The sequence below is a fragment of the Pseudorca crassidens genome, chromosome 17 (assembly GCF_039906515.1).
Source record: "Pseudorca crassidens isolate mPseCra1 chromosome 17, mPseCra1.hap1, whole genome shotgun sequence".
In the NCBI taxonomy this organism is placed as follows: domain Eukaryota; kingdom Metazoa; phylum Chordata; class Mammalia; order Artiodactyla; family Delphinidae; genus Pseudorca; species Pseudorca crassidens.
The window spans coordinates 50,796,810-50,938,552 of record NC_090312.1 but is presented as its reverse complement, the minus strand read 5'-3'; positions in this window follow the sequence as shown (position 1 = coordinate 50,938,552).

Genomic DNA, 141,743 nt, shown 5'->3' with positions numbered 1-141,743 from the left:
GCAGCTTAATTTCCTCAGCACTCGCACACGTTCACGAACACCGTTGTGGCACGTCCCGCATGGCGTCGAAGTCTGACGCATTGCCCTAGTCTGAGCTGAACTCAGAGTAACCCTCGGCTTCGCATTCCATCCAGGAGCTCCTGCCTGAAGTCACCGTGCCTCCCAGAGATAGTGGGCGTGCGTTCTAACTGCCATTTAAGACAGTCATGCTCTTCCTGTGACACTGCAGGCTTTTGGATAGCCACAGGCCCAGAGGAGCAGCTGCGGCGTTCCTTGGTTGAGGCAGTTCGCTTGATGCAGAACACCCTACTTCGAGAAGTTGATTCAGGGGAGGAAACACAGGGTAACCTGTGTCTCTTTAGACTTGGTAGAAACCACACGGGTGTTTGCTGCATGTGCCCATGGAAACGGGGGCCTGCTGGAACTAGCCTTGCTTTCCCATTTTGAAGGCTGCATTCATGCTGCCTTGAAGCTACCTGACATTCCCTGCTCTTGACAGGCCTGTCAACCCTGTAAGAATGCTTCGCTGAAAAGTATGAGTCTGTTCTGTCTGAGCCAGATGCTTCCGTGGCCGCGGTTGTGGTCTGCCTGACAAGCTCTAGAGCTAAAGGGAATCTCAACGTGAAAACTTGCCTCCAGGTTAGGTCACTAGTAGCCGTGCAGAAAGGGAGGCAGGCAGCTGTTTCCATCAGTTCTTAGTCGCTTACATGCTTTATGTGAAAGGAAATACACTTTTGAGGACTTGTAGGCCTCTCGGGTACGCATCACTTTCCTCCAAGTTCACTGAGTACCTCCACACCCCCGTGGGCCTGCTGAGCCACTTCGAGACCCGTTGGTTGATCCCTCGGAGGCCCTCTGTGCATGCCGCGTGATGGGCAACACCCTGTACATTCCTTGAGGAGAGGTACATTTCCACAGTCTTCGAACAGCCTCAGGACAACATTTCTGGAGAGTCCGACTTTGTCATGGCCCTTGTGTGAGCTTCCGTGAGAAAAGAGTGTGCTTTGAGTACTTCGAGGACCTCCTACCCGAAGTCACTCTGCCTGAGGAGAAAGTCAGCATCTCACCATGCGGTGTCGCTAACGGCACACCCAGCCTGAACAGATGCCTGGAAGTAAGGCCCTGATTTGCCGTGCACAAGCGGAGGCGTGCAGCAGTTTCCATGAGGCGGTGGCCTCTGCTCTGGGTAACTTCCACGGCAGCACAGTTTTCTGGACACCTAGGAGGCTAGCGTGGGCACCCTGCTCCCGGCAGGAACACTGAGTACCCCCAGGCCCACCTGGGTCTGCTAAGCAACATCCAGGCCCGTAGCCCTTTAGAGCCCCTCTGTGTATGCCGAGAGTAGGGAAACGCACTGCACTCTCTTTGGGAGCAGCTTAATTTCCTCAGCACTCGCACACGTTCACGAACACCGTTGTGGCACGTCCCTCATGGCGTCGAAGTCTGACGCATTGCCCTAGTCTGAGCTGAACTCAGAGTAACCCTCGGCTTCGCATTCCATCCAGGAGCTCCTGCCTGAAGTCACCGTGCCTCCCAGAGATAGTGGGCGTGCGTTCTAACTGCCATTTAAGACAGTCATGCTCTTCCTGTGACACTGCAGGCTTTTGGATAGCCACAGGCCCAGAGGAGCAGCTGCGGCGTTCCTTGGTTGAGGCAGTTCGCTTGATGCAGAACACCCTACTTCGAGAAGTTGATTCAGGGGAGGAAACACAGGGTAACCTGTGTCTCTTTAGACTTGGTAGAAACCACACGGGTGTTTGCTGCATGTGCCCATGGAAACGGGTTCCTGCTGGAACTAGCCTTGCTGTCCCATTTTGAAGGCTGCATTCATGCTGCCTTGAAGCTACCTGACATTCCCTGCTCTTGACAGGCCTGTCAACCCTGTAAGAATGCTTTGCGGAAAAGTATGCATCCGTTCTGTCTGAACCAGGTGCTTCCGTGGCCGCGGTTGTGGTCCGCCTGACAAGCTCTAGCGCTATAGGGAATCTCAACGTGAAAACTTGCCTCCAGGTTAGGTCCCTAGTAGCCGTGCAGAAAGGGAAGCGGGCAGCTGTTTCCATGAGTTCTTAGTCGCTTATATGCTTGATGTGAAAGGAAGTACACTTTTGAGGACTCTTAGGCCTCTCCGGTATGCATCACTTTCGCTCCAAGTTCACTGACTACCTCCACACCCCCGTGGGCCGGCTGAGCCACTTCGAGACCCGTTGCTTGATCCCTCGGAGGCCCTCTGTGCCTGCCGATTGATGGCAACACCCTGTATGTTCCTTGAGGAGAGCTACATTTCCGGAGTCCTCGAACAGCCTCAGGACAACATTTCTGGCGAGTCCGACTTTGTCATGGCCCTTGTGTGAGCTTCCGTGAGAAAAGAGTGTGCTTTGAGTACTTCGAGGACCTCGTACCCGAAGTCACTCTGCCTGAGGAGAAAGTCAGCATCTCACCATGCGGTGTCGCTAACGGCACACCCAGCCTGAACAGATGCCTGGAAGTAAGGCCCTGACCTGCCGTGCAGAAGCGGAGGCGTGCAGCAGTTTCCATGAGGCGGTGGCCTCTGCTCTGGGTAACTTCCACGGCAGCACAGTTTTCTGGACACCTAGGAGGCTAGCGTGGGCACCCTGCTCCCGGCAGGAACACTGAGTACCCCCAGGCCCACCTGGGTCTGCTAAGCAATATCCAGGCCCGTAGCCCTTTAGAGCCCCTCTGTGTATGCCGAGAGTAGGGAAACGCACTGCACTCTCTTTGGGAGCAGCTTAATTTCCTCAGCACTCGCACACGTTTACGAACACCGTTGTGGCACGTCCCGCATGGCGTCGAAGTCTGACGCATTGCCCTAGTCTGACCTGAAATCAGAGTAACCCTCGGCTTCGCATTCCATCAAGAGCTCCTGCCTGAAGTCACCGTGCCTCCCAGAGATAGTGGGCGTGCGTTCTAACTGCCATTTAAGACAGTCCTGCTCTTCCTGTGACACTGCAGGCTTTTGGATAGCCACAGGCCCAGAGGAGCAGCTGCGGCGTTCCTTGGTTGAGGCAGTTCGCTTGATGCAGAACACCCTACTTCGAGAAGTTGATTCAGGGGAGGAAACACAGGGTAACCTGTGTCTCTTTAGACTTGTTAGAAACCACAGGAGTGTATCCTGAGTGTGCCCATGGAAACGGGTTCCTGCTGGAACTAGCCTTGCTGTCCCATTTTGAAGGCTGCATTCATGCTGCCTTGAAGCTACCTGACATTCCCTGCTCTTGACAGGCCTGTCAACCCTGTAAGAATGCTTTGCGGAAAAGTATGCATCCGTTCTGTCTGAACCAGGTGCTTCCGTGGCCGCGGTTGTGGTCCGCCTGACAAGCTCTAGCGCTATAGGGAATCTCAACGTGAAAACTTGCCTCCAGGTTAGGTCCCTAGTAGCCGTGCAGAAAGGGAAGCGGGCAGCTGTTTCCATGAGTTCTTAGTCGCTTATATGCTTGATGTGAAAGGAAGTACACTTTTGAGGACTTGTAGGCCTCTCCGGTATGCATCACTTTCGCTCCAAGTTCACTGACTACCTCCACACCCCCGTGGGCCGGCTGAGCCACTTCGAGACCCGTTGCTTGATCCCTCGGAGGCCCTCTGTGCCTGCCGATTGATGGCAACACCCTGTATGTTCCTTGAGGAGAGCTACATTTCCGGAGTCCTCGAACAGCCTCAGGACAACATTTATGGCGAGTCCGACTTTGTCATGGTCCTTGTGTGAGCTTCCGTGAGAAAAGAGTGTGCTTTGAGTACTTCGAGGACCTCCTACCCGAAGTCACTCTGCCTGAGGAGAAAGTCAGCATCTCACCATGCGGTGTCGCTAACGGCACACCCAGCCTGAACAGATGCCTGGAAGTAAGGCCCTGACCTGCCGTGCAGAAGCGGAGGCGTGCAGCAGTTTCCATGAGGCGGTGGCCTCTGCTCTGGGTAACTTCCACGGCAGCACAGTTTTCTGGACACCTAGGAGGCTAGCGTGGGCACCCTGCTCCCGGCAGGAACACTGAGTACCCCCAGGCCCACCTGGGTCTGCTAAGCAACATCCAGGCCCGTAGCCCTTTAGAGCCCCTCTGTGTATGCCGAGAGTAGGGAAACGCACTGCACTCTCTTTGGGAGCAGCTTAATTTCCTCAGCACTCGCACACGTTCACGAACACCGTTGTGGCACGTCCCGCATGGCGTCGAAGTCTGACGCATTGCCCTAGTCTGAGCTGAACTCAGAGTAACCCTCGGCTTCGCATTCCATCTAGGAGCTCCTGCCTGAAGTCACCGTGCCTCCCAGAGATAGTGGGCGTGCGTTCTAACTGCCATTTAAGACAGTCCTGCTCTTCCTGTGACACTGCAGGCTTTTGGATAGCCACAGGCCCAGAGGAGCAGCTGCGGCGTTCCTTGGTTGAGGCAGTTCGCTTGATGCAGAACACCCTACTTCGAGAAGTTGATTCAGGGGAGGAAACACAGGGTAACCTGTGTCTCTTTAGACTTGGTAGAAACCACACGGGTGTTTGCTGCATGTGCCCATGGAAACGGGGGCCTGCTGGAACTAGCCTTGCTTTCCCATTTTGAAGGCTGCATTCATGCTGCCTTGAAGCTACCTGACATTCCCTGCTCTTGACAGGCCTGTCAACCCTGTAAGAATGCTTCGCTGAAAAGTATGAGTCTGTTCTGTCTGAGCCAGATGCTTCCGTGGCCGCGGTTGTGGTCTGCCTGACAAGCTCTAGAGCTAAAGGGAATCTCAACGTGAAAACTTGCCTTCAGGTTAGGTCACTAGTAGCCGTGCAGAAAGGGAGGCAGGCAGCTGTTTCCATCAGTTCTTAGTCGCTTACATGCTTTATGTGAAAGGAAATACACTTTTGAGGACTTGTAGGCCTCTCGGGTACGCATCACTTTCCTCCAAGTTCACTGAGTACCTCCACACCGCCGTGGGCCTGCTGAGCCACTTCGAGACCCGTTGGTTGATCCCTCGGAGGCCCTCTGTGCATGCCGCGTGATGGGCAACACCCTGTACGTTCCTTGAGGAGAGGTACATTTCCACAGTCTTCGAACAGCCTCAGGACAACATTTCTGGAGAGTCCGACTTTGTCATGGCCCTTGTGTGAGCTTCCGTGAGAAAAGAGTGTTCTTTGAGTACTTCGAGGACCTCCTACCCGAAGTCACTCTGCCTGAGGAGAAAGTCAGCATCTCACCATGCGGTGTCGCTAACGGCACACCCAGCCTGAACAGATGCCTGGAAGTAAGGCCCTGACCTGCCGTGCAGAAGCGGAGGCGTGCAGCAGTTTCCATGAGGCGGTGGCCTCTGCTCTGGGTAACTTCCACGGCAGCACAGTTTTCTGGACACCTAGGAGGCTAGCGTGGGCACCCTGCCCGGCAGGAACACTGAGTACCCCCAGGCCCACCTGGGTCTGCTAAGCAACATCCAGGCCCGTAGCCCTTTAGAGCCCCTCTGTGTATGCCGAGAGTAGGGAAACGCACTGCACTCTCTTTGGGAGCAGCTTAATTTCCTCAGCACTCGCACACGTTCACGAACACCGTTGTGGCACGTCCCTCATGGCGTCGAAGTCTGACGCATTGCCCTAGTCTGAGCTGAACTCAGAGTAACCCTCGGCTTCGCATTCCATCCAGGAGCTCCTGCCTGAAGTCACCGTGCCTCCCAGAGATAGTGGGCGTGCGTTCTAACTGCCATTTAAGACAGTCATGCTCTTCCTGTGACACTGCAGGCTTTTGGATAGCCACAGGCCCAGAGGAGCAGCTGCGGCGTTCCTTGGTTGAGGCAGTTCGCTTGATGCAGAACACCCTACTTCGAGAAGTTGATTCAGGGGAGGAAACACAGGGTAACCTGTGTCTCTTTAGACTTGTTAGAAACCACAGGAGTGTATGCTGAGTGTGCCCATGGAAACGGGTTCCTGCTGGAACTAGCCTTGCTGTCCCATTTTGAAGGCTGCATTCATGCTGCCTTGAAGCTACCTGACATTCCCTGCTCTTGACAGGCCTGTCAACCCTGTAAGAATGCTTTGCGGAAAAGTATGCGTCCGTTCTGTCTGAACCAGGTGCTTCCGTGGCCGCGGTTGTGGTCCGCCTGACAAGCTCTAGCGCTATAGGGAATCTCAACGTGAAAACTTGCCTCCAGGTTAGGTCCCTAGTAGCCGTGCAGAAAGGGAAGCGGGCAGCTGTTTCCATGAGTTCTTAGTCGCTTATATGCTTGAAGTGAAAGGAAGTACACTTTTGAGGACTTGTAGGCCTCTCCGGTATGCATCACTTTCGCTCCAAGTTCACTGACTACCTCCACACCCCCGTGGGCCGGCTGAGCCACTTCGAGACCCGTTGCTTGATCCCTCGGAGGCCCTCTGTGCCTGCCGATTGATGGCAACACCCTGTATGTTCCTTGAGGAGAGCTACATTTCCGGAGTCCTCGAACAGCCTCAGGACAACATTTATGGCGAGTCCGACTTTGTCATGGTCCTTGTGTGAGCTTCCGTGAGAAAAGAGTGTGCTTTGAGTACTTCGAGGACCTCGTACCCGAAGTCACTCTGCCTGAGGAGAAAGTCAGCATCTCACCATGCGGTGTCGCTAACGGCACACCCAGCCTGAACAGATGCCTGGAAGTAAGGCCCTGACCTGCCGTGCAGAAGCGGAGGCGTGCAGCAGTTTCCATGAGGCGGTGGCCTCTGCTCTGGGTAACTTCCACGGCAGCACAGTTTTCTGGACACCTAGGAGGTTAGCGTGGGCACCCTGCTCCCGGCAGGAACACTGAGTACCCCCAGGCCCACCTGGGTCTGCTAAGCAACATCCAGGCCCGTAGCCCTTTAGAGCCCCTCTGTGTATGCCGAGAGTAGGGAAACGCACTGCACTCTCTTTGGGAGCAGCTTAATTTCCTCAGCACTCGCACACGTTCACGAACACCGTTGTGGCACGTCCCGCATGGCGTCGAAGTCTGACGCATTGCCCTAGTCTGAGCTGAACTCAGAGTAACCCTCGGCTTCGCATTCCATCTAGGAGCTCCTGCCTGAAGTCACCGTGCCTCCCAGAGATAGTGGGCGTGCGTTCTAACTGCCATTTAAGACAGTCATGCTCTTCCTGTGACACTGCAGGCTTTTGGATAGCCACAGGCCCAGAGGAGCAGCTGCGGCGTTCCTTGGTTGAGGCAGTTCGCTTGATGCAGAACACCCTACTTCGAGAAGTTGATTCAGGGGAGGAAACACAGGGTAACCTGTGTCTCTTTAGACTTGGTAGAAACCACACGGGTGTTTGCTGCATGTGCCCATGGAAATGGGGGCCTGTTGGAACTAGCCTTGCTTTCCCATTTTGAAGGCTGCATTCATGCTGCCTTGAAGCTACCTGACATTCCCTGCTCTTGACAGGCCTGTCAACCCTGTAAGAATGCTTCGCTGAATAGTATGAGTCTGTTCTGTCTGAGCCAGATGCTTCCGTGGCCGCGGTTGTGGTCTGCCTGACAAGCTCTAGAGCTAAAGGGAATCTCAACGTGAAAACTTGCCTCCAGGTTAGGTCACTAGTAGCCGTGCAGAAAGGGAGGCAGGCAGCTGTTTCCATCAGTTCTTAGTCGCTTACATGCTTTATGTGAAAGGAAATACACTTTTGAGGACTTGTAGGCCTCTCGGGTACGCATCACTTTCCTCCAAGTTCACTGAGTACCTCCACACCCCCGTGGGCCTGCTGAGCCACTTCGAGACCCGTTGGTTGATCCCTCGGAGGCCCTCTGTGCATGCCGCGTGATGGGCAACACCCTGTACATTCCTTGAGGAGAGGTACATTTCCACAGTCTTCGAACAGCCTCAGGACAACATTTCTGGAGAGTCCGACTTTGTCATGGCCCTTGTGTGAGCTTCCGTGAGAAAAGAGTGTGCTTTGAGTACTTCGAGGACCTCCTACCCGAAGTCACTCTGCCTGAGGAGAAAGTCAGCATCTCACCATGCGGTGTCGCTAACGGCACACCCAGCCTGAACAGATGCCTGGAAGTAAGGCCCTGATTTGCCGTGCACAAGCGGAGGCGTGCAGCAGTTTCCATGAGGCGGTGGCCTCTGCTCTGGGTAACTTCCACGGCAGCACAGTTTTCTGGACACCTAGGAGGCTAGCGTGGGCACCCTGCTCCCGGCAGGAACACTGAGTACCCCCAGGCCCACCTGGGTCTGCTAAGCAACATCCAGGCCCGTAGCCCTTTAGAGCCCCTCTGTGTATGCCGAGAGTAGGGAAACGCACTGCACTCTCTTTGGGAGCAGCTTAATTTCCTCAGCACTCGCACACGTTCACGAACACCGTTGTGGCACGTCCCGCATGGCGTCGAAGTCTGACGCATTGCCCTAGTCTGAGCTGAACTCAGAGTAACCCTCGGCTTCGCATTCCATCCAGGAGCTCCTGCCTGAAGTCACCGTGCCTCCCAGAGATAGTGGGCGTGCGTTCTAACTGCCATTTAAGACAGTCATGCTCTTCCTGTGACACTGCAGGCTTTTGGATAGCCACAGGCCCAGAGGAGCAGCTGCGGCGTTCCTTGGTTGAGGCAGTTCGCTTGATGCAGAACACCCTACTTCGAGAAGTTGATTCAGGGGAGGAAACACAGGGTAACCTGTGTCTCTTTAGACTTGGTAGAAACCACAGGAGTGTATGCTGAGTGTGCCCATGGAAACGGGTTCCTGCTGGAACTAGCCTTGCTGTCCCATTTTGAAGGCTGCATTCATGCTGCCTTGAAGCTACCTGACATTCCCTGCTCTTGACAGGCCTGTCAACCCTGTAAGAATGCTTTGCGGAAAAGTATGCATCCGTTCTGTCTGAACCAGGTGCTTCCGTGGCCGCGGTTGTGGTCCGCCTGACAAGCTCTAGCGCTATAGGGAATCTCAACGTGAAAACTTGCCTCCAGGTTAGGTCCCTAGTAGCCGTGCAGAAAGGGAAGCGGGCAGCTGTTTCCATGAGTTCTTAGTCGCTTATATGCTTGATGTGAAAGGAAGTACACTTTTGAGGACTCTTAGGCCTCTCGGGTATGCATCACTTTCGCTCCAAGTTCACTGACTACCTCCACACCCCCGTGGGCCGGCTGAGCCACTTCGAGACCCGTTGCTTGATCCCTCGGAGGCCCTCTGTGCCTGCCGATTGATGGCAACACCCTGTATGTTCCTTGAGGAGAGCTACATTTCCGGAGTCCTCGAACAGCCTCAGGACAACATTTATGGCGAGTCCGACTTTGTCATGGTCCTTGTGTGAGCTTCCGTGAGAAAAGAGTGTGCTTTGAGTACTTCGAGGACCTCCTACCCGAAGTCACTCTGCCTGAGGAGAAAGTCAGCATCTCACCATGCGGTGTCGCTAACGGCACACCCAGCCTGAACAGATGCCTGGAAGTAAGGCCCTGACCTGCCGTGCAGAAGCGGAGGCGTGCAGCAGTTTCCATGAGGCGGTGGCCTCTGCTCTGGGTAACTTCCACGGCAGCACAGTTTTCTGGACACCTAGGAGGCTAGCGTGGGCACCCTGCTCCCGGCAGGAACACTGAGTACCCCCAGGCCCACCTGGGTCTGCTAAGCAACATCCAGGCCCGTAGCCCTTTAGAGCCCCTCTGTGTATGCCGAGAGTAGGGAAACGCACTGCACTCTCTTTGGGAGCAGCTTAATTTCCTCAGCACTCGCACACGTTCACGAACACCGTTGTGGCACGTCCCGCATGGCGTCGAAGTCTGACGCATTGCCCTAGTCTGAGCTGAACTCAGAGTAACCCTCGGCTTCGCATTCCATCTAGGAGCTCCTGCCTGAAGTCACCGTGCCTCCCAGAGATAGTGGGCGTGCGTTCTAACTGCCATTTAAGACAGTCATGCTCTTCCTGTGACACTGCAGGCTTTTGGATAGCCACAGGCCCAGAGGAGCAGCTGCGGCGTTCCTTGGTTGAGGCAGTTCGCTTGATGCAGAACACCCTACTTCGAGAAGTTGATTCAGGGGAGGAAACACAGGGTAACCTGTGTCTCTTTAGACTTGGTAGAAACCACACGGGTGTTTGCTGCATGTGTCCATGGAAACGGGGGCCTGCTGGAACTAGCCTTGCTGTCCCATTTTGAAGGCTGCATTCATGCTGCCTTGAAGCTACCTGACATTCCCTGCTCTTGACAGGCCTGTCAACCCTGTAAGAATGCTTCGCTGAAAAGTATGCGTCCGTTCTGTCTGAACCAGGTGCTTCCGTGGCCGCGGTTGTGGTCCGCCTGACAAGCTCTAGCGCTATAGGGAATCTCAACGTGAAAACTTGCCTCCAGGTTAGGTCACTAGTAGCCGTGCAGAAAGGGAAGCGGGCAGCTGTTTCCATCAGTTCTTAGTCGCTTATATGCTTGATGTGAAAGGAAGTACACTTTTGAGGACTTGTAGGCCTCTCCGGTATGCATCACTTTCGCTCCAAGTTCACTGACTACCTCCACATCCCCGTGGGCCGGCTGAGCCACTTCGAGACCCGTTGCTTGATCCCTCGGAGGCCCTCTGTGCCTGCCGATTGATGGCAACACCCTGTATGTTCCTTGAGGAGAGCTACATTTCCGGAGTCCTCGAACAGCCTCAGGACAACATTTATGGCGAGTCCGACTTTGTCATGGTCCTTGTGTGAGCTTCCGTGAGAAAAGAGTGTGCTTTGAGTACTTCGAGGACCTCGTACCCGAAGTCACTCTGCCTGAGGAGAAAGTCAGCATCTCACCATGCGGTGTCGCTAACGGTACACCCAGCCTGAACAGATGCCTGGAAGTAAGGCCCTGACCTGCCGTGCAGAAGCGGAGGCGTGCAGCAGTTTCCATGAGGCGGTGGCCTCTGCTCTGGGTAACTTCCACGGCAGCACAGTTTTCTGGACACCTAGGAGGCTAGCGTGGGCACCCTGCTCCCGGCAGGAACACTGAGTACCCCCAGGCCCACCTGGGTCTGCTAAGCAACATCCAGGCCCGTAGCCCTTTAGAGCCCCTCTGTGTATGCCGAGCGTAGGGAAACGCACTGCACTCTCTTTGGGAGCAGCTTAATTTCCTCAGCACTCGCACACGTTCACGAACACCGTTGTGGCACGTCCCTCATGGCGTCGAAGTCTGACGCATTGCCCTAGTCTGAGCTGAACTCAGAGTAACCCTCGGCTTCGCATTCCATCCAGGAGCTCCTGCCTGAAGTCACCGTGCCTCCCAGAGATAGTGGGCGTGCGTTCTAACTGCCATTTAAGACAGTCCTGCTCTTCCTGTGACACTGCAGGCTTTTGGATAGCCACAGGCCCAGAGGAGCAGCTGCGGCGTTCCTTGGTTGAGGCAGTTCGCTTGATGCAGAACACCCTACTTCGAGAAGTTGATTCAGGGGAGGAAACACAGGGTAACCTGTGTCTCTTTAGACTTGGTAGAAACCACACGGGTGTTTGCTGCATGTGCCCATGGAAACGGGGGCCTGCTGGAACTAGCCTTGCTTTCCCATTTTGAAGGCTGCATTCATGCTGCCTTGAAGCTACCTGACATTCCCTGCTCTTGACAGGCCTGTCAACCCTGTAAGAATGCTTCGCTGAAAAGTATGAGTCTGTTCTGTCTGAGCCAGATGCTTCCGTGGCCGCGGTTGTGGTCTGCCTGACAAGCTCTAGAGCTAAAGGGAATCTCAACGTGAAAACTTGCCTCCAGGTTAGGTCACTAGTAGCCGTGCAGAAAGGGAGGCAGGCAGCTGTTTCCATCAGTTCTTAGTCGCTTACATGCTTTATGTGAAAGGAAATACACTTTTGAGGACTTGTAGGCCTCTCGGGTACGCATCACTTTCCTCCAAGTTCACTGAGTACCTCCACACCCCCGTGGGCCTGCTGAGCCACTTCGAGACCCGTTGGTTGATCCCTCGGAGGCCCTCTGTGCATGCCGCGTGATGGGCAACACCCTGTACGTTCCTTGAGGAGAGGTACATTTCCACAGTCTTCGAACAGCCTCAGGACAACATTTCTGGAGAGTCCGACTTTGTCATGGCCCTTGTGTGAGCTTCCGTGAGAAAACAGTGTGCTTTGAGTACTTCGAGGACCTCCTACCCGAAGTCACTCTGCCTGAGGAGAAAGTCAGCATCTCACCATGCGGTGTCGCTAACGGCACACCCAGCCTGAACAGATGCCTGGAAGTAAGGCCCTGACCTGCCGTGCAGAAGCGGAGGCGTGCAGCAGTTTCCATGAGGCGGTGGCCTCTGCTCTGGGTAACTTCCACGGCAGCACAGTTTTCTGGACACCTAGGAGGCTAGCGTGGGCACCCTGCCCGGCAGGAACACTGAGTACCCCCAGGCCCACCTGGGTCTGCTAAGCAACATCCAGGCCCGTAGCCCTTTAGAGCCCCTCTGTGTATGCCGAGAGTAGGGAAACGCACTGCACTCTCTTTGGGAGCAGCTTAATTTCCTCAGCACTCGCACACGTTCACGAACACCGTTGTGGCACGTCCCTCATGGCGTCGAAGTCTGACGCATTGCCCTAGTCTGACCTGAACTCAGAGTAACCCTCGGCTTCGCATTCCATCCAGGAGCTCCTGCCTGAAGTCACCGTGCCTCCCAGAGATAGTGGGCGTGCGTTCTAACTGCCATTTAAGACAGTCATGCTCTTCCTGTGACACTGCAGGCTTTTGGATAGCCACAGGCCCAGAGGAGCAGCTGCGGCGTTCCTTGGTTGAGGCAGTTCGCTTGATGCAGAACACCCTACTTCGAGAAGTTGATTCAGGGGAGGAAACACAGGGTAACCTGTGTCTCTTTAGACTTGTTAGAAACCACAGGAGTGTATGCTGAGTGTGCCCATGGAAACGGGTTCCTGCTGGAACTAGCCTTGCTGTCCCATTTTGAAGGCTGCATTCATGCTGCCTTGAAGCTACCTGACATTCCCTGCTCTTGACAGGCCTGTCAACCCTGTAAGAATGCTTTGCGGAAAAGTATGCGTCCGTTCTGTCTGAACCAGGTGCTTCCGTGGCCGCGGTTGTGGTCCGCCTGACAAGCTCTAGCGCTATAGGGAATCTCAACGTGAAAACTTGCCTCCAGGTTAGGTCCCTAGTAGCCGTGCAGAAAGGGAAGCGGGCAGCTGTTTCCATGAGTTCTTAGTCGCTTATATGCTTGAAGTGAAAGGAAGTACACTTTTGAGGACTTGTAGGCCTCTCCGGTATGCATCACTTTCGCTCCAAGTTCACTGACTACCTCCACACCCCCGTGGGCCGGCTGAGCCACTTCGAGACCCGTTGCTTGATCCCTCGGAGGCCCTCTGTGCCTGCCGATTGATGGCAACACCCTGTATGTTCCTTGAGGAGAGCTACATTTCCGGAGTCCTCGAACAGCCTCAGGACAACATTTATGGCGAGTCCGACTTTGTCATGGTCCTTGTGTGAGCTTCCGTGAGAAAAGAGTGTGCTTTGAGTACTTCGAGGACCTCGTACCCGAAGTCACTCTGCCTGAGGAGAAAGTCAGCATCTCACCATGCGGTGTCGCTAACGGCACACCCAGCCTGAACAGATGCCTGGAAGTAAGGCCCTGACCTGCCGTGCAGAAGCGGAGGCGTGCAGCAGTTTCCATGAGGCGGTGGCCTCTGCTCTGGGTAACTTCCACGGCAGCACAGTTTTCTGGACACCTAGGAGGCTAGCGTGGGCACCCTGCTCCCAGCAGGAACACTGAGTACCCCCAGGCCCACCTGGGTCTGCTAAGCAACATCCAGGCCCGTAGCCCTTTAGAGCCCCTCTGTGTATGCCGAGAGTAGGGAAACGCACTGCACTCTCTTTGGGAGCAGCTTAATTTCCTCAGCACTCGCACACGTTCACGAACACCGTTGTGGCACGTCCCGCATGGCGTCGAAGTCTGACGCATTGCCCTAGTCTGAGCTGAACTCAGAGTAACCCTCGGCTTCGCATTCCATCTAGGAGCTCCTGCCTGAAGTCACTGTGCCTCCCAGAGATAGTGGGCGTGCGTTCTAACTGCCATTTAAGACAGTCATGCTCTTCCTGTGACACTGCAGGCTTTTGGATAGCCACAGGCCCAGAGGAGCAGCTGCGGCGTTCCTTGGTTGAGGCAGTTCGCTTGATGCAGAACACCCTACTTCGAGAAGTTGATTCAGGGGAGGAAACACAGGGTAACCTGTGTCTCTTTAGACTTGGTAGAAACCACACGGGTGTTTGCTGCATGTGCCCATGGAAATGGGGGCCTGTTGGAACTAGCCTTGCTTTCCCATTTTGAAGGCTGCATTCATGCTGCCTTGAAGCTACCTGACATTCCCTGCTCTTGACAGGCCTGTCAACCCTGTAAGAATGCTTCGCTGAATAGTATGAGTCTGTTCTGTCTGAGCCAGATGCTTCCGTGGCCGCGGTTGTGGTCTGCCTGACAAGCTCTAGAGCTAAAGGGAATCTCAACGTGAAAACTTGCCTCCAGGTTAGGTCACTAGTAGCCGTGCAGAAAGGGAGGCAGGCAGCTGTTTCCATCAGTTCTTAGTCGCTTACATGCTTTATGTGAAAGGAAATACACTTTTGAGGACTTGTAGGCCTCTCGGGTACGCATCACTTTCCTCCAAGTTCACTGAGTACCTCCACACCCCCGTGGGCCTGCTGAGCCACTTCGAGACCCGTTGGTTGATCCCTCGGAGGCCCTCTGTGCATGCCGCGTGATGGGCAACACCCTGTACATTCCTTGAGGAGAGGTACATTTCCACAGTCTTCGAACAGCCTCAGGACAACATTTCTGGAGAGTCCGACATTGTCATGGCCCTTGTGTGAGCTTCCGTGAGAAAAGAGTGTGCTTTGAGTACTTCGAGGACCTCCTACCCGAAGTCACTCTGCCTGAGGAGAAAGTCAGCATCTCACCATGCGGTGTCGCTAACGGCACACCCAGCCTGAACAGATGCCTGGAAGTAAGGCCCTGATTTGCCGTGCACAAGCGGAGGCGTGCAGCAGTTTCCATGAGGCGGTGGCCTCTGCTCTGGGTAACTTCCACGGCAGCACAGTTTTCTGGACACCTAGGAGGCTAGCGTGGGCACCCTGCTCCCGGCAGGAACACTGAGTACCCCCAGGCCCACCTGGGTCTGCTAAGCAACATCCAGGCCCGTAGCCCTTTAGAGCCCCTCTGTGTATGCCGAGAGTAGGGAAACGCACTGCACTCTCTTTGGGAGCAGCTTAATTTCCTCAGCACTCGCACACGTTCACGAACACCGTTGTGGCACGTCCCGCATGGCGTCGAAGTCTGACGCATTGCCCTAGTCTGAGCTGAACTCAGAGTAACCCTCGGCTTCGCATTCCATCCAGGAGCTCCTGCCTGAAGTCACCGTGCCTCCCAGAGATAGTGGGCGTGCGTTCTAACTGCCATTTAAGACAGTCATGCTCTTCCTGTGACACTGCAGGCTTTTGGATAGCCACAGGCCCAGAGGAGCAGCTGCGGCGTTCCTTGGTTGAGGCAGTTCGCTTGATGCAGAACACCCTACTTCGAGAAGTTGATTCAGGGGAGGAAACACAGGGTAACCTGTGTCTCTTTAGACTTGGTAGAAACCACACGGGTGTTTGCTGCATGTGCCCATGGAAACGGGGGCCTGCTGGAACTAGCCTTGCTTTCCCATTTTGAAGGCTGCATTCATGCTGCCTTGAAGCTACCTGACATTCCCTGCTCTTGACAGGCCTGTCAACCCTGTAAGAATGCTTCGCTGAAAAGTATGAGTCTGTTCTGTCTGAGCCAGATGCTTCCGTGGCCGCGGTTGTGGTCTGCCTGACAAGCTCTAGAGCTAAAGGGAATCTCAACGTGAAAACTTGCCTCCAGGTTAGGTCACTAGTAGCCGTGCAGAAAGGGAGGCAGGCAGCTGTTTCCATCAGTTCTTAGTCGCTTACATGCTTTATGTGAAAGGAAATACACTTTTGAGGACTTGTAGGCCTCTCGGGTACGCATCACTTTCCTCCAAGTTCACTGAGTACCTCCACACCCCCGTGGGCCTGCTGAGCCACTTCGAGACCCGTTGGTTGATCCCTCGGAGGCCCTCTGTGCATGCCGCGTGATGGGCAACACCCTGTACATTCCTTGAGGAGAGGTACATTTCCACAGTCTTCGAACAGCCTCAGGACAACATTTCTGGAGAGTCCGACTTTGTCATGGCCCTTGTGTGAGCTTCCGTGAGAAAAGAGTGTGCTTTGAGTACTTCGAGGACCTCCTACCCGAAGTCACTCTGCCTGAGGAGAAAGTCAGCATCTCACCATGCGGTGTCGCTAACGGCACACCCAGCCTGAACAGATGCCTGGAAGTAAGGCCCTGATTTGCCGTGCACAAGCGGAGGCGTGCAGCAGTTTCCATGAGGCGGTGGCCTCTGCTCTGGGTAACTTCCACGGCAGCACAGTTTTCTGGACACCTAGGAGGCTAGCGTGGACACCCTGCTCCCGGCAGGAACACTGAGTACCCCCAGGCCCACCTGGGTCTGCTAAGCAACATCCAGGCCCGTAGCCCTTTAGAGCCCCTCTGTGTATGCCGAGAGTAGGGAAACGCACTGCACTCTCTTTGGGAGCAGCTTAATTTCCTCAGCACTCGCACACGTTCACGAACACCGTTGTGGCACGTCCCTCATGGCGTCGAAGTCTGACGCATTGCCCTAGTCTGACCTGAACTCAGAGTAACCCTCGGCTTCGCATTCCATCCAGGAGCTCCTGCCTGAAGTCACCGTGCCTCCCAGAGATAGTGGGCGTGCGTTCTAACTGCCATTTAAGACAGTCCTGCTCTTCCTGTGACACTGCAGGCTTTTGGATAGCCACAGGCCCAGAGGAGCAGCTGCGGCGTTCCTTGGTTGAGGCAGTTCGCTTGATGCAGAACACCCTACTTCGAGAAGTTGATTCAGGGGAGGAAACACAGGGTAACCTGTGTCTCTTTAGACTTGTTAGAAACCACAGGAGTGTATCCTGAGTGTGCCCATGGAAACGGGTTCCTGCTGGAACTAGCCTTGCTGTCCCATTTTGAAGGCTGCATTCATGCTGCCTTGAAGCTACCTGACATTCCCTGCTCTTGACAGGCCTGTCAACCCTGTAAGAATGCTTTGCGGAAAAGTATGCATCCGTTCTGTCTGAACCAGGTGCTTCCGTGGCCGCGGTTGTGGTCCGCCTGACAAGCTCTAGCGCTATAGGGAATCTCAACGTGAAAACTTGCCTCCAGGTTAGGTCCCTAGTAGCCGTGCAGAAAGGGAAGCGGGCAGCTGTTTCCATGAGTTCTTAGTCGCTTATATGCTTGATGTGAAAGGAAGTACACTTTTGAGGACTTGTAGGCCTCTCCGGTATGCATCACTTTCGCTCCAAGTTCACTGACTACCTCCACACCCCCGTGGGCCGGCTGAGCCACTTCGAGACCCGTTGCTTGATCCCTCGGAGGCCCTCTGTGCCTGCCGATTGATGGCAACACCCTGTATGTTCCTTGAGGAGAGCTACATTTCCGGAGTCCTCGAACAGCCTCAGGACAACATTTATGGCGAGTCCGACTTTGTCATGGTCCTTGTGTGAGCTTCCGTGAGAAAAGAGTGTGCTTTGAGTACTTCGAGGACCTCCTACCCGAAGTCACTCTGCCTGAGGAGAAAGTCAGCATCTCACCATGCGGTGTCGCTAACGGCACACCCAGCCTGAACAGATGCCTGGAAGTAAGGCCCTGACCTGCCGTGCAGAAGCGGAGGCGTGCAGCAGTTTCCATGAGGCGGTGGCCTCTGCTCTGGGTAACTTCCACGGCAGCACAGTTTTCTGGACACCTAGGAGGCTAGCGTGGGCACCCTGCTCCCGGCAGGAACACTGAGTACCCCCAGGCCCACCTGGGTCTGCTAAGCAACATCCAGGCCCGTAGCCCTTTAGAGCCCCTCTGTGTATGCCGAGAGTAGGGAAACGCACTGCACTCTCTTTGGGAGCAGCTTAATTTCCTCAGCACTCGCACACGTTCACGAACACCGTTGTGGCACGTCCCGCATGGCGTCGAAGTCTGACGCATTGCCCTAGTCTGAGCTGAACTCAGAGTAACCCTCGGCTTCGCATTCCATCTAGGAGCTCCTGCCTGAAGTCACCGTGCCTCCCAGAGATAGTGGGCGTGCGTTCTAACTGCCATTTAAGACAGTCCTGCTCTTCCTGTGACACTGCAGGCTTTTGGATAGCCACAGGCCCAGAGGAGCAGCTGCGGCGTTCCTTGGTTGAGGCAGTTCGCTTGATGCAGAACACCCTACTTCGAGAAGTTGATTCAGGGGAGGAAACACAGGGTAACCTGTGTCTCTTTAGACTTGGTAGAAACCACACGGGTGTTTGCTGCATGTGCCCATGGAAACGGGGGCCTGCTGGAACTAGCCTTGCTTTCCCATTTTGAAGGCTGCATTCATGCTGCCTTGAAGCTACCTGACATTCCCTGCTCTTGACAGGCCTGTCAACCCTGTAAGAATGCTTCGCTGAAAAGTATGAGTCTGTTCTGTCTGAGCCAGATGCTTCCGTGGCCGCGGTTGTGGTCTGCCTGACAAGCTCTAGAGCTAAAGGGAATCTCAACGTGAAAACTTGCCTCCAGGTTAGGTCACTAGTAGCCGTGCAGAAAGGGAGGCAGGCAGCTGTTTCCATCAGTTCTTAGTCGCTTACATGCTTTATGTGAAAGGAAATACACTTTTGAGGACTTGTAGGCCTCTCGGGTACGCATCACTTTCCTCCAAGTTCACTGAGTACCTCCACACCCCCGTGGGCCTGCTGAGCCACTTCGAGACCCGTTGGTTGATCCCTCGGAGGCCCTCTGTGCATGCCGCGTGATGGGCAACACCCTGTACGTTCCTTGAGGAGAGGTACATTTCCACAGTCTTCGAACAGCCTCAGGACAACATTTCTGGCGAGTCCGACTTTGTCATGGCCCTTGTGTGAGCTTCCGTGAGAAAAGAGTGTTCTTTGAGTACTTCGAGGACCTCCTACCCGAAGTCACTCTGCCTGAGGAGAAAGTCAGCATCTCACCATGCGGTGTCGCTAACGGCACACCCAGCCTGAACAGATGCCTGGAAGTAAGGCCCTGACCTGCCGTGCAGAAGCGGAGGCGTGCAGCAGTTTCCATGAGGCGGTGGCCTCTGCTCTGGGTAACTTCCACGGCAGCACAGTTTTCTGGACACCTAGGAGGCTAGCGTGGGCACCCTGCCCGGCAGGAACACTGAGTACCCCCAGGCCCACCTGGGTCTGCTAAGCAACATCCAGGCCCGTAGCCCTTTAGAGCCCCTCTGTGTATGCCGAGAGTAGGGAAACGCACTGCACTCTCTTTGGGAGCAGCTTAATTTCCTCAGCACTCGCACACGTTCACGAACACCGTTGTGGCACGTCCCTCATGGCGTCGAAGTCTGACGCATTGCCCTAGTCTGAGCTGAACTCAGAGTAACCCTCGGCTTCGCATTCCATCCAGGAGCTCCTGCCTGAAGTCACCGTGCCTCCCAGAGATAGTGGGCGTGCGTTCTAACTGCCATTTAAGACAGTCATGCTCTTCCTGTGACACTGCAGGCTTTTGGATAGCCACAGGCCCAGAGGAGCAGCTGCGGCGTTCCTTGGTTGAGGCAGTTCGCTTGATGCAGAACACCCTACTTCGAGAAGTTGATTCAGGGGAGGAAACACAGGGTAACCTGTGTCTCTTTAGACTTGTTAGAAACCACAGGAGTGTATGCTGAGTGTGCCCATGGAAACGGGTTCCTGCTGGAACTAGCCTTGCTGTCCCATTTTGAAGGCTGCATTCATGCTGCCTTGAAGCTACCTGACATTCCCTGCTCTTGACAGGCCTGTCAACCCTGTAAGAATGCTTTGCGGAAAAGTATGCGTCCGTTCTGTCTGAACCAGGTGCTTCCGTGGCCGCGGTTGTGGTCCGCCTGACAAGCTCTAGCGCTATAGGGAATCTCAACGTGAAAACTTGCCTCCAGGTTAGGTCCCTAGTAGCCGTGCAGAAAGGGAAGCGGGCAGCTGTTTCCATGAGTTCTTAGTCGCTTATATGCTTGAAGTGAAAGGAAGTACACTTTTGAGGACTTGTAGGCCTCTCCGGTATGCATCACTTTCGCTCCAAGTTCACTGACTACCTCCACACCCCCGTGGGCCGGCTGAGCCACTTCGAGACCCGTTGCTTGATCCCTCGGAGGCCCTCTGTGCCTGCCGATTGATGGCAACACCCTGTATGTTCCTTGAGGAGAGCTACATTTCCGGAGTCCTCGAACAGCCTCAGGACAACATTTATGGCGAGTCCGACTTTGTCATGGTCCTTGTGTGAGCTTCCGTGAGAAAAGAGTGTGCTTTGAGTACTTCGAGGACCTCGTACCCGAAGTCACTCTGCCTGAGGAGAAAGTCAGCATCTCACCATGCGGTGTCGCTAACGGCACACCCAGCCTGAACAGATGCCTGGAAGTAAGGCCCTGACCTGCCGTGCAGAAGCGGAGGCGTGCAGCAGTTTCCATGAGGCGGTGGCCTCTGCTCTGGGTAACTTCCACGGCAGCACAGTTTTCTGGACACCTAGGAGGTTAGCGTGGGCACCCTGCTCCCGGCAGGAACACTGAGTACCCCCAGGCCCACCTGGGTCTGCTAAGCAACATCCAGGCCCGTAGCCCTTTAGAGCCCCTCTGTGTATGCCGAGAGTAGGGAAACGCACTGCACTCTCTTTGGGAGCAGCTTAATTTCCTCAGCACTCGCACACGTTCACGAACACCGTTGTGGCACGTCCCGCATGGCGTCGAAGTCTGACGCATTGCCCTAGTCTGAGCTGAACTCAGAGTAACCCTCGGCTTCGCATTCCATCTAGGAGCTCCTGCCTGAAGTCACCGTGCCTCCCAGAGATAGTGGGCGTGCGTTCTAACTGCCATTTAAGACAGTCATGCTCTTCCTGTGACACTGCAGGCTTTTGGATAGCCACAGGCCCAGAGGAGCAGCTGCGGCGTTCCTTGGTTGAGGCAGTTCGCTTGATGCAGAACACCCTACTTCGAGAAGTTGATTCAGGGGAGGAAACACAGGGTAACCTGTGTCTCTTTAGACTTGGTAGAAACCACACGGGTGTTTGCTGCATGTGCCCATGGAAATGGGGGCCTGTTGGAACTAGCCTTGCTTTCCCATTTTGAAGGCTGCATTCATGCTGCCTTGAAGCTACCTGACATTCCCTGCTCTTGACAGGCCTGTCAACCCTGTAAGAATGCTTCGCTGAATAGTATGAGTCTGTTCTGTCTGAGCCAGATGCTTCCGTGGCCGCGGTTGTGGTCTGCCTGACAAGCTCTAGAGCTAAAGGGAATCTCAACGTGAAAACTTGCCTCCAGGTTAGGTCACTAGTAGCCGTGCAGAAAGGGAGGCAGGCAGCTGTTTCCATCAGTTCTTAGTCGCTTACATGCTTTATGTGAAAGGAAATACACTTTTGAGGACTTGTAGGCCTCTCGGGTACGCATCACTTTCCTCCAAGTTCACTGAGTACCTCCACACCCCCGTGGGCCTGCTGAGCCACTTCGAGACCCGTTGGTTGATCCCTCGGAGGCCCTCTGTGCATGCCGCGTGATGGGCAACACCCTGTACATTCCTTGAGGAGAGGTACATTTCCACAGTCTTCGAACAGCCTCAGGACAACATTTCTGGAGAGTCCGACTTTGTCATGGCCCTTGTGTGAGCTTCCGTGAGAAAAGAGTGTGCTTTGAGTACTTCGAGGACCTCCTACCCGAAGTCACTCTGCCTGAGGAGAAAGTCAGCATCTCACCATGCGGTGTCGCTAACGGCACACCCAGCCTGAACAGATGCCTGGAAGTAAGGCCCTGACCTGCCGTGCAGAAGCGGAGGCGTGCAGCAGTTTCCATGAGGCGGTGGCCTCTGCTCTGGGTAACTTCCACGGCAGCACAGTTTTCTGGACACCTAGGAGGCTAGCGTGGGCACCCTGCTCCCGGCAGGAACACTGAGTACCCCCAGGCCCACCTGGGTCTGCTAAGCAACATCCAGGCCCGTAGCCCTTTAGAGCCCCTCTGTGTATGCCGAGAGTAGGGAAACGCACTGCACTCTCTTTGGGAGCAGCTTAATTTCCTCAGCACTCGCACACATTCACGAACACCGTTGTGGCACGTCCCGCATGGCGTCGAAGTCTGACGCATTGCCCTAGTCTGAGCTGAACTCAGAGTAACCCTCGGCTTCGCATTCCATCTAGGAGCTCCTGCCTGAAGTCACCGTGCCTCCCAGAGATAGTGGGCGTGCGTTCTAACTGCCATTTAAGACAGTCCTGCTCTTCCTGTGACACTGCAGGCTTTTGGATAGCCACAGGCCCAGAGGAGCAGCTGCGGCGTTCCTTGGTTGAGGCAGTTCGCTTGATGCAGAACACCCTACTTCGAGAAGTTGATTCAGGGGAGGAAACACAGGGTAACCTGTGTCTCTTTAGACTTGGTAGAAACCACACGGGTGTTTGCTGCATGTGCCCATGGAAACGGGTTCCTGCTGGAACTACCCTTGCTTTCCCATTTTGAAGGCTGCATTCATGCTGCCTTGAAGCTACCTGACATTCCCTGCTCTTGACAGGCCTGTCAACCCTGTAAGAATACTTCACTGAAAAGTATGAGTCTGTTCTGTCTGAGCCAGATGCTTCCGTGGCCGCGGTTGTGGTCTGCCTGACAAGCTCTAGAGCTAAAGGGAATCTCAACGTGAAAACTTGCCTCCAGGTTAGGTCACTAGTAGCCGTGCAGAAAGGGAGGCAGGCAGCTGTTTCCATCAGTTCTTAGTCGCTTACATGCTTTATGTGAAAGGAAATACACTTTTGAGGATTTGTAGGCCTCTCGGGTACGCATCACTTTCCTCCAAGTTCACTGAGTACCTCCACACCCCCGTGGGCCTGCTGAGCCACTTCGAGACCCGTTGGTTGATCCCTCGGAGGCCCTCTGTGCATGCCGCGTGATGGGCAACACCCTGTACGTTCCTTGAGGAGAGGTACATTTCCACAGTCTTCGAACAGCCTCAGGACAACATTTCTGGAGAGTCCGACTTTGTCATGGCCCTTGTGTGAGCTTCCGTGAGAAAACAGTGTGCTTTGAGTACTTCGAGGACCTCCTACCCGAAGTCACTCTGCCTGAGGAGAAAGTCAGCATCTCACCATGCGGTGTCGCTAACGGCACACCCAGCCTGAACAGATGCCTGGAAGTAAGGCCCTGATTTGCCGTGCACAAGCGGAGGCGTGCAGCAGTTTCCATGAGGCGGTGGCCTCTGCTCTGGGTAACTTCCACGGCAGCACAGTTTTCTGGACACCTAGGAGGCTAGCGTGGGCACCCTGCTCCCGGCAGGAACACTGAGTACCCCCAGGCCCACCTGGGTCTGCTAAGCAACATCCAGGCCCGTAGCCCTTTAGAGCCCCTCTGTGTATGCCGAGAGTAGGGAAACGCACTGCACTCTCTTTGGGAGCAGCTTAATTTCCTCAGCACTCGCACACGTTCACGAACACCGTTGTGGCACGTCCCTCATGGCGTCGAAGTCTGACGCATTGCCCTAGTCTGACCTGAACTCAGAGTAACCCTCGGCTTCGCATTCCATCCAGGAGCTCCTGCCTGAAGTCACCGTGCCTCCCAGAGATAGTGGGCGTGCGTTCTAACTGCCATTTAAGACAGTCATGCTCTTCCTGTGACACTGCAGGCTTTTGGATAGCCACAGGCCCAGAGGAGCAGCTGCGGCGTTCCTTGGTTGAGGCAGTTCGCTTGATGCAGAACACCCTACTTCGAGAAGTTGATTCAGGGGAGGAAACACAGGGTAACCTGTGTCTCTTTAGACTTGTTAGAAACCACAGGAGTGTATGCTGAGTGTGCCCATGGAAACGGGTTCCTGCTGGAACTAGCCTTGCTGTCCCATTTTGAAGGCTGCATTCATGCTGCCTTGAAGCTACCTGACATTCCCTGCTCTTGACAGGCCTGTCAACCCTGTAAGAATGCTTTGCGGAAAAGTATGCGTCCGTTCTGTCTGAACCAGGTGCTTCCGTGGCCGCGGTTGTGGTCCGCCTGACAAGCTCTAGCGCTATAGGGAATCTCAACGTGAAAACTTGCCTCCAGGTTAGGTCCCTAGTAGCCGTGCAGAAAGGGAAGCGGGCAGCTGTTTCCATGAGTTCTTAGTCGCTTATATGCTTGATGTGAAAGGAAGTACACTTTTGAGGACTTGTAGGCCTCTCCGGTATGCATCACTTTCGCTCCAAGTTCACTGACTACCTCCACATCCCCGTGGGCCGGCTGAGCCACTTCGAGACCCGTTGCTTGATCCCTCGGAGGCCCTCTGTGCCTGCCGATTGATGGCAACACCCTGTATGTTCCTTGAGGAGAGCTACATTTCCGGAGTCCTCGAACAGCCTCAGGACAACATTTATGGCGAGTCCGACTTGGTCATGGTCCTTGTGTGAGCTTCCGTGAGAAAACAGTGTGCTTTGAGTACTTCGAGGACCTCCTACCCGAAGTCACTCTGCCTGAGGAGAAAGTCAGCATCTCACCATGCGGTGTCGCTAACGGCACACCCAGCCTGAACAGATGCCTGGAAGTAAGGCCCTGACCTGCCGTGCAGAAGCGGAGGCGTGCAGCAGTTTCCATGAGGCGGTGGCCTCTGCTCTGGGTAACTTCCACGGCAGCACAGTTTTCTGGACACCTAGGAGGCTAGCGTGGGCACCCTGCTCCCGGCAGGAACACTGAGTACCCCCAGGCCCACCTGGGTCTGCTAAGCAACATCCAGGCCCGTAGCCCTTTAGAGCCCCTCTGTGTATGCCGAGAGTAGGGAAACGCACTGCACTCTCTTTGGGAGCAGCTTAATTTCCTCAGCACTCGCACACGTTCACGAACACCGTTGTGGCACGTCCCGCATGGCGTCGAAGTCTGACGCATTGCCCTAGTCTGAGCTGAACTCAGAGTAACCCTCGGCTTCGCATTCCATCTAGGAGCTCCTGCCTGAAGTCACCGTGCCTCCCAGAGATAGTGGGCGTGCGTTCTAACTGCCATTTAAGACAGTCCTGCTCTTCCTGTGACACTGCAGGGTTTTGGATAGCCACAGGCCCAGAGGAGCAGCTGCGGCGTTCCTTGGTTGAGGCAGTTCGCTTGATGCAGAACACCCTACTTCGAGAAGTTGATTCAGGGGAGGAAACACAGGGTAACCTGTGTCTCTTTAGACTTGGTAGAAACCACACGGGTGTTTGCTGCATGTGCCCATGGAAACGGGGGCCTGCTGGAACTAGCCTTGCTTTCCCATTTTGAAGGCTGCATTCATGCTGCCTTGAAGCTACCTGACATTCCCTGCTCTTGACAGGCCTGTCAACCCTGTAAGAATGCTTCGCTGAAAAGTATGAGTCTGTTCTGTCTGAGCCAGATGCTTCCGTGGCCGCGGTTGTGGTCTGCCTGACAAGCTCTAGAGCTAAAGGGAATCTCAACGTGAAAACTTGCCTTCAGGTTAGGTCACTAGTAGCCGTGCAGAAAGGGAGGCAGGCAGCTGTTTCCATCAGTTCTTAGTCGCTTACATGCTTTATGTGAAAGGAAATACACTTTTGAGGACTTGTAGGCCTCTCGGGTACGCATCACTTTCCTCCAAGTTCACTGAGTACCTCCACACCGCCGTGGGCCTGCTGAGCCACTTCGAGACCCGTTGGTTGATCCCTCGGAGGCCCTCTGTGCCTGCCGATTGATGGGCAACACCCTGTACATTCCTTGAGGAGAGGTACATTTCCACAGTCTTCGAACAGCCTCAGGACAACATTTCTGGAGAGTCCGACTTTGTCATGGCCCTTGTGTGAGCTTCCGTGAGAAAAGAGTGTGCTTTGAGTACTTCGAGGACCTCCTACCCGAAGTCACTCTGCCTGAGGAGAAAGTCAGCATCTCACCATGCGGTGTCGCTAACGGCACACCCAGCCTGAACAGATGCCTGGAAGTAAGGCCCTGACCTGCCGTGCAGAAGCAGAGGCGTGCAGCAGTTTCCATGAGGCGGTGGCCTCTGCTCTGGGTAACTTCCACGGCAGCACAGTTTTCTGGACACCTAGGAGGCTAGCGTGGGCACCCTGCTCCCGGCAGGAACACTGAGTACCCCCAGGCCCACCTGGGTCTGCTAAGCAACATCCAGGCCCGTAGCCCTTTAGAGCCCCTCTGTGTATGCCGAGAGTAGGGAAACGCACTGCACTCTCTTTGGGAGCAGCTTAATTTCCTCAGCACTCGCACACGTTCACGAACACCGTTGTGGCACGTCCCTCATGGCGTCGAAGTCTGACGCATTGCCCTAGTCTGACCTGAACTCAGAGTAACCCTCGGCTTCGCATTCCATCCAGGAGCTCCTGCCTGAAGTCACCGTGCCTCCCAGAGATAGTGGGCGTGCGTTCTAACTGCCATTTAAGACAGTCATGCTCTTCCTGTGACACTGCAGGCTTTTGGATAGCCACAGGCCCAGAGGAGCAGCTGCGGCGTTCCTTGGTTGAGGCAGTTCGCTTGATGCAGAACACCCTACTTCGAGAAGTTGATTCAGGGGAGGAAACACAGGGTAACCTGTGTCTCTTTAGACTTGTTAGAAACCACAGGAGTGTATGCTGAGTGTGCCCATGGAAACGGGTTCCTGCTGGAACTAGCCTTGCTGTCCCATTTTGAAGGCTGCATTCATGCTGCCTTGAAGCTACCTGACATTCCCTGCTCTTGACAGGCCTGTCAACCCTGTAAGAATGCTTTGCGGAAAAGTATGCGTCCGTTCTGTCTGAACCAGGTGCTTCCGTGGCCGCGGTTGTGGTCCGCCTGACAAGCTCTAGCGCTATAGGGAATCTCAACGTGAAAACTTGCCTTCAGGTTAGGTCCCTAGTAGCCGTGCAGAAAGGGAAGCGGGCAGCTGTTTCCATGAGTTCTTAGTCGCTTATATGCTTGATGTGAAAGGAAGTACACTTTTGAGGACTTGTAGGCCTCTCCGGTATGCATCACTTTCGCTCCAAGTTCACTGACTACTTCCACACCCCCGTGGGCCGGCTGAGCCACTTCGAGACCCGTTGCTTGATCCCTCGGAGGCCCTCTGTGCCTGCCGATTGATGGCAACACCCTGTATGTTCCTTGAGGAGAGCTACATTTCCGGAGTCCTCGAACAGCCTCAGGACAACATTTATGGCGAGTCCGACTTTGTCATGGTCCTTGTGTGAGCTTCCGTGAGAAAAGAGTGTGCTTTGAGTACTTCGAGGACCTCCTACCCGAAGTCACTCTGCCTGAGGAGAAAGTCAGCATCTCACCATGCGGTGTCGCTAACGGCACACCCAGCCTGAACAGATGCCTGGAAGTAAGGCCCTGACCTGCCGTGCAGAAGCGGAGGCGTGCAGCAGTTTCCATGAGGCGGTGGCCTCTGCTCTGGGTAACTTCCACGGCAGCACAGTTTTCTGGACACCTAGGAGGCTAGCGTGGGCACCCTGCTCCCGGCAGGAACACTGAGTACCCCCAGGCCCACCTGGGTCTGCTAAGCAACATCCAGGCCCGTAGCCCTTTAGAGCCCCTCTGTGTATGCCGAGAGTAGGGAAACGCACTGCACTCTCTTTGGGAGCAGCTTAATTTCCTCAGCACTGGCACACGTTCACGAACACCGATGTGGCACGTCCCGCATGGCGTCGAAGTCTGACGCATTGCCCTAGTCTGAGCTGAACTCAGAGTAACCCTCGGCTTCGCATTCCATCTAGGAGCTCCTGCCTGAAGTCACCGTGCCTCCCAGAGATAGTGGGCGTGCGTTCTAACTGCCATTTAAGACAGTCCTGCTCTTCCTGTGACACTGCAGGCTTTTGGATAGCCACAGGCCCAGAGGAGCAGCTGCGGCGTTCCTTGGTTGAGGCAGTTCGCTTGATGCAGAACACCCTACTTCGAGAAGTTGATTCAGGGGAGGAAACACAGGGTAACCTGTGTCTCTTTAGACTTGGTAGAAACCACACGGGTGTTTGCTGCATGTGCCCATGGAAACGGGGGCCTGCTGGAACTAGCCTTGCTTTCCCATTTTGAAGGCTGCATTCATGCTGCCTTGAAGCTACCTGACATTCCCTGCTCTTGACAGGCCTGTCAACCCTGTAAGAATGCTTCGCTGAAAAGTATGAGTCTGTTCTGTCTGAGCCAGATGCTTCCGTGGCCGCGGTTGTGGTCTGCCTGACAAGCTCTAGAGCTAAAGGGAATCTCAACGTGAAAACTTGCCTCCAGGTTAGGTCACTAGTAGCCGTGCAGAAAGGGAGGCAGGCAGCTGTTTCCATCAGTTCTTAGTCGCTTACATGCTTTATGTGAAAGGAAATACACTTTTGAGGACTTGTAGGCCTCTCGGGTACGCATCACTTTCCTCCAAGTTCACTGAGTACCTCCACACCCCCGTGGGCCTGCTGAGCCACTTCGAGACCCGTTGGTTGATCCCTCAGAGGCCCTCTGTGCATGCCGCGTGATGGGCAACACCCTGTACGTTCCTTGAGGAGAGGTACATTTCCACAGTCTTCGAACAGCCTCAGGACAACATTTCTGGAGAGTCCGACTTTGTCATGGCCCTTGTGTGAGCTTCCGTGAGAAAAGAGTGTGCTTTGAGTACTTCGAGGACCTCCTACCCGAAGTCACTCTGCCTGAGGAGAAAGTCAGCATCTCACCATGCGTTGTCGCTAACGGCACACCCAGCCTGAACAGATGCCTGGAAGTAAGGCCCTGATTTGCCGTGCACAAGCGGAGGCGTGCAGCAGTTTCCATGAGGCGGTGGCCTCTGCTCTGGGTAACTTCCACGGCAGCACAGTTTTCTGGACACCTAGGAGGCTAGCGTGGGCACCCTGCTCCCGGCAGGAACACTGAGTACCCCCAGGCCCACCTGGGTCTGCTAAGCAACATCCAGGCCCGTAGCCCTTTAGAGCCCCTCTGTGTATGCCGAGAGTAGGGAAACGCACTGCACTCTCTTTGGGAGCAGCTTAATTTCCTCAGCACTCGCACACGTTCACGAACACCGTTGTGGCACGTCCCTCATGGCGTCGAAGTCTGACGCATTGCCCTAGTCTGAGCTGAACTCAGAGTAACCCTCGGCTTCGCATTCCATCCAGGAGCTCCTGCCTGAAGTCACCGTGCCTCCCAGAGATAGTGGGCGTGCGTTCTAACTGCCATTTAAGACAGTCATGCTCTTCCTGTGACACTGCAGGCTTTTGGATAGCCACAGGCCCAGAGGAGCAGCTGCGGCGTTCCTTGGTTGAGGCAGTTCGCTTGATGCAGAACACCCTACTTCGAGAAGTTGATTCAGGGGAGGAAACACAGGGTAACCTGTGTCTCTTTAGACTTGTTAGAAACCACAGGAGTGTATGCTGAGTGTGCCCATGGAAACGGGTTCCTGCTGGAACTAGCCTTGCTGTCCCATTTTGAAGGCTGCATTCATGCTGCCTTGAAGCTACCTGACATTCCCTGCTCTTGACAGGCCTGTCAACCCTGTAAGAATGCTTTGCGGAAAAGTATGCGTCCGTTCTGTCTGAACCAGGTGCTTCCGTGGCCGCGGTTGTGGTCCGCCTGACAAGCTCTAGCGCTATAGGGAATCTCAACGTGAAAACTTGCCTCCAGGTTAGGTCCCTAGTAGCCGTGCAGAAAGGGAAGCGGGCAGCTGTTTCCATGAGTTCTTAGTCGCTTATATGCTTGATGTGAAAGGAAGTACACTTTTGAGGACTTGTAGGCCTCTCCGGTATGCATCACTTTCGCTCCAAGTTCACTGACTACCTCCACACCCCCGTGGGCCGGCTGAGCCACTTCGAGACCCGTTGCTTGATCCCTCGGAGGCCCTCTGTGCCTGCCGATTGATGGCAACACCCTGTATGTTCCTTGAGGAGAGCTACATTTCCGGAGTCCTCGAACAGCCTCAGGACAACATTTATGGCGAGTCCGACTTTGTCATGGTCCTTGTGTGAGCTTCCGTGAGAAAAGAGTGTGCTTTGAGTACTTCGAGGACCTCGTACCCGAAGTCACTCTGCCTGAGGAGAAAGTCAGCATCTCACCATGCGGTGTCGCTAACGGCACACCCAGCCTGAACAGATGCCTGGAAGTAAGGCCCTGACCTGCCGTGCAGAAGCGGAGGCGTGCAGCAGTTTCCATGAGGCGGTGGCCTCTGCTCTGGGTAACTTCCACGGCAGCACAGTTTTCTGGACACCTAGGAGGCTAGCGTGGGCACCCTGCTCCCGGCAGGAACACTGAGTACCCCCAGGCCCACCTGGGTCTGCTAAGCAACATCCAGGCCCGTAGCCCTTTAGAGCCCCTCTGTGTATGCCGAGAGTAGGGAAACGCACTGCACTCTCTTTGGGAGCAGCTTAATTTCCTCAGCACTCGCACACGTTCACGAACACCGTTGTGGCACGTCCCGCATGGCGTCGAAGTCTGACGCATTGCCCTAGTCTGAGCTGAACTCAGAGTAACCCTCGGCTTCGCATTCCATCTAGGAGCTCCTGCCTGAAGTCACCGTGCCTCCCAGAGATAGTGGGCGTGCGTTCTAACTGCCATTTAAGACAGTCATGCTCTTCCTGTGACACTGCAGGCTTTTGGATAGCCACAGGCCCAGAGGAGCAGCTGCGGCGTTCCTTGGTTGAGGCAGTTCGCTTGATGCAGAACACCCTACTTCGAGAAGTTGATTCAGGGGAGGAAACACAGGGTAACCTGTGTCTCTTTAGACTTGGTAGAAACCACACGGGTGTTTGCTGCATGTGCCCATGGAAATGGGGTCCTGCTGGAACTAGCCTTGCTTTCCCATTTTGAAGGCTGCATTCATGCTGCCTTGAAGCTACCTGACATTCCCTGCTCTTGACAGGCCTGTCAACCCTGTAAGAATGCTTCGCTGAAAAGTATGAGTCTGTTCTGTCTGAGCCAGATGCTTCCGTGGCCGCGGTTGTGGTCTGCCTGACAAGCTCTAGAGCTAAAGGGAATCTCAACGTGAAAACTTGCCTCCAGGTTAGGTCACTAGTAGCCGTGCAGAAAGGGAGGCAGGCAGCTGTTTCCATCAGTTCTTAGTCGCTTACATGCTTTATGTGAAAGGAAATACACTTTTGAGGACTTGTAGGCCTCTCGGGTACGCATCACTTTCCTCCAAGTTCACTGAGTACCTCCACACCCCCGTGGGCCTGCTGAGCCACTTCGAGACCCGTTGGTTGATCCCTCGGAGGCCCTCTGTGCATGCCGCGTGATGGGCAACACCCTGTACATTCCTTGAGGAGAGGTACATTTCCACAGTCTTCGAACAGCCTCAGGACAACATTTCTGGAGAGTCCGACTTTGTCATGGCCCTTGTGTGAGCTTCCGTGAGAAAAGAGTGTGCTTTGAGTACTTCGAGGACCTCCTACCCGAAGTCACTCTGCCTGAGGAGAAAGTCAGCATCTCACCATGCGGTGTCGCTAACGGCACACCCAGCCTGAACAGATGCCTGGAAGTAAGGCCCTGATTTGCCGTGCACAAGCGGAGGCGTGCAGCAGTTTCCATGAGGCGGTGGCCTCTGCTCTGGGTAACTTCCACGGCAGCACAGTTTTCTGGACACCTAGGAGGCTAGCGTGGGCACCCTGCTCCCGGCAGGAACACTGAGTACCCCCAGGCCCACCTGGGTCTGCTAAGCAACATCCAGGCCCGTAGCCCTTTAGAGCCCCTCTGTGTATGCCGAGAGTAGGGAAACGCACTGCACTCTCTTTGGGAGCAGCTTAATTTCCTCAGCACTCGCACACGTTCACGAACACCGTTGTGGCACGTCCCTCATGGCGTCGAAGTCTGACGCATTGCCCTAGTCTGAGCTGAACTCAGAGTAACCCTCGGCTTCGCATTCCATCCAGGAGCTCCTGCCTGAAGTCACCGTGCCTCCCAGAGATAGTGGGCGTGCGTTCTAACTGCCATTTAAGACAGTCATGCTCTTCCTGTGACACTGCAGGCTTTTGGATAGCCACAGGCCCAGAGGAGCAGCTGCGGCGTTCCTTGGTTGAGGCAGTTCGCTTGATGCAGAACACCCTACTTCGAGAAGTTGATTCAGGGGAGGAAACACAGGGTAACCTGTGTCTCTTTAGACTTGTTAGAAACCACAGGAGTGTATGCTGAGTGTGCCCATGGAAACGGGTTCCTGCTGGAACTAGCCTTGCTGTCCCATTTTGAAGGCTGCATTCATGCTGCCTTGAAGCTACCTGACATTCCCTGCTCTTGACAGGCCTGTCAACCCTGTAAGAATGCTTTGCGGAAAAGTATGCGTCCGTTCTGTCTGAACCAGGTGCTTCCGTGGCCGCGGTTGTGGTCCGCCTGACAAGCTCTAGCGCTATAGGGAATCTCAACGTGAAAACTTGCCTCCAGGTTAGGTCCCTAGTAGCCGTGCAGAAAGGGAAGCGGGCAGCTGTTTCCATGAGTTCTTAGTCGCTTATATGCTTGATGTGAAAGGAAGTACACTTTTGAGGACTTGTAGGCCTCTCCGGTATGCATCACTTTCGCTCCAAGTTCACTGACTACCTCCACACCCCCGTGGGCCGGCTGAGCCACTTCGAGACCCGTTGCTTGATCCCTCGGAGGCCCTCTGTGCCTGCCGATTGATGGCAACACCCTGTATGTTCCTTGAGGAGAGCTACATTTCCGGAGTCCTCGAACAGCCTCAGGACAACATTTATGGCGAGTCCGACTTTGTCATGGTCCTTGTGTGAGCTTCCGTGAGAAAAGAGTGTGCTTTGAGTACTTCGAGGACCTCGTACCCGAAGTCACTCTGCCTGAGGAGAAAGTCAGCATCTCACCATGCGGTGTCGCTAACGGCACACCCAGCCTGAACAGATGCCTGGAAGTAAGGCCCTGACCTGCCGTGCAGAAGCGGAGGCGTGCAGCAGTTTCCATGAGGCGGTGGCCTCTGCTCTGGGTAACTTCCACGGCAGCACAGTTTTCTGGACACCTAGGAGGCTAGCGTGGGCACCCTGCTCCCGGCAGGAACACTGAGTACCCCCAGGCCCACCTGGGTCTGCTAAGCAACATCCAGGCCCGTAGCCCTTTAGAGCCCCTCTGTGTATGCCGAGAGTAGGGAAACGCACTGCACTCTCTTTGGGAGCAGCTTAATTTCCTCAGCACTCGCACACGTTCACGAACACCGTTGTGGCACGTCCCGCATGGCGTCGAAGTCTGACGCATTGCCCTAGTCTGAGCTGAACTCAGAGTAACCCTCGGCTTCGCATTCCATCTAGGAGCTCCTGCCTGAAGTCACCGTGCCTCCCAGAGATAGTGGGCGTGCGTTCTAACTGCCATTTAAGACAGTCATGCTCTTCCTGTGACACTGCAGGCTTTTGGATAGCCACAGGCCCAGAGGAGCAGCTGCGGCGTTCCTTGGTTGAGGCAGTTCGCTTGATGCAGAACACCCTACTTCGAGAAGTTGATTCAGGGGAGGAAACACAGGGTAACCTGTGTCTCTTTAGACTTGGTAGAAACCACACGGGTGTTTGCTGCATGTGCCCATGGAAATGGGGTCCTGCTGGAACTAGCCTTGCTTTCCCATTTTGAAGGCTGCATTCATGCTGCCTTGAAGCTACCTGACATTCCCTGCTCTTGACAGGCCTGTCAACCCTGTAAGAATGCTTCGCTGAAAAGTATGAGTCTGTTCTGTCTGAGCCAGATGCTTCCGTGGCCGCGGTTGTGGTCTGCCTGACAAGCTCTAGAGCTAAAGGGAATCTCAACGTGAAAACTTGCCTCCAGGTTAGGTCACTAGTAGCCGTGCAGAAAGGGAGGCAGGCAGCTGTTTCCATCAGTTCTTAGTCGCTTACATGCTTTATGTGAAAGGAAATACACTTTTGAGGACTTGTAGGCCTCTCGGGTACGCATCACTTTCCTCCAAGTTCACTGAGTACCTCCACACCCCCGTGGGCCTGCTGAGCCACTTCGAGACCCGTTGGTTGATCCCTCGGAGGCCCTCTGTGCATGCCGCGTGATGGGCAACACCCTGTACGTTCCTTGAGGAGAGGTACATTTCCACAGTCTTCGAACAGCCTCAGGACAACATTTCTGGAGAGTCCGACTTTGTCATGGCCCTTGTGTGAGCTTCCGTGAGAAAAGAGTGTGCTTTGAGTACTTCGAGGACCTCCTACCCGAAGTCACTCTGCCTGAGGAGAAAGTCAGCATCTCACCATGCGGTGTCGCTAACGGCACACCCAGCCTGAACAGATGCCTGGAAGTAAGGCCCTGATTTGCCGTGCACAAGCGGAGGCGTGCAGCAGTTTCCATGAGGCGGTGGCCTCTGCTCTGGGTAACTTCCACGGCAGCACAGTTTTCTGGACACCTAGGAGGCTAGCGTGGGCACCCTGCTCCCGGCAGGAACACTGAGTACCCCCAGGCCCACCTGGGTCTGCTAAGCAACATCCAGGCCCGTAGCCCTTTAGAGCCCCTCTGTGTATGCCGAGAGTAGGGAAACGCACTGCACTCTCTTTGGGAGCAGCTTAATTTCCTCAGCACTCGCACACGTTCACGAACACCGTTGTGGCACGTCCCTCATGGCATCGAAGTCTGACGCATTGCCCTAGTCTGACCTGAACTCAGAGTAACCCTCGGCTTCGCATTCCATCCAGGAGCTCCTGCCTGAAGTCACCATGCCTCCCAGAGATAGTGGGCGTGCGTTCTAACTGCCATTTAAGACAGTCCTGCTCTTCCTGTGACACTGCAGGCTTTTGGATAGCCACAGGCCCAGAGGAGCAGCTGCGGCGTTCCTTGGTTGAGGCAGTTCGCTTGATGCAGAACACCCTACTTCGAGAAGTTGATTCAGGGGAGGAAACACAGGGTAACCTGTGTCTCTTTAGACTTGGTAGAAACCACACGGGTGTTTGCTGCATGTGCCCATGGAAACGGGTTCCTGCTGGAACTAGCCTTGCTGTCCCATTTTGAAGGCTGCATTCATGCTGCCTTGAAGCTACCTGACATTCCCTGCTCTTGACAGGCCTGTCAACCCTGTAAGAATGCTTTGCGGAAAAGTATGCATCCGTTCTGTCTGAACCAGGTGCTTCCGTGGCCGCGGTTGTGGTCCGCCTGACAAGCTCTAGCGCTATAGGGAATCTCAACGTGAAAACTTGCCTCCAGGTTAGGTCCCTAGTAGCCGTGCAGAAAGGGAAGCGGGCAGCTGTTTCCATGAGTTCTTAGTCGCTTATATGTTTGATGTGAAAGGAAGTACACTTTTGAGGACTCTTAGGCCTCTCGGGTATGCATCACTTTCGCTCCAAGTTCACTGACTACCTCCACACCCCCGTGGGCCGGCTGAGCCACTTCGAGACCCGTTGCTTGATCCCTCGGAGGCCCTCTGTGCCTGCCGATTGATGGCAACACCCTGTATGTTCCTTGAGGAGAGCTACATTTCCGGAGTCCTCGAACAGCCTCAGGAAAACATTTATGGCGAGTCCGACTTTGTCATGGTCCTTGTGTGAGCTTCCGTGAGAAAAGAGTGTGCTTTGAGTACTTCGAGGACCTCGTACCCGAAGTCACTCTGCCTGAGGAGAAAGTCAGCATCTCACCATGCGGTGTCGCTAACGGCACACCCAGCCTGAACAGATGCCTGGAAGTAAGGCCCTGACCTGCCGTGCAGAAGCGGAGGCGTGCAGCAGTTTCCATGAGGCGGTGGCCTCTGCTCTGGGTAACTTCCACGGCAGCACAGTTTTCTGGACACCTAGGAGGCTAGCGTGGGCACCCTGCTCCCGGCAGGAACACTGAGTACCCCCAGGCCCACCTGGGTCTGCTAAGCAACATCCAGGCCCGTAGCCCTTTAGAGCCCCTCTGTGTATGCCGAGAGTAGGGAAACGCACTGCACTCTCTTTGGGAGCAGCTTAATTTCCTCAGCACTCGCACACGTTCACGAACACCGTTGTGGCACGTCCCGCATGGCGTCGAAGTCTGACGCATTGCCCTAGTCTGAGCTGAACTCAGAGTAACCCTCGGCTTCGCATTCCATCTAGGAGCTCCTGCCTGAAGTCACCGTGCCTCCCAGAGATAGTGGGCGTGCGTTCTAACTGCCATTTAAGACAGTCCTGCTCTTCCTGTGACACTGCAGGCTTTTGGATAGCCACAGGCCCAGAGGAGCAGCTGCGGCGTTCCTTGGTTGAGGCAGTTCGCTTGATGCAGAACACCCTACTTCGAGAAGTTGATTCAGGGGAGGAAACACAGGGTAACCTGTGTCTCTTTAGACTTGGTAGAAACCACACGGGTGTTTGCTGCATGTGTCCATGGAAACGGGGGCCTGCTGGAACTAGCCTTGCTGTCCCATTTTGAAGGCTGCATTCATGCTGCCTTGAAGCTACCTGACATTCCCTGCTCTTGACAGGCCTGTCAACCCTGTAAGAATGCTTCGCTGAAAAGTATGAGTCTGTTCTGTCTGAGCCAGATGCTTCCGTGGCCGCGGTTGTGGTCTGCCTGACAAGCTCTAGAGCTAAAGGGAATCTCAACGTGAAAACTTGCCTCCAGGTTAGGTCACTAGTAGCCGTGCAGAAAGGGAGGCAGGCAGCTGTTTCCATCAGTTCTTAGTCGCTTACATGCTTTATGTGAAAGGAAATACACTTTTGAGGACTTGTAGGCCTCTCGGGTACGCATCACTTTCCTCCAAGTTCACTGAGTACCTCCACACCCCCGTGGGCCTGCTGAGCCACTTCGAGACCCGTTGGTTGATCCCTCGGAGGCCCTCTGTGCATGCCGCGTGATGGGCAACACCCTGTACGTTCCTTGATGAGAGGTACATTTCCACAGTCTTCGAACAGCCTCAGGACAACATTTCTGGAGAGTCCGACTTTGTCATGGCCCTTGTGTGAGCTTCCGTGAGAAAACAGTGTGCTTTGAGTACTTCGAGGACCTCCTACCCGAAGTCACTCTGCCTGAGGAGAAAGTCAGCATCTCACCATGCGGTGTCGCTAACGGCACACCCAGCCTGAACAGATGCCTGGAAGTAAGGCCCTGATTTGCCGTGCACAAGCGGAGGCGTGCAGCAGTTTCCATGAGGCGGTGGCCTCTGCTCTGGGTAACTTCCACGGCAGCACAGTTTTCTGGACACCTAGGAGGCTAGCGTGGGCACCCTGCTCCCGGCAGGAACACTGAGTACCCCCAGGCCCACCTGGGTCTGCTAAGCAACATCCAGGCCCGTAGCCCTTTAGAGCCCCTCTGTGTATGCCGAGAGTAGGGAAACGCACTGCACTCTCTTTGGGAGCAGCTTAATTTCCTCAGCACTCGCACACGTTCACGAACACCGTTGTGGCACGTCCCTCATGGCGTCGAAGTCTGACGCATTGCCCTAGTCTGAGCTGAACTCAGAGTAACCCTCGGCTTCGCATTCCATCCAGGAGCTCCTGCCTGAAGTCACCGTGCCTCCCAGAGATAGTGGGCGTGCGTTCTAACTGCCATTTAAGACAGTCATGCTCTTCCTGTGACACTGCAGGCTTTTGGATAGCCACAGGCCCAGAGGAGCAGCTGCGGCGTTCCTTGGTTGAGGCAGTTCGCTTGATGCAGAACACCCTACTTCGAGAAGTTGATTCAGGGGAGGAAACACAGGGTAACCTGTGTCTCTTTAGACTTGTTAGAAACCACAGGAGTGTATGCTGAGTGTGCCCATGGAAACGGGTTCCTGCTGGAACTAGCTTTGCTGTCCCATTTTGAAGGCTGCATTCATGCTGCCTTGAAGCTACCTGACATTCCCTGCTCTTGACAGGCCTGTCAACCCTGTAAGAATGCTTTGCGGAAAAGTATGCGTCCGTTCTGTCTGAACCAGGTGCTTCCGTGGCCGCGGTTGTGGTCCGCCTGACAAGCTCTAGCGCTATAGGGAATCTCAACGTGAAAACTTGCCTCCAGGTTAGGTCGCTAGTAGCCGTGCAGAAAGGGAAGCGGGCAGCTGTTTCCATGAGTTCTTAGTCGCTTATATGCTTGATGTGAAAGGAAGTACACTTTTGAGGACTTGTAGGCCTCTCCGGTATGCATCACTTTCGCTCCAAGTTCACTGACTACCTCCACACCCCCGTGGGCCGGCTGAGCCACTTCGAGACCCGTTGCTTGATCCCTCGGAGGCCCTCTGTGCCTGCCGATTGATGGCAACACCCTGTATGTTCCTTGAGGAGAGCTACATTTCCGGAGTCCTCGAACAGCCTCAGGACAACATTTCTGGCGAGTCCGACTTTGTCATGGTCCTTGTGTGAGCTTCCGTGAGAAAAGAGTGTGCTTTGAGTACTTCGAGGACCTCGTACCCGAAGTCACTCTGCCTGAGGAGAAAGTCAGCATCTCACCATGCGGTGTCGCTAACGGCACACCCAGCCTGAACAGATGCCTGGAAGTAAGGCCCTGACCTGCCGTGCAGAAGCGGAGGCGTGCAGCAGTTTCCATGAGGCGGTGGCCTCTGCTCTGGGTAACTTCCACGGCAGCACAGTTTTCTGGACACCTAGGAGGCTAGCGTGGGCACCCTGCTCCCGGCAGGAACACTGAGTACCCCCAGGCCCACCTGGGTCTGCTAAGCAACATCCAGGCCCGTAGCCCTTTAGAGCCCCTCTGTGTATGCCGAGAGTAGGGAAACGCACTGCACTCTCTTTGGGAGCAGCTTAATTTCCTCAGCACTCGCACACGTTCACGAACACCGTTGTGGCACGTCCCGCATGCCGTCGAAGTCTGACGCATTGCCCTAGTCTGAGCTGAACTCAGAGTAACCCTCGGCTTCGCATTCCATCTAGGAGCTCCTGCCTGAAGTCACCGTGCCTCCCAGAGATAGTGGGCGTGCGTTCTAACTGCCATTTAAGACAGTCCTGCTCTTCCTGTGACACTGCAGGCTTTTGGATAGCCACAGGCCCAGAGGAGCAGCTGCGGCGTTCCTTGGTTGAGGCAGTTCGCTTGATGCAGAACACCCTACTTCGAGAAGTTGATTCAGGGGAGGAAACACAGGGTAACCTGTGTCTCTTTAGACTTGGTAGAAACCACACAGATGTTTGCTGCATGTGCCCATGGAAACGGGTTCCTGCTGGAACTAGCCTTGCTTTCCCATTTTGAAGGCTGCATTCATGCTGCCTTGAAGCTACCTGACATTCCCTGCTCTTGACAGGCCTGTCAACCCTGTAAGAATGCTTCGCTGAAAAGTATGAGTCTGTTCTGTCTGAGCCAGATGCTTCCGTGGCCGCGGTTGTGGTCTGCCTGACAAGCTCTAGAGCTAAAGGGAATCTCAACGTGAAAACTTGCCTCCAGGTTAGGTGACTAGTAGCCGTGCAGAAAGGGAGGCAGGCAGCTGTTTCCATCAGTTCTTAGTCGCTTACAATCTTTATGTGAAAGGAAATACACTTTTGAGGACTTGTAGGCCTCTCGGGTACGCATCACTTTCCTCCAAGTTCACTGAGTACCTCCACACCCCCGTGGGCCTGCTGAGCCACTTCGAGACCCGTTGGTTGATCCCTCGGAGGCCCTCTGTGCATGCCGCGTGATGGGCAACACCCTGTACGTTCCTTGAGGAGAGGTACATTTCCACAGTCTTCGAACAGCCTCAGGACAACATTTCTGGAGAGTCCGACTTTGTCATGGCCCTTGTGTGAGCTTCCGTGAGAAAAGAGTGTGCTTTGAGTACTTCGAGGACCTCCTACCCGAAGTCACTCTGCCTGAGGAGAAAGTCAGCATCTCACCATGCGTTGTCGCTAACGGCACACCCAGCCTGAACAGATGCCTGGAAGTAAGGCCCTGACCTGCCGTGCAGAAGCGGAGGCGTGCAGCAGTTTCCATGAGGCGGTGGCCTCTGCTCTGGGTAACTTCCACGGCAGCACAGTTTTCTGGACACCTAGGAGGCTAGCGTGGGCACCCTGCTCCCGGCAGGAACACTGAGTACCCCCAGGCCCACCTGGGTCTGCTAAGCAACATCCAGGCCCGTAGCCCTTTAGAGCCCCTCTGTGTATGCCGAGAGTAGGGAAACGCACTGCACTCTCTTTGGGAGCAGCTTAATTTCCTCAGCACTCGCACACGTTCACGAACACCGTTGTGGCACGTCCCGCATGGCGTCGAAGTCTGACGCATTGCCCTAGTCTGAGCTGAACTCAGAGTAACCCTCGGCTTCGCATTCCATCTAGGAGCTCCTGCCTGAAGTCACCGTGCCTCCCAGAGATAGTGGGCGTGCGTTCTAACTGCCATTTAAGACAGTCCTGCTCTTCCTGTGACACTGCAGGCTTTTGGATAGCCACAGGCCCAGAGGAGCAGCTGCGGCGTTCCTTGGTTGAGGCAGTTCACTTGATGCAGAACACCCTACTTCGAGAAGTTGATTCAGGGGAGGAAACACAGGGTAACCTGTGTCTCTTTAGACTTGGTAGAAACCACACGGGTGTTTGCTGCATGTGCCCATGGAAACGGGGACCTGCTGGAACTAGCCTTGCTGTCCCATTTTGAAGGCTGTATTCATGCTGCCTTGAAGCTACCTGACATTCCCTGCTCTTGACAGGCCTGTCAACCCTGTAAGAATGCTTCGCTGAAAAGTATGAGTCTGTTCTGTCTGAGCCAGATGCTTCCGTGGCCGCGGTTGTGGTCTGCCTGACAAGCTCTAGAGCTAAAGGGAATCTCAACGTGAAAACTTGCCTCCAGGTTAGGTCACTAGTAGCCGTGCAGAAAGGGAGGCAGGCAGCTGTTTCCATCAGTTCTTAGTCGCTTACATGCTTTATGTGAAAGGAAATACACTTTTGAGGACTTGTAGGCCTCTCGGGTACGCATCACTTTCCTCCAAGTTCACTGAGTACCTCCACACCCCCGTGGGCCTGCTGAGCCACTTCGAGACCCGTTGGTTGATCCCTCGGAGGCCCTCTGTGCATGCCGCGTGATGGGCAACACCCTGTACGTTCCTTGAGGAGAGGTACATTTCCACAGTCTTCGAACAGCCTCAGGACAACATTTCTGGAGAGTCCGACTTTGTCATGGCCCTTGTGTGAGCTTCCGTGAGAAAAGAGTGTGCTTTGAGTACTTCGAGGACCTCCTACCCGAAGTCACTCTGCCTGAGGAGAAAGTCAGCATCTCACCATGCGTTGTCGCTAACGGCACACCCAGCCTGAACAGATGCCTGGAAGTAAGGCCCTGATTTGCCGTGCACAAGCGGAGGCGTGCAGCAGTTTCCATGAGGCGGTGGCCTCTGCTCTGGGTAACTTCCACGGCAGCACAGTTTTCTGGACACCTAGGAGGCTAGCGTGGGCACCCTGCTCCCGGCAGGAACACTGAGTACCCCCAGGCCCACCTGGGTCTGCTAAGCAACATCCAGGCCCGTAGCCCTTTAGAGCCCCTCTGTGTATGCCGAGCGTAGGGAAACGCACTGCACTCTCTTTGGGAGCAGCTTAATTTCCTCAGCACTCGCACACGTTTACGAACACCGTTGTGGCACGTCCCTCATGGCGTCGAAGTCTGACGCATTGCCCTAGTCTGAGCTGAACTCAGAGTAACCCTCGGCTTCGCATTCCATCCAGGAGCTCCTGCCTGAAGTCACCGTGCCTCCCAGAGATAGTGGGCGTGCGTTCTAACTGCCATTTAAGACAGTCATGCTCTTCCTGTGACACTGCAGGCTTTTGGATAGCCACAGGCCCAGAGGAGCAGCTGCGGCGTTCCTTGGTTGAGGCAGTTCGCTTGATGCAGAACACCCTACTTCGAGAAGTTGATTCAGGGGAGGAAACACAGGGTAACCTGTGTCTCTTTAGACTTGTTAGAAACCACAGGAGTGTATGCTGAGTGTGCCCATGGAAACGGGTTCCTGCTGGAACTAGCCTTGCTGTCCCATTTTGAAGGCTGCATTCATGCTGCCTTGAAGCTACCTGACATTCCCTGCTCTTGACAGGCCTGTCAACCCTGTAAGAATGCTTTGCGGAAAAGTATGCGTCCGTTCTGTCTGAACCAGGTGCTTCCGTGGCCGCGGTTGTGGTCCGCCTGACAAGCTCTAGCGCTATAGGGAATCTCAACGTGAAAACTTGCCTCCAGTTTAGGTCCCTAGTAGCCGTGCAGAAAGGGAAGCGGGCAGCTGTTTCCATGAGTTCTTAGTCGCTTATATGCTTGATGTGAAAGGAAGTACACTTTTGAGGACTTGTAGGCCTCTCCGGTATGCATCACTTTCGCTCCAAGTTCACTGACTACCTCCACACCCCCGTGGGCCGGCTGAGCCACTTCGAGACCCGTTGCTTGATCCCTCGGAGGCCCTCTGTGCCTGCCGATTGATGGCAACACCCTGTATGTTCCTTGAGGAGAGCTACATTTCCGGAGTCCTCGAACAGCCTCAGGACAACATTTATGGCGAGTCCGACTTTGTCATGGTCCTTGTGTGAGCTTCCGTGAGAAAAGAGTGTGCTTTGAGTACTTCGAGGACCTCGTACCCGAAGTCACTCTGCCTGAGGAGAAAGTCAGCATCTCACCATGCGGTGTCGCTAACGGCACACCCAGCCTGAACAGATGCCTGGAAGTAAGGCCCTGACCTGCCGTGCAGAAGCGGAGGCGTGCAGCAGTTTCCATGAGGCGGTGGCCTCTGCTCTGGGTAACTTCCACGGCAGCACAGTTTTCTGGACACCTAGGAGGCTAGCGTGGGCACCCTGCTCCCGGCAGGAACACTGAGTACCCCCAGGCCCACCTGGGTCTGCTAAGCAACATCCAGGCCCGTAGCCCTTTAGAGCCCCTCTGTGTATGCCGAGAGTAGGGAAACGCACTGCACTCTCTTTGGGAGCAGCTTAATTTCCTCAGCACTCGCACACGTTCACGAACACCGTTGTGGCACGTCCCGCATGGCGTCGAAGTCTGACACATTGCCCTAGTCTGAGCTGAACTCAGAGTAACCCTCGGCTTCGCATTCCATCTAGGAGCTCCTGCCTGAAGTCACCGTGCCTCCCAGAGATAGTGGGCGTGCGTTCTAACTGCCATTTAAGACAGTCATGCTCTTCCTGTGACACTGCAGGCTTTTGGATAGCCACAGGCCCAGAGGAGCAGCTGCGGCGTTCCTTGGTTGAGGCAGTTCGCTTGATGCAGAACACCCTACTTCGAGAAGTTGATTCAGGGGAGGAAACACAGGGTAACCTGTGTCTCTTTAGACTTGGTAGAAACCACACGGGTGTTTGCTGCATGTGCCCATGGAAACGGGTTCCTGCTGGAACTAGCCTTGCTGTCCCATTTTGAAGGCTGCATTCATGCTGCCTTGAAGCTACCTGACATTCCCTGCTCTTGACAGGCCTGTCAACCCTGTAAGAATGCTTCGCTGAAAAGTATGAGTCTGTTCTGTCTGAGCCAGATGCTTCCGTGGCCGCGGTTGTGGTCTGCCTGACAAGCTCTAGAGCTAAAGGGAATCTCAACGTGAAAACTTGCCTCCAGGTTAGGTCCCTAGTAGCCGTGCAGAAAGGGAAGCGGGCAGCTGTTTCCATGAGTTCTTAGTCGCGTATATGCTTGATGTGAAAGGAAGTACACTTTTGAGGACTTGTAGGCCTCTCCGGTATGCATCACTTTCGCTCCAAGTTCACTGACTACCTCCACACCCCCGTGGGCCGGCTGAGCCACTTCGAGACCCGTTGCTTGATCCCTCGGAGGCCCTCTGTGCCTGCCGATTGATGGCAACACCCTGTATGTTCCTTGAGGAGAGCTACATTTCCGGAGTCCTCGAACAGCCTCAGGACAACATTTCTGGCGAGTCCGACTTTGTCATGGTCCTTGTGTGAGCTTCCGTGAGAAAAGAGTGTGCTTTGAGTACTTCGAGGACCTCCTACCCGAAGTCACTCTGCCTGAGGAGAAAGTCAGCATCTCACCATGCGGTGTCGCTAACGGCACACCCAGCCTGAACAGATGCCTGGAAGTAAGGCCCTGACCTGCCGTGCAGAAGCGGAGGCGTGCAGCAGTTTCCATGAGGCGGTGGCCTCTGCTCTGGGTAACTTCCACGGCAGCACAGTTTTCTGGACACCTAGGAGGCTAGCGTGGGCACCCTGCTCCCGGCAGGAACACTGAGTACCCCCAGGCCCACCTGGGTCTGCTAAGCAACATCCAGGCCCGTAGCCCTTTAGAGCCCCTCTGTGTATGCCGAGAGTAGGGAAACGCACTGCACTCTCTTTGGGAGCAGCTTAATTTCCTCAGCACTCGCACACGTTCACGAACACCGTTGTGGCACGTCCCGCATGCCGTCGAAGTCTGACGCATTGCCCTAGTCTGAGCTGAACTCAGAGTAACCCTCGGCTTCGCATTCCATCTAGGAGCTCCTGCCTGAAGTCACCGTGCCTCCCAGAGATAGTGGGCGTGCGTTCTAACTGCCATTTAAGACAGTCCTGCTCTTCCTGTGACACTGCAGGCTTTTGGATAGCCACAGGCCCAGAGGAGCAGCTGCGGCGTTCCTTGGTTGAGGCAGTTCGCTTGATGCAGAACACCCTACTTCGAGAAGTTGATTCAGGGGAGGAAACACAGGGTAACCTGTGTCTCTTTAGACTTGGTAGAAACCACACGGGTGTTTGCTGCATGTGCCCATGGAAACGGGGGCCTGCTGGAACTACCCTTGCTTTCCCATTTTGAAGGCTGCATTCATGCTGCCTTGAAGCTACCTGACATTCCCTGCTCTTGACAGGCCTGTCAACCCTGTAAGAATGCTTCGCTGAAAAGTATGAGTCTGTTCTGTCTGAGCCAGATGCTTCCGTGGCCGCGGTTGTGGTCTGCCTGACAAGCTCTAGAGCTAAAGGGAATCTCAACGTGAAAACTTGCCTCCAGGTTAGGTCACTAGTAGCCGTGCAGAAAGGGAGGCAGGCAGCTGTTTCCATCAGTTCTTAGTCGCTTACATGCTTTATGTGAAAGGAAATACACTTTTGAGGACTTGTAGGCCTCTCGGGTACGCATCACTTTCCTCCAAGTTCACTGAGTACCTCCACACCCCCGTGGGCCTGCTGAGCCACTTCGAGACCCGTTGGTTGATCCCTCGGAGGCCCTCTGTGCATGCCGCGTGATGGGCAACACCCTGTACGTTCCTTGAGGAGAGGTACATTTCCACAGTCTTCGAACAGCCTCAGGACAACATTTCTGGAGAGTCCGACTTTGTCATGGCCCTTGTGTGAGCTTCCGTGAGAAAAGAGTGTGCTTTGAGTACTTCGAGGACCTCCTACCCGAAGTCACTCTGCCTGAGGAGAAAGTCAGCATCTCACCATGCGTTGTCGCTAACGGCACACCCAGCCTGAACAGATGCCTGGAAGTAAGGCCCTGATTTGCCGTGCACAAGCGGAGGCGTGCAGCAGTTTCCATGAGGCGGTGGCCTCTGCTCTGGGTAACTTCCACGGCAGCACAGTTTTCTGGACACCTAGGAGGCTAGCGTGGGCACCCTGCTCCCGGCAGGAACACTGAGTACCCCCAGGCCCACCTGGGTCTGCTAAGCAACATCCAGGCCCGTAGCCCTTTAGAGCCCCTCTGTGTATGCCGAGCGTAGGGAAACGCACTGCACTCTCTTTGGGAGCAGCTTAATTTCCTCAGCACTCGCACACGTTTACGAACACCGTTGTGGCACGTCCCTCATGGCGTCGAAGTCTGACGCATTGCCCTAGTCTGAGCTGAACTCAGAGTAACCCTCGGCTTCGCATTCCATCCAGGAGCTCCTGCCTGAAGTCACCGTGCCTCCCAGAGATAGTGGGCGTGCGTTCTAACTGCCATTTAAGACAGTCATGCTCTTCCTGTGACACTGCAGGCTTTTGGATAGCCACAGGCCCAGAGGAGCAGCTGCGGCGTTCCTTGGTTGAGGCAGTTCGCTTGATGCAGAACACCCTACTTCGAGAAGTTGATTCAGGGGAGGAAACACAGGGTAACCTGTGTCTCTTTAGACTTGTTAGAAACCACAGGAGTGTATGCTGAGTGTGCCCATGGAAACGGGTTCCTGCTGGAACTAGCCTTGCTGTCCCATTTTGAAGGCTGCATTCATGCTGCCTTGAAGCTACCTGACATTCCCTGCTCTTGACAGGCCTGTCAACCCTGTAAGAATGCTTTGCGGAAAAGTATGCGTCCGTTCTGTCTGAACCAGGTGCTTCCGTGGCCGCGGTTGTGGTCCGCCTGACAAGCTCTAGCGCTATAGGGAATCTCAACGTGAAAACTTGCCTCCAGTTTAGGTCCCTAGTAGCCGTGCAGAAAGGGAAGCGGGCAGCTGTTTCCATGAGTTCTTAGTCGCTTATATGCTTGATGTGAAAGGAAGTACACTTTTGAGGACTTGTAGGCCTCTCCGGTATGCATCACTTTCGCTCCAAGTTCACTGACTACCTCCACACCCCCGTGGGCCGGCTGAGCCACTTCGAGACCCGTTGCTTGATCCCTCGGAGGCCCTCTGTGCCTGCCGATTGATGGCAACACCCTGTATGTTCCTTGAGGAGAGCTACATTTCCGGAGTCCTCGAACAGCCTCAGGACAACATTTATGGCGAGTCCGACTTTGTCATGGTCCTTGTGTGAGCTTCCGTGAGAAAAGAGTGTGCTTTGAGTACTTCGAGGACCTCGTACCCGAAGTCACTCTGCCTGAGGAGAAAGTCAGCATCTCACCATGCGGTGTCGCTAACGGCACACCCAGCCTGAACAGATGCCTGGAAGTAAGGCCCTGACCTGCCGTGCAGAAGCGGAGGCGTGCAGCAGTTTCCATGAGGCGGTGGCCTCTGCTCTGGGTAACTTCCACGGCAGCACAGTTTTCTGGACACCTAGGAGGCTAGCGTGGGCACCCTGCTCCCGGCAGGAACACTGAGTACCCCCAGGCCCACCTGGGTCTGCTAAGCAACATCCAGGCCCGTAGCCCTTTAGAGCCCCTCTGTGTATGCCGAGAGTAGGGAAACGCACTGCACTCTCTTTGGGAGCAGCTTAATTTCCTCAGCACTCGCACACGTTCACGAACACCGTTGTGGCACGTCCCGCATGGCGTCGAAGTCTGACACATTGCCCTAGTCTGAGCTGAACTCAGAGTAACCCTCGGCTTCGCATTCCATCTAGGAGCTCCTGCCTGAAGTCACCGTGCCTCCCAGAGATAGTGGGCGTGCGTTCTAACTGCCATTTAAGACAGTCATGCTCTTCCTGTGACACTGCAGGCTTTTGGATAGCCACAGGCCCAGAGGAGCAGCTGCGGCGTTCCTTGGTTGAGGCAGTTCGCTTGATGCAGAACACCCTACTTCGAGAAGTTGATTCAGGGGAGGAAACACAGGGTAACCTGTGTCTCTTTAGACTTGGTAGAAACCACACGGGTGTTTGCTGCGTGTGCCCATGGAAACGGGTTCCTGCTGGAACTAGCCTTGCTGTCCCATTTTGAAGGCTGCATTCATGCTGCCTTGAAGCTACCTGACATTCCCTGCTCTTGACAGGCCTGTCAACCCTGTAAGAATGCTTCGCTGAAAAGTATGAGTCTGTTCTGTCTGAGCCAGATGCTTCCGTGGCCGCGGTTGTGGTCTGCCTGACAAGCTCTAGAGCTAAAGGGAATCTCAACGTGAAAACTTGCCTCCAGGTTAGGTCCCTAGTAGCCGTGCAGAAAGGGAAGCGGGCAGCTGTTTCCATGAGTTCTTAGTCGCGTATATGCTTGATGTGAAAGGAAGTACACTTTTGAGGACTTGTAGGCCTCTCCGGTATGCATCACTTTCGCTCCAAGTTCACTGACTACCTCCACACCCCCGTGGGCCGGCTGAGCCACTTCGAGACCCGTTGCTTGATCCCTCGGAGGCCCTCTGTGCCTGCCGATTGATGGCAACACCCTGTATGTTCCTTGAGGAGAGCTACATTTCCGGAGTCCTCGAACAGCCTCAGGACAACATTTCTGGCGAGTCCGACTTTGTCATGGTCCTTGTGTGAGCTTCCGTGAGAAAAGAGTGTGCTTTGAGTACTTCGAGGACCTCCTACCCGAAGTCACTCTGCCTGAGGAGAAAGTCAGCATCTCACCATGCGGTGTCGCTAACGGCACACCCAGCCTGAACAGATGCCTGGAAGTAAGGCCCTGACCTGCCGTGCAGAAGCGGAGGCGTGCAGCAGTTTCCATGAGGCGGTGGCCTCTGCTCTGGGTAACTTCCACGGCAGCACAGTTTTCTGGACACCTAGGAGGCTAGCGTGGGCACCCTGCTCCCGGCAGGAACACTGAGTACCCCCAGGCCCACCTGGGTCTGCTAAGCAACATCCAGGCCCGTAGCCCTTTAGAGCCCCTCTGTGTATGCCGAGAGTAGGGAAACGCACTGCACTCTCTTTGGGAGCAGCTTAATTTCCTCAGCACTCGCACACGTTCACGAACACCGTTGTGGCACGTCCCGCATGCCGTCGAAGTCTGACGCATTGCCCTAGTCTGAGCTGAACTCAGAGTAACCCTCGGCTTCGCATTCCATCTAGGAGCTCCTGCCTGAAGTCACCGTGCCTCCCAGAGATAGTGGGCGTGCGTTCTAACTGCCATTTAAGACAGTCCTGCTCTTCCTGTGACACTGCAGGCTTTTGGATAGCCACAGGCCCAGAGGAGCAGCTGCGGCGTTCCTTGGTTGAGGCAGTTCGCTTGATGCAGAACACCCTACTTCGAGAAGTTGATTCAGGGGAGGAAACACAGGGTAACCTGTGTCTCTTTAGACTTGGTAGAAACCACACGGGTGTTTGCTGCATGTGCCCATGGAAACGGGGGCCTGCTGGAACTACCCTTGCTTTCCCATTTTGAAGGCTGCATTCATGCTGCCTTGAAGCTACCTGACATTCCCTGCTCTTGACAGGCCTGTCAACCCTGTAAGAATGCTTCACTGAAAAGTATGAGTCTGTTCTGTCTGAGCCAGATGCTTCCGTGGCCGCGGTTGTGGTCTGCCTGACAAGCTCTAGAGCTAAAGGGAATCTCAACGTGAAAACTTGCCTCCAGGTTAGGTCACTAGTAGCCGTGCAGAAAGGGAGGCAGGCAGCTGTTTCCATCAGTTCTTAGTCGCTTACATGCTTTATGTGAAAGGAAATACACTTTTGAGGACTTGTAGGCCTCTCGGGTACGCATCACTTTCCTCCAAGTTCACTGAGTACCTCCACACCCCCGTGGGCCTGCTGAGCCACTTCGAGACCCGTTGGTTGATCCCTCGGAGGCCCTCTGTGCATGCCGCGTGATGGGCAACACCCTGTACGTTCCTTGAGGAGAGGTACATTTCCACAGTCTTCGAACAGCCTCAGGACAACATTTCTGGAGAGTCCGACTTTGTCATGGCCCTTGTGTGAGCTTCCGTGAGAAAAGAGTGTGCTTTGAGTACTTCGAGGACCTCCTACCCGAAGTCACTCTGCCTGAGGAGAAAGTCAGCATCTCACCATGCGGTGTCGCTAACGGCACACCCAGCCTGAACAGATGCCTGGAAGTAAGGCCCTGATTTGCCGTGCACAAGCGGAGGCGTGCAGCAGTTTCCATGAGGCGGTGGCCTCTGCTCTGGGTAACTTCCACGGCAGCACAGTTTTCTGGACACCTAGGAGGCTAGCGTGGGCACCCTGCTCCCGGCAGGAACACTGAGTACCCTCAGGCCCACCTGGGTCTGCTAAGCAACATCCAGGCCCGTAGCCCTTTACAGCCCCTCTGTGTATGCCGAGCGTAGGGAAACGCACTGCACTCTCTTTGGGAGCAGCTTAATTTCCTCAGCACTCGCACACGTTCACGAACACCGTTGTGGCACGTCCCGCATGGCGTCGAAGTCTGACGCATTGCCCTAGTCTGAGCTGAACTCAGAGTAACCCTCGGCTTCGCATTCCATCCAGGAGCTCCTGCCTGAAGTCACCGTGCCTCCCAGAGATAGTGGGCGTGCGTTCTAACTGCCATTTAAGACAGTCCTGCTCTTCCTGTGACACTGCAGGCTTTTGGATAGCCACAGGCCCAGAGGAGCAGCTGCGGCGTTCCTTGGTTGAGGCAGTTCACTTGATGCAGAACACCCTACTTCGAGAAGTTGATTCAGGGGAGGAAACACAGGGTAACCTGTGTCTCTTTAGACTTGGTAGAAACCACACGGGTGTTTGCTGCATGTGCCCATGGAAACGGGGACCTGCTGGAACTAGCCTTGCTGTCCCATTTTGAAGGCTGCATTCATGCTGCCTTGAAGCTACCTGACATTCCCTGCTCTTGACAGGCCTGTCAACCCTGTAAGAATGCTTCGCTGAAAAGTATGAGTCTGTTCTGTCTGAGCCAGATGCTTCCGTGGCCGCGGTTGTGGTCTGCTTGACAAGCTCTAGAGCTAAAGGGAATCTCAACGTGAAAACTTGCCTCCAGGTTAGGTCACTAGTAGCCGTGCAGAAAGGGAGGCAGGCAGCTGTTTCCATCAGTTCTTAGTCGCTTACATGCTTTATGTGAAAGGAAATACACTTTTGAGGACTTGTAGGCCTCTCGGGTACGCATCACTTTCCTCCAAGTTCACTGAGTACCTCCACACCCCCGTGGGCCTGCTGAGCCACTTCGAGACCCGTTGGTTGATCCCTCGGAGGCCCTCTGTGCATGCCGCGTGATGGGCAACACCCTGTACGTTCCTTGAGGAGAGGTACATTTCCACAGTCTTCGAACAGCCTCAGGACAACATTTCTGGAGAGTCCGACTTTGTCATGGCCCTTGTGTGAGCTTCCGTGAGAAAAGAGTGTGCTTTGAGTACTTCGAGGACCTCCTACCCGAAGTCACTCTGCCTGAGGAGAAAGTCAGCATCTCACCATGCGGTGTCGCTAACGGCACACCCAGCCTGAACAGATGCCTGGAAGTAAGGCCCTGATTTGCCGTGCACAAGCGGAGGCGTGCAGCAGTTTCCATGAGGCGGTGGCCTCTGCTCTGGGTAACTTCCACGGCAGCACAGTTTTCTGGACACCTAGGAGGCTAGCGTGGGCACCCTGCTCCCGGCAGGAACACTGAGTACCCCCAGGCCCACCTGGGTCTGCTAAGCAACATCCAGGCCCGTAGCCCTTTAGAGCCCCTCTGTGTATGCCGAGAGTAGGGAAACGCACTGCACTCTCTTTGGGAGCAGCTTAATTTCCTCAGCACTCGCACACGTTCACGAACACCGTTGTGGCACGTCCCTCATGGCGTCGAAGTCTGACGCATTGCCCTAGTCTGAGCTGAACTCAGAGTAACCCTCGGCTTCGCATTCCATCTAGGAGCTCCTGCCTGAAGTCACCGTGCCTCCCAGAGATAGTGGGCGTGCGTTCTAACTGCCATTTAAGACAGTCATGCTCTTCCTGTGACACTGCAGGCTTTTGGATAGCCACAGGCCCAGAGGAGCAGCTGCGGCGTTCCTTGGTTGAGGCAGTTCGCTTGATGCAGAACACCCTACTTCGAGAAGTTGATTCAGGGGAGGAAACACAGGGTAACCTGTGTCTCTTTAGACTTGTTAGAAACCACAGGAGTGTATGCTGAGTGTGCCCATGGAAACGGGTTCCTGCTGGAACTAGCCTTGCTGTCCCATTTTGAAGGCTGCATTCATGCTGCCTTGAAGCTACCTGACATTCCCTGCTCTTGACAGGCCTGTCAACCCTGTAAGAATGCTTCGCGGAAAAGTATGCGTCCGTTCTGTCTGAACCAGGTGCTTCCGTGGCCGCGGTTGTGGTCTGCCTGACAAGCTCTAGCGCTATAGGGAATCTCAACGTGAAAACTTGCCTCCAGGTTAGGTCCCTAGTAGCCGTGCAGAAAGGGAAGCGGGCAGCTGTTTCCATGAGTTCTTAGTCGCTTATATGCTTGATGTGAAAGGAAGTACACTTTTGAGGACTTGTAGGCCTCTCCGGTATGCATCACTTTCGCTCCAAGTTCACTGACTACCTCCACATCCCCGTGGGCCTGCTGAGCCACTTCGAGACCCGTTGCTTGATCCCTCGGAGGCCCTCTGTGCCTGCCGATTGATGGCAACACCCTGTATGTTCCTTGAGGAGAGCTACATTTCCGGAGTCCTCGAACAGCCTCAGGACAACATTTATGGCGAGTCCGACTTTGTCATGGTCCTTGTGTGAGCTTCCGTGAGAAAAGAGTGTGCTTTGAGTACTTCGAGGACCTCGTACCCGAAGTCACTCTGCCTGAGGAGAAAGTCAGCATCTCACCATGCGGTGTCGCTAACGGCACACCCAGCCTGAACAGATGCCTGGAAGTAAGGCCCTGACCTGCCGTGCAGAAGCGGAGGCGTGCAGCAGTTTCCATGAGGCGGTGGCCTCTGCTCTGGGTAACTTCCACGGCAGCACAGTTTTCTGGACACCTAGGAGGCTAGCGTGGGCACCCTGCTCCCGGCAGGAACACTGAGTACCCCCAGGCCCACCTGGGTCTGCTAAGCAACATCCAGGCCCGTAGCCCTTTAGAGCCCCTCTGTGTATGCCGAGAGTAGGGAAACGCACTGCACTCTCTTTGGGAGCAGCTTAATTTCCTCAGCACTCGCACACGTTCACGAACACCGTTGTGGCACGTCCCGCATGCCGTCGAAGTCTGACGCATTGCCCTAGTCTGAGCTGAACTCAGAGTAACCCTCGGCTTCGCATTCCATCTAGGAGCTCCTGCCTGAAGTCACCGTGCCTCCCAGAGATAGTGGGCGTGCGTTCTAACTGCCATTTAAGACAGTCCTGCTCTTCCTGTGACACTGCAGGCTTTTGGATAGCCACAGGCCCAGAGGAGCAGCTGCGGCGTTCCTTGGTTGAGGCAGTTCGCTTGATGCAGAACACCCTACTTCGAGAAGTTGATTCAGGGGAGGAAACACAGGGTAACCTGTGTCTCTTTAGACTTGGTAGAAACCACACGGGTGTTTGCTGCATGTGCCCATGGAAACGGGGGCCTGCTGGAACTACCCTTGCTTTCCCATTTTGAAGGCTGCATTCATGCTGCCTTGAAGCTACCTGACATTCCCTGCTCTTGACAGGCCTGTCAACCCTGTAAGAATGCTTCGCTGAAAAGTATGAGTCTGTTCTGTCTGAGCCAGATGCTTCCGTGGCCGCGGTTGTGGTCTGCCTGACAAGCTCTAGAGCTAAAGGGAATCTCAACGTGAAAACTTGCCTCCAGGTTAGGTCACTAGTAGCCGTGCAGAAAGGGAGGCAGGCAGCTGTTTCCATCAGTTCTTAGTCGCTTACATGCTTTATGTGAAAGGAAATACACTTTTGAGGACTTGTAGGCCTCTCGGGTACGCATCACTTTCCTCCAAGTTCACTGAGTACCTCCACACCCCCGTGGGCCTGCTGAGCCACTTCGAGACCCGTTGGTTGATCCCTCGGAGGCCCTCTGTGCATGCCGCGTGATGGGCAACACCCTGTACGTTCCTTGAGGAGAGGTACATTTCCACAGTCTTCGAACAGCCTCAGGACAACATTTCTGGAGAGTCCGACTTTGTCATGGCCCTTGTGTGAGCTTCCGTGAGAAAAGAGTGTGCTTTGAGTACTTCGAGGACCTCCTACCCGAAGTCACTCTGCCTGAGGAGAAAGTCAGCATCTCACCATGCGTTGTCGCTAACGGCACACCCAGCCTGAACAGATGCCTGGAAGTAAGGCCCTGATTTGCCGTGCACAAGCGGAGGCGTGCAGCAGTTTCCATGAGGCGGTGGCCTCTGCTCTGGGTAACTTCCACGGCAGCACAGTTTTCTGGACACCTAGGAGGCTAGCGTGGGCACCCTGCTCCCGGCAGGAACACTGAGTACCCCCAGGCCCACCTGGGTCTGCTAAGCAACATCCAGGCCCGTAGCCCTTTAGAGCCCCTCTGTGTATGCCGAGCGTAGGGAAACGCACTGCACTCTCTTTGGGAGCAGCTTAATTTCCTCAGCACTCGCACACGTTTACGAACACCGTTGTGGCACGTCCCTCATGGCGTCGAAGTCTGACGCATTGCCCTAGTCTGAGCTGAACTCAGAGTAACCCTCGGCTTCGCATTCCATCCAGGAGCTCCTGCCTGAAGTCACCGTGCCTCCCAGAGATAGTGGGCGTGCGTTCTAACTGCCATTTAAGACAGTCATGCTCTTCCTGTGACACTGCAGGCTTTTGGATAGCCACAGGCCCAGAGGAGCAGCTGCGGCGTTCCTTGGTTGAGGCAGTTCGCTTGATGCAGAACACCCTACTTCGAGAAGTTGATTCAGGGGAGGAAACACAGGGTAACCTGTGTCTCTTTAGACTTGTTAGAAACCACAGGAGTGTATGCTGAGTGTGCCCATGGAAACGGGTTCCTGCTGGAACTAGCCTTGCTGTCCCATTTTGAAGGCTGCATTCATGCTGCCTTGAAGCTACCTGACATTCCCTGCTCTTGACAGGCCTGTCAACCCTGTAAGAATGCTTTGCGGAAAAGTATGCGTCCGTTCTGTCTGAACCAGGTGCTTCCGTGGCCGCGGTTGTGGTCCGCCTGACAAGCTCTAGCGCTATAGGGAATCTCAACGTGAAAACTTGCCTCCAGTTTAGGTCCCTAGTAGCCGTGCAGAAAGGGAAGCGGGCAGCTGTTTCCATGAGTTCTTAGTCGCTTATATGCTTGATGTGAAAGGAAGTACACTTTTGAGGACTTGTAGGCCTCTCCGGTATGCATCACTTTCGCTCCAAGTTCACTGACTACCTCCACACCCCCGTGGGCCGGCTGAGCCACTTCGAGACCCGTTGCTTGATCCCTCGGAGGCCCTCTGTGCCTGCCGATTGATGGCAACACCCTGTATGTTCCTTGAGGAGAGCTACATTTCCGGAGTCCTCGAACAGCCTCAGGACAACATTTATGGCGAGTCCGACTTTGTCATGGTCCTTGTGTGAGCTTCCGTGAGAAAAGAGTGTGCTTTGAGTACTTCGAGGACCTCGTACCCGAAGTCACTCTGCCTGAGGAGAAAGTCAGCATCTCACCATGCGGTGTCGCTAACGGCACACCCAGCCTGAACAGATGCCTGGAAGTAAGGCCCTGACCTGCCGTGCAGAAGCGGAGGCGTGCAGCAGTTTCCATGAGGCGGTGGCCTCTGCTCTGGGTAACTTCCACGGCAGCACAGTTTTCTGGACACCTAGGAGGCTAGCGTGGGCACCCTGCTCCCGGCAGGAACACTGAGTACCCCCAGGCCCACCTGGGTCTGCTAAGCAACATCCAGGCCCGTAGCCCTTTAGAGCCCCTCTGTGTATGCCGAGAGTAGGGAAACGCACTGCACTCTCTTTGGGAGCAGCTTAATTTCCTCAGCACTCGCACACGTTCACGAACACCGTTGTGGCACGTCCCGCATGGCGTCGAAGTCTGACACATTGCCCTAGTCTGAGCTGAACTCAGAGTAACCCTCGGCTTCGCATTCCATCTAGGAGCTCCTGCCTGAAGTCACCGTGCCTCCCAGAGATAGTGGGCGTGCGTTCTAACTGCCATTTAAGACAGTCATGCTCTTCCTGTGACACTGCAGGCTTTTGGATAGCCACAGGCCCAGAGGAGCAGCTGCGGCGTTCCTTGGTTGAGGCAGTTCGCTTGATGCAGAACACCCTACTTCGAGAAGTTGATTCAGGGGAGGAAACACAGGGTAACCTGTGTCTCTTTAGACTTGGTAGAAACCACACGGGTGTTTGCTGCGTGTGCCCATGGAAACGGGTTCCTGCTGGAACTAGCCTTGCTGTCCCATTTTGAAGGCTGCATTCATGCTGCCTTGAAGCTACCTGACATTCCCTGCTCTTGACAGGCCTGTCAACCCTGTAAGAATGCTTCGCTGAAAAGTATGAGTCTGTTCTGTCTGAGCCAGATGCTTCCGTGGCCGCGGTTGTGGTCTGCCTGACAAGCTCTAGAGCTAAAGGGAATCTCAACGTGAAAACTTGCCTCCAGGTTAGGTCCCTAGTAGCCGTGCAGAAAGGGAAGCGGGCAGCTGTTTCCATGAGTTCTTAGTCGCGTATATGCTTGATGTGAAAGGAAGTACACTTTTGAGGACTTGTAGGCCTCTCCGGTATGCATCACTTTCGCTCCAAGTTCACTGACTACCTCCACACCCCCGTGGGCCGGCTGAGCCACTTCGAGACCCGTTGCTTGATCCCTCGGAGGCCCTCTGTGCCTGCCGATTGATGGCAACACCCTGTATGTTCCTTGAGGAGAGCTACATTTCCGGAGTCCTCGAACAGCCTCAGGACAACATTTCTGGCGAGTCCGACTTTGTCATGGTCCTTGTGTGAGCTTCCGTGAGAAAAGAGTGTGCTTTGAGTACTTCGAGGACCTCCTACCCGAAGTCACTCTGCCTGAGGAGAAAGTCAGCATCTCACCATGCGGTGTCGCTAACGGCACACCCAGCCTGAACAGATGCCTGGAAGTAAGGCCCTGACCTGCCGTGCAGAAGCGGAGGCGTGCAGCAGTTTCCATGAGGCGGTGGCCTCTGCTCTGGGTAACTTCCACGGCAGCACAGTTTTCTGGACACCTAGGAGGCTAGCGTGGGCACCCTGCTCCCGGCAGGAACACTGAGTACCCCCAGGCCCACCTGGGTCTGCTAAGCAACATCCAGGCCCGTAGCCCTTTAGAGCCCCTCTGTGTATGCCGAGAGTAGGGAAACGCACTGCACTCTCTTTGGGAGCAGCTTAATTTCCTCAGCACTCGCACACGTTCACGAACACCGTTGTGGCACGTCCCGCATGCCGTCGAAGTCTGACGCATTGCCCTAGTCTGAGCTGAACTCAGAGTAACCCTCGGCTTCGCATTCCATCTAGGAGCTCCTGCCTGAAGTCACCGTGCCTCCCAGAGATAGTGGGCGTGCGTTCTAACTGCCATTTAAGACAGTCCTGCTCTTCCTGTGACACTGCAGGCTTTTGGATAGCCACAGGCCCAGAGGAGCAGCTGCGGCGTTCCTTGGTTGAGGCAGTTCGCTTGATGCAGAACACCCTACTTCGAGAAGTTGATTCAGGGGAGGAAACACAGGGTAACCTGTGTCTCTTTAGACTTGGTAGAAACCACACGGGTGTTTGCTGCATGTGCCCATGGAAACGGGGGCCTGCTGGAACTACCCTTGCTTTCCCATTTTGAAGGCTGCATTCATGCTGCCTTGAAGCTACCTGACATTCCCTGCTCTTGACAGGCCTGTCAACCCTGTAAGAATGCTTCACTGAAAAGTATGAGTCTGTTCTGTCTGAGCCAGATGCTTCCGTGGCCGCGGTTGTGGTCTGCCTGACAAGCTCTAGAGCTAAAGGGAATCTCAACGTGAAAACTTGCCTCCAGGTTAGGTCACTAGTAGCCGTGCAGAAAGGGAGGCAGGCAGCTGTTTCCATCAGTTCTTAGTCGCTTACATGCTTTATGTGAAAGGAAATACACTTTTGAGGACTTGTAGGCCTCTCGGGTACGCATCACTTTCCTCCAAGTTCACTGAGTACCTCCACACCCCCGTGGGCCTGCTGAGCCACTTCGAGACCCGTTGGTTGATCCCTCGGAGGCCCTCTGTGCATGCCGCGTGATGGGCAACACCCTGTACGTTCCTTGAGGAGAGGTACATTTCCACAGTCTTCGAACAGCCTCAGGACAACATTTCTGGAGAGTCCGACTTTGTCATGGCCCTTGTGTGAACTTCCGTGAGAAAAGAGTGTGCTTTGAGTACTTCGAGGACCTCCTACCCGAAGTCACTCTGCCTGAGGAGAAAGTCAGCATCTCACCATGCGGTGTCGCTAACGGCACACCCAGCCTGAACAGATGCCTGGAAGTAAGGCCCTGATTTGCCGTGCACAAGCGGAGGCGTGCAGCAGTTTCCATGAGGCGGTGGCCTCTGCTCTGGGTAACTTCCACGGCAGCACAGTTTTCTGGACACCTAGGAGGCTAGCGTGGGCACCCTGCTCCCGGCAGGAACACTGAGTACCCTCAGGCCCACCTGGGTCTGCTAAGCAACATCCAGGCCCGTAGCCCTTTACAGCCCCTCTGTGTATGCCGAGCGTAGGGAAACGCACTGCACTCTCTTTGGGAGCAGCTTAATTTCCTCAGCACTCGCACACGTTCACGAACACCGTTGTGGCACGTCCCGCATGGCGTCGAAGTCTGACGCATTGCCCTAGTCTGAGCTGAACTCAGAGTAACCCTCGGCTTCGCATTCCATCCAGGAGCTCCTGCCTGAAGTCACCGTGCCTCCCAGAGATAGTGGGCGTGCGTTCTAACTGCCATTTAAGACAGTCCTGCTCTTCCTGTGACACTGCAGGCTTTTGGATAGCCACAGGCCCAGAGGAGCAGCTGCGGCGTTCCTTGGTTGAGGCAGTTCACTTGATGCAGAACACCCTACTTCGAGAAGTTGATTCAGGGGAGGAAACACAGGGTAACCTGTGTCTCTTTAGACTTGGTAGAAACCACACGGGTGTTTGCTGCATGTGCCCATGGAAACGGGGACCTGCTGGAACTAGCCTTGCTGTCCCATTTTGAAGGCTGCATTCATGCTGCCTTGAAGCTACCTGACATTCCCTGCTCTTGACAGGCCTGTCAACCCTGTAAGAATGCTTCGCTGAAAAGTATGAGTCTGTTCTGTCTGAGCCAGATGCTTCCGTGGCCGCGGTTGTGGTCTGCTTGACAAGCTCTAGAGCTAAAGGGAATCTCAACGTGAAAACTTGCCTCCAGGTTAGGTCACTAGTAGCCGTGCAGAAAGGGAGGCAGGCAGCTGTTTCCATCAGTTCTTAGTCGCTTACATGCTTTATGTGAAAGGAAATACACTTTTGAGGACTTGTAGGCCTCTCGGGTACGCATCACTTTCCTCCAAGTTCACTGAGTACCTCCACACCCCCGTGGGCCTGCTGAGCCACTTCGAGACCCGTTGGTTGATCCCTCGGAGGCCCTCTGTGCATGCCGCGTGATGGGCAACACCCTGTACGTTCCTTGAGGAGAGGTACATTTCCACAGTCTTCGAACAGCCTCAGGACAACATTTCTGGAGAGTCCGACTTTGTCATGGCCCTTGTGTGAGCTTCCGTGAGAAAAGAGTGTGCTTTGAGTACTTCGAGGACCTCCTACCCGAAGTCACTCTGCCTGAGGAGAAAGTCAGCATCTCACCATGCGGTGTCGCTAACGGCACACCCAGCCTGAACAGATGCCTGGAAGTAAGGCCCTGATTTGCCGTGCACAAGCGGAGGCGTGCAGCAGTTTCCATGAGGCGGTGGCCTCTGCTCTGGGTAACTTCCACGGCAGCACAGTTTTCTGGACACCTAGGAGGCTAGCGTGGGCACCCTGCTCCCGGCAGGAACACTGAGTACCCCCAGGCCCACCTGGGTCTGCTAAGCAACATCCAGGCCCGTAGCCCTTTAGAGCCCCTCTGTGTATGCCGAGAGTAGGGAAACGCACTGCACTCTCTTTGGGAGCAGCTTAATTTCCTCAGCACTCGCACACGTTCACGAACACCGTTGTGGCACGTCCCTCATGGCGTCGAAGTCTGACGCATTGCCCTAGTCTGAGCTGAACTCAGAGTAACCCTCGGCTTCGCATTCCATCTAGGAGCTCCTGCCTGAAGTCACCGTGCCTCCCAGAGATAGTGGGCGTGCGTTCTAACTGCCATTTAAGACAGTCATGCTCTTCCTGTGACACTGCAGGCTTTTGGATAGCCACAGGCCCAGAGGAGCAGCTGCGGCGTTCCTTGGTTGAGGCAGTTCGCTTGATGCAGAACACCCTACTTCGAGAAGTTGATTCAGGGGAGGAAACACAGGGTAACCTGTGTCTCTTTAGACTTGTTAGAAACCACAGGAGTGTATGCTGAGTGTGCCCATGGAAACGGGTTCCTGCTGGAACTAGCCTTGCTGTCCCATTTTGAAGGCTGCATTCATGCTGCCTTGAAGCTACCTGACATTCCCTGCTCTTGACAGGCCTGTCAACCCTGTAAGAATGCTTCGCGGAAAAGTATGCGTCCGTTCTGTCTGAACCAGGTGCTTCCGTGGCCGCGGTTGTGGTCTGCCTGACAAGCTCTAGCGCTATAGGGAATCTCAACGTGAAAACTTGCCTCCAGGTTAGGTCCCTAGTAGCCGTGCAGAAAGGGAAGCGGGCAGCTGTTTCCATGAGTTCTTAGTCGCTTATATGCTTGATGTGAAAGGAAGTACACTTTTGAGGACTTGTAGGCCTCTCCGGTATGCATCACTTTCGCTCCAAGTTCACTGACTACCTCCACATCCCCGTGGGCCTGCTGAGCCACTTCGAGACCCGTTGCTTGATCCCTCGGAGGCCCTCTGTGCCTGCCGATTGATGGCAACACCCTGTATGTTCCTTGAGGAGAGCTACATTTCCGGAGTCCTCGAACAGCCTCAGGACAACATTTATGGCGAGTCCGACTTTGTCATGGTCCTTGTGTGAGCTTCCGTGAGAAAAGAGTGTGCTTTGAGTACTTCGAGGACCTCGTACCCGAAGTCACTCTGCCTGAGGAGAAAGTCAGCATCTCACCATGCGGTGTCGCTAACGGCACACCCAGCCTGAACAGATGCCTGGAAGTAAGGCCCTGACCTGCCGTGCAGAAGCGGAGGCGTGCAGCAGTTTCCATGAGGCGGTGGCCTCTGCTCTGGGTAACTTCCACGGCAGCACAGTTTTCTGGACACCTAGGAGGCTAGCGTGGGCACCCTGCTCCCGGCAGGAACACTGAGTACCCCCAGGCCCACCTGGGTCTGCTAAGCAACATCCAGGCCCGTAGCCCTTTAGAGCCCCTCTGTGTATGCCGAGAGTAGGGAAACGCACTGCACTCTCTTTGGGAGCAGCTTAATTTCCTCAGCACTCGCACACGTTCACGAACACCGTTGTGGCACGTCCCGCATGGCGTCGAAGTCTGACGCATTGCCCTAGTCTGAGCTGAACTCAGAGTAACCCTCGGCTTCGCATTCCATCTAGGAGCTCCTGCCTGAAGTCACCGTGCCTCCCAGAGATAGTGGGCGTGCGTTCTAACTGCCATTTAAGACAGTCCTGCTCTTCCTGTGACACTGCAGGCTTTTGGATAGCCACAGGCCCAGAGGAGCAGCTGCGGCGTTCCTTGGTTGAGGCAGTTCACTTGATGCAGAATACCCTACTTCGAGAAGTTGATTCAGGGGAGGAAACACAGGGTAACCTGTGTCTCTTTAGACTTGGTAGAAACCACACGGGTGTTTGCTGCATGTGCCCATGGAAACGGGGACCTGCTGGAACTAGCCTTGCTTTCCCATTTTGAAGGCTGCATTCATGCTGCCTTGAAGCTACCTGACATTCCCTGCTCTTGACAGGCCTGTCAACCCTGTAAGAATGCTTCGCTGAAAAGTATGAGTCTGTTCTGTCTGAGCCAGATGCTTCCGTGGCCGCGGTTGTGGTCTGCCTGACAAGCTCTAGAGCTAAAGGGAATCTCAACGTGAAAACTTGCCTCCAGGTTAGGTCACTAGTAGCCGTGCAGAAAGGGAGGCAGGCAGCTGTTTCCATCAGTTCTTAGTCGCTTACATGCTTTATGTGAAAGGAAATACACTTTTGAGGACTTGTAGGCCTCTCGGGTACGCATCACTTTCCTCCAAGTTCACTGAGTACCTCCACACCCCCGTGGGCCTGCTGAGCCACTTCGAGACCCGTTGGTTGATCCCTCGGAGGCCCTCTGTGCATGCCGCGTGATGGGCAACACCCTGTACGTTCCTTGAGGAGAGGTACATTTCCACAGTCTTCGAACAGCCTCAGGATAACATTTCTGGAGAGTCCGACTTTGTCATGGCCCTTGTGTGAGCTTCCGTGAGAAAACAGTGTGCTTTGAGTACTTCGAGGACCTCCTACCCGAAGTCACTCTGCCTGAGGAGAAAGTCAGCATCTCACCATGCGGTGTCGCTAACGGCACACCCAGCCTGAACAGATGCCTGGAAGTAAGGCCCTGATTTGCCGTGCACAAGCGGAGGCGTGCAGCAGTTTCCATGAGGCGGTGGCCTCTGCTCTGGGTAACTTGCACGGCAGCACAGTTTTGTGGACACCTAGGAGGCTAGCGTGGGCACCCTGCTCCCGGCAGGAACACTGAGTACCCCCAGGCCCACCTGGGTCTGCTAAGCAACATCCAGGCCCGTAGCCCTTTAGAGCCCCTCTGTGTATGCCGAGAGTAGGGAAACGCACTGCACTCTCTTTGGGAGCAGCTTAATTTCCTCAGCACTCGCACACGTTCACGAACACCGTTGTGGCACGTCCTGCATGGCGTCGAAGTCTGACGCATTGCCCTAGTCTGAGCTGAACTCAGAGTAACCCTCGGCTTCGCATTCCATCTAGGAGCTCCTGCCTGAAGTCACCGTGCCTCCCAGAGATAGTGGGCGTGCGTTCTAACTGCCATTTAAGACAGTCCTGCTCTTCCTGTGACACTGCAGGCTTTTGGATAGCCACAGGCCCAGAGGAGCAGCTGCGGCGTTCCTTGGTTGAGGCAGTTCACTTGATGCAGAATACCCTACTTCGAGAAGTTGATTCAGGGGAGGAAACACAGGGTAACCTGTGTCTCTTTAGACTTGGTAGAAACCACACGGGTGTTTGCTGCATGTGCCCATGGAAACGGGGACCTGCTGGAACTAGCCTTGCTTTCCCATTTTGAAGGCTGCATTCATGCTGCCTTGAAGCTACCTGACATTCCCTGCTCTTGACAGGCCTGTCAACCCTGTAAGAATGCTTCGCTGAAAAGTATGAGTCTGTTCTGTCTGAGCCAGATGCTTCCGTGGCCGCGGTTGTGGTCTGCCTGACAAGCTCTAGAGCTAAAGGGAATCTCAACGTGAAAACTTGCCTCCAGGTTAGGTCACTAGTAGCCGTGCAGAAAGGGAGGCAGGCAGCTGTTTCCATCAGTTCTTAGTCGCTTACATGCTTTATGTGAAAGGAAATACACTTTTGAGGACTTGTAGGCCTCTCGGGTACGCATCACTTTCCTCCAAGTTCACTGAGTACCTCCACACCCCCGTGGGCCTGCTGAGCCACTTCGAGACCCGTTGGTTGATCCCTCGGAGGCCCTCTGTGCATGCCGCGTGATGGGCAACACCCTGTACGTTCCTTGAGGAGAGGTACATTTCCACAGTCTTCGAACAGCCTCAGGATAACATTTCTGGAGAGTCCGACTTTGTCATGGCCCTTGTGTGAGCTTCCGTGAGAAAACAGTGTGCTTTGAGTACTTCGAGGACCTCCTACCCGAAGTCACTCTGCCTGAGGAGAAAGTCAGCATCTCACCATGCGGTGTCGCTAACGGCACACCCAGCCTGAACAGATGCCTGGAAGTAAGGCCCTGATTTGCCGTGCACAAGCGGAGGCGTGCAGCAGTTTCCATGAGGTGGTGGCCTCTGCTCTGGGTAACTTGCACGGCAGCACAGTTTTCTGGACACCTAGGAGGCTAGCGTGGGCACCCTGCTCCCGGCAGGAACACTGAGTACCCCCAGGCCCACCTGGGTCTGCTAAGCAACATCCAGGCCCGTAGCCCTTTAGAGCCCCTCTGTGTATGCCGAGAGTAGGGAAACGCACTGCACTCTCTTTGGGAGCAGCTTAATTTCCTCAGCACTCGCACACGTTCACGAACACCGTTGTGGCACGTCCCGCATGGCGTCGAAGTCTGACGCATTGCCCTAGTCTGAGCTGAACTCAGAGTAACCCTCGGCTTCGCATTCCATCCAGGATTTCCTGCCTGAAGTCACCGTGCCTCCCAGAGATAGTGGGCGTGCGTTCTAACTGCCATTTAAGACAGTCCTGCTCTTCCTGTGACACTGCAGGCTTTTGGATAGCCACAGGCCCAGAGGAGCAGCTGCGGCATACCTTGGTTGAGGCAGTTCGCTTGATGCAGAACACCCTACTTCGAGAAGTTGATTCAGGGGAGGAAACACAGGGTAACCTGTGTCTCTTTAGACTTGGTAGAAACCACACGGGTGTTTGCTGCATGTGCCCATGGAAACGGGGGCCTGCTGGAACTAGCCTTGCTTTCCCATTTTGAAGGCTGCATTCATGCTGCCTTGAAGCTACCTGACATTCCCTGCTCTTGACAGGCCTGTCAACCCTGTAAGAATGCTTCGCTGAAAAGTATGAGTCTGTTCTGTCTGAGCCAGATGCTTCCGTGGCCGCGGTTGTGGTCTGCCTGACAAGCTCTAGAGCTAAAGGGAATCTCAACGTGAAAACTTGCCTCCAGGTTAGGTCACTAGTAGCCGTGCAGAAAGGGAGGCAGGCAGCTGTTTCCATCAGTTCTTAGTCGCTTACATGCTTTATGTGAAAGGAAATACACTTTTGAGGACTTGTAGGCCTCTCGGGTACGCATCACTTTCCTCCAAGTTCACTGAGTACCTCCACACCCCCGTGGGCCTGCTGAGCCACTTCGAGACCCGTTGGTTGATCCCTCGGAGGCCCTCTGTGCATGCCGCGTGATGGGCAACACCCTGTACGTTCCTTGAGGAGAGGTACATTTCCACAGTCTTCGAACAGCCTCAGGACAACATTTCTGGAGAGTCCGACTTTGTCATGGCCCTTGTGTGAGCTTCCGTGAGAAAAGAGTGTGATTTGAGTACTTCGAGGACCTCCTACCCGAAGTCACTCTGCCTGAGGAGAAAGTCAGCATCTCACCATGCGGTGTCGCTAACGGCACACCCAGCCTGAACAGATGCCTGGAAGTAAGGCCCTGACCTGCCGTGCAGAAGCGGAGGCGTGCAGCAGTTTCCATGAGGCGGTGGCCTCTGCTCTGGGTAACTTGCACGGCAGCACAGTTTTCTGGACACCTAGGAGGCTAGCGTGGGCACCCTGCTCCCGGCAGGAACACTGAGTACACCCAGGCCCACCTGGGTCTGCTAAGTAACATTCAGGCCCGTAGCCCTTTACAGCCCCTCTGTGTATGCCGAGCGTAGGGAAACGCACTGCACTCTCTTTGGGAGCAGCTTAATTTCCTCACCACTCGCACACGTTCAGGAACACCGTTGTGGCACTTCCCTCATGGCGTCGAAGTCTGACGCATTGCCCTAGTCTGAGCTGAACTCAGAGTAACCCTCGGCTTCGCATTCCATCTAGAAGCTCCTGCCTGAAGTCACCGTGCCTCCCAGAGATAGTGGGCGTGCGTTCTAACTGCCATTTAAGACAGTCCTGCTCTTCCTGTGACACTGCAGGCTTTTGGATAGCCACAGGCCCAGAGGAGAAGCTGCGGCGTTCCTTGGTTGAGGCAGTTCGCTTGATGCAGAACACCCTACTTCGAGAAGTTGATTCAGGGGAGGAAACACAGGGTAACCTGTGTCTCTTTAGACTTGGTAGAAACCACACGGGTGTTTGCTGCATGTGCCCATGGAAACGGGTTCCTGCTGGAACTACCCTTGCTGTCCCATTTTGAAGGCTGCATTCATGCTGCCTTGAAGCTACCTGACATTCCCTGCTCTTGACAGGCCTGTCAACCCTGTAAGAATACTTCGCTGAAAAGTATGAGTCTGTTCTGTCTGAGCCAGATGCTTCCGTGGCCGCGGTTGTGGTCTGCCTGACAAGCTCTAGAGCTAAAGGGAATCTCAACGTGAAAACTTGCCTCCAGGTTAGGTCACTAGTAGCCGTGCAGAAAGGGAGGCAGGCAGCTGTTTCCATCAGTTCTTAGTCGCTTACATGCTTTATGTGAAAGGAAGTACACTTTTGAGGACTTGTAGGCCTCTCGGGTACGTATCACTTTCCTCCAAGTTCACTGAGTACCTCCACACCCCCGTGGGCCTGCTGAGCCACTTCGAGACCCGTTGGTTGATCCCTCGGAGGCCCTCTGTGCATGCCGCGTGATGGGCAACACCCTGTACGTTCCTTGAGGAGAGGTACATTTCCACAGTCTTCGAACAGCCTCAGGACAACATTTCTGGCGAGTCCGACTTTGTCATGGCCCTTGTGTGAGCTTCCGTGAGAAAACAGTGTGCTTTTAGTACTTCGAGGACCTCGTACCCGAAGTCACTCTGCCTGAGGAGAAAGTCAGCATCTCACCATGCGTTGTCGCTAACGGCACACCCAGCCTGAACAGATGCCTGGAAGTAAGGCCCTGATTTGCCGTGCACAAGCGGAGGCGTGCAGCAGTTTCCATGAGGCGGTGGCCTCTGCTCTGGGTAACTTCCACGGCAGCACAGTTTTCTGGACACCTAGGAGGCTAGCGTGGGCACCCTGCTCCCGGCAGGAACACTGAGTACCCCCAGGCCCACCTGGGTCTGCCAAGCAACATCCAGGCCCGTAGCCCTTTACAGCCCCTCTGTGTATGCCGAGCGTAGGGAAACGCACTGCACTCTCTTTGGGAGCAGCTTAATTTCCTCACCACTCGCACACGTTCACGAACACCGTTGTGGCACGTCCCTCATGGCGTCGAAGTCTGACGCATTGCCCTAGTCTGACCTGAACTCAGAGTAACCCTCGGCTTCGCATTCCATCCAGGAGCTCCTGCCTGAAGTCACCGTGCCTCCCAGAGATAGTGGGCGTGCGTTCTAACTGCCATTTAAGACAGTCCTGCTCTTCCTGTGACACTGCAGGCTTTTGGATAGCCACAGGCCCAGAGGAGCAGCTGCGGCGTTCCTTGGTTGAGGCAGTTCGCTTGATGCAGAACACCCTACTTCGAGAAGTTGATTCAGGGGAGGAAACACAGGGTAACCTGTGTCTCTTTAGACTTGGTAGAAACCACACGGGTGTTTGCTGCATGTGCCCATGGAAACGGGGGCCTGCTGGAACTAGCCTTGCTGTCCCATTTTGAAGGCTGCATTCATGCTGCCTTGAAGCTACCTGACATTCCCTGCTCTTGACAGGCCTGTCAACCCTGTAAGAATGCTTCGCTGAAAAGTATGAGTCTGTTCTGTCTGAGCCAGATGCTTCCGTGGCCGCGGTTGTGGTCTGCCTGACAAGCTCTAGAGCTAAAGGGAATCTCAACGTGAAAACTTGCCTCCAGGTTAGGTCACTAGTAGCCGTGCAGAAAGGGAGGCAGGCAGCTGTTTCCATCAGTTCTTAGTCGCTTACATGCTTTATGTGAAAGGAAGTACACTTTTGAGGACTTGTAGGCCTCTCGGGTACGTATCACTTTCCTCCAAGTTCACTGAGTACCTCCACACCCCCGTGGGCCTGCTGAGCCACTTCGAGACCCGTTGGTTGATCCCTCGGAGGCCCTCTGTGCATGCCGCGTGATGGGCAACACCCTGTACGTTCCTTGAGGAGAGGTACATTTCCACAGTCTTCGAACAGCCTCAGGACAACATTTATGGCGAGTCCGACTTTGTCATGGCCCTTGTGTGAGCTTCCGTGAGAAAAGAGTGTGCTTTGAGTACTTCGAGGACCTCGTACCCGAAGTCACTCTGCCTGAGGAGAAAGTCAGCATCTCACCATGCGTTGTCGCTAACGGCACACCCAGCCTGAACAGATGCCTGGAAGTAAGGCCCTGATTTGCCGTGCACAAGCGGAGGCGTGCAGCAGTTTCCATGAGGCGGTGGCCTCTGCTCTGGGTAACTTCCACGGCAGCACAGTTTTCTGGACACCTAGGAGGCTAGCGTGGGCACCCTGCTCCCGGCAGGAACACTGAGTACCCCCAGGCCCACCTGGGTCGGCTAAGCAACATCCAGGCCCGTAGCCCTTTACAGCCCCTCTGTGTATGCCGAGCGTAGGGAAACGCACTGCACTCTCTTTGGGAGCAGCTTAATTTCCTCAGCACTCGCACACGTTCACGAACACCGTTGTGGCACGTTCCTCATGGCGTCGAAGTCTGACGCATTGCCCTAGTCTGACCTGAACTCAGAGTAACCCTCGGCTTCGCATTCCATCCAGGAGCTCCTGCCTGAAGTCACCGTGCCTCCCAGAGATAGTGGGCGTGCGTTCTAATTGCCATTTAAGACAGTCCTGCTCTTCCTGTGACACTGCAGGCTTTTGGATAGCCACAGGCCCAGAGGAGCAGCTGCGGCGTTCCTTGGTTGAGGCAGTTCGCTTGATGCAGAACACCCTACTTCGAGAAGTTGATTCAGGGGAGGAAACACAGGGTAACCTGTGTCTCTTTAGACTTGGTAGAAACCACACGGGTGTTTGCTGCATGTGCCCATGGAAACGGGTTCCTGCTGGAACTACCCTTGCTGTCCCATTTTGAAGGCTGCATTCATGCTGCCTTGAAGCTACCTGACATTCCCTGCTCTTGACAGGCCTGTCAACCCTGTAAGAATGCTTCGCTGAAAAGTATGAGTCTGTTCTGTCTGAGCCAGATGCTTCCGTGGCCGCGGTTGTGGTCTGCCTGACAAGCTCTAGAGCTAAAGGGAATCTCAACGTGAAAACTTGCCTCCAGGTTAGGTCACTAGTAGCCGTGCAGAAAGGGAGGCAGGCAGCTGTTTCCATCAGTTCTTAGTCGCTTACATGCTTTATGTGAAAGGAAGTACACTTTTGAGGACTTGTAGGCCTCTCGGGTACGTATCACTTTCCTCCAAGTTCACTGAGTACCTCCACACCCCCGTGGGCCTGCTGAGCCACTTCGAGACCCGTTGGTTGATCCCTCGGAGGCCCTCTGTGCATGCCGCGTGATGGGCAACACCCTGTACGTTCCTTGAGGAGAGGTACATTTCCACAGTCTTCGAACAGCCTCAGGACAACATTTCTGGCGAGTCCGACTTTGTCATGGCCCTTGTGTGAGCTTCCGTGAGAAAACAGTGTGCTTTGAGTACTTCGAGGACCTCGTACCCGAAGTCACTCTGCCTGAGGAGAAAGTCAGCATCTCACCATGCGTTGTCGCTAACGGCACACCCAGCCTGAACAGATGCCTGGAAGTAAGGCCCTGATTTGCCGTGCACAAGCGGAGGCGTGCAGCAGTTTCCATGAGGCGGTGGCCTCTGCTCTGGGTAACTTCCACGGCAGCACAGTTTTCTGGACACCTAGGAGGCTAGCGTGGGCACCCTGCTCCCGGCAGGAACACTGAGTACCCCCAGGCCCACCTGGGTCTGCTAAGCAACATCCAGGCCCGTAGCCCTTTACAGCCCCTCTGTGTATGCCGAGCGTAGGGAAACGCACTGCACTCTCTTTGGGAGCAGCTTAATTTCCTCAGCACTCGCACACGTTCACGAACACCGTTGTGGCACGTCCCTCATGGCGTCGAAGTCTGACGCATTGCCCTAGTCTGACCTGAACTCAGAGTAACCCTCGGCTTCGCATTCCATCCAGGAGCTCCTGCCTGAAGTCACCGTGCCTCCCAGAGATAGTGGGCGTGCGTTCTAACTGCCATTTAAGACAGTCCTGCTCTTCCTGTGACACTGCAGGCTTTTGGATAGCCACAGGCCCAGAGGAGCAGCTGCGGCGTTCCTTGGTTGAGGCAGTTCGCTTGATGCAGAACACCCTACTTCGAGAAGTTGATTCAGGGGAGGAAACACAGGGTAACCTGTGTCTCTTTAGACTTGGTAGAAACCACACGGGTGTTTGCTGCATGTGCCCATGGAAACGGGGGCCTGCTGGAACTAGCCTTGCTTTCCCATTTTGAAGGCTGCATTCATGCTGCCTTGAAGCTACCTGACATTCCCTGCTCTTGACAGGCCTGTCAACCCTGTAAGAATGCTTCGCTGAAAAGTATGAGTCTGTTCTGTCTGAGCCAGATGCTTCCGTGGCCGCGGTTGTGGTCTGCCTGACAAGCTCTAGAGCTAAAGGGAATCTCAACGTGAAAACTTGCCTCCAGGTTAGGTCACTAGTAGCCGTGCAGAAAGGGAGGCAGGCAGCTGTTTCCATCAGTTCTTAGTCGCTTACATGCTTTATGTGAAAGGAAGTACACTTTTGAGGACTTGTAGGCCTCTCGGGTACGTATCACTTTCCTCCAAGTTCACTGAGTACCTCCACACCCCCGTGGGCCTGCTGAGCCACTTCGAGACCCGTTGGTTGATCCCTCGGAGGCCCTCTGTGCATGCCGCGTGATGGGCAACACCCTGTACGTTCCTTGAGGAGAGGTACATTTCCACAGTCTTCGAACAGCCTCAGGACAACATTTATGGCGAGTCCGACTTTGTCATGGCCCTTGTGTGAGCTTCCGTGAGAAAAGAGTGTGCTTTGAGTACTTCGAGGACCTCGTACCCGAAGTCACTCTGCCTGAGGAGAAAGTCAGCATCTCACCATGCGTTGTCGCTAACGGCACACCCAGCCTGAACAGATGCCTGGAAGTAAGGCCCTGATTTGCCGTGCACAAGCGGAGGCGTGCAGCAGTTTCCATGAGGCGGTGGCCTCTGCTCTGGGTAACTTCCACGGCAGCACAGTTTTCTGGACACCTAGGAGGCTAGCGTGGGCACCCTGCTCCCGGCAGGAACACTGAGTACCCCCAGGCCCACCTGGGTCGGCTAAGCAACATCCAGGCCCGTAGCCCTTTACAGCCCCTCTGTGTATGCCGAGCGTAGGGAAACGCACTGCACTCTCTTTGGGAGCAGCTTAATTTCCTCAGCACTCGCACACGTTCACGAACACCGTTGTGGCACGTCCCTCATGGCGTCGAAGTCTGACGCATTGCCCTAGTCTGACCTGAACTCAGAGTAACCCTCGGCTTCGCATTCCATCCAGGAGCTCCTGCCTGAAGTCACCGTGCCTCCCAGAGATAGTGGGCGTGCGTTCTAACTGCCATTTAAGACAGTCCTGCTCTTCCTGTGACACTGCAGGCTTTTGGATAGCCACAGGCCCAGAGGAGCAGCTGCGGCGTTCCTTGGTTGAGGCAGTTCGCTTGATGCAGAACACCCTACTTCGAGAAGTTGATTCAGGGGAGGAAACACAGGGTAACCTGTGTCTCTTTAGACTTGGTAGAAACCACACGGGTGTTTGCTGCATGTGCCCATGGAAACGGGTTCCTGCTGGAACTAGCCTTGCTGTCCCATTTTGAAGGCTGCATTCATGCTGCCTTGAAGCTACCTGACATTCCCTGCTCTTGACAGGCCTGTCAACCCTGTAAGAATGCTTCGCTGAAAAGTATGAGTCTGTTCTGTCTGAGCCAGATGCTTCCGTGGCCGCGGTTGTGGTCTGCCTGACAAGCTCTAGAGCTAAAGGGAATCTCAACGTGAAAACTTGCCTCCAGGTTAGGTCACTAGTAGCCGTGCAGAAAGGGAGGCAGGCAGCTGTTTCCATCAGTTCTTAGTCGCTTACATGCTTGATGTGAAAGGAAGTACACTTTTGAGGACTTGTAGGCCTCTCGGGTACGTATCACTTTCCTCCAAGTTCACTGAGTACCTCCACACCCCCGTGGGCCTGCTGAGCCACTTCGAGACCCGTTGGTTGATCCCTCGGAGGCCCTCTGTGCATGCCGCGTGATGGGCAACACCCTGTACGTTCCTTGAGGAGAGGTACATTTCCACAGTCTTCGAACAGCCTCAGGACAACATTTATGGCGAGTCCGACTTTGTCATGGCCCTTGTGTGAGCTTCCGTGAGAAAAGAGTGTGCTTTGAGTACTTCGAGGACCTCGTACCCGAAGTCACTCTGCCTGAGGAGAAAGTCAGCATCTCACCATGCGTTGTCGCTAACGGCACACCCAGCCTGAACAGATGCCTGGAAGTAAGGCCCTGATTTGCCGTGCACAAGCGGAGGCGTGCAGCAGTTTCCATGAGGCGGTGGCCTCTGCTCTGGGTAACTTCCACGGCAGCACAGTTTTCTGGACACCTAGGAGGCTAGCGTGGGCACCCTGCTCCCGGCAGGAACACTGAGTACCCCCAGGCCCACCTGGGTCTGCTAAGCAACATCCAGGCCCGTAGCCCTTTACAGCCCCTCTGTGTATGCCGAGAGTAGGGAAACGCACTGCACTCTCTTTGGGAGCAGCTTAATTTCCTCAGCACTCGCACACGTTCACGAACACCGTTGTGGCACGTCCCTCATGGCGTCGAAGTCTGACGCATTGCCCTAGTCTGACCTGAACTCAGAGTAACCCTCGGCTTCGCATTCCATCCAGGAGCTCCTGCCTGAAGTCACCGTGCCTCCCAGAGATAGTGGGCGTGCGTTCTAACTGCCATTTAAGACAGTCCTGCTCTTCCTGTGACACTGCAGGCTTTTGGATAGCCACAGGCCCAGAGGAGCAGCTGCGGCGTTCCTTGGTTGAGGCAGTTCGCTTGATGCAGAACACCCTACTTCGAGAAGTTGATTCAGGGGAGGAAACACAGGGTAACCTGTGTCTCTTTAGACTTGGTAGAAACCACACGGGTGTTTGCTGCATGTGCCCATGGAAACGGGGGCCTGCTGGAACTAGCCTTGCTTTCCCATTTTGAAGGCTGCATTCATGCTGCCTTGAAGCTACCTGACATTCCCTGCTCTTGACAGGCCTGTCAACCCTGTAAGAATGCTTCGCTGAAAAGTATGAGTCTGTTCTGTCTGAGCCAGATGCTTCCGTGGCCGCGGTTGTGGTCTGCCTGACAAGCTCTAGAGCTAAAGGGAATCTCAACGTGAAAACTTGCCTCCAGGTTAGGTCACTAGTAGCCGTGCAGAAAGGGAGGCAGGCAGCTGTTTCCATCAGTTCTTAGTCGCTTACATGCTTTATGTGAAAGGAAGTACACTTTTGAGGACTTGTAGGCCTCTCGGGTACGTATCACTTTCCTCCAAGTTCACTGAGTACCTCCACACCCCCGTGGGCCTGCTGAGCCACTTCGAGACCCGTTGGTTGATCCCTCGGAGGCCCTCTGTGCATGCCGCGTGATGGGCAACACCCTGTACGTTCCTTGAGGAGAGGTACATTTCCACAGTCTTCGAACAGCCTCAGGACAACATTTCTGGCGAGTCCGACTTTGTCATGGCCCTTGTGTGAGCTTCCGTGAGAAAACAGTGTGCTTTGAGTACTTCGAGGACCTCGTACCCGAAGTCACTCTGCCTGAGGAGAAAGTCAGCATCTCACCATGCGTTGTCGCTAACGGCACACCCAGCCTGAACAGATGCCTGGAAGTAAGGCCCTGATTTGCCGTGCACAAGCGGAGGCGTGCAGCAGTTTCCATGAGGCGGTGGCCTCTGCTCTGGGTAACTTCCACGGCAGCACAGTTTTCTGGACACCTAGGAGGCTAGCGTGGGCACCCTGCTCCCGGCAGGAACACTGAGTACCCCCAGGCCCACCTGGGTCTGCTAAGCAACATCCAGGCCCGTAGCCCTTTACAGCCCCTCTGTGTATGCCGAGCGTAGGGAAACGCACTGCACTCTCTTTGGGAGCAGCTTAATTTCCTCAGCACTCGCACACGTTCACGAACACCGTTGTGGCACGTCCCTCATGGCGTCGAAGTCTGACGCATTGCCCTAGTCTGACCTGAACTCAGAGTAACCCTCGGCTTCGCATTCCATCCAGGAGCTCCTGCCTGAAGTCACCGTGCCTCCCAGAGATAGTGGGCGTGCGTTCTAACTGCCATTTAAGACAGTCCTGCTCTTCCTGTGACACTGCAGGCTTTTGGATAGCCACAGGCCCAGAGGAGCAGCTGCGGCGTTCCTTGGTTGAGGCAGTTCGCTTGATGCAGAACACCCTACTTCGAGAAGTTGATTCAGGGGAGGAAACACAGGGTAACCTGTGTCTCTTTAGACTTGGTAGAAACCACACGGGTGTTTGCTGCATGTGCCCATGGAAACGGGGGCCTGCTGGAACTAGCCTTGCTTTCCCATTTTGAAGGCTGCATTCATGCTGCCTTGAAGCTACCTGACATTCCCTGCTCTTGACAGGCCTGTCAACCCTGTAAGAATGCTTCGCTGAAAAGTATGAGTCTGTTCTGTCTGAGCCAGATGCTTCCGTGGCCGCGGTTGTGGTCTGCCTGACAAGCTCTAGAGCTAAAGGGAATCTCAACGTGAAAACTTGCCTCCAGGTTAGGTCACTAGTAGCCGTGCAGAAAGGGAGGCAGGCAGCTGTTTCCATCAGTTCTTAGTCGCTTACATGCTTTATGTGAAAGGAAGTACACTTTTGAGGACTTGTAGGCCTCTCGGGTACGTATCACTTTCCTCCAAGTTCACTGAGTACCTCCACACCCCCGTGGGCCTGCTGAGCCACTTCGAGACCCGTTGGTTGATCCCTCGGAGGCCCTCTGTGCATGCCGCGTGATGGGCAACACCCTGTACGTTCCTTGAGGAGAGGTACATTTCCACAGTCTTCGAACAGCCTCAGGACAACATTTATGGCGAGTCCGACTTTGTCATGGCCCTTGTGTGAGCTTCCGTGAGAAAAGAGTGTGCTTTGAGTACTTCGAGGACCTCGTACCCGAAGTCACTCTGCCTGAGGAGAAAGTCAGCATCTCACCATGCGTTGTCGCTAACGGCACACCCAGCCTGAACAGATGCCTGGAAGTAAGGCCCTGATTTGCCGTGCACAAGCGGAGGCGTGCAGCAGTTTCCATGAGGCGGTGGCCTCTGCTCTGGGTAACTTCCACGGCAGCACAGTTTTCTGGACACCTAGGAGGCTAGCGTGGGCACCCTGCTCCCGGCAGGAACACTGAGTACCCCCAGGCCCACCTGGGTCGGCTAAGCAACATCCAGGCCCGTAGCCCTTTACAGCCCCTCTGTGTATGCCGAGCGTAGGGAAACGCACTGCACTCTCTTTGGGAGCAGCTTAATTTCCTCAGCACTCGCACACGTTCACGAACACCGTTGTGGCACGTCCCTCATGGCGTCGAAGTCTGACGCATTGCCCTAGTCTGACCTGAACTCAGAGTAACCCTCGGCTTCGCATTCCATCCAGGAGCTCCTGCCTGAAGTCACCGTGCCTCCCAGAGATAGTGGGCGTGCGTTCTAACTGCCATTTAAGACAGTCCTGCTCTTCCTGTGACACTGCAGGCTTTTGGATAGCCACAGGCCCAGAGGAGCAGCTGCGGCGTTCCTTGGTTGAGGCAGTTCGCTTGATGCAGAACACCCTACTTCGAGAAGTTGATTCAGGGGAGGAAACACAGGGTAACCTGTGTCTCTTTAGACTTGGTAGAAACCACACGGGTGTTTGCTGCATGTGCCCATGGAAACGGGTTCCTGCTGGAACTAGCCTTGCTGTCCCATTTTGAAGGCTGCATTCATGCTGCCTTGAAGCTACCTGACATTCCCTGCTCTTGACAGGCCTGTCAACCCTGTAAGAATGCTTCGCTGAAAAGTATGAGTCTGTTCTGTCTGAGCCAGATGCTTCCGTGGCCGCGGTTGTGGTCTGCCTGACAAGCTCTAGAGCTAAAGGGAATCTCAACGTGAAAACTTGCCTCCAGGTTAGGTCACTAGTAGCCGTGCAGAAAGGGAGGCAGGCAGCTGTTTCCATCAGTTCTTAGTCGCTTACATGCTTGATGTGAAAGGAAGTACACTTTTGAGGACTTGTAGGCCTCTCGGGTACGTATCACTTTCCTCCAAGTTCACTGAGTACCTCCACACCCCCGTGGGCCTGCTGAGCCACTTCGAGACCCGTTGGTTGATCCCTCGGAGGCCCTCTGTGCATGCCGCGTGATGGGCAACACCCTGTACGTTCCTTGAGGAGAGGTACATTTCCACAGTCTTCGAACAGCCTCAGGACAACATTTATGGCGAGTCCGACTTTGTCATGGCCCTTGTGTGAGCTTCCGTGAGAAAAGAGTGTGCTTTGAGTACTTCGAGGACCTCGTACCCGAAGTCACTCTGCCTGAGGAGAAAGTCAGCATCTCACCATGCGTTGTCGCTAACGGCACACCCAGCCTGAACAGATGCCTGGAAGTAAGGCCCTGATTTGCCGTGCACAAGCGGAGGCGTGCAGCAGTTTCCATGAGGCGGTGGCCTCTGCTCTGGGTAACTTCCACGGCAGCACAGTTTTCTGGACACCTAGGAGGCTAGCGTGGGCACCCTGCTCCCGGCAGGAACACTGAGTACCCCCAGGCCCACCTGGGTCTGCTAAGCAACATCCAGGCCCGTAGCCCTTTACAGCCCCTCTGTGTATGCCGAGAGTAGGGAAACGCACTGCACTCTCTTTGGGAGCAGCTTAATTTCCTCAGCACTCGCACACGTTCACGAACACCGTTGTGGCACGTCCCTCATGGCGTCGAAGTCTGACGCATTGCCCTAGTCTGACCTGAACTCAGAGTAACCCTCGGCTTCGCATTCCATCCAGGAGCTCCTGCCTGAAGTCACCGTGCCTCCCAGAGATAGTGGGCGTGCGTTCTAACTGCCATTTAAGACAGTCCTGCTCTTCCTGTGACACTGCAGGCTTTTGGATAGCCACAGGCCCAGAGGAGCAGCTGCGGCGTTCCTTGGTTGAGGCAGTTCGCTTGATGCAGAACACCCTACTTCGAGAAGTTGATTCAGGGGAGGAAACACAGGGTAACCTGTGTCTCTTTAGACTTGGTAGAAACCACACGGGTGTTTGCTGCATGTGCCCATGGAAACGGGGGCCTGCTGGAACTAGCCTTGCTTTCCCATTTTGAAGGCTGCATTCATGCTGCCTTGAAGCTACCTGACATTCCCTGCTCTTGACAGGCCTGTCAACCCTGTAAGAATGCTTCGCTGAAAAGTATGAGTCTGTTCTGTCTGAGCCAGATGCTTCCGTGGCCGCGGTTGTGGTCTGCCTGACAAGCTCTAGAGCTAAAGGGAATCTCAACGTGAAAACTTGCCTCCAGGTTAGGTCACTAGTAGCCGTGCAGAAAGGGAGGCAGGCAGCTGTTTCCATCAGTTCTTAGTCGCTTACATGCTTTATGTGAAAGGAAGTACACTTTTGAGGACTTGTAGGCCTCTCGGGTACGTATCACTTTCCTCCAAGTTCACTGAGTACCTCCACACCCCCGTGGGCCTGCTGAGCCACTTCGAGACCCGTTGGTTGATCCCTCGGAGGCCCTCTGTGCATGCCGCGTGATGGGCAACACCCTGTACGTTCCTTGAGGAGAGGTACATTTCCACAGTCTTCGAACAGCCTCAGGACAACATTTATGGCGAGTCCGACTTTGTCATGGCCATTGTGTGAGCTTCCGTGAGAAAAGAGTGTGCTTTGAGTACTTCGAGGACCTCCTACCCGAAGTCACTCTGCCTGAGGAGAAAGTCAGCATCTCACCATGCGTTGTCGCTAACGGCACACCCAGCCTGAACAGATGCCTGGAAGTAAGGCCCTGATTTGCCGTGCACAAGCGGAGGCGTGCAGCAGTTTCCATGAGGCGGTGGCCTCTGCTCTGGGTAACTTCCACGGCAGCACAGTTTTCTGGACACCTAGGAGGCTAGCGTGGGCACCCTGCTCCCGGCAGGAACACTGAGTACCCCCAGGCCCACCTGGGTCTGCTAAGCAACATCCAGGCCCGTAGCCCTTTACAGCCCCTCTGTGTATGCCGAGCGTAGGGAAACGCACTGCACTCTCTTTGGGAGCAGCTTAATTTCCTCAGCACTCGCACACGTTCACGAACACCGTTGTGGCACGTCCCTCATGGCGTCGAAGTCTGACGCATTGCCCTAGTCTGACCTGAACTCAGAGTAACCCTCGGCTTCGCATTCCATCCAGGAGCTCCTGCCTGAAGTCACCGTGCCTCCCAGAGATAGTGGGCGTGCGTTCTAACTGCCATTTAAGACAGTCCTGCTCTTCCTGTGACACTGCAGGCTTTTGGATAGCCACAGGCCCAGAGGAGCAGCTGCGGCGTTCCTTGGTTGAGGCAGTTCGCTTGATGCAGAACACCCTACTTCGAGAAGTTGATTCAGGGGAGGAAACACAGGGTAACCTGTGTCTCTTTAGACTTGGTAGAAACCACACGGGTGTTTGCTGCATGTGCCCATGGAAACGGGTTCCTGCTGGAACTAGCCTTGCTGTCCCATTTTGAAGGCTGCATTCATGCTGCCTTGAAGCTACCTGACATTCCCTGCTCTTGACAGGCCTGTCAACCCTGTAAGAATGCTTCGCTGAAAAGTATGAGTCTGTTCTGTCTGAGCCAGATGCTTCCGTGGCCGCGGTTGTGGTCTGCCTGACAAGCTCTAGAGCTAAAGGGAATCTCAACGTGAAAACTTGCCTCCAGGTTAGGTCACTAGTAGCCGTGCAGAAAGGGAGGCAGGCAGCTGTTTCCATCAGTTCTTAGTCGCTTACATGCTTGATGTGAAAGGAAGTACACTTTTGAGGACTTGTAGGCCTCTCGGGTACGTATCACTTTCCTCCAAGTTCACTGAGTACCTCCACACCCCCGTGGGCCTGCTGAGCCACTTCGAGACCCGTTGGTTGATCCCTCGGAGGCCCTCTGTGCATGCCGCGTGATGGGCAACACCCTGTACGTTCCTTGAGGAGAGGTACATTTCCACAGTCTTCGAACAGCCTCAGGACAACATTTATGGCGAGTCCGACTTTGTCATGGCCCTTGTGTGAGCTTCCGTGAGAAAAGAGTGTGCTTTGAGTACTTCGAGGACCTCGTACCCGAAGTCACTCTGCCTGAGGAGAAAGTCAGCATCTCACCATGCGTTGTCGCTAACGGCACACCCAGCCTGAACAGATGCCTGGAAGTAAGGCCCTGATTTGCCGTGCACAAGCGGAGGCGTGCAGCAGTTTCCATGAGGCGGTGGCCTCTGCTCTGGGTAACTTCCACGGCAGCACAGTTTTCTGGACACCTAGGAGGCTAGCGTGGGCACCCTGCTCCCGGCAGGAACACTGAGTACCCCCAGGCCCACCTGGGTCTGCTAAGCAACATCCAGGCCCGTAGCCCTTTACAGCCCCTCTGTGTATGCCGAGAGTAGGGAAACGCACTGCACTCTCTTTGGGAGCAGCTTAATTTCCTCAGCACTCGCACACGTTCACGAACACCGTTGTGGCACGTCCCTCATGGCGTCGAAGTCTGACGCATTGCCCTAGTCTGACCTGAACTCAGAGTAACCCTCGGCTTCGCATTCCATCCAGGAGCTCCTGCCTGAAGTCACCGTGCCTCCCAGAGATAGTGGGCGTGCGTTCTAACTGCCATTTAAGACAGTCCTGCTCTTCCTGTGACACTGCAGGCTTTTGGATAGCCACAGGCCCAGAGGAGCAGCTGCGGCGTTCCTTGGTTGAGGCAGTTCGCTTGATGCAGAACACCCTACTTCGAGAAGTTGATTCAGGGGAGGAAACACAGGGTAACCTGTGTCTCTTTAGACTTGGTAGAAACCACACGGGTGTTTGCTGCATGTGCCCATGGAAACGGGGGCCTGCTGGAACTAGCCTTGCTTTCCCATTTTGAAGGCTGCATTCATGCTGCCTTGAAGCTACCTGACATTCCCTGCTCTTGACAGGCCTGTCAACCCTGTAAGAATGCTTCGCTGAAAAGTATGAGTCTGTTCTGTCTGAGCCAGATGCTTCCGTGGCCGCGGTTGTGGTCTGCCTGACAAGCTCTAGAGCTAAAGGGAATCTCAACGTGAAAACTTGCCTCCAGGTTAGGTCACTAGTAGCCGTGCAGAAAGGGAGGCAGGCAGCTGTTTCCATCAGTTCTTAGTCGCTTACATGCTTTATGTGAAAGGAAATACACTTTTGAGGACTTGTAGGCCTCTCGGGTACGCATCACTTTCCTCCAAGTTCACTGAGTACCTCCACACCCCCGTGGGCCTGCTGAGCCACTTCGAGACCCGTTGGTTGATCCCTCGGAGGCCCTCTGTGCATGCCGCGTGATGGGCAACACCCTGTACGTTCCTTGAGGAGAGGTACATTTCCACAGTCTTCGAACAGCCTCAGGACAACATTTCTGGAGAGTCCGACTTTGTCATGGCCCTTGTGTGAGCTTCCGTGAGAAAAGAGTGTGCTTTGAGTACTTCGAGGACCTCGTACCCGAAGTCACTCTGCCTGAGGAGAAAGTCAGCATCTCACCATGCGTTGTCGCTAACGGCACACCCAGCCTGAACAGATGCCTGGAAGTAAGGCCCTGATTTGCCGTGCACAAGCGGAGGCGTGCAGCAGTTTCCATGAGGCGGTGGCCTCTGCTCTGGGTAACTTCCACGGCAGCACAGTTTTCTGGACACCTAGGAGGCTAGCGTGGGCACCCTGCTCCCGGCAGGAACACTGAGTACCCCCAGGCCCACCTGGGTCTGCTAAGCAACATCCAGGCCCGTAGCCCTTTACAGCCCCTCTGTGTATGCCGAGCGTAGGGAAACGCACTGCATTCTCTTTGGGAGCAGCTTAATTTCCTCAGCACTCGCACACGTTCACGAACACCGTTGTGGCACGTCCCTCATGGCGTCGAAGTCTGACGCATTGCCCTAGTCTGACCTGAACTCAGAGTAACCCTCGGCTTCGCATTCCATCCAGGAGCTCCTGCCTGAAGTCACCGTGCCTCCCAGAGATAGTGGGCGTGCGTTCTAACTGCCATTTAAGACAGTCCTGCTCTTCCTGTGACACTGCAGGCTTTTGGATAGCCACAGGCCCAGAGGAGCAGCTGCGGCGTTCCTTGGTTGAGGCAGTTCGCTTGATGCAGAACACCCTACTTCGAGAAGTTGATTCAGGGGAGGAAACACAGGGTAACCTGTGTCTCTTTAGACTTGGTAGAAACCACACGGGTGTTTGCTGCATGTGCCCATGGAAACGGGGGCCTGCTGGAACTAGCCTTGCTTTCCCATTTTGAAGGCTGCATTCATGCTGCCTTGAAGCTACCTGACATTCCCTGCTCTTGACAGGCCTGTCAACCCTGTAAGAATGCTTCGCTGAAAAGTATGAGTCTGTTCTGTCTGAGCCAGATGCTTCCGTGGCCGCGGTTGTGGTCTGCCTGACAAGCTCTAGAGCTAAAGGGAATCTCAACGTGAAAACTTGCCTCCAGGTTAGGTCACTAGTAGCCGTGCAGAAAGGGAGGCAGGCAGCTGTTTCCATCAGTTCTTAGTCGATTACATGCTTTATGTGAAAGGAAATACACTTTTGAGGACTTGTAGGCCTCTCGGGTACGCATCACTTTCCTCCAAGTTCACTGAGTACCTCCACACCCCCGTGGGCCTGCTGAGCCACTTCGAGACCCGTTGGTTGATCCCTCGGAGGCCCTCTGTGCATGCCGCGTGATGGGCAACACCCTGTACGTTCCTTGAGGAGAGGTACATTTCCACAGTCTTCGAACAGCCTCAGGACAACATTTCTGGAGAGTCCGACTTTGTCATGGCCCTTGTGTGAGCTTCCGTGAGAAAAGAGTGTGCTTTGAGTACTTCGAGGACCTCGTACCCGAAGTCACTCTGCCTGAGGAGAAAGTCAGCATCTCACCATGCGGTGTCGCTAACGGCACACCCAGCCTGAACAGATGCCTGGAAGTAAGGCCCTGACCTGCCGTGCAGAAGCGGAGGCGTGCAGCAGTTTCCATGAGGCGGTGGCCTCTGCTCTGGGTAACTTCCACGGCAGCACAGTTTTCTGGACACCTAGGAGGCTAGCGTGGGCACCCTGCTCCCGGCAGGAACACTGAGTACCCCCAGGCCCACCTGGGTCTGCTAAGCAACATCCAGGCCCGTAGCCCTTTAGAGCCCCTCTGTGTATGCCGAGAGTAGGGAAACGCACTGCACTCTCTTTGGGAGCAGCTTAATTTCCTCAGCACTCGCACACGTTCACGAACACCGTTGTGGCACGTCCCTCATGGCGTCGAAGTCTGACGCATTGCCCTAGTCTGACCTGAACTCAGAGTAACCCTCGGCTTCGCATTCCATCTAGGAGCTCCTGCCTGAAGTCACCGTGCCTCCCAGAGATAGTGGGCGTGCGTTCTAACTGCCATTTAAGACAGTCATGCTCTTCCTGTGACACTGCAGGCTTTTGGATAGCCACAGGCCCAGAGGAGCAGCTGCGGCGTTCCTTGGTTGAGGCAGTTCGCTTGATGCAGAACACCCTACTTCGAGAAGTTGATTCAGGGGAGGAAACACAGGGTAACCTGTGTCTCTTTAGACTTGGTAGAAACCACACGGGTGTTTGCTGCATGTGCCCATGGAAACGGGTTCCTGCTGGAACTAGCCTTGCTGTCCCATTTTGAAGGCTGCATTCATGCTGCCTTGAAGCTACCTGACATTCCCTGCTCTTGACAGGCCCGTCAACCCTGTAAGAATGCTTTGCGGAAAAGTATGCATCCGTTCTGTCTGAACCAGGTGCTTCCGTGGCCGCGGTTGTGGTCCGCCTGACAAGCTCTAGCGCTATAGGGAATCTCAACGTGAAAACTTGCCTCCAGGTTAGGTCCCTAGTAGCCGTGCAGAAAGGGAAGCGGGCAGCTGTTTCCATGAGTTCTTAGTCGCTTATATGCTTGATGTGAAAGGAAGTACACTTTTGAGGACTCGTAGGCCTCTCCGGTATGCATCACTTTCGCTCCAAGTTCACTGACTACCTCCACACCCCCGTGGGCCGGCTGAGCCACTTCGAGACCCGTTGCTTGAACCCTCGGAGGCCCTCTGTGCCTGCCGATTGATGGGCAACACCCTGTATGTTCCTTGAGGAGAGGTACATTTCCACAGTCTTCGAACAGCCTCAGGACAACATTTATGGCGAGTCCGACTTTGTCATGGCCCTTGTGTGAGCTTCCGTGAGAAAACAGTGTGCTTTTAGTACTTCGAGGACCTCGTACCCGAAGTCACTCTGCCTGAGGAGAAAGTCAGCATCTCACCATGCGGTGTCGCTAACGGCACACCCAGCCTGAACAGATGCCTGGAAGTAAGGCCCTGACCTGCCGTGCAGAAGCGGAGGCGTGCAGCAGTTTCCATGAGGCGGTGGCCTCTGCTCTGGGTAACTTCCACGGCAGCACAGTTTTCTGGACACCTAGGAGGCTAGCGAGGGCACCCTGCTCCCGGCAGGAACACTGAGTACCCCCAGGCCCACCTGGGTCTGCTAAGTAACATTCAGGCCCGTAGCCCTTTACAGCCCCTCTGTGTATGCCGAGCGTAGGGAAACGCACTGCACTCTCTTTGGGAGCAGCTTAATTTCCTCACCACTCGCACACGTTCAGGAACACCGTTGTGGCACTTCCCTCATGGCGTCGAAGTCTGACGCATTGCCCTAGTCTGAGCTGAACTCAGAGTAACCCTCGGCTTCGCATTCCATCTAGAAGCTCCTGCCTGAAGTCACCGTGCCTCCCAGAGATAGTGGGCGTGCGTTCTAACTGCCATTTAAGACAGTCCTGCTCTTCCTGTGACACTGCAGGCTTTTGGATAGCCACAGGCCCAGAGGAGCAGCTGCGGCATTCCTTGGTTGAGGCAGTTCGCTTGATGCAGAACACCCTACTTCGAGAAGTTGATTCAGGGGAGGAAACACAGGGTAACCTGTGTCTCTTTAGACTTGGTAGAAACCACACGGGTGTTTGCTGCATGTGCCCATGGAAACGGGGGCCTGCTGGAACTAGCCTTGCTGTCCCATTTTGAAGGCTGCATTCATGCTGCCTTGAAGCTACCTGACATTCCCTGCTCTTGACAGGCCTGTCAACCCTGTAAGAATGCTTCGCTGAAAAGTATGAGTCTGTTCTGTCTGAGCCAGATGCTTCCGTGGCCGCGGTTGTGGTCTGCCTGACAAGCTCTAGAGCTAAAGGGAATCTCAACGTGAAAACTTGCCTCCAGGTTAGGTCACTAGTAGCCGTGCAGAAAGGGAGGCAGGCAGCTGTTTCCATCAGTTCTTAGTCGCTTACATGCTTTATGTGAAAGGAAGTACACTTTTGAGGACTTGTAGGCCTCTCGGGTACGTATCACTTTCCTCCAAGTTCACTGAGTACCTCCACACCCCCGTGGGCCTGCTGAGCCACTTCGAGACCCGTTGGTTGATCCCTCGGAGGCCCTCTGTGCATGCCGCGTGATGGGCAACACCCTGTACGTTCCTTGAGGAGAGGTACATTTCCACAGTCTTCGAACAGCCTCAGGACAACATTTATGGCGAGTCCGACTTTGTCATGGCCCTTGTGTGAGCTTCCGTGAGAAAACAGTGTGCTTTGAGTACTTCGAGGACCTCGTACCCGAAGTCACTCTGCCTGAGGAGAAAGTCAGCATCTCACCATGCGTTGTCGCTAACGGCACACCCAGCCTGAACAGATGCCTGGAAGTAAGGCCCTGATTTGCCGTGCACAAGCGGAGGCGTGCAGCAGTTTCCATGAGGCGGTGGCCTCTGCTCTGGGTAACTTCCACGGCAGCACAGTTTTCTGGACACCTAGGAGGCTAGCGTGGGCACCCTGCTCCCGGCAGGAACACTGAGTACCCCCAGGCCCACCTGGGTCTGCTAAGCAACATCCAGGCCCGTAGCCCTTTAGAGCCCCTCTGTGTATGCCGAGCGTAGGGAAACGCACTGCACTCTCTTTGGGAGCAGCTTAATTTCCTCAGCACTCGCACACGTTCACGAACACCGTTGTGGCACGTCCCTCATGGCGTCGAAGTCTGACGCATTGCCCTAGTCTGACCTGAACTCAGAGTAACACTCGGCTTCGCATTCCATCCAGGAGCTCCTGCCTGAAGTCACCGTGCCTCCCAGAGATAGTGGGCGTGCATTCTAACTGCCATTTAAGACAGTCCTGCTCTTCCTGTGACACTGCAGGCTTTTGGATAGCCACAGGCCCAGAGGAGCAGCTGCGGCGTTCCTTGGTTGAGGCAGTTCGCTTGATGCAGAACACCCTACTTCGAGAAGTTGATTCAGGGGAGGAAACACAGGGTAACCTGTGTCTCTTTAGACTTGGTAGAAACCACACGGGTGTTTGCTGCATGTGCCCATGGAAACGGGTTCCTGCTGGAACTACCCTTGCTGTCCCATTTTGAAGGCTGCATTCATGCTGCCTTGAAGCTACCTGACATTCCCTGCTCTTGACAGGCCTGTCAACCCTGTAAGAATGCTTCGCTGAAAAGTATGAGTCTGTTCTGTCTGAGCCAGATGCTTCCGTGGCCGCGGTTGTGGTCTGCCTGACAAGCTCTAGAGCTAAAGGGAATCTCAACGTGAAAACTTGCCTCCAGGTTAGGTCACTAGTAGCCGTGCAGAAAGGGAGGCAGGCAGCTGTTTCCATCAGTTCTTAGTCGCTTACATGCTTGATGTGAAAGGAAGTACACTTTTGAGGACTTGTAGGCCTCTCGGGTACGTATCACTTTCCTCCAAGTTCACTGAGTACCTCCACACCCCCGTGGGCCTGCTGAGCCACTTCGAGACCCGTTGGTTGATCCCTCAGAGGCCCTCTGTGCATGCCGCGTGATGGGCAACACCCTGTACGTTCCTTGAGGAGAGGTACATTTCCACAGTCTTCGAACAGCCTCAGGACAACATTTATGGCGAGTCCGACTTTGTCATGGCCCTTGTGTGAGCTTCCGTGAGAAAACAGTGTGCTTTGAGTACTTCGAGGACCTCGTACCCGAAGTCACTCTGCCTGAGGAGAAAGTCAGCATCTCACCATGCGTTGTCGCTAACGGCACACCCAGCCTGAACAGATGCCTGGAAGTAAGGCCCTGATTTGCCGTGCAGAAGCGGAGGCGTGCAGCAGTTTCCATGAGGCGGTGGCCTCTGCTCTGGGTAACTTCCACGGCAGCACAGTTTTCTGGACACCTAGGAGGCTAGCGTGGGCACCCTGCTCCCGGCAGGAACACTGAGTACCCCCAGGCCCACCTGGGTCTGCCAAGCAACATCCAGGCCCGTAGCCCTTTAGAGCCCCTCTGTGTATGCCGAGAGTAGGGAAACGCACTGCACTCTCTTTGGGAGCAGCTTAATTTCCTCAGCACTCGCACACGTTCACGAACACCGTTGTGGCACGTCCCTCATGGCGTCGAAGTCTGACGCATTGCCCTAGTCTGACCTGAACTCAGAGTAACCCTCGGCTTCGCATTCCATCCAGGAGCTCCTGCCTGAAGTCACCGTGCCTCCCAGAGATAGTGGGCGTGCGTTCTAACTGCCATTTAAGACAGTCCTGCTCTTCCTGTGACACTGCAGGCTTTTGGATAGCCACAGGCCCAGAGGAGCAGCTGCGGCGTTCCTTGGTTGAGGCAGTTCGCTTGATGCAGAACACCCTACTTCGAGAAGTTGATTCAGGGGAGGAAACACAGGGTAACCTGTGTCTCTTTAGACTTGGTAGAAACCACACGGGTGTTTGCTGCATGTGCCCATGGAAACGGGTTCCTGCTGGAACTACCCTTGCTGTCCCATTTTGAAGGCTGCATTCATGCTGCCTTGAAGCTACCTGACATTCCCTGCTCTTGACAGGCCTGTCAACCCTGTAAGAATGCTTCGCTGAAAAGTATGAGTCTGTTCTGTCTGAGCCAGATGCTTCCGTGGCCGCGGTTGTGGTCTGCCTGACAAGCTCTAGAGCTAAAGGGAATCTCAACGTGAAAACTTGCCTCCAGGTTAGGTCACTAGTAGCCGTGCAGAAAGGGAGGCAGGCAGCTGTTTCCATCAGTTCTTAGTCGCTTACATGCTTTATGTGAAAGGAAGTACACTTTTGAGGACTTGTAGGCCTCTCGGGTACGTATCACTTTCCTCCAAGTTCACTGAGTACCTCCACACCCCCGTGGGCCTGCTGAGCCACTTCGAGACCCGTTGGTTGATCCCTCGGAGGCCCTCTGTGCATGCCGCGTGATGGGCAACACCCTGTACGTTCCTTGAGGAGAGGTACATTTCCACAGTCTTCGAACAGCCTCAGGACAACATTTATGGCGAGTCCGACTTTGTCATGGCCCTTGTGTGAGCTTCCGTGAGAAAACAGTGTGCTTTGAGTACTTCGAGGACCTCGTACCCGAAGTCACTCTGCCTGAGGAGAAAGTCAGCATCTCACCATGCGTTGTCGCTAACGGCACACCCAGCCTGAACAGATGCCTGGAAGTAAGGCCCTGATTTGCCGTGCACAAGCGGAGGCGTGCAGCAGTTTCCATGAGGCGGTGGCCTCTGCTCTGGGTAACTTCCACGGCAGCACAGTTTTCTGGACACCTAGGAGGCTAGCGTGGGCACCCTGCTCCCGGCAGGAACACTGAGTACCCCCAGGCCCACCTGGGTCTGCTAAGCAACATCCAGGCCCGTAGCCCTTTAGAGCCCCTCTGTGTATGCCGAGCGTAGGGAAACGCACTGCACTCTCTTTGGGAGCAGCTTAATTTCCTCAGCACTCGCACACGTTCACGAACACCGTTGTGGCACGTCCCTCATGGCGTCGAAGTCTGACGCATTGCCCTAGTCTGACCTGAACTCAGAGTAACACTCGGCTTCGCATTCCATCCAGGAGCTCCTGCCTGAAGTCACCGTGCCTCCCAGAGATAGTGGGCGTGCGTTCTAACTGCCATTTAAGACAGTCCTGCTCTTCCTGTGACACTGCAGGCTTTTGGATAGCCACAGGCCCAGAGGAGCAGCTGCGGCGTTCCTTGGTTGAGGCAGTTCGCTTGATGCAGAACACCCTACTTCGAGAAGTTGATTCAGGGGAGGAAACACAGGGTAACCTGTGTCTCTTTAGACTTGGTAGAAACCACACGGGTGTTTGCTGCATGTGCCCATGGAAACGGGTTCCTGCTGGAACTACCCTTGCTGTCCCATTTTGAAGGCTGCATTCATGCTGCCTTGAAGCTACCTGACATTCCCTGCTCTTGACAGGCCTGTCAACCCTGTAAGAATGCTTCGCTGAAAAGTATGAGTCTGTTCTGTCTGAGCCAGATGCTTCCGTGGCCGCGGTTGTGGTCTGCCTGACAAGCTCTAGAGCTAAAGGGAATCTCAACGTGAAAACTTGCCTCCAGGTTAGGTCACTAGTAGCCGTGCAGAAAGGGAGGCAGGCAGCTGTTTCCATCAGTTCTTAGTCGCTTACATGCTTGATGTGAAAGGAAGTACACTTTTGAGGACTTGTAGGCCTCTCGGGTACGTATCACTTTCCTCCAAGTTCACTGAGTACCTCCACACCCCCGTGGGCCTGCTGAGCCACTTCGAGACCCGTTGGTTGATCCCTCAGAGGCCCTCTGTGCATGCCGCGTGATGGGCAACACCCTGTACGTTCCTTGAGGAGAGGTACATTTCCACAGTCTTCGAACAGCCTCAGGACAACATTTATGGCGAGTCCGACTTTGTCATGGCCCTTGTGTGAGCTTCCGTGAGAAAACAGTGTGCTTTGAGTACTTCGAGGACCTCGTACCCGAAGTCACTCTGCCTGAGGAGAAAGTCAGCATCTCACCATGCGTTGTCGCTAACGGCACACCCAGCCTGAACAGATGCCTGGAAGTAAGGCCCTGATTTGCCCTGCACAAGCGGAGGCGTGCAGCAGTTTCCATGAGGCGGTGGCCTCTGCTCTGGGTAACTTCCACGGCAGCACAGTTTTCTGGACACCTAGGAGGCTAGCGTGGGCACCCTGCTCCCGGCAGGAACACTGAGTACCCCCAGGCCCACCTGGGTCTGCCAAGCAACATCCAGGCCCGTAGCCCTTTAGAGCCCCTCTGTGTATGCCGAGAGTAGGGAAACGCACTGCACTCTCTTTGGGAGCAGCTTAATTTCCTCAGCACTCGCACACGTTCACGAACACCGTTGTGGCACGTCCCTCATGGCGTCGAAGTCTGACGCATTGCCCTAGTCTGACCTGAACTCAGAGTAACCCTCGGCTTCGCATTCCATCCAGGAGCTCCTGCCTGAAGTCACCGTGCCTCCCAGAGATAGTGGGCGTGCGTTCTAACTGCCATTTAAGACAGTCCTGCTCTTCCTGTGACACTGCAGGCTTTTGGATAGCCACAGGCCCAGAGGAGCAGCTGCGGCGTTCCTTGGTTGAGGCAGTTCGCTTGATGCAGAACACCCTACTTCGAGAAGTTGATTCAGGGGAGGAAACACAGGGTAACCTGTGTCTCTTTAGACTTGGTAGAAACCACACGGGTGTTTGCTGCATGTGCCCATGGAAACGGGTTCCTGCTGGAACTACCCTTGCTGTCCCATTTTGAAGGCTGCATTCATGCTGCCTTGAAGCTACCTGACATTCCCTGCTCTTGACAGGCCTGTCAACCCTGTAAGAATGCTTCGCTGAAAAGTATGAGTCTGTTCTGTCTGAGCCAGATGCTTCCGTGGCCGCGGTTGTGGTCTGCCTGACAAGCTCTAGAGCTAAAGGGAATCTCAACGTGAAAACTTGCCTCCAGGTTAGGTCACTAGTAGCCGTGCAGAAAGGGAGGCAGGCAGCTGTTTCCATCAGTTCTTAGTCGCTTACATGCTTTATGTGAAAGGAAGTACACTTTTGAGGACTTGTAGGCCTCTCGGGTACGTATCACTTTCCTCCAAGTTCACTGAGTACCTCCACACCCCCGTGGGCCTGCTGAGCCACTTCGAGACCCGTTGGTTGATCCCTCGGAGGCCCTCTGTGCATGCCGCGTGATGGGCAACACCCTGTACGTTCCTTGAGGAGAGGTACATTTCCACAGTCTTCGAACAGCCTCAGGACAACATTTCTGGCGAGTCCGACTTTGTCATGGCCCTTGTGTGAGCTTCCGTGAGAAAACAGTGTGCTTTTAGTACTTCGAGGACCTCGTACCCGAAGTCACTCTGCCTGAGGAGAAAGTCAGCATCTCACCATGCGTTGTCGCTAACGGCACACCCAGCCTGAACAGATGCCTGGAAGTAAGGCCCTGATTTGCCGTGCACAAGCGGAGGCGTGCAGCAGTTTCCATGAGGCGGTGGCCTCTGCTCTGGGTAACTTCCACGGCAGCACAGTTTTCTGGACACCTAGGAGGCTAGCGTGGGCACCCTGCTCCCGGCAGGAACACTGAGTACCCCCAGGCCCACCTGGGTCTGCCAAGCAACATCCAGGCCCGTAGCCCTTTAGAGCCCCTCTGTGTATGCCGAGCGTAGGGAAACGCACTGCACTCTCTTTGGGAGCAGCTTAATTTCCTCAGCACTCGCACACGTTCACGAACACCGTTGTGGCACGTCCCTCATGGCGTCGAAGTCTGACGCATTGCCCTAGTCTGACCTGAACTCAGAGTAACCCTCGGCTTCGCATTCCATCCAGGAGCTCCTGCCTGAAGTCACCGTGCCTCCCAGAGATAGTGGGCGTGCGTTCTAACTGCCATTTAAGACAGTCCTGCTCTTCCTGTGACACTGCAGGCTTTTGGATAGCCACAGGCCCAGAGGAGCAGCTGCGGCGTTCCTTGGTTGAGGCAGTTCGCTTGATGCAGAACACCCTACTTCGAGAAGTTGATTCAGGGGAGGAAACACAGGGTAACCTGTGTCTCTTTAGACTTGGTAGAAACCACACGGGTGTTTGCTGCATGTGCCCATGGAAACGGGGGCCTGCTGGAACTAGCCTTGCTTTCCCATTTTGAAGGCTGCATTCATGCTGCCTTGAAGCTACCTGACATTCCCTGCTCTTGACAGGCCTGTCAACCCTGTAAGAATGCTTCGCTGAAAAGTATGAGTCTGTTCTGTCTGAGCCAGATGCTTCCGTGGCCGCGGTTGTGGTCTGCCTGACAAGCTCTAGAGCTAAAGGGAATCTCAACGTGAAAACTTGCCTCCAGGTTAGGTCACTAGTAGCCGTGCAGAAAGGGAGGCAGGCAGCTGTTTCCATCAGTTCTTAGTCGCTTACATGCTTTATGTGAAAGGAAGTACACTTTTGAGGACTTGTAGGCCTCTCGGGTACGTATCACTTTCCTCCAAGTTCACTGAGTACCTCCACACCCCCGTGGGCCTGCTGAGCCACTTCGAGACCCGTTGGTTGATCCCTCGGAGGCCCTCTGTGCATGCCGCGTGATGGGCAACACCCTGTACGTTCCTTGAGGAGAGGTACATTTCCACAGTCTTCGAACAGCCTCAGGACAACATTTATGGCGAGTCCGACTTTGTCATGGCCCTTGTGTGAGCTTCCGTGAGAAAACAGTGTGCTTTTAGTACTTCGAGGACCTCGTACCCGAAGTCACTCTGCCTGAGGAGAAAGTCAGCATCTCACCATGCGTTGTCGCTAACGGCACACCCAGCCTGAACAGATGCCTGGAAGTAAGGCCCTGATTTGCCGTGCACAAGCGGAGGCGTGCAGCAGTTTCCATGAGGCGGTGGCCTCTGCTCTGGGTAACTTCCACGGCAGCACAGTTTTCTGGACACCTAGGAGGCTAGCGTGGGCACCCTGCTCCCGGCAGGAACACTGAGTACCCCCAGGCCCACCTGGGTCTGCCAAGCAACATCCAGGCCCGTAGCCCTTTAGAGCCCCTCTGTGTATGCCGAGAGTAGGGAAACGCACTGCACTCTCTTTGGGAGCAGCTTAATTTCCTCAGCACTCGCACACGTTCACGAACACCGTTGTGGCACGTCCCTCATGGCGTCGAAGTCTGACGCATTGCCCTAGTCTGACCTGAACTCAGAGTAACCCTCGGCTTCGCATTCCATCCAGGAGCTCCTGCCTGAAGTCACCGTGCCTCCCAGAGATAGTGGGCGTGCGTTCTAACTGCCATTTAAGACAGTCCTGCTCTTCCTGTGACACTGCAGGCTTTTGGATAGCCACAGGCCCAGAGGAGCAGCTGCGGCGTTCCTTGGTTGAGGCAGTTCGCTTGATGCAGAACACCCTACTTCGAGAAGTTGATTCAGGGGAGGAAACACAGGGTAACCTGTGTCTCTTTAGACTTGGTAGAAACCACACGGGTGTTTGCTGCATGTGCCCATGGAAACGGGTTCCTGCTGGAACTACCCTTGCTGTCCCATTTTGAAGGCTGCATTCATGCTGCCTTGAAGCTACCTGACATTCCCTGCTCTTGACAGGCCTGTCAACCCTGTAAGAATGCTTCGCTGAAAAGTATGAGTCTGTTCTGTCTGAGCCAGATGCTTCCGTGGCCGCGGTTGTGGTCTGCCTGACAAGCTCTAGAGCTAAAGGGAATCTCAACGTGAAAACTTGCCTCCAGGTTAGGTCACTAGTAGCCGTGCAGAAAGGGAGGCAGGCAGCTGTTTCCATCAGTTCTTAGTCGCTTACATGCTTTATGTGAAAGGAAGTACACTTTTGAGGACTTGTAGGCCTCTCGGGTACGTATCACTTTCCTCCAAGTTCACTGAGTACCTCCACACCCCCGTGGGCCTGCTGAGCCACTTCGAGACCCGTTGGTTGATCCCTCGGAGGCCCTCTGTGCATGCCGCGTGATGGGCAACACCCTGTACGTTCCTTGAGGAGAGGTACATTTCCACAGTCTTCGAACAGCCTCAGGACAACATTTCTGGCGAGTCCGACTTTGTCATGGCCCTTGTGTGAGCTTCCGTGAGAAAACAGTGTGCTTTTAGTACTTCGAGGACCTCGTACCCGAAGTCACTCTGCCTGAGGAGAAAGTCAGCATCTCACCATGCGTTGTCGCTAACGGCACACCCAGCCTGAACAGATGCCTGGAAGTAAGGCCCTGATTTGCCGTGCACAAGCGGAGGCGTGCAGCAGTTTCCATGAGGCGGTGGCCTCTGCTCTGGGTAACTTCCACGGCAGCACAGTTTTCTGGACACCTAGGAGGCTAGCGTGGGCACCCTGCTCCCGGCAGGAACACTGAGTACCCCCAGGCCCACCTGGGTCTGCTAAGCAACATCCAGGCCCGTAGCCCTTTAGAGCCCCTCTGTGTATGCCGAGCGTAGGGAAACGCACTGCACTCTCTTTGGGAGCAGCTTAATTTCCTCAGCACTCGCACACGTTCACGAACACCGTTGTGGCACGTCCCTCATGGCGTCGAAGTCTGACGCATTGCCCTAGTCTGACCTGAACTCAGAGTAACCCTCGGCTTCGCATTCCATCCAGGAGCTCCTGCCTGAAGTCACCGTGCCTCCCAGAGATAGTGGGCGTGCGTTCTAACTGCCATTTAAGACAGTCCTGCTCTTCCTGTGACACTGCAGGCTTTTGGATAGCCACAGGCCCAGAGGAGCAGCTGCGGCGTTCCTTGGTTGAGGCAGTTCGCTTGATGCAGAACACCCTACTTCGAGAAGTTGATTCAGGGGAGGAAACACAGGGTAACCTGTGTCTCTTTAGACTTGGTAGAAACCACACGGGTGTTTGCTGCATGTGCCCATGGAAACGGGGGCCTGCTGGAACTAGCCTTGCTTTCCCATTTTGAAGGCTGCATTCATGCTGCCTTGAAGCTACCTGACATTCCCTGCTCTTGACAGGCCTGTCAACCCTGTAAGAATGCTTCGCTGAAAAGTATGAGTCTGTTCTGTCTGAGCCAGATGCTTCCGTGGCCGCGGTTGTGGTCTGCCTGACAAGCTCTAGAGCTAAAGGGAATCTCAACGTGAAAACTTGCCTCCAGGTTAGGTCACTAGTAGCCGTGCAGAAAGGGAGGCAGGCAGCTGTTTCCATCAGTTCTTAGTCGCTTACATGCTTTATGTGAAAGGAAGTACACTTTTGAGGACTTGTAGGCCTCTCGGGTACGTATCACTTTCCTCCAAGTTCACTGAGTACCTCCACACCCCCGTGGGCCTGCTGAGCCACTTCGAGACCCGTTGGTTGATCCCTCGGAGGCCCTCTGTGCATGCCGCGTGATGGGCAACACCCTGTACGTTCCTTGAGGAGAGGTACATTTCCACAGTCTTCGAACAGCCTCAGGACAACATTTCTGGAGAGTCCGACTTTGTCATGGCCCTTGTGTGAGCTTCCGTGAGAAAAGAGTGTGCTTTGAGTACTTCGAGGACCTCCTACCCGAAGTCACTCTGCCTGAGGAGAAAGTCAGCATCTCACCATGCGTTGTCGCTAACGGCACACCCAGCCTGAACAGATGCCTGGAAGTAAGGCCCTGATTTGCCGTGCACAAGCGGAGGCGTGCAGCAGTTTCCATGAGGCGGTGGCCTCTGCTCTGGGTAACTTCCACGGCAGCACAGTTTTCTGGACACCTAGGAGGCTAGCGTGGGCACCCTGCTCCCGGCAGGAACACTGAGTACCCCCAGGCCCACCTGGGTCTGCTAAGCAACATCCAGGCCCGTAGCCCTTTAGAGCCCCTCTGTGTATGCCGAGCGTAGGGAAACGCACTGCACTCTCTTTGGGAGCAGCTTAATTTCCTCAGCACTCGCACACGTTCACGAACACCGTTGTGGCACGTCCCTCATGGCGTCGAAGTCTGACGCATTGCCCTAGTCTGACCTGAACTCAGAGTAACCCTCGGCTTCGCATTCCATCCAGGAGCTCCTGCCTGAAGTCACCGTGCCTCCCAGAGATAGTGGGCGTGCGTTCTAACTGCCATTTAAGACAGTCCTGCTCTTCCTGTGACACTGCAGGCTTTTGGATAGCCACAGGCCCAGAGGAGCAGCTGCGGCGTTCCTTGGTTGAGGCAGTTCGCTTGATGCAGAACACCCTACTTCGAGAAGTTGATTCAGGGGAGGAAACACAGGGTAACCTGTGTCTCTTTAGACTTGGTAGAAACCACACGGGTGTTTGCTGCATGTGCCCATGGAAACGGGTTCCTGCTGGAACTACCCTTGCTGTCCCATTTTGAAGGCTGCATTCATGCTGCCTTGAAGCTACCTGACATTCCCTGCTCTTGACAGGCCTGTCAACCCTGTAAGAATGCTTCGCTGAAAAGTATGAGTCTGTTCTGTCTGAGCCAGATGCTTCCGTGGCCGCGGTTGTGGTCTGCCTGACAAGCTCTAGAGCTAAAGGGAATCTCAACGTGAAAACTTGCCTCCAGGTTAGGTCACTAGTAGCCGTGCAGAAAGGGAGGCAGGCAGCTGTTTCCATCAGTTCTTAGTCGCTTACATGCTTTATGTGAAAGGAAGTACACTTTTGAGGACTTGTAGGCCTCTCGGGTACGTATCACTTTCCTCCAAGTTCACTGAGTACCTCCACACCCCCGTGGGCCTGCTGAGCCACTTCGAGACCCGTTGGTTGATCCCTCGGAGGCCCTCTGTGCATGCCGCGTGATGGGCAACACCCTGTACGTTCCTTGAGGAGAGGTACATTTCCACAGTCTTCGAACAGCCTCAGGACAACATTTCTGGCGAGTCCGACTTTGTCATGGCCCTTGTGTGAGCTTCCGTGAGAAAACAGTGTGCTTTTAGTACTTCGAGGACCTCGTACCCGAAGTCACTCTGCCTGAGGAGAAAGTCAGCATCTCACCATGCGTTGTCGCTAACGGCACACCCAGCCTGAACAGATGCCTGGAAGTAAGGCCCTGATTTGCCGTGCACAAGCGGAGGCGTGCAGCAGTTTCCATGAGGCGGTGGCCTCTGCTCTGGGTAACTTCCACGGCAGCACAGTTTTCTGGACACCTAGGAGGCTAGCGTGGGCACCCTGCTCCCGGCAGGAACACTGAGTACCCCCAGGCCCACCTGGGTCTGCTAAGCAACATCCAGGCCCGTAGCCCTTTACAGCCCCTCTGTGTATGCCGAGCGTAGGGAAACGCACTGCACTCTCTTTGGGAGCAGCTTAATTTCCTCAGCACTCGCACACGTTCACGAACACCGTTGTGGCACGTCCCTCATGGCGTCGAAGTCTGACGCATTGCCCTAGTCTGACCTGAACTCAGAGTAACCCTCGGCTTCGCATTCCATCCAGGAGCTCCTGCCTGAAGTCACCGTGCCTCCCAGAGATAGTGGGCGTGCGTTCTAACTGCCATTTAAGACAGTCCTGCTCTTCCTGTGACACTGCAGGCTTTTGGATAGCCACAGGCCCAGAGGAGCAGCTGCGGCGTTCCTTGGTTGAGGCAGTTCGCTTGATGCAGAACACCCTACTTCGAGAAGTTGATTCAGGGGAGGAAACACAGGGTAACCTGTGTCTCTTTAGACTTGGTAGAAACCACACGGGTGTTTGCTGCATGTGCCCATGGAAACGGGGGCCTGCTGGAACTAGCCTTGCTTTCCCATTTTGAAGGCTGCATTCATGCTGCCTTGAAGCTACCTGACATTCCCTGCTCTTGACAGGCCTGTCAACCCTGTAAGAATGCTTCGCTGAAAAGTATGAGTCTGTTCTGTCTGAGCCAGATGCTTCCGTGGCCGCGGTTGTGGTCTGCCTGACAAGCTCTAGAGCTAAAGGGAATCTCAACGTGAAAACTTGCCTCCAGGTTAGGTCACTAGTAGCCGTGCAGAAAGGGAGGCAGGCAGCTGTTTCCATCAGTTCTTAGTCGCTTACATGCTTTATGTGAAAGGAAGTACACTTTTGAGGACTTGTAGGCCTCTCGGGTACGTATCACTTTCCTCCAAGTTCACTGAGTACCTCCACACCCCCGTGGGCCTGCTGAGCCACTTCGAGACCCGTTGGTTGATCCCTCGGAGGCCCTCTGTGCATGCCGCGTGATGGGCAACACCCTGTACGTTCCTTGAGGAGAGGTACATTTCCACAGTCTTCGAACAGCCTCAGGACAACATTTCTGGCGAGTCCGACTTTGTCATGGCCCTTGTGTGAGCTTCCGTGAGAAAAGAGTGTGCTTTGAGTACTTCGAGGACCTCGTACCCGAAGTCACTCTGCCTGAGGAGAAAGTCAGCATCTCACCATGCGTTGTCGCTAACGGCACACCCAGCCTGAACAGATGCCTGGAAGTAAGGCCCTGATTTGCCGTGCACAAGCGGAGGCGTGCAGCAGTTTCCATGAGGCGGTGGCCTCTGCTCTGGGTAACTTCCACGGCAGCACAGTTTTCTGGACACCTAGGAGGCTAGCGTGGGCACCCTGCTCCCGGCAGGAACACTGAGTACCCCCAGGCCCACCTGGGTCTGCTAAGCAACATCCAGGCCCGTAGCCCTTTACAGCCCCTCTGTGTATGCCGAGCGTAGGGAAACGCACTGCACTCTCTTTGGGAGCAGCTTAATTTCCTCAGCACTCGCACACGTTCACGAACACCGTTGTGGCACGTCCCTCATGGCGTCGAAGTCTGACGCATTGCCCTAGTCTGACCTGAACTCAGAGTAACCCTCGGCTTCGCATTCCATCCAGGAGCTCCTGCCTGAAGTCACCGTGCCTCCCAGAGATAGTGGGCGTGCGTTCTAACTGCCATTTAAGACAGTCCTGCTCTTCCTGTGACACTGCAGGCTTTTGGATAGCCACAGGCCCAGAGGAGCAGCTGCGGCGTTCCTTGGTTGAGGCAGTTCGCTTGATGCAGAACACCCTACTTCGAGAAGTTGATTCAGGGGAGGAAACACAGGGTAACCTGTGTCTCTTTAGACTTGGTAGAAACCACACGGGTGTTTGCTGCATGTGCCCATGGAAACGGGTTCCTGCTGGAACTACCCTTGCTGTCCCATTTTGAAGGCTGCATTCATGCTGCCTTGAAGCTACCTGACATTCCCTGCTCTTGACAGGCCTGTCAACCCTGTAAGAATGCTTCGCTGAAAAGTATGAGTCTGTTCTGTCTGAGCCAGATGCTTCCGTGGCCGCGGTTGTGGTCTGCCTGACAAGCTCTAGAGCTAAAGGGAATCTCAACGTGAAAACTTGCCTCCAGGTTAGGTCACTAGTAGCCGTGCAGAAAGGGAGGCAGGCAGCTGTTTCCATCAGTTCTTAGTCGCTTACATGCTTTATGTGAAAGGAAGTACACTTTTGAGGACTTGTAGGCCTCTCGGGTACGTATCACTTTCCTCCAAGTTCACTGTGTACCTCCACACCCCCGTGGGCCTGCTGAGCCACTTCGAGACCCGTTGGTTGATCCCTCGGAGGCCCTCTGTGCATGCCGCGTGATGGGCAACACCCTGTACGTTCCTTGAGGAGAGGTACATTTCCACAGTCTTCGAACAGCCTCAGGACAACATTTCTGGCGAGTCCGACTTTGTCATGGCCCTTGTGTGAGCTTCCGTGAGAAAACAGTGTGCTTTGAGTACTTCGAGGACCTCGTACCCGAAGTCACTCTGCCTGAGGAGAAAGTCAGCATCTCACCATGCGTTGTCGCTAACGGCACACCCAGCCTGAACAGATGCCTGGAAGTAAGGCCCTGATTTGCCGTGCACAAGCGGAGGCGTGCAGCAGTTTCCATGAGGCGGTGGCCTCTGCTCTGGGTAACTTCCACGGCAGCACAGTTTTCTGGACACCTAGGAGGCTAGCGTGGGCACCCTGCTCCCGGCAGGAACACTGAGTACCCCCAGGCCCACCTGGGTCTGCTAAGCAACATCCAGGCCCGTAGCCCTTTACAGCCCCTCTGTGTATGCCGAGCGTAGGGAAACGCACTGCACTCTCTTTGGGAGCAGCTTAATTTCCTCAGCACTCGCACACGTTCACGAACACCGTTGTGGCACGTCCCTCATGGCGTCGAAGTCTGACGCATTGCCCTAGTCTGACCTGAACTCAGAGTAACCCTCGGCTTCGCATTCCATCCAGGAGCTCCTGCCTGAAGTCACCGTGCCTCCCAGAGATAGTGGGCGTGCGTTCTAACTGCCATTTAAGACAGTCCTGCTCTTCCTGTGACACTGCAGGCTTTTGGATAGCCACAGGCCCAGAGGAGCAGCTGCGGCGTTCCTTGGTTGAGGCAGTTCGCTTGATGCAGAACACCCTACTTCGAGAAGTTGATTCAGGGGAGGAAACACAGGGTAACCTGTGTCTCTTTAGACTTGGTAGAAACCACACGGGTGTTTGCTGCATGTGCCCATGGAAACGGGGGCCTGCTGGAACTAGCCTTGCTTTCCCATTTTGAAGGCTGCATTCATGCTGCCTTGAAGCTACCTGACATTCCCTGCTCTTGACAGGCCTGTCAACCCTGTAAGAATGCTTCGCTGAAAAGTATGAGTCTGTTCTGTCTGAGCCAGATGCTTCCGTGGCCGCGGTTGTGGTCTGCCTGACAAGCTCTAGAGCTAAAGGGAATCTCAACGTGAAAACTTGCCTCCAGGTTAGGTCACTAGTAGCCGTGCAGAAAGGGAGGCAGGCAGCTGTTTCCATCAGTTCTTAGTCGCTTACATGCTTTATGTGAAAGGAAGTACACTTTTGAGGACTTGTAGGCCTCTCGGGTACGTATCACTTTCCTCCAAGTTCACTGAGTACCTCCACACCCCCGTGGGCCTGCTGAGCCACTTCGAGACCCGTTGGTTGATCCCTCGGAGGCCCTCTGTGCATGCCGCGTGATGGGCAACACCCTGTACGTTCCTTGAGGAGAGGTACATTTCCACAGTCTTCGAACAGCCTCAGGACAACATTTCTGGCGAGTCCGACTTTGTCATGGCCCTTGTGTGAGCTTCCGTGAGAAAACAGTGTGCTTTGAGTACTTCGAGGACCTCATACCCGAAGTCACTCTGCCTGAGGAGAAAGTCAGCATCTCACCATGCGTTGTCGCTAACGGCACACCCAGCCTGAACAGATGCCTGGAAGTAAGGCCCTGATTTGCCGTGCACAAGCGGAGGCGTGCAGCAGTTTCCATGAGGCGGTGGCCTCTGCTCTGGGTAACTTCCACGGCAGCACAGTTTTCTGGACACCTAGGAGGCTAGCGTGGGCACCCTGCTCCCGGCAGGAACACTGAGTACCCCCAGGCCCACCTGGGTCTGCTAAGCAACATCCAGGCCCGTAGCCCTTTACAGCCCCTCTGTGTATGCCGAGCGTAGGGAAACGCACTGCACTCTCTTTGGGAGCAGCTTAATTTCCTCAGCACTCGCACACGTTCACGAACACCGTTGTGGCACGTCCCTCATGGCGTCGAAGTCTGACGCATTGCCCTAGTCTGACCTGAACTCAGAGTAACCCTCGGCTTCGCATTCCATCCAGGAGCTCCTGCCTGAAGTCACCGTGCCTCCCAGAGATAGTGGGCGTGCGTTCTAACTGCCATTTAAGACAGTCCTGCTCTTCCTGTGACACTGCAGGCTTTTGGATAGCCACAGGCCCAGAGGAGCAGCTGCGGCGTTCCTTGGTTGAGGCAGTTCGCTTGATGCAGAACACCCTACTTCGAGAAGTTGATTCAGGGGAGGAAACACAGGGTAACCTGTGTCTCTTTAGACTTGGTAGAAACCACACGGGTGTTTGCTGCATGTGCCCATGGAAACGGGTTCCTGCTGGAACTAGCCTTGCTTTCCCATTTTGAAGGCTGCATTCATGCTGCCTTGAAGCTACCTGACATTCCCTGCTCTTGACAGGCCTGTCAACCCTGTAAGAATGCTTCGCTGAAAAGTATGAGTCTGTTCTGTCTGAGCCAGATGCTTCCGTGGCCGCGGTTGTGGTCTGCCTGACAAGCTCTAGAGCTAAAGGGAATCTCAACGTGAAAACTTGCCTCCAGGTTAGGTCACTAGTAGCCGTGCAGAAAGGGAGGCAGGCAGCTGTTTCCATCAGTTCTTAGTCGCTTACATGCTTTATGTGAAAGGAAGTACACTTTTGAGGACTTGTAGGCCTCTCGGGTACGTATCACTTTCCTCCAAGTTCACTGAGTACCTCCACACCCCCGTGGGCCTGCTGAGCCACTTCGAGACCCGTTGGTTGATCCCTCGGAGGCCCTCTGTGCATGCCGCGTGATGGGCAACACCCTGTACGTTCCTTGAGGAGAGGTACATTTCCACAGTCTTCGAACAGCCTCAGGACAACATTTCTGGCGAGTCCGACTTTGTCATGGCCCTTGTGTGAGCTTCCGTGAGAAAACAGTGTGCTTTTAGTACTTCGAGGACCTCGTACCCGAAGTCACTCTGCCTGAGGAGAAAGTCAGCATCTCACCATGCGTTGTCGCTAACGGCACACCCAGCCTGAACAGATGCCTGGAAGTAAGGCCCTGATTTGCCGTGCACAAGCGGAGGCGTGCAGCAGTTTCCATGAGGCGGTGGCCTCTGCTCTGGGTAACTTCCACGGCAGCACAGTTTTCTGGACACCTAGGAGGCTAGCGTGGGCACCCTGCTCCCGGCAGGAACACTGAGTACCCCCAGGCCCACCTGGGTCTGCTAAGCAACATCCAGGCCCGTAGCCCTTTACAGCCCCTCTGTGTATGCCGAGCGTAGGGAAACGCACTGCACTCTCTTTGGGAGCAGCTTAATTTCCTCAGCACTCGCACACGTTCACGAACACCGTTGTGGCACGTCCCTCATGGCGTCGAAGTCTGACGCATTGCCCTAGTCTGACCTGAACTCAGAGTAACCCTCGGCTTCGCATTCCATCCAGGAGCTCCTGCCTGAAGTCACCGTGCCTCCCAGAGATAGTGGGCGTGCGTTCTAACTGCCATTTAAGACAGTCCTGCTCTTCCTGTGACACTGCAGGCTTTTGGATAGCCACAGGCCCAGAGGAGCAGCTGCGGCGTTCCTTGGTTGAGGCAGTTCGCTTGATGCAGAACACCCTACTTCGAGAAGTTGATTCAGGGGAGGAAACACAGGGTAACCTGTGTCTCTTTAGACTTGGTAGAAACCACACGGGTGTTTGCTGCATGTGCCCATGGAAACGGGTTCCTGCTGGAACAAGCCTTGCTTTCCCATTTTGAAGGCTGCATTCATGCTGCCTTGAAGCTACCTGACATTCCCTGCTCTTGACAGGCCTGTCAACCCTGTAAGAATGCTTCGCTGAAAAGTATGAGTCTGTTCTGTCTGAGCCAGATGCTTCCGTGGCCGCGGTTGTGGTCTGCCTGACAAGCTCTAGAGCTAAAGGGAATCTCAACGTGAAAACTTGCCTCCAGGTTAGGTCACTAGTAGCCGTGCAGAAAGGGAGGCAGGCAGCTGTTTCCATCAGTTCTTAGTCGCTTACATGCTTTATGTGAAAGGAAGTACACTTTTGAGGACTTGTAGGCCTCTCGGGTACGTATCACTTTCCTCCAAGTTCACTGAGTACCTCCACACCCCCGTGGGCCTGCTGAGCCACTTCGAGACCCGTTGGTTGATCCCTCGGAGGCCCTCTGTGCATGCCGCGTGATGGGCAACACCCTGTACGTTCCTTGAGGAGAGGTACATTTCCACAGTCTTCGAACAGCCTCAGGACAACATTTATGGCGAGTCCGACTTTGTCATGGCCCTTGTGTGAGCTTCCGTGAGAAAACAGTGTGCTTTGAGTACTTCGAGGACCTCGTACCCGAAGTCACTCTGCCTGAGGAGAAAGTCAGCATCTCACCATGCGTTGTCGCTAACGGCACACCCAGCCTGAACAGATGCCTGGAAGTAAGGCCCTGATTTGCCGTGCACAAGCGGAGGCGTGCAGCAGTTTCCATGAGGCGGTGGCCTCTGCTCTGGGTAACTTCCACGGCAGCACAGTTTTCTGGACACCTAGGAGGCTAGCGTGGGCACCCTGCTCCCGGCAGGAACACTGAGTACCCCCAGGCCCACCTGGGTCTGCTAAGCAACATCCAGGCCCGTAGCCCTTTACAGCCCCTCTGTGTATGCCGAGCGTAGGGAAACGCACTGCACTCTCTTTGGGAGCAGCTTAATTTCCTCAGCACTCGCACACGTTCACGAACACCGTTGTGGCACGTCCCTCATGGCGTCGAAGTCTGACGCATTGCCCTAGTCTGACCTGAACTCAGAGTAACCCTCGGCTTCGCATTCCATCCAGGAGCTCCTGCCTGAAGTCACCGTGCCTCCCAGAGATAGTGGGCGTGCGTTCTAACTGCCATTTAAGACAGTCCTGCTCTTCCTGTGACACTGCAGGCTTTTGGATAGCCACAGGCCCAGAGGAGCAGCTGCGGCGTTCCTTGGTTGAGGCAGTTCGCTTGATGCAGAACACCCTACTTCGAGAAGTTGATTCAGGGGAGGAAACACAGGGTAACCTGTGTCTCTTTAGACTTGGTAGAAACCACACGGGTGTTTGCTGCATGTGCCCATGGAAACGGGGGCCTGCTGGAACTAGCCTTGCTTTCCCATTTTGAAGGCTGCATTCATGCTGCCTTGAAGCTACCTGACATTCCCTGCTCTTGACAGGCCTGTCAACCCTGTAAGAATGCTTCGCTGAAAAGTATGAGTCTGTTCTGTCTGAGCCAGATGCTTCCGTGGCCGCGGTTGTGGTCTGCCTGACAAGCTCTAGAGCTAAAGGGAATCTCAACGTGAAAACTTGCCTCCAGGTTAGGTCACTAGTAGCCGTGCAGAAAGGGAGGCAGGCAGCTGTTTCCATCAGTTCTTAGTCGCTTACATGCTTTATGTGAAAGGAAGTACACTTTTGAGGACTTGTAGGCCTCTCGGGTACGTATCACTTTCCTCCAAGTTCACTGAGTACCTCCACACCCCCGTGGGCCTGCTGAGCCACTTTGAGACCCGTTGGTTGATCCCTCGGAGGCCCTCTGTGCATGCCGCGTGATGGGCAACACCCTGTACGTTCCTTGAGGAGAGGTACATTTCCACAGTCTTCGAACAGCCTCAGGACAACATTTATGGCGAGTCCGACTTTGTCATGGCCCTTGTGTGAGCTTCCGTGAGAAAAGAGTGTGCTTTGAGTACTTCGAGGACCTCCTACCCGAAGTCACTCTGCCTGAGGAGAAAGTCAGCATCTCACCATGCGTTGTCGCTAACGGCACACCCAGCCTGAACAGATGCCTGGAAGTAAGGCCCTGATTTGCCGTGCACAAGCGGAGGCGTGCAGCAGTTTCCATGAGGCGGTGGCCTCTGCTCTGGGTAACTTCCACGGCAGCACAGTTTTCTGGACACCTAGGAGGCTAGCGTGGGCACCCTGCTCCCGGCAGGAACACTGAGTACCCCCAGGCCCACCTGGGTCTGCTAAGCAACATCCAGGCCCGTAGCCCTTTAGAGCCCCTCTGTGTATGCCGAGCGTAGGGAAACGCACTGCACTCTCTTTGGGAGCAGCTTAATTTCCTCAGCACTCGCACACGTTCACGAACACCGTTGTGGCACGTCCCTCATGGCGTCGAAGTCTGACGCATTGCCCTAGTCTGACCTGAACTCAGAGTAACCCTCGGCTTCGCATTCCATCCAGGAGCTCCTGCCTGAAGTCACCGTGCCTCCCAGAGATAGTGGGCGTGCGTTCTAACTGCCATTTAAGACAGTCCTGCTCTTCCTGTGACACTGCAGGCTTTTGGATAGCCACAGGCCCAGAGGAGCAGCTGCGGCGTTCCTTGGTTGAGGCAGTTCGCTTGATGCAGAACACCCTACTTCGAGAAGTTGATTCAGGGGAGGAAACACAGGGTAACCTGTGTCTCTTTAGACTTGGTAGAAACCACACGGGTGTTTGCTGCATGTGCCCATGGAAACGGGGGCCTGCTGGAACTAGCCTTGCTGTCCCATTTTGAAGGCTGCATTAATGCTGCCTTGAAGCTACCTGACATTCCCTGCTCTTGACAGGCCTGTCAACCCTGTAAGAATGCTTCGCTGAAAAGTATGAGTCTGTTCTGTCTGAGCCAGATGCTTCCGTGGCCACGGTTGTGGTCTGCCTGACAAGCTCTAGAGCTAAAGGGAATCTCAACGTGAAAACTTGCCTCCAGGTTAGGTCACTAGTAGCCGTGCAGAAAGGGAGGCAGGCAGCTGTTTCCATCAGTTCTTAGTCGCTTACATGCTTTATGTGAAAGGAAGTACACTTTTGAGGACTTGTAGGCCTCTCGGGTACGTATCACTTTCCTCCAAGTTCACTGAGTACCTCCACACCCCCGTGGGCCTGCTGAGCCACTTCGAGACCCGTTGGTTGATCCCTCGGAGGCCCTCTGTGCATGCCGCGTGATGGGCAACACCCTGTACGTTCCTTGAGGAGAGGTACATTTCCACAGTCTTCGAACAGCCTCAGGACAACATTTATGGCGAGTCCGACTTTGTCATGGCCCTTGTGTGAGCTTCCGTGAGAAAACAGTGTGCTTTTAGTACTTCGAGGACCTCGTACCCGAAGTCACTCTGCCTGAGGAGAAAGTCAGCATCTCACCATGCGTTGTCGCTAACGGCACACCCAGCCTGAACAGATGCCTGGAAGTAAGGCCCTGATTTGCCGTGCACAAGCGGAGGCGTGCAGCAGTTTCCATGAGGCGGTGGCCTCTGCTCTGGGTAACTTCCACGGCAGCACAGTTTTCTGGACACCTAGGAGGCTAGCGTGGGCACCCTGCTCCCGGCAGGAACACTGAGTACCCCCAGGCCCACCTGGGTCTGCCAAGCAACATCCAGGCCCGTAGCCCTTTAGAGCCCCTCTGTGTATGCCGAGAGTAGGGAAACGCACTGCACTCTCTTTGGGAGCAGCTTAATTTCCTCAGCACTCGCACACGTTCACGAACACCGTTGTGGCACGTCCCTCATGGCGTCGAAGTCTGACGCATTGCCCTAGTCTGAGCTGAACTCAGAGTAACCCTCGGCTTCGCATTCCATCCAGGAGCTCCTGCCTGAAGTCACCGTGCCTCCCAGAGATAGTGGGCGTGCGTTCTAACTGCCATTTAAGACAGTCCTGCTCTTCCTGTGACACTGCAGGCTTTTGGATAGCCACAGGCCCAGAGGAGCAGCTGCGGCGTTCCTTGGTTGAGGCAGTTCGCTTGATGCAGAACACCCTACTTCGAGAAGTTGATTCAGGGGAGGAAACACAGGGTAACCTGTGTCTCTTTAGACTTGGTAGAAACCACACGGGTGTTTGCTGCATGTGCCCATGGAAACGGGTTCCTGCTGGAACTACCCTTGCTGTCCCATTTTGAAGGCTGCATTCATGCTGCCTTGAAGCTACCTGACATTCCCTGCTCTTGACAGGCCTGTCAACCCTGTAAGAATGCTTCGCTGAAAAGTATGAGTCTGTTCTGTCTGAGCCAGATGCTTCCGTGGCCGCGGTTGTGGTCTGCCTGACAAGCTCTAGAGCTAAAGGGAATCTCAACGTGAAAACTTGCCTCCAGGTTAGGTCACTAGTAGCCGTGCAGAAAGGGAGGCAGGCAGCTGTTTCCATCAGTTCTTAGTCGCTTACATGCTTTATGTGAAAGGAAGTACACTTTTGAGGACTTGTAGGCCTCTCGGGTACGTATCACTTTCCTCCAAGTTCACTGAGTACCTCCACACCCCCGTGGGCCTGCTGAGCCACTTCGAGACCCGTTGGTTGATCCCTCGGAGGCCCTCTGTGCATGCCGCGTGATGGGCAACACCCTGTACGTTCCTTGAGGAGAGGTACATTTCCACAGTCTTCGAACAGCCTCAGGACAACATTTATGGCGAGTCCGACTTTGTCATGGCCCTTGTGTGAGCTTCCGTGAGAAAACAGTGTGCTTTTAGTACTTCGAGGACCTCCTACCCGAAGTCACTCTGCCTGAGGAGAAAGTCAGCATCTCACCATGCGTTGTCGCTAACGGCACACCCAGCCTGAACAGATGCCTGGAAGTAAGGCCCTGATTTGCCGTGCACAAGCGGAGGCGTGCAGCAGTTTCCATGAGGCGGTGGCCTCTGCTCTGGGTAACTTCCACGGCAGCACAGTTTTCTGGACACCTAGGAGGCTAGCGTGGGCACCCTGCTCCCGGCAGCAACACTGAGTACCCCCAGGCCCACCTGGGTCTGCTAAGCAACATCCAGGCCCGTAGCCCTTTACAGCCCCTCTGTGTATGCCGAGCGTAGGGAAACGCACTGCACTCTCTTTGGGAGCAGCTTAATTTCCTCAGCACTCGCACACGTTCACGAACACCGTTGTGGCACGTCCCTCATGGCGTCGAAGTCTGACGCATTGCCCTAGTCTGACCTGAACTCAGAGTAACCCTCGGCTTCGCATTCCATCCAGGAGCTCCTGCCTGAAGTCACCGTGCCTCCCAGAGATAGTGGGCGTGCGTTCTAACTGCCATTTAAGACAGTCCTGCTCTTCCTGTGACACTGCAGGCTTTTGGATAGCCACAGGCCCAGAGGAGCAGCTGCGGCGTTCCTTGGTTGAGGCAGTTCGCTTGATGCAGAACACCCTACTTCGAGAAGTTGATTCAGGGGAGGAAACACAGGGTAACCTGTGTCTCTTTAGACTTGGTAGAAACCACACGGGTGTTTGCTGCATGTGCCCATGGAAACGGGTTCCTGCTGGAACTACCCTTGCTGTCCCATTTTGAAGGCTGCATTCATGCTGCCTTGAAGCTACCTGACATTCCCTGCTCTTGACAGGCCTGTCAACCCTGTAAGAATGCTTCGCTGAAAAGTATGAGTCTGTTCTGTCTGAGCCAGATGCTTCCGTGGCCGCGGTTGTGGTCTGCCTGACAAGCTCTAGAGCTAAAGGGAATCTCAACGTGAAAACTTGCCTCCAGGTTAGGTCACTAGTAGCCGTGCAGAAAGGGAGGCAGGCAGCTGTTTCCATCAGTTCTTAGTCGCTTACATGCTTTATGTGAAAGGAAGTACACTTTTGAGGACTTGTAGGCCTCTCGGGTACGTATCACTTTCCTCCAAGTTCACTGAGTACCTCCACACCCCCGTGGGCCTGCTGAGCCACTTCGAGACCCGTTGGTTGATCCCTCGGAGGCCCTCTGTGCATGCCGCGTGATGGGCAACACCCTGTACGTTCCTTGAGGAGAGGTACATTTCCACAGTCTTCGAACAGCCTCAGGACAACATTTATGGCGAGTCCGACTTTGTCATGGCCCTTGTGTGAGCTTCCGTGAGAAAACAGTGTGCTTTTAGTACTTCGAGGACCTCCTACCCGAAGTCACTCTGCCTGAGGAGAAAGTCAGCATCTCACCATGCGTTGTCGCTAACGGCACACCCAGCCTGAACAGATGCCTGGAAGTAAGGCCCTGATTTGCCGTGCACAAGCGGAGGCGTGCAGCAGTTTCCATGAGGCGGTGGCCTCTGCTCTGGGTAACTTCCACGGCAGCACAGTTTTCTGGACACCTAGGAGGCTAGCGTGGGCACCCTGCTCCCGGCAGCAACACTGAGTACCCCCAGGCCCACCTGGGTCTGCTAAGCAACATCCAGGCCCGTAGCCCTTTACAGCCCCTCTGTGTATGCCGAGCGTAGGGAAACGCACTGCACTCTCTTTGGGAGCAGCTTAATTTCCTCAGCACTCGCACACGTTCACGAACACCGTTGTGGCACGTCCCTCATGGCGTCGAAGTCTGACGCATTGCCCTAGTCTGACCTGAACTCAGAGTAACCCTCGGCTTCGCATTCCATCCAGGAGCTCCTGCCTGAAGTCACCGTGCCTCCCAGAGATAGTGGGCGTGCGTTCTAACTGCCATTTAAGACAGTCCTGCTCTTCCTGTGACACTGCAGGCTTTTGGATAGCCACAGGCCCAGAGGAGCAGCTGCGGCGTTCCTTGGTTGAGGCAGTTCGCTTGATGCAGAACACCCTACTTCGAGAAGTTGATTCAGGGGAGGAAACACAGGGTAACCTGTGTCTCTTTAGACTTGGTAGAAACCACACGGGTGTTTGCTGCATGTGCCCATGGAAACGGGGGCCTGCTGGAACTAGCCTTGCTGTCCCATTTTGAAGGCTGCATTCATGCTGCCTTGAAGCTACCTGACATTCCCTGCTCTTGACAGGCCTGTCAACCCTGTAAGAATGCTTCGCTGAAAAGTATGAGTCTGTTCTGTCTGAGCCAGATGCTTCCGTGGCCGCGGTTGTGGTCTGCCTGACAAGCTCTAGAGCTAAAGGGAATCTCAACGTGAAAACTTGCCTCCAGGTTAGGTCACTAGTAGCCGTGCAGAAAGGGAGGCAGGCAGCTGTTTCCATCAGTTCTTAGTCGCTTACATGCTTTATGTGAAAGGAAGTACACTTTTGAGGACTTGTAGGCCTCTCGGGTACGTATCACTTTCCTCCAAGTTCACTGAGTACCTCCACACCCCCGTGGGCCTGCTGAGCCACTTCGAGACCCGTTGGTTGATCCCTCGGAGGCCCTCTGTGCATGCCGCGTGATGGGCAACACCCTGTACGTTCCTTGAGGAGAGGTACATTTCCACAGTCTTCGAACAGCCTCAGGACAACATTTCTGGCGAGTCCGACTTTGTCATGGCCCTTGTGTGAGCTTCCGTGAGAAAAGAGTGTGCTTTGAGTACTTCGAGGACCTCGTACCCGAAGTCACTCTGCCTGAGGAGAAAGTCAGCATCTCACCATGCGTTGTCGCTAACGGCACACCCAGCCTGAACAGATGCCTGGAAGTAAGGCCCTGATTTGCCGTGCACAAGCGGAGGCGTGCAGCAGTTTCCATGAGGCGGTGGCCTCTGCTCTGGGTAACTTCCACGGCAGCACAGTTTTCTGGACACCTAGGAGGCTAGCGTGGGCACCCTGCTCCCGGCAGGAACACTGAGTACCCCCAGGCCCACCTGGGTCTGCTAAGCAACATCCAGGCCCGTAGCCCTTTACAGCCCCTCTGTGTATGCCGAGCGTAGGGAAACGCACTGCACTCTCTTTGGGAGCAGCTTAATTTCCTCAGCACTCGCACACGTTCACGAACACCGTTGTGGCACGTCCCTCATGGCGTCGAAGTCTGACGCATTGCCCTAGTCTGACCTGAACTCAGAGTAACCCTCGGCTTCGCATTCCATCCAGGAGCTCCTGCCTGAAGTCACCGTGCCTCCCAGAGATAGTGGGCGTGCGTTCTAACTGCCATTTAAGACAGTCCTGCTCTTCCTGTGACACTGCAGGCTTTTGGATAGCCACAGGCCCAGAGGAGCAGCTGCGGCGTTCCTTGGTTGAGGCAGTTCGCTTGATGCAGAACACCCTACTTCGAGAAGTTGATTCAGGGGAGGAAACACAGGGTAACCTGTGTCTCTTTAGACTTGGTAGAAACCACACGGGTGTTTGCTGCATGTGCCCATGGAAACGGGGGCCTGCTGGAACTAGCCTTGCTGTCCCATTTTGAAGGCTGCATTCATGCTGCCTTGAAGCTACCTGACATTCCCTGCTCTTGACAGGCCTGTCAACCCTGTAAGAATACTTCGCTGAAAAGTATGAGTCTGTTCTGTCTGAGCCAGATGCTTCCGTGGCCGCGGTTGTGGTCTGCCTGACAAGCTCTAGAGCTAAAGGGAATCTCAACGTGAAAACTTGCCTCCAGGTTAGGTCACTAGTAGCCGTGCAGAAAGGGAGGCAGGCAGCTGTTTCCATCAGTTCTTAGTCGCTTACATGCTTTATGTGAAAGGAAGTACACTTTTGAGGACTTGTAGGCCTCTCGGGTACGTATCACTTTCCTCCAAGTTCACTGAGTACCTCCACACCCCCGTGGGCCTGCTGAGCCACTTCGAGACCCGTTGGTTGATCCCTCGGAGGCCCTCTGTGCATGCCGCGTGATGGGCAACACCCTGTACGTTCCTTGAGGAGAGGTACATTTCCACAGTCTTCGAACAGCCTCAGGACAACATTTATGGCGAGTCCGACTTTGTCATGGCCCTTGTGTGAGCTTCCGTGAGAAAACAGTGTGCTTTGAGTACTTCGAGGACCTCGTACCCGAAGTCACTCTGCCTGAGGAGAAAGTCAGCATCTCACCATGCGTTGTCGCTAACGGCACACCCAGCCTGAACAGATGCCTGGAAGTAAGGCCCTGATTTGCCGTGCACAAGCGGAGGCGTGCAGCAGTTTCCATGAGGCGGTGGCCTCTGCTCTGGGTAACTTCCACGGCAGCACAGTTTTCTGGACACCTAGGAGGCTAGCGTGGGCACCCTGCTCCCGGCAGGAACACTGAGTACCCCCAGGCCCACCTGGGTCTGCTAAGCAACATCCAGGCCCGTAGCCCTTTACAGCCCCTCTGTGTATGCCGAGCGTAGGGAAACGCACTGCACTCTCTTTGGGAGCAGCTTAATTTCCTCAGCACTCGCACACGTTCACGAACACCGTTGTGGCACGTCCCTCATGGCGTCGAAGTCTGACGCATTGCCCTAGTCTGACCTGAACTCAGAGTAACCCTCGGCTTCGCATTCCATCCAGGAGCTCCTGCCTGAAGTCACCGTGCCTCCCAGAGATAGTGGGCGTGCGTTCTAACTGCCATTTAAGACAGTCCTGCTCTTCCTGTGACACTGCAGGCTTTTGGATAGCCACAGGCCCAGAGGAGCAGCTGCGGCGTTCCTTGGTTGAGGCAGTTCGCTTGATGCAGAACACCCTACTTCGAGAAGTTGATTCAGGGGAGGAAACACAGGGTAACCTGTGTCTCTTTAGACTTGGTAGAAACCACACGGGTGTTTGCTGCATGTGCCCATGGAAACGGGGGCCTGCTGGAACTAGCCTTGCTGTCCCATTTTGAAGGCTGCATTCATGCTGCCTTGAAGCTACCTGACATTCCCTGCTCTTGACAGGCCTGTCAACCCTGTAAGAATACTTCGCTGAAAAGTATGAGTCTGTTCTGTCTGAGCCAGATGCTTCCGTGGCCGCGGTTGTGGTCTGCCTGACAAGCTCTAGAGCTAAAGGGAATCTCAACGTGAAAACTTGCCTCCAGGTTAGGTCACTAGTAGCCGTGCAGAAAGGGAGGCAGGCAGCTGTTTCCATCAGTTCTTAGTCGCTTACATGCTTTATGTGAAAGGAAGTACACTTTTGAGGACTTGTAGGCCTCTCGGGTACGTATCACTTTCCTCCAAGTTCACTGAGTACCTCCACACCCCCGTGGGCCTGCTGAGCCACTTCGAGACCCGTTGGTTGATCCCTCGGAGGCCCTCTGTGCATGCCGCGTGATGGGCAACACCCTGTACGTTCCTTGAGGAGAGGTACATTTCCACAGTCTTCGAACAGCCTCAGGACAACATTTATGGCGAGTCCGACTTTGTCATGGCCCTTGTGTGAGCTTCCGTGAGAAAACAGTGTGCTTTGAGTACTTCGAGGACCTCGTACCCGAAGTCACTCTGCCTGAGGAGAAAGTCAGCATCTCACCATGCGTTGTCGCTAACGGCACACCCAGCCTGAACAGATGCCTGGAAGTAAGGCCCTGATTTGCCGTGCACAAGCGGAGGCGTGCAGCAGTTTCCATGAGGCGGTGGCCTCTGCTCTGGGTAACTTCCACGGCAGCACAGTTTTCTGGACACCTAGGAGGCTAGCGTGGGCACCCTTCTCCCGGCAGGTACACTGAGTACCCCCAGGCCCACCTGGGTCTGCCAAGCAACATCCAGGCCCGTAGCCCTTTAGAGCCCCTCTGTGTATGCCGAGAGTAGGGAAACGCACTGCACTCTCTTTGGGAGCAGCTTAATTTCCTCAGCACTCGCACACGTTCACGAACACCGTTGTGGCACGTCCCTCATGGCGTCGAAGTCTGACGCATTGCCCTAGTCTGACCTGAACTCAGAGTAACCCTCGGCTTCGCATTCCATCTAGGAGCTCCTGCCTGAAGTCACCGTGCCTCCCAGAGATAGTGGGCGTGCGTTCTAACTGCCATTTAAGACAGTCCTGCTCTTCCTGTGACACTGCAGGCTTTTGGATAGCCACAGGCCCAGAGGAGCAGCTGCGGCGTTCCTTGGTTGAGGCAGTTCGCTTGATGCAGAACACCCTACTTCGAGAAGTTGATTCAGGGGAGGAAACACAGGGTAACCTGTGTCTCTTTAGACTTGGTAGAAACCACACGGGTGTTTGCTGCATGTGCCCATGGAAACGGGTTCCTGCTGGAACTACCCTTGCTGTCCCATTTTGAAGGCTGCATTCATGCTGCCTTGAAGCTACCTGACATTCCCTGCTCTTGACAGGCCTGTCAACCCTGTAAGAATGCTTCGCTGAAAAGTATGAGTCTGTTCTGTCTGAGCCAGATGCTTCCGTGGCCGCGGTTGTGGTCTGCCTGACAAGCTCTAGAGCTAAAGGGAATCTCAACGTGAAAACTTGCCTCCAGGTTAGGTCACTAGTAGCCGTGCAGAAAGGGAGGCAGGCAGCTGTTTCCATCAGTTCTTAGTCGCTTACATGCTTTATGTGAAAGGAAGTACACTTTTGAGGACTTGTAGGCCTCTCGGGTACGTATCACTTTCCTCCAAGTTCACTGAGTACCTCCACACCCCCGTGGGCCTGCTGAGCCACTTCGAGACCCGTTGGTTGATCCCTCGGAGGCCCTCTGTGCATGCCGCGTGATGGGCAACACCCTGTACGTTCCTTGAGGAGAGGTACATTTCCACAGTCTTCGAACAGCCTCAGGACAACATTTATGGCGAGTCCGACTTTGTCATGGCCCTTGTGTGAGCTTCCGTGAGAAAAGAGTGTGCTTTGAGTACTTCGAGGACCTCCTACCCGAAGTCACTCTGCCTGAGGAGAAAGTCAGCATCTCACCATGCGTTGTCGCTAACGGCACACCCAGCCTGAACAGATGCCTGGAAGTAAGGCCCTGATTTGCCGTGCACAAGCGGAGGCGTGCAGCAGTTTCCATGAGGCGGTGGCCTCTGCTCTGGGTAACTTCCACGGCAGCACAGTTTTCTGGACACCTAGGAGGCTAGCGTGGGCACCCTGCTCCCGGCAGGAACACTGAGTACCCCCAGGCCCACCTGGGTCTGCTAAGCAACATCCAGGCCCGTAGCCCTTTACAGCCCCTCTGTGTATGCCGAGCGTAGGGAAACGCACTGCACTCTCTTTGGGAGCAGCTTAATTTCCTCAGCACTCGCACACGTTCACGAACACCGTTGTGGCACGTCCCTCATGGCGTCGAAGTCTGACGCATTGCCCTAGTCTGACCTGAACTCAGAGTAACCCTCGGCTTCGCATTCCATCCAGGAGCTCCTGCCTGAAGTCACCGTGCCTCCCAGAGATAGTGGGCGTGCGTTCTAACTGCCATTTAAGACAGTCCTGCTCTTCCTGTGACACTGCAGGCTTTTGGATAGCCACAGGCCCAGAGGAGCAGCTGCGGCGTTCCTTGGTTGAGGCAGTTCGCTTGATGCAGAACACCCTACTTCGAGAAGTTGATTCAGGGGAGGAAACACAGGGTAACCTGTGTCTCTTTAGACTTGGTAGAAACCACACGGGTGTTTGCTGCATGTGCCCATGGAAACGGGTTCCTGCTGGAACTACCCTTGCTGTCCCATTTTGAAGGCTGCATTCATGCTGCCTTGAAGCTACCTGACATTCCCTGCTCTTGACAGGCCTGTCAACCCTGTAAGAATGCTTCGCTGAAAAGTATGAGTCTGTTCTGTCTGAGCCAGATGCTTCCGTGGCCGCGGTTGTGGTCTGCCTGACAAGCTCTAGAGCTAAAGGGAATCTCAACGTGAAAACTTGCCTCCAGGTTAGGTCACTAGTAGCCGTGCAGAAAGGGAGGCAGGCAGCTGTTTCCATCAGTTCTTAGTCGCTTACATGCTTTATGTGAAAGGAAGTACACTTTTGAGGACTTGTAGGCCTCTCGGGTACGTATCACTTTCCTCCAAGTTCACTGAGTACCTCCACACCCCCGTGGGCCTGCTGAGCCACTTCGAGACCCGTTGGTTGATCCCTCGGAGGCCCTCTGTGCATGCCGCGTGATGGGCAACACCCTGTACGTTCCTTGAGGAGAGGTACATTTCCACAGTCTTCGAACAGCCTCAGGACAACATTTATGGCGAGTCCGACTTTGTCATGGCCCTTGTGTGAGCTTCCGTGAGAAAACAGTGTGCTTTGAGTACTTCGAGGACCTCCTACCCGAAGTCACTCTGCCTGAGGAGAAAGTCAGCATCTCACCATGCGTTGTCGCTAACGGCACACCCAGCCTGAACAGATGCCTGGAAGTAAGGCCCTGATTTGCCGTGCACAAGCGGAGGCGTGCAGCAGTTTCCATGAGGCGGTGGCCTCTGCTCTGGGTAACTTCCACGGCAGCACAGTTTTCTGGACACCTAGGAGGCTAGCGTGGGCACCCTGCTCCCGGCAGGAACACTGAGTACCCCCAGGCCCACCTGGGTCTGCTAAGCAACATCCAGGCCCGTAGCCCTTTACAGCCCCTCTGTGTATGCCGAGCGTAGGGAAACGCACTGCACTCTCTTTGGGAGCAGCTTAATTTCCTCAGCACTCGCACACGTTCACGAACACCGTTGTGGCACGTCCCTCATGGCGTCGAAGTCTGACGCATTGCCCTAGTCTGAGCTGAACTCAGAGTAACCCTCGGCTTCGCATTCCATCCAGGAGCTCCTGCCTGAAGTCACCGTGCCTCCCAGAGATAGTGGGCGTGCGTTCTAACTGCCATTTAAGACAGTCCTGCTCTTCCTGTGACACTGCAGGCTTTTGGATAGCCACAGGCCCAGAGGAGCAGCTGCGGCGTTCCTTGGTTGAGGCAGTTCGCTTGATGCAGAACACCCTACTTCGAGAAGTTGATTCAGGGGAGGAAACACAGGGTAACCTGTGTCTCTTTAGACTTGGTAGAAACCACACGGGTGTTTGCTGCATGTGCCCATGGAAACGGGTTCCTGCTGGAACTACCCTTGCTGTCCCATTTTGAAGGCTGCATTCATGCTGCCTTGAAGCTACCTGACATTCCCTGCTCTTGACAGGCCTGTCAACCCTGTAAGAATGCTTCGCTGAAAAGTATGAGTCTGTTCTGTCTGAGCCAGATGCTTCCGTGGCCGCGGTTGTGGTCTGCCTGACAAGCTCTAGAGCTAAAGGGAATCTCAACGTGAAAACTTGCCTCCAGGTTAGGTCACTAGTAGCCGTGCAGAAAGGGAGGCAGGCAGCTGTTTCCATCAGTTCTTAGTCGCTTACATGCTTGATGTGAAAGGAAGTACACTTTTGAGGACTTGTAGGCCTCTCGGGTACGTATCACTTTCCTCCAAGTTCACTGAGTACCTCCACACCCCCGTGGGCCTGCTGAGCCACTTCAAGACCCGTTGGTTGATCCCTCGGAGGCCCTCTGTGCATGCCGCGTGATGGGCAACACCCTGTACGTTCCTTGAGGAGAGGTACATTTCCACAGTCTTCGAACAGCCTCAGGACAACATTTATGGCGAGTCCGACTTTGTCATGGCCCTTGTGTGAGCTTCCGTGAGAAAAGAGTGTGCTTTGAGTACTTCGAGGACCTCCTACCCGATGTCACTCTGCCTGAGGAGAAAGTCAGCATCTCACCATGCGGTGTCGCTAACGGCACACCCAGCCTGAACAGATGCCTGGAAGTAAGGCCCTGACCTGCCGTGCAGAAGCGGAGGCGTGCAGCAGTTTCCATGAGGCGGTGGCCTCTGCTCTGGGTAACTTCCACGGCAGCACAGTTTTCTGGACACCTAGGAGGCTAGCGTGGGCACCCTGCTCCCGGCAGGAACACTGAGTACCCCCAGGCCCACCTGGGTCTGCTAAGCAACATCCAGGCCCGTAGCCCTTTAGAGCCCCTCTGTGTATGCCGAGAGTAGGGAAACGCACTGCACTCTCTTTGGGAGCAGCTTAATTTCCTCAGCACTCGCACACGTTCACGAACACCGTTGTGGCACGTCCCTCATGGCGTCGAAGTCTGACGCATTGCCCTAGTCTGACCTGAACTCAGAGTAACCCTCGGCTTCGCATTCCATCTAGGAGCTCCTGCCTGAAGTCACCGTGCCTCCCAGAGATAGTGGGCGTGCGTTCTAACTGCCATTTAAGACAGTCCTGCTCTTCCTGTGACACTGCAGGCTTTTGGATAGCCACAGGCCCAGAGGAGCAGCTGCGGCGTTCCTTGGTTGAGGCAGTTCGCTTGATGCAGAACACCCTACTTCGAGAAGTTGATTCAGGGGAGGAAACACAGGGTAACCTGTGTCTCTTTAGACTTGGTAGAAACCACACGGGTGTTTGCTGCATGTGCCCATGGAAACGGGTTCCTGCTGGAACTAGCCTTGCTGTCCCATTTTGAAGGCTGCATTCATGCTGCCTTGAAGCTACCTGACATTCCCTGCTCTTGACAGGCCCGTCAACCCTGTAAGAATGCTTTGCGGAAAAGTATGCATCCGTTCTGTCTGAACCAGGTGCTTCCGTGGCCGCGGTTGTGGTCCGCCTGACAAGCTCTAGCGCTATAGGGAATCTCAACGTGAAAACTTGCCTCCAGGTTAGGTCCCTAGTAGCCGTGCAGAAAGGGAAGCGGGCAGCTGTTTCCATGAGTTCTTAGTCGCTTATATGCTTGATGTGAAAGGAAGTACACTTTTGAGGACTCGTAGGCCTCTCCGGTATGCATCACTTTCGCTCCAAGTTCACTGACTACCTCCACACCCCCGTGGGCCGGCTGAGCCACTTCGAGACCCGTTGCTTGAACCCTCGGAGGCCCTCTGTGCCTGCCGATTGATGGGCAACACCCTGTATGTTCCTTGAGGAGAGCTACATTTCCGGAGTCCTCGAACAGCCTCAGGACAACATTTATGGCGAGTCCGACTTTGTCATGGCCCTTGTGTGAGCTTCCGTGAGAAAAGAGTGTGCTTTGAGTACTTCGAGGACCTCGTACCCGAAGTCACTCTGCCTGAGGAGAAAGTCAGCATCTCACCATGCGGTGTCGCTAACGGCACACCCAGCCTGAACAGATGCCTGGAAGTAAGGCCCTGACCTGCCGTGCAGAAGCGGAGGCGTGCAGCAGTTTCCATGAGGCGGTGGCCTCTGCTCTGGGTAACTTCCACGGCAGCACAGTTTTCTGGACACCTAGGAGGCTAGCGTGGGCACCCTGCTCCCGGCAGGAACACTGAGTACCCCCAGGCCCACCTGGGTCTGCTAAGTAACATTCAGGCCCGTAGCCCTTTACAGCCCCTCTGTGTATGCCGAGCGTAGGGAAACGCACTGCACTCTCTTTGGGAGCAGCTTAATTTCCTCACCACTCGCACACGTTCAGGAACACCGTTGTGGCACTTCCCTCATGGCGTCGAAGTCTGACGCATTGCCCTAGTCTGAGCTGAACTCAGAGTAACCCTCGGCTTCGCATTCCATCTAGAAGCTCCTGCCTGAAGTCACCGTGCCTCCCAGAGATAGTGGGCGTGCGTTCTAACTGCCATTTAAGACAGTCCTGCTCTTCCTGTGACACTGCAGGCTTTTGGATAGCCACAGGCCCAGAGGAGCAGCTGCGGCGTTCCTTGGTTGAGGCAGTTCGCTTGATGCAGAACACCCTACTTCGAGAAGTTGATTCAGGGGAGGAAACACAGGGTAACCTGTGTCTCTTTAGACTTGGTAGAAACCACACGGGTGTTTGCTGCATGTGCCCATGGAAACGGGGGCCTGCTGGAACTAGCCTTGCTGTCCCATTTTGAAGGCTGCATTCATGCTGCCTTGAAGCTACCTGACATTCCCTGCTCTTGACAGGCCTGTCAACCCTGTAAGAATGCTTCGCTGAAAAGTATGAGTCTGTTCTGTCTGAGCCAGATGCTTCCGTGGCCGCGGTTGTGGTCTGCCTGACAAGCTCTAGAGCTAAAGGGAATCTCAACGTGAAAACTTGCCTCCAGGTTAGGTCACTAGTAGCCGTGCAGAAAGGGAGGCAGGCAGCTGTTTCCATCAGTTCTTAGTCGCTTACATGCTTTATGTGAAAGGAAGTACACTTTTGAGGACTTGTAGGCCTCTCGGGTACGTATCACTTTCCTCCAAGTTCACTGAGTACCTCCACACCCCCGTGGGCCTGCTGAGCCACTTCGAGACCCGTTGGTTGATCCCTCGGAGGCCCTCTGTGCATGCCGCGTGATGGGCAACACCCTGTACGTTCCTTGAGGAGAGGTACATTTCCACAGTCTTCGAACAGCCTCAGGACAACATTTATGGCGAGTCCGACTTTGTCATGGCCCTTGTGTGAGCTTCCGTGAGAAAACAGTGTGCTTTTAGTACTTCGAGGACCTCGTACCCGAAGTCACTCTGCCTGAGGAGAAAGTCAGCATCTCACCATGCGTTGTCGCTAACGGCACACCCAGCCTGAACAGATGCCTGGAAGTAAGGCCCTGATTTGCCGTGCACAAGCGGAGGCGTGCAGCAGTTTCCATGAGGCGGTGGCCTCTGCTCTGGGTAACTTCCACGGCAGCACAGTTTTCTGGACACCTAGGAGGCTAGCGTGGGCACCCTGCTCCCGGCAGGAACACTGAGTACCCCCAGGCCCACCTGGGTCTGCTAAGCAACATCCAGGCCCGTAGCCCTTTACAGCCCCTCTGTGTATGCCGAGCGTAGGGAAACGCACTGCACTCTCTTTGGGAGCAGCTTAATTTCCTCAGCACTCGCACACGTTCACGAACACCGTTGTGGCACGTCCCTCATGGCGTCGAAGTCTGACGCATTGCCCTAGTCTGACCTGAACTCAGAGTAACCCTCGGCTTCGCATTCCATCCAGGAGCTCCTGCCTGAAGTCACCGTGCCTCCCAGAGATAGTGGGCGTGCGTTCTAACTGCCATTTAAGACAGTCCTGCTCTTCCTGTGACACTGCAGGCTTTTGGATAGCCACAGGCCCAGAGGAGCAGCTGCGGCGTTCCTTGGTTGAGGCAGTTCGCTTGATGCAGAACACCCTACTTCGAGAAGTTGATTCAGGGGAGGAAACACAGGGTAACCTGTGTCTCTTTAGACTTGGTAGAAACCACACGGGTGTTTGCTGCATGTGCCCATGGAAACGGGTTCCTGCTGGAACTACCCTTGCTGTCCCATTTTGAAGGCTGCATTCATGCTGCCTTGAAGCTACCTGACATTCCCTGCTCTTGACAGGCCTGTCAACCCTGTAAGAATGCTTCGCTGAAAAGTATGAGTCTGTTCTGTCTGAGCCAGATGCTTCCGTGGCCGCGGTTGTGGTCTGCCTGACAAGCTCTAGAGCTAAAGGGAATCTCAACGTGAAAACTTGCCTCCAGGTTAGGTCACTAGTAGCCGTGCAGAAAGGGAGGCAGGCAGCTGTTTCCATCAGTTCTTAGTCGCTTACATGCTTTATGTGAAAGGAAGTACACTTTTGAGGACTTGTAGGCCTCTCGGGTACGTATCACTTTCCTCCAAGTTCACTGAGTACCTCCACACCCCCGTGGGCCTGCTGAGCCACTTCGAGACCCGTTGGTTGATCCCTCGGAGGCCCTCTGTGCATGCCGCGTGATGGGCAACACCCTGTACGTTCCTTGAGGAGAGGTACATTTCCACAGTCTTCGAACAGCCTCAGGACAACATTTATGGCGAGTCCGACTTTGTCATGGCCCTTGTGTGAGCTTCCGTGAGAAAACAGTGTGCTTTGAGTACTTCGAGGACCTCGTACCCGAAGTCACTCTGCCTGAGGAGAAAGTCAGCATCTCACCATGCGTTGTCGCTAACGGCACACCCAGCCTGAACAGATGCCTGGAAGTAAGGCCCTGATTTGCCGTGCACAAGCGGAGGCGTGCAGCAGTTTCCATGAGGCGGTGGCCTCTGCTCTGGGTAACTTCCACGGCAGCACAGTTTTCTGGACACCTAGGAGGCTAGCGTGGGCACCCTGCTCCCGGCAGGAACACTGAGTACCCCCAGGCCCACCTGGGTCTGCTAAGCAACATCCAGGCCCGTAGCCCTTTACAGCCCCTCTGTGTATGCCGAGCGTAGGGAAACGCACTGCACTCTCTTTGGGAGCAGCTTAATTTCCTCAGCACTCGCACACGTTCACGAACACCGTTGTGGCACGTCCCTCATGGCGTCGAAGTCTGACGCATTGCCCTAGTCTGACCTGAACTCAGAGTAACCCTCGGCTTCGCATTCCATCCAGGAGCTCCTGCCTGAAGTCACCGTGCCTCCCAGAGATAGTGGGCGTGCGTTCTAACTGCCATTTAAGACAGTCCTGCTCTTCCTGTGACACTGCAGGCTTTTGGATAGCCACAGGCCCAGAGGAGCAGCTGCGGCGTTCCTTGGTTGAGGCAGTTCGCTTGATGCAGAACACCCTACTTCGAGAAGTTGATTCAGGGGAGGAAACACAGGGTAACCTGTGTCTCTTTAGACTTGGTAGAAACCACACGGGTGTTTGCTGCATGTGCCCATGGAAACGGGTTCCTGCTGGAACTAGCCTTGCTGTCCCATTTTGAAGGCTGCATTCATGCTGTCTTGAAGCTACCTGACATTCCCTGCTCTTGACAGGCCTGTCAACCCTGTAAGAATGCTTCGCTGAAAAGTATGAGTCTGTTCTGTCTGAGCCAGATGCTTCCGTGGCCGCGGTTGTGGTCTGCCTGACAAGCTCTAGAGCTAAAGGGAATCTCAACGTGAAAACTTGCCTCCAGGTTAGGTCACTAGTAGCCGTGCAGAAAGGGAGGCAGGCAGCTGTTTCCATCAGTTCTTAGTCGCTTACATGCTTTATGTGAAAGGAAGTACACTTTTGAGGACTTGTAGGCCTCTCGGGTACGTATCACTTTCCTCCAAGTTCACTGAGTACCTCCACACCCCCGTGGGCCTGCTGAGCCACTTCGAGACCCGTTGGTTGATCCCTCGGAGGCCCTCTGTGCATGCCGCGTGATGGGCAACACCCTGTACGTTCCTTGAGGAGAGGTACATTTCCACAGTCTTCGAACAGCCTCAGGACAACATTTATGGCGAGTCCGACTTTGTCATGGCCCTTGTGTGAGCTTCCGTGAGAAAACAGTGTGCTTTTAGTACTTCGAGGACCTCGTACCCGAAGTCACTCTGCCTGAGGAGAAAGTCAGCATCTCACCATGCGTTGTCGCTAACGGCACACCCAGCCTGAACAGATGCCTGGAAGTAAGGCCCTGATTTGCCGTGCACAAGCGGAGGCGTGCAGCAGTTTCCATGAGGCGGTGGCCTCTGCTCTGGGTAACTTCCACGGCAGCACAGTTTTCTGGACACCTAGGAGGCTAGCGTGGGCACCCTGCTCCCGGCAGGAACACTGAGTACCCCCAGGCCCACCTGGGTCTGCTAAGCAACATCCAGGCCCGTAGCCCTTTACAGCCCCTCTGTGTATGCCGAGCGTAGGGAAACGCACTGCACTCTCTTTGGGAGCAGCTTAATTTCCTCAGCACTCGCACACGTTCACGAACACCGTTGTGGCACGTCCCTCATGGCGTCGAAGTCTGACGCATTGCCCTAGTCTGACCTGAACTCAGAGTAACCCTCGGCTTCGCATTCCATCCAGGAGCTCCTGCCTGAAGTCACCGTGCCTCCCAGAGATAGTGGGCGTGCGTTCTAACTGCCATTTAAGACAGTCCTGCTCTTCCTGTGACACTGCAGGCTTTTGGATAGCCACAGGCCCAGAGGAGCAGCTGCGGCGTTCCTTGGTTGAGGCAGTTCGCTTGATGCAGAACACCCTACTTCGAGAAGTTGATTCAGGGGAGGAAACACAGGGTAACCTGTGTCTCTTTAGACTTGGTAGAAACCACACGGGTGTTTGCTGCATGTGCCCATGGAAACGGGGGCCTGCTGGAACTAGCCTTGCTGTCCCATTTTGAAGGCTGCATTCATGCTGCCTTGAAGCTACCTGACATTCCCTGCTCTTGACAGGCCTGTCAACCCTGTAAGAATGCTTCGCTGAAAAGTATGAGTCTGTTCTGTCTGAGCCAGATGCTTCCGTGGCCGCGGTTGTGGTCTGCCTGACAAGCTCTAGAGCTAAAGGGAATCTCAACGTGAAAACTTGCCTCCAGGTTAGGTCACTAGTAGCCGTGCAGAAAGGGAGGCAGGCAGCTGTTTCCATCAGTTCTTAGTCGCTTACATGCTTTATGTGAAAGGAAGTACACTTTTGAGGACTTGTAGGCCTCTCGGGTACGTATCACTTTCCTCCAAGTTCACTGAGTACCTCCACACCCCCGTGGGCCTGCTGAGCCACTTCGAGACCCGTTGGTTGATCCCTCGGAGGCCCTCTGTGCATGCCGCGTGATGGGCAACACCCTGTACGTTCCTTGAGGAGAGGTACATTTCCACAGTCTTCGAACAGCCTCAGGACAACATTTATGGCGAGTCCGACTTTGTCATGGCCCTTGTGTGAGCTTCCGTGAGAAAACAGTGTGCTTTGAGTACTTCGAGGACCTCGTACCCGAAGTCACTCTGCCTGAGGAGAAAGTCAGCATCTCACCATGCGTTGTCGCTAACGGCACACCCAGCCTGAACAGATGCCTGGAAGTAAGGCCCTGATTTGCCGTGCACAAGCGGAGGCGTGCAGCAGTTTCCATGAGGCGGTGGCCTCTGCTCTGGGTAACTTCCACGGCAGCACAGTTTTCTGGACACCTAGGAGGCTAGCGTGGGCACCCTGCTCCCGGCAGGAACACTGAGTACCCCCAGGCCCACCTGGGTCTGCTAAGTAACATTCAGGCCCGTAGCCCTTTACAGCCCCTCTGTGTATGCCGAGCGTAGGGAAACGCACTGCACTCTCTTTGGGAGCAGCTTAATTTCCTCACCACTCGCACACGTTCAGGAACACCGTTGTGGCACTTCCCTCATGGCGTCGAAGTCTGACGCATTGCCCTAGTCTGAGCTGAACTCAGAGTAACCCTCGGCTTCGCATTCCATCTAGAAGCTCCTGCCTGAAGTCACCGTGCCTCCCAGAGATAGTGGGCGTGCGTTCTAACTGCCATTTAAGACAGTCCTGCTCTTCCTGTGACACTGCAGGCTTTTGGATAGCCACAGGCCCAGAGGAGCAGCTGCGGCGTTCCTTGATTGAGGCAGTTCGCTTGATGCAGAACACCCTACTTCGAGAAGTTGATTCAGGGGAGGAAACACAGGGTAACCTGTGTCTCTTTAGACTTGGTAGAAACCACACGGGTGTTTGCTGCATGTGCCCATGGAAACGGGGGCCTGCTGGAACTAGCCTTGCTGTCCCATTTTGAAGGCTGCATTCATGCTGCCTTGAAGCTACCTGACATTCCCTGCTCTTGACAGGCCTGTCAACCCTGTAAGAATGCTTCGCTGAAAAGTATGAGTCTGTTCTGTCTGAGCCAGATGCTTCCGTGGCCGCGGTTGTGGTCTGCCTGACAAGCTCTAGAGCTAAAGGGAATCTCAACGTGAAAACTTGCCTCCAGGTTAGGTCACTAGTAGCCGTGCAGAAAGGGAGGCAGGCAGCTGTTTCCATCAGTTCTTAGTCGCTTACATGCTTTATGTGAAAGGAAGTACACTTTTGAGGACTTGTAGGCCTCTCGGGTACGTATCACTTTCCTCCAAGTTCACTGAGTACCTCCACACCCCCGTGGGCCTGCTGAGCCACTTCGAGACCCGTTGGTTGATCCCTCGGAGGCCCTCTGTGCATGCCGCGTGATGGGCAACACCCTGTACGTTCCTTGAGGAGAGGTACATTTCCACAGTCTTCGAACAGCCTCAGGACAACATTTATGGCGAGTCCGACTTTGTCATGGCCCTTGTGTGAGCTTCCGTGAGAAAACAGTGTGCTTTGAGTACTTCGAGGACCTCGTACCCGAAGTCACTCTGCCTGAGGAGAAAGTCAGCATCTCACCATGCGTTGTCGCTAACGGCACACCCAGCCTGAACAGATGCCTGGAAGTAAGGCCCTGATTTGCCGTGCACAAGCGGAGGCGTGCAGCAGTTTCCATGAGGCGGTGGCCTCTGCTCTGGGTAACTTCCACGGCAGCACAGTTTTCTGGACACCTAGGAGGCTAGCGTGGGCACCCTGCTCCCGGCAGGAACACTGAGTACCCCCAGGCCCACCTGGGTCTGCTAAGTAACATTCAGGCCCGTAGCCCTTTACAGCCCCTCTGTGTATGCCGAGCGTAGGGAAACGCACTGCACTCTCTTTGGGAGCAGCTTAATTTCCTCACCACTCGCACACGTTCAGGAACACCGTTGTGGCACTTCCCTCATGGTGTCGAAGTCTGACGCATTGCCCTAGTCTGAGCTGAACTCAGAGTAACCCTCGGCTTCGCATTCCATCTAGAAGCTCCTGCCTGAAGTCACCGTGCCTCCCAGAGATAGTGGGCGTGCGTTCTAACTGCCATTTAAGACAGTCCTGCTCTTCCTGTGACACTGCAGGCTTTTGGATAGCCACAGGCCCAGAGGAGCAGCTGCGGCGTTCCTTGGTTGAGGCAGTTCGCTTGATGCAGAACACCCTACTTCGAGAAGTTGATTCAGGGGAGGAAACACAGGGTAACCTGTGTCTCTTTAGACTTGGTAGAAACCACACGGGTGTTTGCTGCATGTGCCCATGGAAACGGGGGCCTGCTGGAACTAGCCTTGCTGTCCCATTTTGAAGGCTGCATTCATGCTGCCTTGAAGCTACCTGACATTCCCTGCTCTTGACAGGCCTGTCAACCCTGTAAGAATGCTTCGCTGAAAAGTATGAGTCTGTTCTGTCTGAGCCAGATGCTTCCGTGGCCGCGGTTGTGGTCTGCCTGACAAGCTCTAGAGCTAAAGGGAATCTCAACGTGAAAACTTGCCTCCAGGTTAGGTCACTAGTAGCCGTGCAGAAAGGGAGGCAGGCAGCTGTTTCCATCAGTTCTTAGTCGCTTACATGCTTTATGTGAAAGGAAGTACACTTTTGAGGACTTGTAGGCCTCTCGGGTACGTATCACTTTCCTCCAAGTTCACTGAGTACCTCCACACCCCCGTGGGCCTGCTGAGCCACTTCGAGACCCGTTGGTTGATCCCTCGGAGGCCCTCTGTGCATGCCGCGTGATGGGCAACACCCTGTACGTTCCTTGAGGAGAGGTACATTTCCACAGTCTTCGAACAGCCTCAGGACAACATTTATGGCGAGTCCGACTTTGTCATGGCCCTTGTGTGAGCTTCCGTGAGAAAACAGTGTGCTTTTAGTACTTCGAGGACCTCGTACCCGAAGTCACTCTGCCTGAGGAGAAAGTCAGCATCTCACCATGCGTTGTCGCTAACGGCACACCCAGCCTGAACAGATGCCTGGAAGTAAGGCCCTGATTTGCCGTGCACAAGCGGAGGCGTGCAGCAGTTTCCATGAGGCGGTGGCCTCTGCTCTGGGTAACTTCCACGGCAGCACAGTTTTCTGGACACCTAGGAGGCTAGCGTGGGCACCCTGCTCCCGGCAGGAACACTGAGTACCCCCAGGCCCACCTGGGTCTGCTAAGCAACATCCAGGCCCGTAGCCCTTTACAGCCCCTCTGTGTATGCCGAGCGTAGGGAAACGCACTGCACTCTCTTTGGGAGCAGCTTAATTTCCTCAGCACTCGCACACGTTCACGAACACCGTTGTGGCACGTCCCTCATGGCGTCGAAGTCTGACGCATTGCCCTAGTCTGACCTGAACTCAGAGTAACCCTCGGCTTCGCATTCCATCCAGGAGCTCCTGCCTGAAGTCACCGTGCCTCCCAGAGATAGTGGGCGTGCGTTCTAACTGCCATTTAAGACAGTCCTGCTCTTCCTGTGACACTGCAGGCTTTTGGATAGCCACAGGCCCAGAGGAGCAGCTGCGGCGTTCCTTGGTTGAGGCAGTTCGCTTGATGCAGAACACCCTACTTCGAGAAGTTGATTCAGGGGAGGAAACACAGGGTAACCTGTGTCTCTTTAGACTTGGTAGAAACCACACGGGTGTTTGCTGCATGTGCCCATGGAAACGGGTTCCTGCTGGAACTACCCTTGCTGTCCCATTTTGAAGGCTGCATTCATGCTGCCTTGAAGCTACCTGACATTCCCTGCTCTTGACAGGCCTGTCAACCCTGTAAGAATGCTTCGCTGAAAAGTATGAGTCTGTTCTGTCTGAGCCAGATGCTTCCGTGGCCGCGGTTGTGGTCTGCCTGACAAGCTCTAGAGCTAAAGGGAATCTCAACGTGAAAACTTGCCTCCAGGTTAGGTCACTAGTAGCCGTGCAGAAAGGGAGGCAGGCAGCTGTTTCCATCAGTTCTTAGTCGCTTACATGCTTTATGTGAAAGGAAGTACACTTTTGAGGACTTGTAGGCCTCTCGGGTACGTATCACTTTCCTCCAAGTTCACTGAGTACCTCCACACCCCCGTGGGCCTGCTGAGCCACTTCGAGACCCGTTGGTTGATCCCTCGGAGGCCCTCTGTGCATGCCGCGTGATGGGCAACACCCTGTACGTTCCTTGAGGAGAGGTACATTTCCACAGTCTTCGAACAGCCTCAGGACAACATTTATGGCGAGTCCGACTTTGTCATGGCCCTTGTGTGAGCTTCCGTGAGAAAACAGTGTGCTTTGAGTACTTCGAGGACCTCGTACCCGAAGTCACTCTGCCTGAGGAGAAAGTCAGCATCTCACCATGCGTTGTCGCTAACGGCACACCCAGCCTGAACAGATGCCTGGAAGTAAGGCCCTGATTTGCCGTGCACAAGCGGAGGCGTGCAGCAGTTTCCATGAGGCGGTGGCCTCTGCTCTGGGTAACTTCCACGGCAGCACAGTTTTCTGGACACCTAGGAGGCTAGCGTGGGCACCCTGCTCCCGGCAGGAACACTGAGTACCCCCAGGCCCACCTGGGTCTGCTAAGCAACATCCAGGCCCGTAGCCCTTTACAACCCCTCTGTGTATGCCGAGCGTAGGGAAACGCACTGCACTCTCTTTGGGAGCAGCTTAATTTCCTCAGCACTCGCACACGTTCACGAACACCGTTGTGGCACGTCCCTCATGGCGTCGAAGTCTGACGCATTGCCCTAGTCTGACCTGAACTCAGAGTAACCCTCGGCTTCGCATTCCATCCAGGAGCTCCTGCCTGAAGTCACCGTGCCTCCCAGAGATAGTGGGCGTGCGTTCTAACTGCCATTTAAGACAGTCCTGCTCTTCCTGTGACACTGCAGGCTTTTGGATAGCCACAGGCCCAGAGGAGCAGCTGCGGCGTTCCTTGGTTGAGGCAGTTCGCTTGATGCAGAACACCCTACTTCGAGAAGTTGATTCAGGGGAGGAAACACAGGGTAACCTGTGTCTCTTTAGACTTGGTAGAAACCACACGGGTGTTTGCTGCATGTGCCCATGGAAACGGGTTCCTGCTGGAACTAGCCTTGCTGTCCCATTTTGAAGGCTGCATTCATGCTGCCTTGAAGCTACCTGACATTCCCTGCTCTTGACAGGCCTGTCAACCCTGTAAGAATGCTTCGCTGAAAAGTATGAGTCTGTTCTGTCTGAGCCAGATGCTTCCGTGGCCGTGGTTGTGGTCTGCCTGACAAGCTCTAGAGCTAAAGGGAATCTCAACGTGAAAACTTGCCTCCAGGTTAGGTCACTAGTAGCCGTGCAGAAAGGGAGGCAGGCAGCTGTTTCCATCAGTTCTTAGTCGCTTACATGCTTGATGTGAAAGGAAGTACACTTTTGAGGACTTGTAGGCCTCTCGGGTACGTATCACTTTCCTCCAAGTTCACTGAGTACCTCCACACCCCCGTGGGCCTGCTGAGCCACTTCGAGACCCGTTGGTTGATCCCTCGGAGGCCCTCTGTGCATGCCGCGTGATGGGCAACACCCTGTACGTTCCTTGAGGAGAGGTACATTTCCACAGTCTTCGAACAGCCTCAGGACAACATTTATGGCGAGTCCGACTTTGTCATGGCCCTTGTGTGAGCTTCCGTGAGAAAACAGTGTGCTTTGAGTACTTCGAGGACCTCGTACCCGAAGTCACTCTGCCTGAGGAGAAAGTCAGCATCTCACCATGCGTTGTCGCTAACGGCACACCCAGCCTGAACAGATGCCTGGAAGTAAGGCCCTGATTTGCCGTGCACAAGCGGAGGCGTGCAGCAGTTTCCATGAGGCGGTGGCCTCTGCTCTGGGTAACTTCCACGGCAGCACAGTTTTCTGGACACCTAGGAGGCTAGCGTGGGCACCCTGCTCCCGGCAGGAACACTGAGTACCCCCAGGCCCACCTGGGTCTGCTAAGCAACATCCAGGCCCGTAGCCCTTTAGAGCCCCTCTGTGTATGCCGAGAGTAGGGAAACGCACTGCACTCTCTTTGGGAGCAGCTTAATTTCCTCAGCACTCGCACACGTTCACGAACACCGTTGTGGCACGTCCCTCATGGCGTCGAAGTCTGACGCATTGCCCTAGTCTGACCTGAACTCAGAGTAACCCTCGGCTTCGCATTCCATCCAGGAGCTCCTGCCTGAAGTCACCGTGCCTCCCAGAGATAGTGGGCGTGCGTTCTAACTGCCATTTAAGACAGTCCTGCTCTTCCTGTGACACTGCAGGCTTTTGGATAGCCACAGGCCCAGAGGAGCAGCTGCGGCGTTCCTTGGTTGAGGCAGTTCGCTTGATGCAGAACACCCTACTTCGAGAAGTTGATTCAGGGGAGGAAACACAGGGTAACCTGTGTCTCTTTAGACTTGGTAGAAACCACACGGGTGTTTGCTGCATGTGCCCATGGAAACGGGTTCCTGCTGGAACTACCCTTGCTGTCCCATTTTGAAGGCTGCATTCATGCTGCCTTGAAGCTACCTGACATTCCCTGCTCTTGACAGGCCTGTCAACCCTGTAAGAATGCTTCGCTGAAAAGTATGAGTCTGTTCTGTCTGAGCCAGATGCTTCCGTGGCCGCGGTTGTGGTCTGCCTGACAAGCTCTAGAGCTAAAGGGAATCTCAACGTGAAAACTTGCCTCCAGGTTAGGTCACTAGTAGCCGTGCAGAAAGGGAGGCAGGCAGCTGTTTCCATCAGTTCTTAGTCGCTTACATGCTTGATGTGAAAGGAAGTACACTTTTGAGGACTTGTAGGCCTCTCGGGTACGTATCACTTTCCTCCAAGTTCACTGAGTACCTCCACACCCCCGTGGGCCTGCTGAGCCACTTCAAGACCCGTTGGTTGATCCCTCGGAGGCCCTCTGTGCATGCCGCGTGATGGGCAACACCCTGTACGTTCCTTGAGGAGAGGTACATTTCCACAGTCTTCGAACAGCCTCAGGACAACATTTATGGCGAGTCCGACTTTGTCATGGCCCTTGTGTGAGCTTCCGTGAGAAAAGAGTGTGCTTTGAGTACTTCGAGGACCTCCTACCCGATGTCACTCTGCCTGAGGAGAAAGTCAGCATCTCACCATGCGGTGTCGCTAACGGCACACCCAGCCTGAACAGATGCCTGGAAGTAAGGCCCTGACCTGCCGTGCAGAAGCGGAGGCGTGCAGCAGTTTCCATGAGGCGGTGGCCTCTGCTCTGGGTAACTTCCACGGCAGCACAGTTTTCTGGACACCTAGGAGGCTAGCGTGGGCACCCTGCTCCCGGCAGGAACACTGAGTACCCCCAGGCCCACCTGGGTCTGCTAAGCAACATCCAGGCCCGTAGCCCTTTAGAGCCCCTCTGTGTATGCCGAGAGTAGGGAAACGCACTGCACTCTCTTTGGGAGCAGCTTAATTTCCTCAGCACTCGCACACGTTCACGAACACCGTTGTGGCACGTCCCTCATGGCGTCGAAGTCTGACGCATTGCCCTAGTCTGACCTGAACTCAGAGTAACCCTCGGCTTCGCATTCCATCTAGGAGCTCCTGCCTGAAGTCACCGTGCCTCCCAGAGATAGTGGGCGTGCGTTCTAACTGCCATTTAAGACAGTCCTGCTCTTCCTGTGACACTGCAGGCTTTTGGATAGCCACAGGCCCAGAGGAGCAGCTGCGGCGTTCCTTGGTTGAGGCAGTTCGCTTGATGCAGAACACCCTACTTCGAGAAGTTGATTCAGGGGAGGAAACACAGGGTAACCTGTGTCTCTTTAGACTTGGTAGAAACCACACGGGTGTTTGCTGCATGTGCCCATGGAAACGGGTTCCTGCTGGAACTAGCCTTGCTGTCCCATTTTGAAGGCTGCATTCATGCTGCCTTGAAGCTACCTGACATTCCCTGCTCTTGACAGGCCCGTCAACCCTGTAAGAATGCTTTGCGGAAAAGTATGCATCCGTTCTGTCTGAACCAGGTGCTTCCGTGGCCGCGGTTGTGGTCCGCCTGACAAGCTCTAGCGCTATAGGGAATCTCAACGTGAAAACTTGCCTCCAGGTTAGGTCCCTAGTAGCCGTGCAGAAAGGGAAGCGGGCAGCTGTTTCCATGAGTTCTTAGTCGCTTATATGCTTGATGTGAAAGGAAGTACACTTTTGAGGACTCGTAGGCCTCTCCGGTATGCATCACTTTCGCTCCAAGTTCACTGACTACCTCCACACCCCCGTGGGCCGGCTGAGCCACTTCGAGACCCGTTGCTTGAACCCTCGGAGGCCCTCTGTGCCTGCCGATTGATGGGCAACACCCTGTATGTTCCTTGAGGAGAGCTACATTTCCGGAGTCCTCGAACAGCCTCAGGACAACATTTATGGCGAGTCCGACTTTGTCATGGCCCTTGTGTGAGCTTCCGTGAGAAAAGAGTGTGCTTTGAGTACTTCGAGGACCTCGTACCCGAAGTCACTCTGCCTGAGGAGAAAGTCAGCATCTCACCATGCGGTGTCGCTAACGGCACACCCAGCCTGAACAGATGCCTGGAAGTAAGGCCCTGACCTGCCGTGCAGAAGCGGAGGCGTGCAGCAGTTTCCATGAGGCGGTGGCCTCTGCTCTGGGTAACTTCCACGGCAGCACAGTTTTCTGGACACCTAGGAGGCTAGCGTGGGCACCCTGCTCCCGGCAGGAACACTGAGTACCCCCAGGCCCACCTGGGTCTGCTAAGTAACATTCAGGCCCGTAGCCCTTTACAGCCCCTCTGTGTATGCCGAGCGTAGGGAAACGCACTGCACTCTCTTTGGGAGCAGCTTAATTTCCTCACCACTCGCACACGTTCAGGAACACCGTTGTGGCACTTCCCTCATGGCGTCGAAGTCTGACGCATTGCCCTAGTCTGAGCTGAACTCAGAGTAACCCTCGGCTTCGCATTCCATCTAGAAGCTCCTGCCTGAAGTCACCGTGCCTCCCAGAGATAGTGGGCGTGCGTTCTAACTGCCATTTAAGACAGTCCTGCTCTTCCTGTGACACTGCAGGCTTTTGGATAGCCACAGGCCCAGAGGAGCAGCTGCGGCGTTCCTTGGTTGAGGCAGTTCGCTTGATGCAGAACACCCTACTTCGAGAAGTTGATTCAGGGGAGGAAACACAGGGTAACCTGTGTCTCTTTAGACTTGGTAGAAACCACACGGGTGTTTGCTGCATGTGCCCATGGAAACGGGGGCCTGCTGGAACTAGCCTTGCTGTCCCATTTTGAAGGCTGCATTCATGCTGCCTTGAAGCTACCTGACATTCCCTGCTCTTGACAGGCCTGTCAACCCTGTAAGAATGCTTCGCTGAAAAGTATGAGTCTGTTCTGTCTGAGCCAGATGCTTCCGTGGCCGCGGTTGTGGTCTGCCTGACAAGCTCTAGAGCTAAAGGGAATCTCAACGTGAAAACTTGCCTCCAGGTTAGGTCACTAGTAGCCGTGCAGAAAGGGAGGCAGGCAGCTGTTTCCATCAGTTCTTAGTCGCTTACATGCTTTATGTGAAAGGAAGTACACTTTTGAGGACTTGTAGGCCTCTCGGGTACGTATCACTTTCCTCCAAGTTCACTGAGTACCTCCACACCCCCGTGGGCCTGCTGAGCCACTTCGAGACCCGTTGGTTGATCCCTCGGAGGCCCTCTGTGCATGCCGCGTGATGGGCAACACCCTGTACGTTCCTTGAGGAGAGGTACATTTCCACAGTCTTCGAACAGCCTCAGGACAACATTTATGGCGAGTCCGACTTTGTCATGGCCCTTGTGTGAGCTTCCGTGAGAAAACAGTGTGCTTTTAGTACTTCGAGGACCTCGTACCCGAAGTCACTCTGCCTGAGGAGAAAGTCAGCATCTCACCATGCGTTGTCGCTAACGGCACACCCAGCCTGAACAGATGCCTGGAAGTAAGGCCCTGATTTGCCGTGCACAAGCGGAGGCGTGCAGCAGTTTCCATGAGGCGGTGGCCTCTGCTCTGGGTAACTTCCACGGCAGCACAGTTTTCTGGACACCTAGGAGGCTAGCGTGGGCACCCTGCTCCCGGCAGGAACACTGAGTACCCCCAGGCCCACCTGGGTCTGCTAAGCAACATCCAGGCCCGTAGCCCTTTACAGCCCCTCTGTGTATGCCGAGCGTAGGGAAACGCACTGCACTCTCTTTGGGAGCAGCTTAATTTCCTCAGCACTCGCACACGTTCACGAACACCGTTGTGGCACGTCCCTCATGGCGTCGAAGTCTGACGCATTGCCCTAGTCTGACCTGAACTCAGAGTAACCCTCGGCTTCGCATTCCATCCAGGAGCTCCTGCCTGAAGTCACCGTGCCTCCCAGAGATAGTGGGCGTGCGTTCTAACTGCCATTTAAGACAGTCCTGCTCTTCCTGTGACACTGCAGGCTTTTGGATAGCCACAGGCCCAGAGGAGCAGCTGCGGCGTTCCTTGGTTGAGGCAGTTCGCTTGATGCAGAACACCCTACTTCGAGAAGTTGATTCAGGGGAGGAAACACAGGGTAACCTGTGTCTCTTTAGACTTGGTAGAAACCACACGGGTGTTTGCTGCATGTGCCCATGGAAACGGGTTCCTGCTGGAACTACCCTTGCTGTCCCATTTTGAAGGCTGCATTCATGCTGCCTTGAAGCTACCTGACATTCCCTGCTCTTGACAGGCCTGTCAACCCTGTAAGAATGCTTCGCTGAAAAGTATGAGTCTGTTCTGTCTGAGCCAGATGCTTCCGTGGCCGCGGTTGTGGTCTGCCTGACAAGCTCTAGAGCTAAAGGGAATCTCAACGTGAAAACTTGCCTCCAGGTTAGGTCACTAGTAGCCGTGCAGAAAGGGAGGCAGGCAGCTGTTTCCATCAGTTCTTAGTCGCTTACATGCTTTATGTGAAAGGAAGTACACTTTTGAGGACTTGTAGGCCTCTCGGGTACGTATCACTTTCCTCCAAGTTCACTGAGTACCTCCACACCCCCGTGGGCCTGCTGAGCCACTTCGAGACCCGTTGGTTGATCCCTCGGAGGCCCTCTGTGCATGCCGCGTGATGGGCAACACCCTGTACGTTCCTTGAGGAGAGGTACATTTCCACAGTCTTCGAACAGCCTCAGGACAACATTTATGGCGAGTCCGACTTTGTCATGGCCCTTGTGTGAGCTTCCGTGAGAAAACAGTGTGCTTTGAGTACTTCGAGGACCTCGTACCCGAAGTCACTCTGCCTGAGGAGAAAGTCAGCATCTCACCATGCGTTGTCGCTAACGGCACACCCAGCCTGAACAGATGCCTGGAAGTAAGGCCCTGATTTGCCGTGCACAAGCGGAGGCGTGCAGCAGTTTCCATGAGGCGGTGGCCTCTGCTCTGGGTAACTTCCACGGCAGCACAGTTTTCTGGACACCTAGGAGGCTAGCGTGGGCACCCTGCTCCCGGCAGGAACACTGAGTACCCCCAGGCCCACCTGGGTCTGCTAAGCAACATCCAGGCCCGTAGCCCTTTACAGCCCCTCTGTGTATGCCGAGCGTAGGGAAACGCACTGCACTCTCTTTGGGAGCAGCTTAATTTCCTCAGCACTCGCACACGTTCACGAACACCGTTGTGGCACGTCCCTCATGGCGTCGAAGTCTGACGCATTGCCCTAGTCTGACCTGAACTCAGAGTAACCCTCGGCTTCGCATTCCATCCAGGAGCTCCTGCCTGAAGTCACCGTGCCTCCCAGAGATAGTGGGCGTGCGTTCTAACTGCCATTTAAGACAGTCCTGCTCTTCCTGTGACACTGCAGGCTTTTGGATAGCCACAGGCCCAGAGGAGCAGCTGCGGCGTTCCTTGGTTGAGGCAGTTCGCTTGATGCAGAACACCCTACTTCGAGAAGTTGATTCAGGGGAGGAAACACAGGGTAACCTGTGTCTCTTTAGACTTGGTAGAAACCACACGGGTGTTTGCTGCATGTGCCCATGGAAACGGGTTCCTGCTGGAACTAGCCTTGCTGTCCCATTTTGAAGGCTGCATTCATGCTGTCTTGAAGCTACCTGACATTCCCTGCTCTTGACAGGCCTGTCAACCCTGTAAGAATGCTTCGCTGAAAAGTATGAGTCTGTTCTGTCTGAGCCAGATGCTTCCGTGGCCGCGGTTGTGGTCTGCCTGACAAGCTCTAGAGCTAAAGGGAATCTCAACGTGAAAACTTGCCTCCAGGTTAGGTCACTAGTAGCCGTGCAGAAAGGGAGGCAGGCAGCTGTTTCCATCAGTTCTTAGTCGCTTACATGCTTTATGTGAAAGGAAGTACACTTTTGAGGACTTGTAGGCCTCTCGGGTACGTATCACTTTCCTCCAAGTTCACTGAGTACCTCCACACCCCCGTGGGCCTGCTGAGCCACTTCGAGACCCGTTGGTTGATCCCTCGGAGGCCCTCTGTGCATGCCGCGTGATGGGCAACACCCTGTACGTTCCTTGAGGAGAGGTACATTTCCACAGTCTTCGAACAGCCTCAGGACAACATTTATGGCGAGTCCGACTTTGTCATGGCCCTTGTGTGAGCTTCCGTGAGAAAACAGTGTGCTTTTAGTACTTCGAGGACCTCGTACCCGAAGTCACTCTGCCTGAGGAGAAAGTCAGCATCTCACCATGCGTTGTCGCTAACGGCACACCCAGCCTGAACAGATGCCTGGAAGTAAGGCCCTGATTTGCCGTGCACAAGCGGAGGCGTGCAGCAGTTTCCATGAGGCGGTGGCCTCTGCTCTGGGTAACTTCCACGGCAGCACAGTTTTCTGGACACCTAGGAGGCTAGCGTGGGCACCCTGCTCCCGGCAGGAACACTGAGTACCCCCAGGCCCACCTGGGTCTGCTAAGCAACATCCAGGCCCGTAGCCCTTTACAGCCCCTCTGTGTATGCCGAGCGTAGGGAAACGCACTGCACTCTCTTTGGGAGCAGCTTAATTTCCTCAGCACTCGCACACGTTCACGAACACCGTTGTGGCACGTCCCTCATGGCGTCGAAGTCTGACGCATTGCCCTAGTCTGACCTGAACTCAGAGTAACCCTCGGCTTCGCATTCCATCCAGGAGCTCCTGCCTGAAGTCACCGTGCCTCCCAGAGATAGTGGGCGTGCGTTCTAACTGCCATTTAAGACAGTCCTGCTCTTCCTGTGACACTGCAGGCTTTTGGATAGCCACAGGCCCAGAGGAGCAGCTGCGGCGTTCCTTGGTTGAGGCAGTTCGCTTGATGCAGAACACCCTACTTCGAGAAGTTGATTCAGGGGAGGAAACACAGGGTAACCTGTGTCTCTTTAGACTTGGTAGAAACCACACGGGTGTTTGCTGCATGTGCCCATGGAAACGGGGGCCTGCTGGAACTAGCCTTGCTGTCCCATTTTGAAGGCTGCATTCATGCTGCCTTGAAGCTACCTGACATTCCCTGCTCTTGACAGGCCTGTCAACCCTGTAAGAATGCTTCGCTGAAAAGTATGAGTCTGTTCTGTCTGAGCCAGATGCTTCCGTGGCCGCGGTTGTGGTCTGCCTGACAAGCTCTAGAGCTAAAGGGAATCTCAACGTGAAAACTTGCCTCCAGGTTAGGTCACTAGTAGCCGTGCAGAAAGGGAGGCAGGCAGCTGTTTCCATCAGTTCTTAGTCGCTTACATGCTTTATGTGAAAGGAAGTACACTTTTGAGGACTTGTAGGCCTCTCGGGTACGTATCACTTTCCTCCAAGTTCACTGAGTACCTCCACACCCCCGTGGGCCTGCTGAGCCACTTCGAGACCCGTTGGTTGATCCCTCGGAGGCCCTCTGTGCATGCCGCGTGATGGGCAACACCCTGTACGTTCCTTGAGGAGAGGTACATTTCCACAGTCTTCGAACAGCCTCAGGACAACATTTATGGCGAGTCCGACTTTGTCATGGCCCTTGTGTGAGCTTCCGTGAGAAAACAGTGTGCTTTGAGTACTTCGAGGACCTCGTACCCGAAGTCACTCTGCCTGAGGAGAAAGTCAGCATCTCACCATGCGTTGTCGCTAACGGCACACCCAGCCTGAACAGATGCCTGGAAGTAAGGCCCTGATTTGCCGTGCACAAGCGGAGGCGTGCAGCAGTTTCCATGAGGCGGTGGCCTCTGCTCTGGGTAACTTCCACGGCAGCACAGTTTTCTGGACACCTAGGAGGCTAGCGTGGGCACCCTGCTCCCGGCAGGAACACTGAGTACCCCCAGGCCCACCTGGGTCTGCTAAGTAACATTCAGGCCCGTAGCCCTTTACAGCCCCTCTGTGTATGCCGAGCGTAGGGAAACGCACTGCACTCTCTTTGGGAGCAGCTTAATTTCCTCACCACTCGCACACGTTCAGGAACACCGTTGTGGCACTTCCCTCATGGCGTCGAAGTCTGACGCATTGCCCTAGTCTGAGCTGAACTCAGAGTAACCCTCGGCTTCGCATTCCATCTAGAAGCTCCTGCCTGAAGTCACCGTGCCTCCCAGAGATAGTGGGCGTGCGTTCTAACTGCCATTTAAGACAGTCCTGCTCTTCCTGTGACACTGCAGGCTTTTGGATAGCCACAGGCCCAGAGGAGCAGCTGCGGCGTTCCTTGATTGAGGCAGTTCGCTTGATGCAGAACACCCTACTTCGAGAAGTTGATTCAGGGGAGGAAACACAGGGTAACCTGTGTCTCTTTAGACTTGGTAGAAACCACACGGGTGTTTGCTGCATGTGCCCATGGAAACGGGGGCCTGCTGGAACTAGCCTTGCTGTCCCATTTTGAAGGCTGCATTCATGCTGCCTTGAAGCTACCTGACATTCCCTGCTCTTGACAGGCCTGTCAACCCTGTAAGAATGCTTCGCTGAAAAGTATGAGTCTGTTCTGTCTGAGCCAGATGCTTCCGTGGCCGCGGTTGTGGTCTGCCTGACAAGCTCTAGAGCTAAAGGGAATCTCAACGTGAAAACTTGCCTCCAGGTTAGGTCACTAGTAGCCGTGCAGAAAGGGAGGCAGGCAGCTGTTTCCATCAGTTCTTAGTCGCTTACATGCTTTATGTGAAAGGAAGTACACTTTTGAGGACTTGTAGGCCTCTCGGGTACGTATCACTTTCCTCCAAGTTCACTGAGTACCTCCACACCCCCGTGGGCCTGCTGAGCCACTTCGAGACCCGTTGGTTGATCCCTCGGAGGCCCTCTGTGCATGCCGCGTGATGGGCAACACCCTGTACGTTCCTTGAGGAGAGGTACATTTCCACAGTCTTCGAACAGCCTCAGGACAACATTTATGGCGAGTCCGACTTTGTCATGGCCCTTGTGTGAGCTTCCGTGAGAAAACAGTGTGCTTTGAGTACTTCGAGGACCTCGTACCCGAAGTCACTCTGCCTGAGGAGAAAGTCAGCATCTCACCATGCGTTGTCGCTAACGGCACACCCAGCCTGAACAGATGCCTGGAAGTAAGGCCCTGATTTGCCGTGCACAAGCGGAGGCGTGCAGCAGTTTCCATGAGGCGGTGGCCTCTGCTCTGGGTAACTTCCACGGCAGCACAGTTTTCTGGACACCTAGGAGGCTAGCGTGGGCACCCTGCTCCCGGCAGGAACACTGAGTACCCCCAGGCCCACCTGGGTCTGCTAAGTAACATTCAGGCCCGTAGCCCTTTACAGCCCCTCTGTGTATGCCGAGCGTAGGGAAACGCACTGCACTCTCTTTGGGAGCAGCTTAATTTCCTCACCACTCGCACACGTTCAGGAACACCGTTGTGGCACTTCCCTCATGGTGTCGAAGTCTGACGCATTGCCCTAGTCTGAGCTGAACTCAGAGTAACCCTCGGCTTCGCATTCCATCTAGAAGCTCCTGCCTGAAGTCACCGTGCCTCCCAGAGATAGTGGGCGTGCGTTCTAACTGCCATTTAAGACAGTCCTGCTCTTCCTGTGACACTGCAGGCTTTTGGATAGCCACAGGCCCAGAGGAGCAGCTGCGGCGTTCCTTGGTTGAGGCAGTTCGCTTGATGCAGAACACCCTACTTCGAGAAGTTGATTCAGGGGAGGAAACACAGGGTAACCTGTGTCTCTTTAGACTTGGTAGAAACCACACGGGTGTTTGCTGCATGTGCCCATGGAAACGGGGGCCTGCTGGAACTAGCCTTGCTGTCCCATTTTGAAGGCTGCATTCATGCTGCCTTGAAGCTACCTGACATTCCCTGCTCTTGACAGGCCTGTCAACCCTGTAAGAATGCTTCGCTGAAAAGTATGAGTCTGTTCTGTCTGAGCCAGATGCTTCCGTGGCCGCGGTTGTGGTCTGCCTGACAAGCTCTAGAGCTAAAGGGAATCTCAACGTGAAAACTTGCCTCCAGGTTAGGTCACTAGTAGCCGTGCAGAAAGGGAGGCAGGCAGCTGTTTCCATCAGTTCTTAGTCGCTTACATGCTTTATGTGAAAGGAAGTACACTTTTGAGGACTTGTAGGCCTCTCGGGTACGTATCACTTTCCTCCAAGTTCACTGAGTACCTCCACACCCCCGTGGGCCTGCTGAGCCACTTCGAGACCCGTTGGTTGATCCCTCGGAGGCCCTCTGTGCATGCCGCGTGATGGGCAACACCCTGTACGTTCCTTGAGGAGAGGTACATTTCCACAGTCTTCGAACAGCCTCAGGACAACATTTATGGCGAGTCCGACTTTGTCATGGCCCTTGTGTGAGCTTCCGTGAGAAAACAGTGTGCTTTTAGTACTTCGAGGACCTCGTACCCGAAGTCACTCTGCCTGAGGAGAAAGTCAGCATCTCACCATGCGTTGTCGCTAACGGCACACCCAGCCTGAACAGATGCCTGGAAGTAAGGCCCTGATTTGCCGTGCACAAGCGGAGGCGTGCAGCAGTTTCCATGAGGCGGTGGCCTCTGCTCTGGGTAACTTCCACGGCAGCACAGTTTTCTGGACACCTAGGAGGCTAGCGTGGGCACCCTGCTCCCGGCAGGAACACTGAGTACCCCCAGGCCCACCTGGGTCTGCTAAGCAACATCCAGGCCCGTAGCCCTTTACAGCCCCTCTGTGTATGCCGAGCGTAGGGAAACGCACTGCACTCTCTTTGGGAGCAGCTTAATTTCCTCAGCACTCGCACACGTTCACGAACACCGTTGTGGCACGTCCCTCATGGCGTCGAAGTCTGACGCATTGCCCTAGTCTGACCTGAACTCAGAGTAACCCTCGGCTTCGCATTCCATCCAGGAGCTCCTGCCTGAAGTCACCGTGCCTCCCAGAGATAGTGGGCGTGCGTTCTAACTGCCATTTAAGACAGTCCTGCTCTTCCTGTGACACTGCAGGCTTTTGGATAGCCACAGGCCCAGAGGAGCAGCTGCGGCGTTCCTTGGTTGAGGCAGTTCGCTTGATGCAGAACACCCTACTTCGAGAAGTTGATTCAGGGGAGGAAACACAGGGTAACCTGTGTCTCTTTAGACTTGGTAGAAACCACACGGGTGTTTGCTGCATGTGCCCATGGAAACGGGTTCCTGCTGGAACTACCCTTGCTGTCCCATTTTGAAGGCTGCATTCATGCTGCCTTGAAGCTACCTGACATTCCCTGCTCTTGACAGGCCTGTCAACCCTGTAAGAATGCTTCGCTGAAAAGTATGAGTCTGTTCTGTCTGAGCCAGATGCTTCCGTGGCCGCGGTTGTGGTCTGCCTGACAAGCTCTAGAGCTAAAGGGAATCTCAACGTGAAAACTTGCCTCCAGGTTAGGTCACTAGTAGCCGTGCAGAAAGGGAGGCAGGCAGCTGTTTCCATCAGTTCTTAGTCGCTTACATGCTTTATGTGAAAGGAAGTACACTTTTGAGGACTTGTAGGCCTCTCGGGTACGTATCACTTTCCTCCAAGTTCACTGAGTACCTCCACACCCCCGTGGGCCTGCTGAGCCACTTCGAGACCCGTTGGTTGATCCCTCGGAGGCCCTCTGTGCATGCCGCGTGATGGGCAACACCCTGTACGTTCCTTGAGGAGAGGTACATTTCCACAGTCTTCGAACAGCCTCAGGACAACATTTATGGCGAGTCCGACTTTGTCATGGCCCTTGTGTGAGCTTCCGTGAGAAAACAGTGTGCTTTGAGTACTTCGAGGACCTCGTACCCGAAGTCACTCTGCCTGAGGAGAAAGTCAGCATCTCACCATGCGTTGTCGCTAACGGCACACCCAGCCTGAACAGATGCCTGGAAGTAAGGCCCTGATTTGCCGTGCACAAGCGGAGGCGTGCAGCAGTTTCCATGAGGCGGTGGCCTCTGCTCTGGGTAACTTCCACGGCAGCACAGTTTTCTGGACACCTAGGAGGCTAGCGTGGGCACCCTGCTCCCGGCAGGAACACTGAGTACCCCCAGGCCCACCTGGGTCTGCTAAGCAACATCCAGGCCCGTAGCCCTTTACAACCCCTCTGTGTATGCCGAGCGTAGGGAAACGCACTGCACTCTCTTTGGGAGCAGCTTAATTTCCTCAGCACTCGCACACGTTCACGAACACCGTTGTGGCACGTCCCTCATGGCGTCGAAGTCTGACGCATTGCCCTAGTCTGACCTGAACTCAGAGTAACCCTCGGCTTCGCATTCCATCCAGGAGCTCCTGCCTGAAGTCACCGTGCCTCCCAGAGATAGTGGGCGTGCGTTCTAACTGCCATTTAAGACAGTCCTGCTCTTCCTGTGACACTGCAGGCTTTTGGATAGCCACAGGCCCAGAGGAGCAGCTGCGGCGTTCCTTGGTTGAGGCAGTTCGCTTGATGCAGAACACCCTACTTCGAGAAGTTGATTCAGGGGAGGAAACACAGGGTAACCTGTGTCTCTTTAGACTTGGTAGAAACCACACGGGTGTTTGCTGCATGTGCCCATGGAAACGGGTTCCTGCTGGAACTAGCCTTGCTGTCCCATTTTGAAGGCTGCATTCATGCTGCCTTGAAGCTACCTGACATTCCCTGCTCTTGACAGGCCTGTCAACCCTGTAAGAATGCTTCGCTGAAAAGTATGAGTCTGTTCTGTCTGAGCCAGATGCTTCCGTGGCCGTGGTTGTGGTCTGCCTGACAAGCTCTAGAGCTAAAGGGAATCTCAACGTGAAAACTTGCCTCCAGGTTAGGTCACTAGTAGCCGTGCAGAAAGGGAGGCAGGCAGCTGTTTCCATCAGTTCTTAGTCGCTTACATGCTTGATGTGAAAGGAAGTACACTTTTGAGGACTTGTAGGCCTCTCGGGTACGTATCACTTTCCTCCAAGTTCACTGAGTACCTCCACACCCCCGTGGGCCTGCTGAGCCACTTCGAGACCCGTTGGTTGATCCCTCGGAGGCCCTCTGTGCATGCCGCGTGATGGGCAACACCCTGTACGTTCCTTGAGGAGAGGTACATTTCCACAGTCTTCGAACAGCCTCAGGACAACATTTATGGCGAGTCCGACTTTGTCATGGCCCTTGTGTGAGCTTCCGTGAGAAAACAGTGTGCTTTGAGTACTTCGAGGACCTCGTACCCGAAGTCACTCTGCCTGAGGAGAAAGTCAGCATCTCACCATGCGTTGTCGCTAACGGCACACCCAGCCTGAACAGATGCCTGGAAGTAAGGCCCTGATTTGCCGTGCACAAGCGGAGGCGTGCAGCAGTTTCCATGAGGCGGTGGCCTCTGCTCTGGGTAACTTCCACGGCAGCACAGTTTTCTGGACACCTAGGAGGCTAGCGTGGGCACCCTGCTCCCGGCAGGAACACTGAGTACCCCCAGGCCCACCTGGGTCTGCTAAGCAACATCCAGGCCCGTAGCCCTTTAGAGCCCCTCTGTGTATGCCGAGAGTAGGGAAACGCACTGCACTCTCTTTGGGAGCAGCTTAATTTCCTCAGCACTCGCACACGTTCACGAACACCGTTGTGGCACGTCCCTCATGGCGTCGAAGTCTGACGCATTGCCCTAGTCTGACCTGAACTCAGAGTAACCCTCGGCTTCGCATTCCATCCAGGAGCTCCTGCCTGAAGTCACCGTGCCTCCCAGAGATAGTGGGCGTGCGTTCTAACTGCCATTTAAGACAGTCCTGCTCTTCCTGTGACACTGCAGGCTTTTGGATAGCCACAGGCCCAGAGGAGCAGCTGCGGCGTTCCTTGGTTGAGGCAGTTCGCTTGATGCAGAACACCCTACTTCGAGAAGTTGATTCAGGGGAGGAAACACAGGGTAACCTGTGTCTCTTTAGACTTGGTAGAAACCACACGGGTGTTTGCTGCATGTGCCCATGGAAACGGGTTCCTGCTGGAACTACCCTTGCTGTCCCATTTTGAAGGCTGCATTCATGCTGCCTTGAAGCTACCTGACATTCCCTGCTCTTGACAGGCCTGTCAACCCTGTAAGAATGCTTCGCTGAAAAG